At 46.6% G+C, this 133143-nt stretch overlaps 1 protein-coding gene and 1 long non-coding RNA gene across 3 annotated transcripts; one reads left to right on the forward strand and one right to left on the reverse strand.

The window, feature by feature from the left end:
* Positions 1 to 16501: 16501 nt before the first annotated feature.
* Spsb4 (splA/ryanodine receptor domain and SOCS box containing 4) lies at positions 16502 to 90716 on the reverse strand. Of its 2 annotated transcripts, XM_027410902.2 has the most exons (4): positions 90073 to 90716; positions 87037 to 87136; positions 71087 to 71933; positions 16502 to 17735 (listed from the first exon to the last, which is right to left on the reverse strand). In XM_027410902.2, the coding sequence occupies exons 3-4, from the start codon at positions 71778 to 71780 to the stop codon at positions 17608 to 17610; spliced, it is 822 nt and encodes a 273-aa protein (XP_027266703.1). In that variant the 5' UTR covers positions 71781 to 71933; positions 87037 to 87136; positions 90073 to 90716; the 3' UTR covers positions 16502 to 17607. The 2 variants fall into 2 exon arrangements, with proteins under 2 accessions (XP_027266703.1, XP_027266702.1); XM_027410901.2 differs by lacking the exon at positions 87037 to 87136.
* On the forward strand, positions 87790 to 93754 carry LOC113835178. Its single transcript, XR_003484476.2, has 3 exons — positions 87790 to 87881; positions 88775 to 88932; positions 91900 to 93754. It is a non-coding gene; the product is annotated as an uncharacterized LOC113835178 (long non-coding RNA).
* The last annotated feature ends 39389 nt before the right edge of the window (positions 93755 to 133143 follow it).

Below are 133143 nucleotides of genomic sequence, written 5' to 3' on the forward strand. Positions count from 1 at the left end.
ATTTCAAATGGGCAGTGAAAGTCTCAGTGATGAATTGACGACCAGCAATGCTCCTCCAAATTCTCAGGACTGCAGGTCGTACTGGATGCCGGGAATATTCTGGGAAAACAAGCATATCTTTAACCATGAGTTAAACTGAGCATTGCCTTGGTATATCAGATAGAACTTGACTCAGTGGGGGTGGGGGGTGGGGGGGCAATGAAAGCTTCTTGTGCTTCAGTGTTGTGGAGCAAATGCTAACCCATTTCTATAGGTGGCGGTAACAGGACAGTTTTTAGCCATACCCAAGGGGAGTCTGAAGTGTGGGTATAACCCTGGAAGTGAGCTGCCCTCTGGAAGTCCTGAGGAGATAGTCCAGGCATTGAAAAAACAAGGATCATCTCTGCAGCAAGGGGAGAGGGTGAGGGTATGGGTGCATCAGAGGGCGTTTGTTGCTGTTGTTGAGACAGGGTTTCTCTCTGTAGCCCTGGCTGTCCTAGAACTCACTCTATAGACCAGGCTGGCCTTGAACTCAGAGATCCACCTGCCTCTGCTAGGATTAAAGGTGTCATCCACCTAGCCAGAAGGGAGTTTTTAAAGTCACCTTAACAGAAAGAAAACAAAATATATCTCTCTCTTCCACCCTCAAAGACAGGGAGTGTGTGACATCATGGGGAAGACGGCAAGTCAGACTGTGATCTTGTGACAGGGTTGAGACACATACAGCAACTTTCACACACAGAGCCAGAAATCCTGGTCCCTCCAGGGCACTTGTCACTTAGAGTCCAAGGCTGGGGATGGAGATGTGTGCAAGACAGTCTAGGCCTCAGGGTTAGCAAGGGCAGCCTGTTGATTCAGGAGGCACAGGTTTGAGGAGTCCATCTTTGTTTGAGGAAACTCCTTACAGTCAGTGGGGCCCTATGAAAGAGAGACCACTGTGTCCTGGGTGTCCAGAGCTAAAAGTAGGAGATATGGGAAACACATTGATAGTTAACTCAGATGTGTGTACTTTGCCTTGCACACGTGGCATGCCTGAAGCCCTTTTTCTGGTCAGCTACACTGTCCAGTGGAATACATGAAGGTATTCCTGGAGGATGTCCTCCTGGTACGTAAGAACAAATTTGTCAGTCTGTCAGGGACTCCGACTTATTATATTGTCAGACACAAGTCCACGTCTCAGCTAGCCCTGAGCTAACACGTTAACTCTTGTGGGGCGGAGGTAGTCTGTTGCATCTTCTCAGATGCAGAATCGTGGTGAGAATAGAGAGAAGAGGGTGCAGAATCCTCCTTCAGAGACAGAGGCTGATACACTTCCCAGGGCACATTGCCTTGCTGTGTGGTAGAGGGTTCTCTTTATCCTGCCTATCCATCTCAGGTGGCAAGTGTGCATGTTACAGTTTGAATGTGAAATGTCCTTCACAAGCTACTGTACTTGAACACCTGGTCCCCAGCTGGTGGTTGTGGAACTTTGAGGATGCAGGGCCTAACTAGAGGAAGTGGGTCACTAGAGGAGGACCTTGCGGGTCACACTTGTCTTTGGTCGGTGCTCCATCCTGGTCAGCCATAATGTAAGAATAGAAGCCTCCTGCTCCCTAATTAGCATAGGTGGTGTCTCTCCACTTTGCTTTCCCTGCCCTCGTGGACTGTGATCCTCTGAACCATGAGCCAAAAATAAACCTTTCCTCTCTTAAGTGGCTTCTGCCAGGTCTGTTGTCACAGTGTGAGGACAGTAACCAAGACTGGGTAGTTCATTTCTTCCAGAAGAAACAATAAAGGCCAAGCGCTCAGCACAGTCTTAGCCCTGGGTGCTCAGCTCCATTTCTTGACGGCTCTGAGCCTTGCTGAGCTTCTAAGCCTCAGTTTCACTATGTGATAAGACGCAAGTCTGTAGAGATTGTGAAGAATAAATAAGATGACTGTGGATTTAGTGCCTGGCTCCTGATGGACACCCAGCACACAGAAGCAGCTCTCACTGGAACAGTGGGAGAATACTAGGTTTGCAGGGTGGTGGGAAATACTGGGTGGGGGGCTATAGGCCTGAACCCTCCTTCCTGAGGCTCTCCCTTGGTGTCAATGGAGCACACCATTCTGGACATAGAGGTTCTCTCCTGCCCATTTCTTCTTGGTTTCCACAGCTAAGGAGGGTGTATGGACACCTTGATCCAGGTGCCTACAGCGGTGAGGTTATTTCAGAAGCTCAGGTTGCAGTGGGTTTCTTGGTTCATTATTAAATCATGAAGTGCTGGCTGGTTCCTAGCATTTCCTCAAAGACTGCAACAATCCACAGGGCTCTAAACGAGCAGGAATTATTAAAAATGAACCTGATCGCTAAGTTTTAAAGAGAGCTGCTATCATTTTGCTTCCATCTGTTCACCTGAATTCAAAGAAACAGGCTTCTAACCTAGGATAAAAGGAGAAGAAGCCCGAGACCACAGGATCAAGAAAAGCTGAGGCAGCTGTCTACACAAACGCTGAGAATTCTCTTCCTTCCGTGATGAGGAGGGTGGGCCTAATTTTGACAGAGCAGAGGCTCCCTAAAATGCAAACTTGAGAAACACTTGGATATCCGACAGAACCTTGGCTGTGGCCCAGGACCTGTGTGCTCCATCCCTTGTAGCTTCTCTCAAACCTGCTGGAATCGGATACCCATGTCTGTCCCCAGCATTCTGGGGCAAGAACCCTGAACGATGCTCAGTTCCTTGGATAATCCTACAAAGAATTTTGAGTCTTCAGGAAATAAGGACAAGCTACAGGGATGAGTCAGGCATCCAGGAGCTGGTGGCATGGATGTTAGTATTGACCGTGTTTAAAGTTAGCTGAGCTCAGCCTCAATATTGGTCTTCCCTGTAGCAACTGGGGAGTAAGTAGGGGATGGAGCTGTTAGTCCTAAGGAAAGAGCTGGGCAGGCAGGGTGTGTTGAGTGTTGACAGAGCTTTGCAAATGATGCCAGGGAAGTCCATAGGGTGGAGGGCAGAGAAGTGCTCCAGGACATGCAGGAAATATGGGCATAAGCACTTCTGGGCACCTGGAGGCCTCCGCCCAAGATTCAGGCGGTGGCATTAGCACACAGACAAGGTCAAGTCACAGTGGGCTTTATAAGCAGGCTGACTCATAATTTATCACTGTCATGTTTTCAATTAAACTGTTAATTCTGAGATAACTGCAGACTCTTGTGCAGTTCTAAGAAATAATAGAGAGAGCCTGTGCTTCCTGGAAATCACTTGCGAAGCTGTGGTCTTCCGTCATCCTCAACCTGACACGATACATTCCATCACACAGGCTCCTGGATGGCCACCCTCTGCAGCCACATCCCTCACACACCATCCCCACATGACTTACCTCTCTCCTCTGTTTCTTTTATTTCTTACTTGCAGTGCTGGAGACGGACCCGGGGCCTCCAAACACCCTAAGAAGGTGCCGAGATACCTTCGTGCTGTTGCTCTTTTGAGACCAGGTTTTGCCAGGTCTGGAATTTGCTTCTGCCTCCTTCCTGCTGGGGTCACAGATGTGTGCCACCATGTCAAGCCATTCTCTATCTGTAAGAGTTTGTCATCTAACAATGTTTTGTAAGTGGAACTATGTGTTACAGGGCATTTAGGACTGCCGTTCCCACAGAGCGAATTCTCTGGAGAGTCATTCAGGTTGCTACATGTGGCTGTGATGTTCATTCCTGTTTTTATTGCTAGGTAGTATTCTAGGGATGTGCCACAGTGTGTTAAACCATTCACCACCACAGGACCCTGGCTTACTTTCCCAACTAAAGCTAGTCTAAGTGTTTGTATACAGGGTGGGTTTTTGTTTGTTTGTTTTTGTTTTTGTCAGTGTTCATCTTCATTTCTCTGGTGTTAATGCTCAGGAGTGCAATTGCAGTGCATTATGGGAACTTTAGACAGAGTTTTTGAGAGACTGCCAAATTGCAAAGAGCTTTCACTTTATATTCAAGTTCCTCTGCATTCTTTTTTGTTTTTAAGATTTCTTTCTTTTCGTTTTATGTGTATGAGTTCTTGCCTGCACACGTGTGTGCTTGGTGCCACGGAGGCCAAGGAGTTATGGATGGTTGTGAGCCACCATGTGGGTGTGGAGAGCTGGCACTGGATCCCCTGCCAGAACAGCTCTTGCTGAGCCTCGGTTCCTCTCCACTCTTACCGGCATCTGACACTGTTCCCATTTTTAGCGTTTTAGCCATGTTGATGGCTGTGTGGGGACATCTCCCTGTGACTTTTTACATGGACATTTGACATGTCCCTCCTGGCTGGTGGTGTGAACATCTATCCACATCAGTAAAATTCTCATGCTGTGTGTTCATTTCTTGATTGATTTTTGTTACTGTTGAATCTTTAAGGCTTTATATATTTTCCAAACCTGAGTCCTCTGTGTAATCTTTGACTATCCGCACTCCGCAGCTTGTCCTTTGATCCTTGAAACAGGGTCTGCAATGGAGCAAAAGTTTTAAATTCTGCTGAAATGCACGTTGTCCGTCTACAGACCCCACTTCAGCATTAAGCCCATTTTGCTTTCCGCTGGAACTAAACAAGACACCCTGAGAACAAATGGGAACAATGGGAACAAATCACCCTGTGAGGACAGTGACTTCTCCTGGGGTGTGAGGTAGTGGGAAGTCACAGAGGGTGATTTCTGTAGAAACAAAACTGGAGGACGGAGCCTGTCGGGGGGTGGGGGGTGGGGGGGTGGGGGGTGGGGGGGTGGGAGGGGGGGGGGGGGTGGGGGGTGGGGGGTGGGGGTGGGGGGGAAAGGGAGTGACAGAACATCGGTGTTGAAGGAGGCCTAAGAGATGGCCTATTTCACCCACTCCCCAGTTTGCTCATAAGATACTGAGATCTTAGCCATTTCTGGCTCAGCATGCAGTCAACTCTCATATTTTTTGTTCACTTGAAGCAGATGGGAAGTTGGTATTCAGTCTCAGCTCCCATGTATGTGCATGCGTGTGCAGATGCCAGCAGGGACCAGAAGAGGGTGTCAGATCTCCTGGAGCTGGAGTTACAGGCAGTTGTGAGTGGTCCACTGTGAATGCTGGGAACTTGGAGCCCCTGCAAGTGTAGCAATGGCTCTTAACTGCTGGGCTTTCTCTCCAACCCCCAATCCTTGCAAGTAGAGTAGGAAAAAAAAAAAAAAAACGGAAACAGAACAAAATATAAACCTCCAAAAATGCCACTGAGCTCATTTTGTGTTGGCCATGGGGCCTGCTCTTAAGAGTGGTTGGTACCTGGTTACACTCCACTGGAGACAATGAATTTGTCATCTGTGAACAATTGTCAATTGAAGATAGTTTCAGGGTTAGGGGTGTAGACTTCTGTCCACTTCCACTGTCAGCACCGGGACCACAGCAGGCCCAGGCTGTAAGGGTACTGTGCATGCTGCCGGTCTCTGAGAGTTCATGTGCATTGGTCCTGCAGTCTTTAAAAGGCCTTGTTTTCATCGTGTTCTCCATCCCTCCGGCTTTTTATTCTCTTTCAGCCCCCTCTTCTGCAGGATTCCCTGAAACACGCCTAAATAATAAAAGAACTGCTGGAGGTATTACCAACCTCAAATTATACTACAGAACTATAGAGATAAAAAGCATGGTATGTGCATAAAGAAAGACATCTGGTTTGTCTTCCTGTAACTCAGAGGAGGTGGTTGACATCTCTCAGAGTGACCATGGATTTGCCTGCTCCTCTTCCAGATCACTAGAGTGCCCTCCTGTATTTCAAAGGCCTGTCATTAGGTATATCCGCATTTAGAGAATACTAGGTGTAAATGGAGTTTTCTTTGGTCTGCCGGCTCACAAATAATAACATGGAGACTTATTATTAATTATGAAAGCTTGGCCTATGGCGTAGGCTTGTCCCACTAGCACTTACAGCTTACATTAACGCATTCCCATTCATCTTCATGTTGCCACATGACTCACGACTTTTACCTCTCCTCTTGCGTGTCTTGCTCTCTCTGCATGGGGCTGGTGACTCTACCTTTCTTCCTCTCCAGAAGTCCCACCTGACCGCTTCCTGTCTAGCTATTGGCCGTTAAGCTCTTTACTAAACCAATGGCAGTGACACATCTTCACACAGTGTAAACAATATTCCACAACATTCATGTCTTTCTAATAAATTGCTTATTTTCCTCTATGAAATATTCGTATTTATCACACACTTTGGTCAGAGATTGATTGTGAATGATATTAATGTACTTATTTCTCTTTGTTTTAAAATTTTGTATTTGTTAATTATTTTAAGGAGTGTGCATACACAACACACGTGTGTGGGTCAAAAGACAACTTGGGGCTGGAGAGATGGCTCAGAAGTTAAGAGCACTGACTACTCTTCCAGAGGACCCAAGTTCAATTCCCAGCAACCACATGGTGGCTCACAACCATCTGTAATGAGATCTGGCACTCTCTTCTGGTGTGCAAGCATGCATGCAGATAACTGTATACATAATAAATAAATAAAATCTTTTTTTAAAAAAAAAAGACAACTTGCAAGAGTCAGTTCTCTTCTTCCACCCTGTGAGTTCCAGGGATCAAATTCAGGTTATTAGGCTTGATGGCTCAACACTCTCAAATCTTATGGTTACTGGGTATGTGGTATGTGTTCTATTTTTAGTTTCAATCTGTTTCTTTAAAGTGTTGATTTGGTTCTAGAAAATAATTAAATCGCTATAAAGTCCTTTTCTATTTCTTTTTACTTTGAAAGTCCATTTGCATTACTTTATACTCGTTCCCTTTGTTCCCGTATACTCCTTCTGGCAGACCCTTTTAATCTTGGCTAGATTTTATCATTTATATATAAAGTTTTATATACTGTTTTAGTTCCATTCTTTATCTGATTTGTTCTGGAGAGTGTGTTTTAGGTTTTCTCAGAGTCCTAGACCTTACTTTTTAATTAGAAGATTTGAGTCTTGTACTTTTCTATATTACAGAAGAAAATGAAGATCCCAGGAAGATTAGAATTTTTATTAATTGGCTCTATTTTAGTCTAGTTTATACACAATCAGGTAGATCCATTTGAAGCACACACAGATTAAGCCAGCATGTTGATCAAGACCCAGAGCATGTACACCCCCACCCCCACAACCCCATGCTTCCTGGCAACGTGCCCACCAGGCCCAGGCAATGGCCACAACTGCTTTTGTCATTGTGGGTTACTTTATATTTTCTATTAATCTCATGTTGCTGGAACAGTACAGAGTGACTTTCCTTTATGTGTGTTTATGTGCATGATTCATATATGTATTGTGTATTTTTATGACGTGTGTATGCATGCACTCATGTGTGTGAGTGTGGTTATGCATGTGTGGAGTTCAGAGGACATTGGGCATTAGCCCTTAGCTTTTGCCTTGAGACAGGCTCTCTTTATTACTCATAGCTGTGCATGTTAGGCTAACTGGCTTAAAAAGCTTCCAGACATGATCCTGTCTTCACATTCTCTCTCAAACACGGTGTTGGGATCATACACATACTCATGCTCACACCCAGCTTTTTGAGGGCTCTGGGGATTCAAACCCAGATCCTCACACTTGGGCAGCAATGTGTTACTCACTGAGCCATCTCCCTGTCTCCAGAATGACTTTCTGAAGTATAATTTTCTTCACTGGACATTTTCCTGCATCAACATTATTTTTTCACCTTTGTAGCTGAATAACAATTTTGAGGTCCATCAATATTGCCATATGTTATGAACAGTTCATTCATTTTTATTGCTGAGTAAAAATCCATTCTATGGAAATATTTTATAAATTCATTAATTGATTAGCCTTTGGGTTGTTTCCATTTGGGACACATTTTAATTAAAGCTTATATTTGTAACATCTTTCATTTTTCATTTCTCTTGGGAAAATATCTGGAAATTTGTATTAGTCAGTATTCTCTAGGAACAGAATTGACCAAGTGAATATGTAAAAGAGGATTTATTAGACTGGCTCACACAATCGGGGCCGAGGAGTCCAACAATGGCTCTCTGCATACTGGAGAGGCAGAGAATCACTCGAGGTTAGCAGTGGTGGCCTGGGGTGCTTCAGTGGTCTTCAGTTCGTATTGTAAGCTGAAGATGATGGGCCCTGACATCAGTGAAGGATGGCTGAGGTATGCAGTGAAGGAAGCAGCAGCAAGAGGACAGATGCACTTGCCAGTAGGAGTGAAGGCTGGCGGGAGAAGGCAATGCTGTTTCCTCCTGGGCTCTCTTTGTAGCTCCTCCACAGCTGGACAGTGGCGTCCATTCTTGGGGAGGGCCTTCTCTCTCAACTGATCCTTCCTGGAAACACCCCTGCAGATCTGCTCAGAGACGGCCTCTTCCTCCCAACTCCATGTTTAATCACGTTGACGTTTAAGAGTAATAATCACAGTGTAGGATAACTGGATTGTGTATTTCTACATCTCACCAGCGGAGCTTGGGAATTTCAAATGATCCACATCCCCCCAGTGCTGACTGGCTCTTGTAAGCATTTCAAATTTTAGCTTTCCACACTGTGGTTGTAATGGACATTCCCCAGGACTAAAAAATAAAGTCCCTGTTGATGGGGGGAAATGTCCTTTTGTGTATGTTTAATCTTATTGGTTGTTGAATAAAGCACTGTTGGCCAATAGGAAAGCAAGATAGGCGGGACTAGGAGAGAAGGAGGATTCTGGGAAATGTAGTCAAGTTATAGTCGCCATGTGATCGCCAGAAAGACAAGACACATTCCGCCATTGTCCTCAATAAGATAAGTTTATAAAATATATAGATTAATAGTTATGAGTGATACTTAAGAGAGAGCTAGCAAATAAGAAATCTTAGTTATTGGCCAGCTGCACTGTACCTAATATGTCTCTCTGGTTATTTGAGACCTTAACGTGGCGGCTGGCGGAAAGATTTATCGTCACACCCTGTCACTGTGTTGATCAGGGTTTCCCTACTGATGTAAAGGCAGAGGAGAACTGACTGCACAAAATTGCCCTTTGACTTCCACATATACATCACGGCATGCGTGTGTACCCCCATGTCACACACACAATAATTAACAGTGAAGAGCTTGAGCATTATAAAGGGTTTATTTTGGCTCATGATTTCAGAGGTTTCAATCTATCCCAAGAAAGCAGAGAGGGTCTCATGATTGCAGAGGAAAAGTGGGGGTGGGGGTGAGGGATGGTAAGGCAAAGGAAAGGAAGGGAGGGGTATGAGGGGGAGGCTAGGAACCCTGAGAGAGGATTACCACACTTCACTATGTTTAAGAGTCTTGTTCAGCTGGGTGTGTTGGCACATACCTTTTTGTGTTTGACCTCTGTTCTAGTCTATGGACTGTTAATTTTTGCTTAAGCCAATACTGAACTATCTCAACTGTCATGTCTTTTTTAGCTTTTAGTGTCTGGTAATGTGGGCCTTTATTTTGTTCTTATTTTCTAAGATGGCCAGAGCTATTTTAGTTCTTTTGCATTTCCAAATGAATTGACTATTTCCACAGCAAAACATTTTTCCTACATCATTTATTATTTTTCCATCTTTATGGCTGAATAAAATTCATCTTCATACACACACAGGTGCGAACTTGAAGGTATACACACACAAATGAACACGCATGGTCATGCACACACAGGAACACTCACCCACCCACGGATGAATACATAGGCTGATTTCTTTAGACGACCGGTGTGAACGGTGCTGCCATAAACAAGGATGTGGCTGATGACATCCCATTTGCCACTTCTTGCTATTGTTCCGTGAGCTGTCGGCCTTGTATTCAGGAAGTCATTGCTTCTGCCCATGTCCTGAAACATTTCCTTTATGCTTTCCTGTCTGTTCAGTTTTATGCCTTTCATTGAGGACTTTGATCCTCTGGGAGTTGATTGTTTTTATTTTCCGGGTTAGAAGAGTCTAGCATCAATCTTTGTAACCTTTTCATTCATCTCTCTTTCCTTACTGCTCTGATTCTAATGTCAAGGACTATGAATGATAATTTTGAGTATGGACATCTTTGTCCCATTTCTGAAGTTTGAAGAAATAGCTTCAGTTATTCCCCCAATTTAGTTTGATGTCAGTTATGTGTTTGTTGCATACAGCCTTTCCTGTGTTGAAGTCTGATCCTTCTATGCCTAGACAATCATGTGATCTTTGTCTATGATTCTATTTGAGTGCCACATTAGGCTTATACATTTGTGAGGATTGATCATCCTTGGATCTCTGGAATGAAATCAAGTGGACCACATGATGTAAATGAGCTGTTGGATTCAGTTTATATGCACTTTATTCAAAACCATAGTCTCTATGTTTATTAAGAAAATTGTTCTTTGTTTTTGCTTTGTTTTTATTTATTTTTTTCTTATAAAATAAAGCATTTAATTGGGGCTCACTTACAGGTTGAAGTTTAGTCCATTCTCAGCATGGCAGGAAGCATGGTGGCTTACTGGCTTTTATTTTTTTCTAGTGGCTCTTGTTATCTCTCTCTCTCTCTCTCTCTCTCTCTCTCTCTCTCTCTCTCTCTCTCTCTCTCTCACACACACACACACACACACACACACACACACAGCTCCTCCAGAGCTGGAGTCACAGGAGGTTGTAAGCCATCTGGTGTGGGTGCTGGGAACCAAACCCAGATCTTGTCCTGAGCTGCTAATTGCTGAGTCATCTCAGCATCATCATCTCAGCAGGGCAGTGATAGCTTCATGGAATGACCTCCTTTCTGCTCTATGGAATTGTTTGAGAAGCAATCTGGCAAAATTGTTTAGTCCTGTGTTTCTCTTTGCTGGAAGATGGTTTATTACCACATCGATCTTCATTTGTTATTGATCTCTTCAGGTTGTTCATACCCCCTTGCTTCAATTTTTTGCCAACGGTATGCTTTAGAGATTAACTGAATTATTTTGTAAGACTTTGAGATGCACTGTTACATTTATCTGAGGTCTCAGATGTTCGTAATGTTGGCTCTCAGAACTATTTGTGTTCCTCAGTTTTGCTTTGCTGGAGCTCATAGATTCTGAACACATTTTCATTGATCATGGCAATTAACAATACTCTGATCATTTGTGGTAAGTTCTCCACTCTCCACACACTTAGATCTGTTTCTCCCTGCTGTCAATTTCTCGTTCCATCTCATTATGGTCAGATAAGATGTAAGAAACTATCCCAGTTTTCTATATTTGCCAAGACTTGCTTCATGGCCGAAAGCATGATGTACTTTGAAGAGTGTCCCAAGAACTGCTGAAAAGAACATGTATTCTGGAGTTGTTGGATGGGAGAACCTGCAAGTTTGTTTAAGACTGTTTGGTAGATAATGCAGGACAACACTGTTTTGCTTTTTTTTTTTTTTAAGACATATTTTACTTATTTATGTGTGTGTGTGTGTGTGTGTGTGTGTGTGTGTGTGTATGTGTGTGTGTTATACATGCACACATATGGAGGCCTGAAGAGGTCATCAGGTCCTCCTCTATCATGCTCTACCTTGTTCCTTTGAGCCTGGGTCTCTCTGAACCTTGGGCTCATGTCTTCTTGGCAAGGCCCAACGATCTTCCTGTTTCTTCCTACCCCCCCACCCAGGGATAGTGTTAAAGGCATTTGTGATGAGACCAACTTACTATATAGGCACTAGGTTCTTAACTCCAGTTCTCATGATTTTGGAGCAAGTGCTCCTCACCATGGAGCCATAATCTCTCCAGTCCAACACTGATGTTTGTTTATTGCTATTTTGCTTGGATGGTGTTGGATATTGAAGAATGTCCTAGTTTGATTTCCAATACTATGATCGAAGGCAACTTGGGTTTATTTCATCTTACACTTCCAGGTAACAGTCCATGCCTGATGGAAGTCAGGGCAGGAATGCAAGGAAGATTGTGACCTAGATGTATAAGCCACATACAACCCTTTTTCTCCTAAATTGTTTTGGCCAGAGTGCTTCATCAGACCAACAGTGAAATAACTAGAACAGGGCATTCCCATGTGGTATGGGATGGTGATCTTCTTGCTGTTATTGGGGGAGTCACATCCCTGCAGTGGGTGATAAAGCATTCTACAAAGGCCAAGTCATCTGAGGGTGGAGTATTCTGGGGATAGGTTCTGGATTGGGCACCTTCCTGTCTGTAGAAGCATGCCTCACTGATCCATAAGGTCTGTCTCATGAATAAGGAGACACTCTCAAGAGTTGATGGTCTAGATAATATTTTGCAATCCCTAAAAAACCTACACATTGGGGCAGGTTCATAAGCAGACTCTGGCAACTGTTGGGTGGCTTTTGCTATGTGCAAAAAGAAATGCAACCGAGGCTTAGCTGTGTGCCCATAAAGAGCTTGACTATACCACAGGGAAAATGATGTGCAGATGCTGCCCTCTGCATTGGCCTCATGGGACCTGCAAGGATGAGATGGACTTTTCAGTTTGTCATTTTATACAGTTGTCAGGATGCAAAGGAAAGAGAGAACAAGTTAGATTGCGCTAAAGAGCTCTTCCTGGGATTTTGGAACCAGTGAGAGGATTCAGACAGTGTAGAGAGAGAGAACAAGGTAGAAGGTATAAAAAATACCCCTCAGGTCCAACCTTTAAAACAGAGGAAGTGAAAAACCTTGGCTTGGCACTCAGAGTGGGTCTTAATAATGGCCAAGCACTGGAAACTGTGACAATCAAGGAATGTTCCACATCTGAATTGCCTGAATGGGAAATGCTTTTATACAGGGAATAAAAGTACTTCTTGCAGCCTGGCTTGTGCAGCCGTGGGGTGGGAGGACCAATGATATCAATCTGAGTGCTGTAGAAGCAGAGAAACTATTAAAACCACCCCCAGGCATAATCTGCAGCAATACAAGAGAAACCAGTCCCTGATGTACCAGGTGTATAAACCATTAAGAACACTCAGTTATTGCCAGTTGCTGTGCATGTCATGGGCTGGAAGAGAATAAAGGAATGACAGGCATTTGTGAAGCGACCAAGCATGAAAGATGATATATTTGATGCCCAGTTTACTGGACCAGAGTGGTAGGTATGTGTTCACAAGAGAGTTAAGAGACAGGTTGATTTAGCAGGGGCCTCGGGACTAGTATGGGATTTGTCTTAGTTACTTTTCTATTGCCATGGCAAAACACCATGATGAAGACAACTTATAGAGGAGAGCATTTAATGGGGGCTTACAGTTTCAGAGGGTGAAGCCATTACCATCACGGTGGGGAGCATGGCAGCAGACAAACAGGCATGGTGCTGGAACACGAGTCGAGAGCTTATATCTGAGCCACAAGCAAAAGGCAGAGAGAACTAACGTGGAATGGCATGTGCTTTTGAAACCTCAAAGCCCACCTCCACTGACACACCTCCCCTAATAAGGCCACACCTCCTAATCCCTCTCAAATAGTTCCACCTATGGGGAACCAAGTTATAGTGGGAAATTACCAATACGGAGTCAGGTAGAAATATAAGGGTATTTAATAGGGAAAAGCCTTACTTACAGAGCGACCTAGCCAGCCGGCGTGGCAGCAGTCTGTACGCAAGCCCAAAAGAGAAACTGAAAGCGAAAACGCAGTCACCCTACGTCCCCTGACCATGCCCTCACAAGCTTTCGAGGGCGTGGTCAGGCACACCTGTAGCCAGCCCCTAAGTAGGCGTGGCTACAGCTTCCCCTACACCAAGTATTCAAATATATGAGCCTATGGGGGCCGTTCTCCTTCAACCACCAGTGTTTTAATGACTTTGCTGAGCTCTATGATAGGGCACAATCCTTTGTTTGTTTTTCCATGACAGCATTTCTCTGTGTATCCTTGGCTGTCCTAAAACTCTGTAGACCAGACCGTCCTTGAATTCAGAGATCTGACGGCCTCCACAGTGCTGGAATTAAAGGGGTGCGCCACCACCACCTGGCAATAGGGCATAATCTTTACAAGGTAGAAGAGGATATGACAGATCTGAGTATTTTAGACTGGCATATGGGTTGTGATTGTAAAATGCTCAAGAGAAAACTGGAAAAGAAAAAGCAAACTGGCAAAGGAGTTTGTCCAGGACCTGTCACTTGACGGCAAATGTAGTAGCAAGATTCACATGGAGCCAGAGTCCTTAGGGTAAAAGTTACCAGAAAGCCAAATGCTGTGCCAATGAAGCTGTAGACTCCCAGGCATGTCAGATCTTCAGACTGTAAGCTGCCTGAGGCCAAGGACAGCTGTGAATGTGACCCAACACAAAAATGTAAACTTCAACATTATATTTTTACAATTAAAAAAAAAACCAATTGTGTGATTCTGGAGCGTGAATTCCGTAGATGATTAGGCCCTTCCTTATAGATTGAGAGCCTGAGCAACAGTCTACAGGAGACAGGAAGGATAAACAGTGCATCTGAAAAAGAACATGGCTGCCTTGGGGTGGACAGTTATTCCCTCGCAGTATGTGGTGTCCCCTTCTTCCCCCCGAAAGAAAATGCACCGAGGGTTGAGATGGGACGAGATTGTTGATCTAGCCTGGGGTCTGTTTGCCAGACAAGATGGAAAGGCCAGGGCCACAGCGCTGGCCTGGAGGTTGTTAGAGCCGGGAAGCTGCCTCCAGTGGAAGCACAGCAGGCCTGAGTGTAGCCTTTGGGCATGAGGCATGGGTGGAGGGACACAAACCTTCCCCATTCAGTCCAGATGGGCAGGGAGACTTGCAGGAGCCCTGCCAGGCAGCAGAACCCCAGGATACAGAGGTGAGATAGCTCACAGACAATGATTGTGGGTTATGGAAAGATACCTGATCTGTGTCTCCACTGCTGCTGTATCCAGTTTAAAAGTTTTAAAAGTTTTAAAAAGGTTTCTTTTTGTTGTTGTTTTTAATGAATGTGTATGAATGTGCTGTCTCCTCTCATATCTGACTCCCGGTCAGACTCAATGTCTCCTCAGTGGCTTTCTGTGGCCTAACTTCCAGCCTCCACCTCACCTCATCTCCTCCTTCAAACACCCTCGTGCTTCTTTGCTTGGCAGTCATCTGGATCCCCTTAGACTGTGAGGTCTGGCAGGGCTGGGCCAGATCTCACTTCAGGATAGCTCTGTAGGCACGGGCATGAGAGGGTAAGGGGTCCAGGATACCATAGAGGTAGGTTTTCCCCTCAGGAGGACCTCTTTCCCCTTGCAGTTTGCTATGGGTGTCCCAGTTTACGGAGGGCATCTTGCCCACCCTGCCCTCTGCAGGCCTTTGCTCAGTTGTATCTGATCTACAATGATGTGGTAAGGATAGGCACAGGCCTGCCTTCCAGAGACCCACAGCCTATTAACAGAGATTCACCGATACGTAAGCAGATAGGGTTCGGGTATATTTATTAGGTAAATATGCCTTACAGTGCACCAAGCCAACCGGCAGGGAAGCAGAGCAAGTGGATGCAGCAGCGAGAAGAGAGAATTCCCACATGTGTCCCCAAGTCTTAAGCTACAACTCACCTCATCCTGTAGCCAGCCCCAGGAGGCATGGTCAGGGTGACCCCTACAACAGCCTGTTGGATACATGAGGCTACAGGACAGAGGGGACCCAATCCAGGTTCTCAGGATAGGGTCCTTGGTGCCAGGAGATACATGCTCAGGAAGTGATGTGAGGGACAAACGGGTCAGGGCAGGAGACACCAGCAGATGGTTATGGGGTGTCCAGAGAAAGGTTGGTCTTATTAGATCATGATTGGGTAAGGTAAGGATTGGAAGCTGAAACAAGATAGCTGTATCCAAACTGGAAAATGGTACAGTAACTCCCGAGGGGCTGGGAGATGGAGGTTCTTAGGCAGTCACTGGCTACCTGGTCTAGCACCCAGTGTCCAGAGGAGGAAGTGACTTACCCAAGGTCACTGTGTGTAGAGGAGGAAGCCTGGGCTTCCTGACCCAATGCCTGAGGTTGTGCTTCTGCAGGAAGCTGCCTTTAGCAGCCACAACGACTGGAAGCTTTGGAGTTCGAGGCTGCCAGCAGTCAGGCAGGTGCCTAGGGCCTGCAGTCTGGGGATGCCTCTTTGTCCCCCATCTCCTGTCTTGGGGTGGGCAGACACTATGGGCCTCGCATCTGCTCTTCCAGTCACAAGAAACTGTTTTTTTCACTTCCCCTACTCCACTCCCCGCTGAGCTACTCAAGGCCTTACAATACTGCAAATGTCTCCACTCGGGACAGAGGCATCAGTCTGACACTGCCTTGGGGCCTGGTGTGGTGTGGCATATTGGTGGCTGATATGGTGAATCCTGTATGGGTCCTGACCCAGACCTCTCCCTGCCCCTAACTGCCAGCCAGCTCTGCCCCCTTCAATCTGTAGAAATTTGCACTGCTCCCTGGTGGCCACACGCATTTAGCCCAGGCTCCAGGTCTGCTTGCCCTGGCTAGCCTTGGTCATCTTAAAGAGCTAAGCTCCAGCATCAGGGGATATGGCAGTCTTTGCAGAACCTGGGGACAGAGATTCTTCTTTCAGATCGGGTCTCTGCAATATCTCTGGGGCTAGGGCTCTAATGGGGACTGTGACAGCAGAGGGAAACGTGTATGGAGAGGGGCTCCCAGGTTTGATGGCTGTGGATCTGAGGGCAGCCCGGCCAGGTTGATGGTGCTGTGTTTCCCCGCCCCCACCCCAGAAAGAGCACTTTACACACAGCTCAAGGACAGAATGACAAACTTTATTAGAAATGTTCCTTGCTCGTGGGTCACATTCACATTAGAGTGGAGGCTGTGCCTTCTGGCTCTGGTATCCCACACTGTGACGATTTCCAGTTACACATGAGTCTGAGTGGGGAGTATCTGGAACTCACCAAAGATGCTGAATGGTGGTGCTGGTGGCAGCAGCAACACTCTGTGAGAGGATGGGTCTCAGGCCCTGCAGAGACTGTGTGTCACACCCACCCCTTCCAGTCCCAAGGCCACGCCAGGGGCCCCAGCTGATAAATAAACAGCATGTCACACACATATTGGAAACGCGAAACAAACTGTGGAAGTCTCCTAAAGTGAAAAAATAATTTGCTCAAAGAAAGCTCTGTGACAACCAGGCTTCACCCTGAATGATGGCCACCAGAGTCCTGGACACTCAGGGTGTCACAGACTTGGTGTCCTGAGAACTCCTGCCTCCTTAGCACCTTTGGGAGAAAGCCATCTTCACCACACACCTCTTTCAAAATGCAGACGCTACCTAAAACGATCATACCCAAGAATAAACTCTGTCCCTGGGGCAAGTCATCACCAGACTAGTGTCCCTGAATAGAGGGGTGGGGACAGTCAAAGGACCCTATCCATGGTGGAAGAGGGAAGGAAGGGATGAGGAAGCCTGCTCAGAGAGGAAAGCCCAGGTTCTTCGCACTGCTGTGGTCCCTGGAGACTTGTCTCTCAAAGTGGTACTAAGTCTTAAAATGGAAGGACAATCTCCCTGCCCTGGCCAGTGGCAGGCAGGGAGGGGACCATCAAGGATTTGCTTCCATCATTCATTATTCAGAAGCTATTTTGTCTCCACTGGCCAGTTTTCCTGGGCGTGTCTGCAGTGGGGAACAGGATGCCGTCTCCTGCCAAGTGTTTTATTCATTCTCTTGAGGAAGAAGTGGTCTCTGCACTCTGGTTGACTGGGTGGCCTTCTGGTCCTGGTTGATGATGGCAGCAGTTTGGCCCTGGCAGTCACAGTGGCAACAGGCGTTCCTTTTCTAAGTCAGTGACACATCCTGATGCTCTGGAGCTAGGTGCTGTGTGACCACAGATGACAGGAGGCCTTCAGCACCGCTCACTGGTACTGCAGATAGTTTTTGAGAGACTGAGGCAGGGGCAGGGAGTCGATGTCCCGCAGGCGCTGTCTGCCCAGGGCTGAGCGGATGGATCTCCGGCACAGGTCCATCAGAGGCAGGGGCTCAGCTGCAAAGACAGCAAAGACAGAGAAGTGTGTCTGCTCACACCTCCTCGCTCCACCCAGGTTGCCCACTGTCTGCCCTTTGCCCCTGAACTAGCTCAGGGGCCCCTTTCCTAATGATCCATCCCTGCTTACAGTAAGAGGCCCTCTGCAATGTTTATGAAAGGTGGAACACAGTTGGTCAGACTAGAAGATTTGGAATAACCAGGGGTGAGTACTGGTGTTAAAAGATTAATAGTGAAGCTGGGTGGTGGTGGCACACGCCTTTAATCCCAGCACTTGGGAGTCAGAGGCAGGCAGATATTTGTGAATTCGAGGCAGCCTGGTCTACAAAACTACACAGAGAAACCTTGTCTTGAAAAATAAAATAAAATAAAATAAAGATTAATAGTGGTCTTAAACTTACCTACAGCAAGGTCTTAAACTTACCTATACCTTACCTAAATTCTGATGTAGAGTATGTAGTTCAAAAGTGTTTGAAAGGGGTATCTTTTTAAAAACAGTAATTTGTCCCAGCTACTCAGGAGGATGAGGCAGAAGGACCATTTGAGCCCAGAAGTGCAAGGCCAGCCTGGGCAGCACAGCCAGACCCTATCTCAAAGCAAACAAGCAAACAGAGTAGACTCCACCAGCTTTTGAAATTCTTTCAAACCCTTACCGTTTCCCTACAGTGTTTATGATGGGCAGTGTGGAAGGACACATTTTCTTACAGCATTCAAGTTCTAGAAAAATCCATACATTAAGATCTACCAGGGGCCTGGAAGGTGGCTCAGGGGGTAAAAGTGCTTGCCACACAAGCCTGGTGACATGATATTGATCCTCAGAAGTCACTTCCGGGCATTGGTGGCGCACATCTTTAATCCCAGCACTCAGGAGACAGAGGCAGGTGGATCTCTGTGAGTTCGAGGCCAGCCTGGTCTATAGAGTCAGTTCCAGGACAGGCTCCAAAGCTACACAGAGAAACATTGTCTTGAAGAAAAACAACAACAACAACAACAACAACAACAACAACAACAGCAACAACAAAACAAAGCCAGACATCTGTAAGTCCAGCGCTCCTTCATGGAGACAGAAAACAGATAAGAGATCCCAACCCAACTCGGTGGGAGGGGGGAACCTACTCTCCAAAAATGTCCTCTGACCTCCACATGTACACCACGGTGCAGTTACCCAATCCCCAAGAGTAAAAACCAAACCAAACCATAGCAATGGCACCTCTGGATACAGGACAGTTTACTGAATTACCTGGGCTCACTGAGGGTACACATACTAACACTTATCTCTTCCAGGTCCTGTGGTAACTCCGGGGGTACAGAGGCAACTAAGCCAGAACCAGAGCCAGGGTCAGCTTGTAGTCTGGGATTTTTCTCATGATCTTGGATTTTAAAGTAAATGAATGATTTTTTTTTTGTTTTTAATTTTGTATATGTGGCTGTTTTGCCTGCATGTATATCTGTTTACCATGTATATTCCCACAGAGGCTAGAAGAGGGTGTTGGATACCCTGAAATTGGAGTTACAGATGGTTATGAGCCACCATGTTTGGGGCTGAGAATTGAACCCTGGTCCTTTGTAAGAGCAGCCAGTGTTCTTAACCTCTGAGCTACGGATCCAGCCCCAAAATAACTTATGTGAGTTATTTTAAAATAACTTAGGTGAGCTATTTTAAAAGTGTTAATATATGAAAGAACTCATGAGTGCACAGGGACGGAAACTAGGCAGCTGCTGGATAGCTTCGAGGATAGAAATCTAAATAGGGTTTTGAAGGATGAGTAGGAGTGTTATAAACTCATGGGGTGGGCAGTATTGTAATCAGGGAGACTAGGCAAGGACCAGGAAGTCAGGGAAGCTGAGGAGGGGAACAGGGCTGACAGCGCAAACAGGCCAGTGGGAAATGAAGATGACAGTGGTCCATGTCACTCATGTGGCTGACATGGGGCCCAGATGCTTGCACTGCCGGTAAGTGTTCTTGGGGTAGTGGAATAGGTAGGATTTTTGAAAGCATTCAAAGGCACGGTCAAATCCTAAGTAATAAACACAAATGTGTCAGCTGTATGGGAATGGTATCAGGAGGGATGGGGACAATGGCAGCTGGGGTTCCAAGGGAACTTCTGCTAGAGACGCAGTTCCAATGGGACGCCATCAGAATCCAAGGGGGGCATAGCTTGCTCTCCCTCCATCCTGCACTAGTAGCTTTACTTCCTCCTTATCTTTTAATCCTCATACAAATGAGGCTAGCCAGGGGACTCCGGCCATGCATCCTGGTATGACCTGTCCCTCACTCTATTACAAGAGCAACTCCACCCCTCTCCCCCGCCCCTTGTCCTTCACAGAGCCAGTCCACACGTTGCCCTGCCCTGTCAATCAAGCCCCTACTCTAATCCCTCTGCCTTCAACACCTGGCTGGTCACTTAGCAGGGATTGTGAGGTATAAAATATGTTTGTAGCTGCTTTCTCCTGAAGGATTATTATGTGGCTGTTATAATTAAGAAAAGCAGTGCACAAGAGAAAGACGCCATGCCACAGGGTTCAAGCAGAGGGGATTTTTTATTAGGGAAAGGGATCATAAAAAAGGGGGACAGGGGGACAGGGGACAGGGGAGGGGGGACAGGGGAGGGGGGACCAGCCTCCAGGGACATGAGCATCAGGAGACAGGAAGGGGGAGAAAGAGGGAGAGAGGGAGCGAGGGAGAGAGAGAGAGGGACAGACAGAGAGAGGGAGGGGGTGATGGGAGGTGGGCAGGGCCCCTTTAAGAGGGAGCATAGTGAATATGCACAGGTGGTGCTCTTAACGGCTGCAGCTGAGGATGTATCCTGTCAGAACCTCAAGAGCAGGCCGTACAAATGCCTAAATACTAACAGTGACCATACACACACTAAGCTCTTTCGGGGTGCTCAATTCACCTGTACCCCTTGGGGCAATAGATATTATGATTATCATATATATTTTAAGGAGGCAGAAGCTGAAACAGAGTGCATTTACCTAAGGATGCACAGCTGGTAAGTGGCAAAATTAGAACTCAAACTCACGGAACCAGACTGGGAAACTCGCCTTCTCTCACACCCACATTCACTGAACATGGGCTTGCCCTACTGCTAGTCTGAGCCGATCTCACTGAGGTCTGAAGTCAATGTGGCTACTTACTCCTGGCTGAGAGAAAAGGAAACTGAGGCTTGGAGAGGAGACGCTTGTCTAGAGTTGCAAAGCTTGCATATGAGTGTCATATCTCCCCTCCCGCAGACAGTAATAAAAAGATGGACTCGAGGGGCAATGAAGGTGAAATCACTTGTCTTCCAGACTCCTGGAAGACTGTGCCACAGCCTCAGGCTCTTATTGTGTCCCCTGCGGTCACTTTCCAGGTCACTGCTGCCCACCTTTCCCACGTGACTGTAACACTGCCACTTGGAAGCAGCCATGTTGCTGCTCCCCACCAGTACGGTGCCAAAATCAACTGCACCTGTCCCCAGGATAGAAAACAAACCAGCTCTAGTCACGGAGGGGCCCCAAGAACAGGTGACTGCAGTGATGAGCCTCTTAGGCAGGATTTTAAGTGAAAGAAGAGTGTGCTGTGTGTGACTCCCACAAGCCCTGTAAGGTCAAAAGTAGCTGGTGATGATGTATGTTCAGGGTGTAGTGGCGGGGGTGGTGGTGATGGTGGAGGGTTACTTTTAGGCTTGTGTTTGGCTCTCCTTGCCAGCTTGCCTTGATGCCAGCAGGCAGCAGCTTGAGATCTGGACACTTTCTTCACCTATTACTCTTCAAAAAGATGTTAGATCTGAAATAAAGGTACTACTCACCGAGTCAGGCCTCAGTTCCCTCCCCCGGGGTTCCGGGACAGGGATGAATACACATGTCAAGCAAGAATAAGTGAAAAGGATACAAGGGGCTAGCTTGGAAACCCAGCTCCCACTCAGCCCTGCCAGCCAGAGGAGGCTGGCTCCTCTTCTCCCAGCCCCACATTTTCTCATCTGTAAAATGGGACAGGATGACAGCATCACATCGTGGACTATATGTGGACAACAGCATGGTGGGCGTAACCTGCCCTTTGCCGAAATACACTTTCAAGCCATCAGCTCAAGAGGTATCTTTGAAAACAGTTACACTATGGTTTACTGTGCTTCTAAAAATGTTTCAGTATCCTACCCTGCTACCCTTCTGACAGCCAACTTCTGCTCTTGATGAAGACTCACCCAGGCCAGCGAGGAATGCCTGGTTCTATGCTACAGACATCTCAGTCCTGTTGGAAGTCCTGGGCAAATTTCCCTCAGTTATCCATCACTAACTGCTGTACAACCTGAGATAAATCACAGGATCTCCAGGGACTCTGTTGTCATCTGTAAAAATGGTAACTCAGCTCTTGGGGTTGAAGGGACCAGCTCCCCATTTTGGCAGCCATGACAGTAACACGTGCTCACTATGACCTTGCCTTGGTCACTAAGAGGTCAGATGCCTGCCTCGTGGCAAGGAGCCAATCAGAAGTTAGCTGGTGGCGCTATGCTTTATGGCTCTGGGTGTACTTTACGGGACAAGCGCACAGCAATGACTCGCAGGGCATAGCAACCACCCTGGGAGGGCCTATGGGCCATAACAACCAGTTGGCCAATCAACACAGGGCAAGCCCTCCAAGCCTGGAGGCACACCAATCCTGAGCCTGTGCGTACCCCTAGACAACTCCCCTTAGGCTGCCCTACAAGATCTCTCGGCAGCCGGTTCGAGGTGTCTTTTGTAGCCATCCACCATGGTGGGTGGGTAAAAGACCCGAGCTAACATGGGTTAGCTCGTTAAAAACAAAAACAAAAACAAAAAACAATAAAGCCTCATGTAGTTTGCAACAAGCTCTCGAATCTGCCTGGTGATTAGGGTGACTGAGGTCGTGGGCTGAGACCCCGGAGGCCTGAGTTTTTCTGGGGGGTCTAACAGGGTTAGCTTCAAGTTTGTTGTCAGGGATGCCGACAGGTGGAGAGACTGGTAACAGAGACTGGTAGAGAGCCTGACACAGAGAATGGTGGCTTCAGCTGTCTTCCCAAGTCTCCCCACCTGCCATGGACATGTTAAGATGTGAGTCACCAGCTACCATCATGCCTGAATTTATAGTTTAGATCACGAGGTGATTGTCAAACAACGGAAGTCAGATGGAAAAGCACTGAGTGACATCCTTGAAACCTGAACTTAAGAAGACCTGCTTGTTTTTCATAAAGGAAATGAGGAGATACACAGGTGTCTTGCCTGCATATATGTTTGGTTACCACTTGTACTCCTGGTGCCGTGGAGGCCAGAAGCCACTGGGTCCCCTGGAAGTGGAGTTACAGTACACCACATGGGTGCTGGGATTCGAATCCCGCTTCTCTGGAAGAGCAGTCAGTGCTCTTTTAATTGCTGAGTCATCTCTCCAGCCCCATGCACTAAAATTCAAGTGCCAGGATGCTGGGAAGACAATAGTAAGCTCCAGGGGGCAGCCTGGGCTTGACGCTGGTGCCCTTTCCAGCTAAAATGACAGAAAAGATGTCTCCACATTCCCTGTGTGTGTATGAAGGACACCACATCAGAGATGGAAACTGAGAGAGGCAGTGGCAGACTAGACAGCTGGGCAGTCTCTGGGAAGACAAAAGGCAGGTGTGACAGGGTGCATGGGTGAAAACAGGGAACCTGACAGCACTGTCCACTAAGGGTGAAGGAAGGTTCAAAGAAGCCACCAGCTCCACAGACCACACATCTTGAGACTCTGTAAAAAGCTTTAGCCCTTTACGGCAATGCTTTCCCGACATCACTGCCCCAGCAGAAGCCGGAGCCTGCTGTCTGTCTCAAGGGAAGTAGCTTTTAGGGAAAGTCCTGCTCAGTGTGGAGGGTCAGCTGAATGGAGCGTGAGCAAACACTTCACACTGGATGGGGGAGGGGTGACTGGAATGGAAGGCCATTTCTATACAGGTAAGAACCCAAGGGCCTGGCCTCTGCCCCCTTGATTTTCTTCCCCAGCTCCTGTGTTAAAATCAGAACAGAAGGTGGCCTGGTGCGACAGCCCAGATGACTTTACATGACTGCAGTTTGGCAGGATGGAATTCACACTTGATTCCTGCCTGTGGGAAGCTTGACAGTACTACTATGTCAATTTAGGTTTCAGGGGAACAAATGCAGATATCCAGGGTAGGCCCCAGGGACAAGTTGGCTCCAGGTGGCACTCATCAAAGGTGAGGCTGCTCGGAGGACCCACTCAGCTTTCCACCCAAGGCCAATTTTAGTCACTAGTCTACAGGAAAATCCCCAGAGAAGCAGGGATCTATCTGCAGACCTGACCCTGTACCCCAGGCTGCCTATCTGTAGACCTGACAGTGTGCCCCATGCCTCTGTTCCCAGGCCTTCTTTGCCTCCTGGCCAGGTTCTTTGGTGTTTGTCTACTTCTGGCTTTGTTGCATACCCAGCCCTGTCAAAGTCAGATGCTGGGTAGCTATTGAGCCTCTGCCAGCTGCAAGGAAGAATGGACCTCTCTAGTGGACTCTGGGGACTATAGCCATATCCTCCAGGCTGTGGTCTCAGTTCTGATGGGCCTTTGCAATCTCTGAGCAGACCTGTGTGTTTGGATTGGGGTAGGGAAGAGATAGGGATGAATGCCTCATTACTTGTCTAGCCTCAGAGAGCTGGGCTTGGGTTTAGAGAGCTGTACTAGGCAAACCCCAGCTCAGCCAGACCTTGGTTCACAGCCAAACCTGAAATGTCACTAATAACAAAAGATGCCATATATAATCTCTGAAGAGAGAGAAAAATCATCCCTTGAAATGAAAAAAAAAATCTAGACACATATTTTTCCTTCTACTTTTCTACTTCTAAATTCTGATCATAATTATCAATGCTGGTATTTCTGGTGCTTGAGATGTTTCTGTCCTGGGAGGAATGATGTCACATGTCTGTGAAAGTTGTCAGAATCTAAGTGAAGTCACCTTTGCCAAGTCCTAACCAAAATAAATAAAGTGAGAGGTTGGGAAAGAAGGGAGCCTCAGTCATGTGTGGCTAGTAACAAGACTTGTGCACCAAAGTCCTTGCCAGAACTGTCACCTCACTCCCAACGGCCACCACAACCTTACCCAGCCCCAAATGCAATCCTCATATCACGCAAATTTCCTGCACCAACCTCCTAAACACAACCCTTCATGTGGCTCATCTTCCCACAGGATGCCCTACTATTCCTAACTCCCATGGAATACACTACTATTCCTCCTAACTCAACATTGTTATTCTTTGGTCAATCTCTCCAATTGCTATTTATGTTGAAATTCCTCAACTCCATATTAGCTTAGCTCCTACTCTGATAAAATTAGGGCTATTGTTACATGGGATCTCTACCCTGGCTCTAGTCTAGGACCCTCATTAACTTTGCCAAGTGATCTGTGGATCTGAAATGTGTATAAGCTTCACGTGGGGCCCTAAATGTAGGATTTGGGGTTTTGACCAGACACATTGCATCCAGACAACATTTAAATGGGATCTGTTATTCTAACACATTGGTCTGCAGGCCCAGGGCAGACCAATACTATACTATTTGAGGAAGTCAAGTTCCTGTTCCCTCCTTAGCACTGTGTGGATCCCTGTCCTTTGACTCCAAACACAGGATCCCTGTCCACACCTTCAGACATGTACTTGTCTTTGAATGGCGCCCACTCCTAAGCCCTTTCTCATACACTTTCTAAGCACCTGGGTTCTCTCTTAGCTTATTATGTATTCACTCTGAGCCCTTTGGCCTCTTCCTGACTCCATCACGATGTAGTCTCGGGTGTCCTTCTACTGTCTCAAACAGCTCCAACCCTCCTCCCTACCCGCCTTATGTCACTTCTCAGCAAGGCCAGCATCATTATGGTGACTGAACCCAAGAATTCTGAGACAAAACTCACTTGAAGTACTCTGCCCTACTCTCAGACCTTGTCCTAAGTAGGAGGTTGGGGGAAGGGGAACTGTGCTTTTTGTCCCAGGCTTCCAGCAAGCCCTGAGCTCTTGAGTCACTAATGAATCTCTTGCCCTGGGAACTGTGGCTCCCACAGGCTAGAGTGGGTGTGATTCCTGCTGCTTAATCCTTACTGGAATTGACAAGGTCAATGGGCTGGAGAAGCCCAGGTCTGGGAGACAGAGCAGCTGAATTGAGCCCTCATCTCTACAAAAGGCACTGAAACACTTCAAGGCAGGCAATGACAGGCACTCAGTGGTTAAAATGCTCCACACACAAGAGTTAGGACCTGGGTCCAGATGCACAGAACCTAATGAAAAGGTGGATGCAGTTGGTTACATCTACAATCCCAGCATTCCTACTGGGAATTGGAAACAGAAAGATGGCCAGAAGTTCACAGGCTAGTTAGAGACCGTGTCTCCAACAAGATGGAGGGTGAATATATGCACACACAGACACAGAAATGGGGAAGGGCAGGTGGTAAGGGAGAGAAAGAGAGATGGAAAGGGGGAGAGGGAGAGGGAGAGGGAGAGGGAGAGGGAGAGGGTGAGGGAGAGGGAGAAAGCACAAGGATAAGGACAGCCCCTTTCATCCAGCCCCAAGCTGGCTGAAGAACCTCTCCAGAGCCAGTCCCTCTGACAAGCAGAATTGTACTGTACTGTGTTGTGCCATTTCTACAAATTGGTCCAGGAATGATTCTGACTCAGATGAAACAGTTAAGCTTGGGTCCTGCCCCAGGGAGCTGCAGAATAGCTGGATGTTTTAGCCTTGGGCAAGGACCTCCCCAGCCACACAGGGAGTGGGGAAATTGCCCTCCTGGTTTCCTTTCTGCTACAGCTCTGGGGCTACCTGCTACTCAGCAGATGCTAAGAGAAACATGCTTATCATGGGGAGGGAGCCAAGGCTGTGCTTGCAAAGCCAGCTGGTGTTGGGGGGGGGACCTCAGGAATAGGGTTCCCATCCCCAGGATGCATCCAAAGATGAAGGTCGAGGCATGCGGGGCAGCCAGACTTGTGCACTAAATGGCAGGTCAGTCAATGCTACAGCAATGAATCCAGGGTGGTCCTGGTTCAGGAAGAGACTAATAGGCCAACCAAAGAAAGAATCTTGTAGGGTATATGTGAATGCTGAAAATCAGTAAGGAAAGGAGGGGCAGGACTTACTATAGAGGCACTTGGTTTCAATGTTCTGATCTTCTCGATGGATGGTGGATTCAGGCATGTGCATTAAATCTCAAACAAGTTAACAAGTGAATAAATAAATACAAGTCAGAACAAAAGAGAGCTGGGCAGGAGACCGGTGATGACCATGTGTTACCAGGAAGGTCACAGCAAAGTGACAGAAATGGCACTACTGCTGCTATCAGAAGTTCAGTTAAAAATAGAGATGAGGAGAGCAAAATCATACAGGAGAATTAGAGTCTCGGTTTAACTCAAACAAGAGCTTGGCCAGGAGATGAATTACGGCTAATTCTAGCTAATGAGTAATAATGAAGTCACTCTTGCCTGCACAGAACTCAGCGGTGCCTGGGAGAGGCATTACTACAAAGCAGAAACAGCCCTGACCCCGAGTTGAAGACCTAAGTTGAGTTCTGGCCTAAAAAAAAACTGGTTGCTCTTTTTTTGGGAAAGCTGGGACATTCCCTGCTTCATGAAGGATGAGGTAAGGGATGGAGTACTTAGTAAAGGTCCTGGCCTTTGTGGCACTCAATCAATGACAGCTACTATGAATATTTCAGAGCAACCAGTGTCCTTGGGAACAAAGCAGAAAACAAGGCAATTGGTGCAGAAGGTAGAGTATTCCTAGTGGGATATGCCTGTGCTGAGAACCACAGATGACTCTCAACACATCAGAGCAGCTAATATGCAGGAGACCCAGGACTCAGCAGCCCTGTGACTGGAGCCTCCAGCCCTATCCATCAGTCTGTTGTGGTTTTGGGAGTCACCTTCCAGTTTTTCCATTGATACAGAAGCATGGAGAAGCCCATGATCTTCAGGTCCATTTGCTGGCCTCTTGAACTCAACTTCTGGCTACTGTTACAGTAAGGAGAGTTGTACTAGGACTCACTCAGCACTTCCCATGTTATAGAATATTCTAGTGTTTTATATTCCTCACTGTTTTTCATTCTCACAACAACCCCATAAGGCAGTTGTTTATGGATGCCCACTTACAAATGTGAATAAACTGAGGCAGGACATGTAACTAGCTCAAGGCCACAGCTGAGTGATTGACAGTGGGACTGGAGCTCAGGGTCTGATTTGGGATATACTGAGTGCGTGCATGCGTGCATGCGTGTGTGTGTGTGTGTGTGTGTGTGTGTGTGTGTGTGTGTGTGTGTGTGTGTGTGTGTGAGTGAATACAATCTGCCTACCAGCCTTGAGGAGTCTGCTAACTGGTCTCAAGAGACCCCTTTGCCTTGCCTCTTCAACACTGCTTCGTGTAGTGATGTCATCTGGTGTGTTGTGCACGAGAGCCCCTTGAAAGGACGGAAGGTGGACCCTGATCAGGACAAGCCCAGCTTCAGGCTGGCAGGAGAGGCGGGAGTTTGGTTGGGCCCCTAGTGAAGGAGTTTGCCCAGTGTTAGGCAGCTAAATGGGTCCAATTTGCCTGGTTGCACATGGGATTTGAATGTGTGGCATTATTTTTCCCTGGAGACCCAGCGACCAGAAGCACCGCTTTTTGTCTTCCTTCTGGAAGTAGCCTGAGTGCTGCCGCTCACAGCCACTAGGCTAGCTGGCACTGCCACTTTCTGTTTTCAAATAGCCAAGGTCAGACAAACTTCCTTCCACTTGGGAAATGTCCCATGTTAGCTTCTTACTAATCAGCATAAACCCCAGGGGCTTAATATGAAGGCTTTCTAATGGATTTATTGTGTTTATTTGACTTTTCCAAGTGTGAACTCAGAAATGGGCCCAAAGGAGATGAAGGAGAAGTTTGTTTTTCTTAAGTTCTGCAAAAGTGATGAGTAAATTGAATTCTTGGATATGGTCTGCCTCATTCTCTCACTCCACCCCTCCACCTCTTCAGCTAAAGGTTCAATTAGGCTCCGGGAGGAACTGGTATTTATGGAATGGATAGTTCCAGAAGAGAAAGCAGTGTCTGCTCAGAAGTGGTGAGTGGTGAGGTATGTGCATCGTGCAAGCACCACGACGCAGAACGAGAATCGCCAAATTCAGCACCACTGACTGTTTCCCCTTCTGGCTTCAAGACAAGTGATGTCATGTGTTACCTACATTTAAAAAATGGTAATGTCCAATGTATGGATGAGAACAACCTCCAGTGGCACAATCACTGTAGACCAAAGGCTGGAAACTTCAACCCTATGGGGCCAGGGATCTCCTAAGGACACCCTGAAGAGCAGAGTGGAGAATGGCTGCAAGGCCCAGCAAACCAGGGAGCAGACATCAGGGGACCAGCACTTGGTTCCAAGCAAGACTGTGGACCCCATGTTACCAGGTTCCTCCCAAATGGAGGTGAGGACCTGCAAGCAGAGGGGTCATGTGATTTCCAGGCCCACCCAGTCTTAGAAAGGGCAGGCAGAGCTTTTGTGCTCTGGGATCTGAACTCTACAAGACACCACTCAATGCTTAGAAAAATGATATATTTGATATAAAATGCCTGCAACATCTGTTTTCCCACAGACCCAAACGTCTTATTTCTTACTGTACTACAGACAAGGTATGGCAGACATTAAGGGCTTATGAGCCAAAAATGTATTGGCAGGAAGAAAAATTGACAGAGAAAATGAACTCACCCCCCCTCTCTCTCTCTCTCTCTCTCTCTCTCTCTCTCTCTCTCTCTCTCTCTCTCTCATGTGCTAATTAAGGTAGTGGCAAAACCAGTTTCCCCAAAGTGACAGAGACTGGGACCCACAGCCATCCCAGCCTTGCTTGACCACTCAGAGGATTGAGGGGGACAGAATCTGGCACCCCTAAACTCATGCAGGGTCACTGATAGGATGGCTCAGGTGAGTGGACAGGGGACACATCTGTGAATTCAGTTGCACAGTTCGGTGGTGAGAGACAAGGCTACTGATTATACCACAAACTCACAGCAGGGGCCACTTTAACCTTCTAGAAACAAATTCTGCTCTTCACACATCTTAGCATTTGCCTCCACACCCGGGGAACCTCTGGGCTGGGGAGGAGTCCCTGGGGACGGCCATCCTGGTGGAAGTGTTAGCCCAGGTCCTGGTGGTGACACCCTGTGAATACTCTGGACTATGGTTCTCCACCAGTGGAAAGGATGGTGGGTCTCTTCTTCCAAGGGAGCAAAAGCCTTTTGACAATTTTAACTGAGCCCAGAGCGGTGTAGCATCTAAGGAGGAAATGGCTTTGGACAGTAGAGTCCTAGGTTCCCACCATAAGGAAAGACCGACCCCAAGGTCTTCCAAGGAACAAGACTTTGGCTCTGCCTTGCCAGTCCCATGATGGGCAAAGTGAATAGAGACAGAGCTGAAGAGTTGGCGATGGGAAGACCACACTCTTGGTTTGGATTGAATCAGGGTGAGAACACGGCAATACTTATACTTACAAAGCACTGTCTTTTCCAAGGACCTTTATAAACATCCCATTTACTGCAGGAGTGAATCATTCCAAAAACTCACTCAAGGAATAATGAGGCCCCAAAGAACTGCTCTACCACAGGATGGGACACTCAGGAAACTGGGAGAGCTGCTGACTTGTGTTTACACAGGCATTCGCATGCCTGTTTGCTTGGCTGCAGTTCCTACAGCAACCTCCTATAGTCCTGTGCCCTCTCCTGACTCAGCAGCCCAGCCTGGGAGACAAGGAGAACCATGTTGTGAGCATTCACCGTGAAATAGACACTGTCTTCAGAAACTTTGACACAGCATTTTCCTTTCTCTTTAAAGAGAAGCTGTGTAAACACTGAATTGAATAGCACCACCAAAATTCCAAAATAGTGCACTGCAATGGATGCCTGCTGACTTTCCTGATCCCGGCCTCAGTTTCCTCCAGTCATAGGAAATGATTTAACTTGCTTTGTTTTAATGAGTGGACTATGTTAACCCACCAAGCCCTAAAGGAAAGGGCTTTACATACTGAGGCTTCTTTAATATATTCAATCATATATGTCCCTCATTCCACTCAGGCTTTGATGGGGTAGCTGAGGAGAGGTGGTGGAGACTCGAAACAGAATTCTGGCCCTTAGATGCACAGCTTCCTGAGACTGATTCCTGATAGACCTGTGACAGAGCAGAACAAATATTCCCAAAGGCTGTACTTCAGAGGGCCAGTAAGGTTGGGTAGGTAACTGATGGCTGGGGAGCAAAAAAAGGAGGTGCTTTCCCTGGAGCAGGGAGATGAGGGAGAGAGGTAGGGGACACGGAGTCCCTGTGATGAAAATGTGTAATGCCATGGGAGCCTGCGTTAAGACCCCATTTAGCAACACCGATTAAGGAGCTATAAATAGCGCCCAGCTTGTCTCGAAGGCCATAAAACACACTTCCCTGCATTGCTCCCAGCCTTCAGCCTGCTCTGCTTAATTGAGGCTCAAAATAAAATACCTGGAAGGCCACTTTCTGACAGAGCGCTCTTGTTGTCATAGTGACCAGTCATCAAGACCAAGATGAGCTAAGGCTTGATGAAGGGCTGCTGGGGGTGGGGGGTGGGGTGGCAGAAGAGGAGGAGAAGGAGGAGGAGGAGGAGGAAGAGGAGGAGGAGGAGAAGGAGGAGGAAGAGGAGGAGGAGGAAAGGATTGTTAAAAAAAAAAATCACTAAGGAAGCCTGAAATAACAATTCTACACTGAAGACTGTTGAGACATGAGACTTGAAAGGTTCAGGCATTATGCTGGCCTGCCCCTGTTACATGGTGGAATCCACTCAGGCAATACCCTGGTCAGCCCAAGGTTCCATGGGAAAGAAGTCTGCACGCAGGTGCAGAGGACCCCTTTAAAAGATAGGCCCCTGCACCTTTACGCTCTCTCTCTGTCTGTCTCTCTCTCTCTCCCCCTGTTTCTCTGTTTCCCGCTCTCTCTCTCTATGGCGACCGGCCATGGCGGTCAGCCATTACCCTGTTCCTCTTCTTAGTCTCCCCACTCTGCCGCGCCTTATAATAAACTTATAGTCAATATGTCTGTCTCAATATTTCTCTTTTCTTCTTTTTAAACAAAAGAATAACAAGACTACTGTCTGTAATGCTTACAAAAAAAACGGCAGCCTTACTTACCTATCACCTTTTCCAACATGCTTTGACACACTGATCAAAGAGGCAGGAAATGGACCTGCCAGGCCTTTGAGGGGAGTGTGAGTTCTGGCTAAGTCCTTGACTTGCCAGGTGACATTGGGTCTGTGCCCCACCTTCTACTGTGTAAGAGTTGACCTTCCAGGCTGAGTGAGGTCTCTGAGTTCTTGAGGCTCTTAAACTGGACCACTGCTGGCGAAAGCAAGCAGAGATCCTCCATGTGCTGAGTCATCTCCAAGGCACACATCAGGGTGTGCCCTGCTGTCTGTGGCATTGGGAAATACCTGAGAAGAATATTCAAGAATCCAACTGCCTCAGTGGCCTGTATGGAGTGTGGCTGGACAAAGAAGTGGGCAGGCTTACCATTGTCATGTTTTAATAGGGAAAACTAAAAAACTGAAGAAGAAGAAGAAAACAAAACAAAAAAACAAAACAAAAAAAACAAAAAAAAAAACAACCCACCTACACCTGACTCAGAATTCCCAGGTTTTGATGAGTGGCGTCAACTACATTCGCAAGCTCAGCTTCTGTGAACTCTGGAGAGACCTTGCCTCCCACTATGAGTCGTTGTTCAGATCTCTCACACTCTGCAGTGTCTCTTTACAGCCTCCATGCCTTTGTAGGACTCTGTGCCTCTATACACGCGACCCCTCCTCTGCAATGCCTTTCATGGCTTTCTCCACCTAGCAGTCTCTTCAGTGCTCACTCCAATATCCCTGCTGTGTACCCCTCCACAAGTCCCTCTTCACGGCACTTCCTACACCTCGTTGATGTTCTCCTGACCAATCATAGTTTGGTGGCTGCCACGGTAAACTGGGGACACTTTGAGGCAGGTTGTTGCTTTGAGTATTAGTGGCCTCTGAACAGAAAGCTGCTCCCTGAAGTCCTCTGCACAGAGAGGCCATTGTTCAGTTGTTTTTCTTGTTGATTGTCCACCAAAACCCCGGGGTTCCTGCTCTCATCTGACCTCTGGCCTCACTGACATGCCAGGCTAGTTGATTATTAACATCTGGAGCAAAGCACAGGGAAGAAGGAATATCCCCTCAGCAGGAAATAAACCCAGTAGACGTATGCTGTGGGCTTCGCGCCGCTCTGCTCTACTACCAGGGGCTAGTTTACTCTGTCAAATGCCCATGGAAAGGTGGGGTGTGCATCTTCACCTCAGCTGCCTCTCTGCTTGCTGCCTCCAGTAACCAGACATCCATGCAGAGGAGCTGCCAAGCCTAGGATCCTGGTTTCTACAATTTAATCAGCTGTGCCACTTAACCAAGCCCAGAACCATTTGCAGTTCCCATCTTTAGTACAAGGCCCTCGGCCCAGAGTCTCCAAGAACCTAATCACCTGGACCCTGTGTCTAAACTCTTTTTTCCCCCAGTAGTGGGAATTGTACTCGGAGCCCCTCACATGCTAGGGAAGGACTCTATCACTGAGCTACACCCCAGAAGTCTTGTATTAGCTTTTAGTTTGAGGTAAGGTCTCACTAAGTTATGCAGGCTAGACTGGCACTCTCTCTGTAGCTCTGGCGGGCCTATCCGTGTGATCCTCTTGCCTCACCCTCCTGAGTAGCTAGGATTACAGGCTTGTACCACCAGACCCCATTCTATCTGGAATGCTCAACACCAGTCTTAGTGGAGTAGAACAGTGAGAGAAGCCACTATGAGCAAACTCAAATCTTCCCTTCACATCAAGAGACAAAAGGAGGGACTATAAGGATGTCCATAAGCTCCAGGATGGGGTTCAGATATTATGCACATCTGGGGGAAGCCCACAACACTGGGAGAATCCCTCCATCTCGGTCGCTACATGAAGATACCAGTGAGATGTCTTCAACCAGACTGTTTAAACTGACAGGAGAGCAGGAGGCAGATCACAGAGTACATCCAACCTCCTCTGTACCACTGAAGACACCTTCTTGATGCATGAAATGGCTCTGCAGGCCAGCCTAGATCTTCACTTTGGTTTACATGAAAGAGAAATCATTTATAAACTTCTATCCGGCTAACTCTAATGGGTTTCGGTGAGTTTTGCCTGCAGCTTCCTTACATTCTCTTCGGTAAAAAGCCTACAGCTTTGGAGCTGAGCAAACCACAGCACATTTTGCAGCAGCCATGGTGATTGGTTCACTGTGGACATGTGGCTGAAGGGACCCAGTCAAAGTGTACTATAGACTTAGAATTGGGCAATGCTGGTGCAAACTTCTGGTTCCTTAGGGCTCAAAGTTGTTTTGGGATTTGATCCCTACCATGCAGAACAGGTTCAAGGTGGTATACAACCCTGTGGCAGGAGGTCTAAGGCAAGATGGAAACACGGTATTTACTTGGGGAGCAATATTTCCTGTAAGTTGGGAGCATGGCAGTTTAAAACTCAGTAAGACACTTCAGTGAACCAGGAGGGAGGGGAGATCAGAGCTGTTCAGAGATAGTCAGAAAAACAGACCCCGGCAGAGGCACTGTAGTCAGATGCAGCAGCCAGAGCAAGGTTTCTCCTAAGACTAGTCAGCAAGAAAAACACATCCATTCCCTTTCCTAATGGTGGCACTTTGGGTCAGGTGTTCTATTCCTTACACGAGAACAAAGCAGCCCTCTGTGCCAGGCTGCTCTAGACCCTGACCGTGGACTATAGTCACAGGTAGAAGTCTGCAGAGTCTGATGAGGTATGGTAGAGGCTCTCTGCTTGGCTCTCTGAAGGTGGACGCTCTCTGCTTGGCTCTCTCTCTGAAGGTGGGTATACTCATTGCTTTTGGGTCACTGGAGCCAGTCAGTATTGAAACACTAGAAGCTTTCAGGGGCAACAGACACAATGGTTCAGGCAGGGTGGGGCTGTCATCTGAGGTCTGGCTTTCGCTTCCACTTTTATTCCATCCCAGCCACCAGCCTATCAAAAGCTGATACTGACACTCAGGACCGGCCTTCCCCTCTCACTTGCTCTGCCAAATGTCAATCCTCTTTGGAAATGCCCTCCCAGAGGTTTGCTTGGTGAATTCTAGGCATCTCTCCATCTAGTCAGGTTGACCATCTAGTTCAGCCATCACAATGGGCAAGGGACGTGAGGTGACCTAAGGGGTCCCAGGTCAGAGGATAGCAGAGGGTCAGCCCAAGTGCACTGTTAGAGAGGAAGTGTGACTTTTAGGAAGGGCTTAGGGACTCACAAAAACTTCCCTTGCCTTCATCACCCATGCCTCAAAACCCATCTAAGCATTTTTCTTCGTGTTCACTGCAACACTGTAAGGAAACAATATGTTTGAAGGATGATTCCAGAAAGATCAGTCTACAAAGAGCTGCAGAACTAAGGATCTGTCACCCAGGAAGCTGAAGCGGTAGCCCCTCTCTGCTACTGTGGCTGGGGAACAACATTGACTGGAACTCTGGGCTCCCACTTTCAAAGTGGAGTCTCTCCCACTGATCCAAGACTAATGTCTAGCTAGCTTTGCTCTTATTTACAGTCCCTGTTAAGCAAAAAGCAATGCCCACCAGGTGGCAATGAGGAGTTACTTCGTGTGGTGTGGAATTCTAAGTGGATATTATGGATTTGCTTTCATGAAAATGTATTTTGACTTTAGCTCAAAAGGTAAACAGAATATGTAACTATGATCAATTTGGTCATCACTTCTGTAGCAAACCACTGAATTATAATTGGTACATGGTCTCATCACTAACCCTCCTTTCCTGCTTCAGTGCCAGGGATTGAACCCAGGGTAGTATGCATTCTAGGTAAATGCTTTACCACCAAGCTGCACCCCTAGTCTCTGCCCTATGTACCTCTTTCTAACCCTGCCAGTGAGTGACCAGACTCTGCCAGATACAAGCTGTGTGTCTTTGGCAAGTCAGTTTTTTTTCTGAGCTCAGAGTATATATCTGTCATGGCGGGCTCCATGCAGGCCTACAGGAGGTGTCCAATAAACCTCAGACGAATTATTGCAATGAGGCATAGTATCGGAAGTAACCAATGAATGAAGACAAAAAGGGAACAGATAAAAAAAAAAAAAAAAAAAAAAAAAAAAAAAAGACAGGCCACAAGCAGTAAGAAAGGGGACTTTGCAGGAGATGGTGGGACTCCCTGGGAGGCCAGAAATCACAGTGCATGGGTGGCTGGCCACAGACTCACTGCAGGAGGCTAATCCTTTTCAATTTCAGGTTAAAACATGCCCTCTCTGCCAGGTATTTTTGTGCCAAAGCCCTTCTAGAATTCTCTCTACCTTGTGGCTAACTTTGCAGGAGCATTCCCACTCAGCCCTCTGTGGGCCTCGTTAACAGACCTCATCCATGGGAAAGCTGGCCTTAACAGCATGATGCTAAAGTCTGCGGTTCCGAATTTGATGTTGCCTCCAGCCTCGGCCTCATTCTCTGTTCTCCATCAGCTGGCTTGGACAGTAGTGTCCCTCCACCGGGGGGGTGGAATCCTGAGTCTGCCCTTCCCCCTAGAGCCACGAGGCCTTGTCAGGGGCACAGAATTCTCTGCAAGGGAGCCTTGGTTCACTTCAGACCTCCTCAACTGTAGCAGTACAAATTATGTGATGCTTTATTTTCCCCAGCTTGCAGAGGTAGAGCTAGCACCTCATAAAGTGACGGGGAAATATGTGGCTGGTTTCGTAAACCAGGCCTACAAAGGCTCACTTGTGCTGGGCCAGCCACGCAGCCTGTGCAGGCTCCAAAGATGCCTCACAGACCTGCCCAGGTCTGGGCAGTGAGGTCCACAGACAGCATGGTCCGCCTGACTCCGGCCACCTGTGTGCAGGCCACGGGACCTGGCAGCCCCTCTACCCTGCCACGCTGTCTGCTCTAAGGGGCCTGCAGAACCTCAGCTGCCAAAAGCAATAGCCACCAGGGCCATGCAGAGGGATCCTTGGGCTGTGCTCGGGAGGCTTCAAAGAAGCTTCTGTGGCTGGTCAGAGGGAGCCACCCAGGAGCTGCCCACAGAGTGGCAGTGTCCGGGTCACCACCGGCCGCCTTGAGCAGGCTCCCCTCACAGAATCCACCCATGACTTTGCTCCTGCCAGACCCCTGCATTCTTTCCCTTCCCCCAAGAAGTGAAAGCTGTCTGGCTTCACAGCCACTGCTCCTGCCTGGCATGCCTGGAACATCTTCACTCTGGACCATTCTTGCCTCTATCAGCTCTGCACAAGGGCTGCAACTCTGAAGCCACAGGGACTGATCTTATCCACACGCTGACAGCCCTCACTGCCTGGACCCCTCATTCAGCAGCTAATCAGACCCTTCAGGGTGAGGCTGATTAATTAATGCCAGGATTATTTATTTCATTGACACCTCACTTACTTAAGACTGCTGGAGAAAGAGCCCTTTCAACATCGGTGAATTTTCCTCATCAGCTCTCAACTTAAGAGAACAGTGTGTTTTTAGTTTGATCTCTCTGGGTGGGAGTTCTCTAAAATGTCTGTGCCCTCGTCTTAAACCGATCACTCTAAATAACCGACTCTGTTTTGGACAGCTCGGAATTAGAAAAGAAAAAGGTCACTTTTGGTACCATGCCTTGCTCTGTGTGGCTTCTGAGGTTGGGGCAGCATGCAGCCTCTCCAGAAGGGCCTTCCATGGCGATTCTCAGAGGTCTTTGCTGTCTATCACTGCCCTGCCTGGAAGCAGGCAGTCAGACTGTGTGGGGGCAGTGGCCCAGCCCACCTCTGGCTCCCCTCTCATTCTTACTTACGGCTTCTACTCTGAGTACAGGAGGGAGGCAGGTGGCCATAGGTGGCCATTTGAGCAGCTTGTCTGTGAACTTCAGAGTGCCTCTGGGAAGACCTGAAACAGACTGCTGAGTAGAAGAAGCATGCTCCTCCCAAGGCCCCAAGGAACTCTCTCAGCCATTCTAGTTCCTGTGTCCACACTACCTTAGTCAGGGCCCTGCTGTGACCACGATGTCTTTCCTGGATAGCTCAGGAGTGACTTGCTTCAGGGGTGTGGCTTCCCCAAGCCCTCCACCATGGCATCCTGCTTAGGGTTAATTGCATTTTGGAAGGGTACACTGGACTAAGACTGGGTGGGATCAAAGCATGCATGCCCCAGCTCCATCTGCCAGCTGCTATCTTCAGAGGATGCCCTTTGGCACCTGTGGGAACTCCAAAGCTTGCAGCAAAGAGTGCCGTTATCTCTCATCGTGGGGAGACAGAGATGCCAAAGAGAGTTAAGTACGGCCACTGAGGGCCATTTCTGGTTGTGGCCTGCAAGTGACCATCTGATACAGACCTAGATGGAGTCCTCCGTCCATGTTCCATTGAGGGCTAGGCCAAGAGTGGTGCCAGAGCAGTGAGCACACGGGCAGACAGGATGCAGGGGCTTTGGACAGGAGGACCTGGGAAACCCTGCAGTCCAGGCGGAGAGACGGATGAGTTATACTAATTGGAGGGCTCCTGGTGATGCTCTCCTTGGGCCTCCACTCTGGCAACAAGGCATTCAGAGGCACCACGCCTGGTCCTAAGCAGCAATAATGAGTGCAACTCCACTCCTCCCCCAAAGTATTCTCACCGGAAATTCTTCCAAACTGAAGGTTTTACTTCTTTCATGCTTGCTTTGGCATTGGGAGGCAATGCCCGTCTCCTCAGCCTTGCTTCAGCTCTTTTACTGTACTTCAGCCCTTCTTACCTCAGGGCCTTTGTCCAAGCTCACCTTTCTACTGTGAGCACCTGTCTTTTCCCCTCCCCCTCTCCAGACTCTTCCAAGTTAAATCCCCCTCTGTGTCTCACAGGGTCCCTCTGCTAACCTTCTATGACCCTCGGGTAGACCAGGCTCCTGCCACACTCCCCTCCTAGGCCTCTATTTCTCCCACATGCTGCCCACCATAGACGTAACTACATGGCAATTTCTGCAGTTAGTTAAGGGATATCTGTCCTCTGATGAGTTTTCTCCTTGGACTGGCATCCCTCTCTTTGTTCCCTGCATTGTCATTGATGACAGCAGGATCCGGCACTGAGCACACACTCAGTGACATGCACTATACCAGCCAGTGACTATACTTTTCACGTCTCTGGGCCACTTCAAACTGTTACCTGCCCTAACTCTGATCCCTTGGCCTTTCTACCCAGACATGCCTTTTGTATTAGTTACTTTCCTATTACCATGGTAAATCACCATGACCAGGGCAACTTAAAGAAAGGGGGCAGGATGTTTGGGGTTTCCAGTTCCAGAGGGATAAGAAGCAGGGTGGGGAAGCAAGGCAGCAAGCAGGCTTGGCAACTGAAACAGCAAGCTGAGAGCTCACATCTTGAACTGCAAGCAGGAAGCAGAGACCTGAACAAAGTTGGCCTCCAATTACATAATTCCTCCAACAGGGCCACATTTCCTGAGCCTCTCCAAACACAGCCACTAACTGGAGATCGTGACTATGGGGGCCAGCTAGTTCATTCAAACCACAACACATTCCCTGCCCAACTCTTGCCCTTTGATGAAGAAAGGGATGACTCAAATGAAAGCATAGAAGACTTAGAATACCAGGTAATCCTTGTGAGAGCCACAGGCGCCCTACTGCCCAGCTGGCAAGATCCCAAGAGGAGTATCCATGGATCCCAAGGCTCAGGGATAGGCTGGTTGCCCGACACAGTACAGTGAGCTAACAAGCATCTTTCTAAGCACTGGGGGAGATCCTGAAGTGTCTCCAGTGAGCCCTGGCCAATGAGTGAAATGAAGTCTGACACACTGACACACACAATGTACAATTGACACGTTTCATGTTTAGTAAGTAGCTATAAATGTTTATCTTCTTTAGAAAGGTAAAAAAAAAATACTCATAGAGTGGGAAGAACCTAGGTGTCCATTATTTGGGCAAACGGCAAGTCAGTTACAACAAGGCAAGTCAGTTACAACAAAGGCCCTTAGCAGAGATCACCTCCATGTGTTTGTTGGCCCTGTGCTCACACTTTACACCTGCTACATTTTTGTACCGCAGGAGGACTTGGGCAGGTGTGAGTTGTTATTTCCACTTTAGATCAGGGGCCTGGAATGGCTGAGAATTTGTCTAGGGTTCTAGAACTAGCATGGCTTGCTGGGAGGTGGTGGGACACGCCTTTAATTCCAGCACACAGGAGGCAGAGGCAGGCAGATCTTCGTGAGTTTGAGGCTAGCCTGGTTTACAAAGTGAGTTCCAGGACAGCCAGAGAAACCCTGTCTTGAAAAACAAAAACAAACAAACAAAAAAAACAAGACAAACAACAACAACAAACAACAACAACAACAAAACTAGCATGGCTCAACTAGGGAGTTGGACTCTCAAGCCTCTGTCACAGCTGTGGAATGAGATGTCAGGCAGCTATCCTCAAGTCTGAAGGTGCACATGTTGCCACAGAAACTGGAAGGCCAGCCTCTGGTCCTGCTGAGCATGTTCCTCAGAGTCTTTGGTCAAATTGTCCCCAATATTCCAGACTAAGGGTCAAGAGTGCTGGAGGAAGACAAGGAAAGGTGGTTCCTTGGGTTACTTGGTGGGGGGGGGGGTGTTACAAAACATCAAGGTCACCCAGGAAGGAATGTGGCCATCTACAAGGGACAAGGACTGGGCTATCAGGTTCATATTCCCTTATACAAAATGGCTCTTCTGGTAGTATTCCTCTGAGTCAGTTGCCTTAACCTATGGCAAGCCATTATAGTCACAGGCTTTGGAGGAAGACACTCTTCACCTCCTGCTTGGCTGTGTAGCATCTCCTCACAGAGGAGTATCTCCTGTGTGGGCCCTGGAAAGAGGGCCCAGACCACTTCACAGTGGGTTGGGAATGCTACACCATAATTTTCAGGGCCAGGCTACTATGCAGTTGCTCTCCAAGTACATGAGTACCCAGGGCCCTTATCTCATAGGCCATTGGTCACACCCAAGTCTATAAGGTCCCAGAACTTGACGTACCCAGTCCACAGACTCTCCTCCCTCTCTCCACACATACCAGACCCTGGGTCTCACCTATTCTAGCCATCTTGTCCACTCATTTAACCCCTTTGCTCATAAGGTTGAATGCCTCACATGCTGGTTTCCTGACGATGTCAAAACAGTGTCTCAGGCTGGTGCACATGAACACTAAACAACAGAAGTTTATTCTTTAAAGCTCTGGAGGCCCAAAGCCTAAGGTGAAGGCACCGCCAGGGGAAGCATCTTTTGAGGGCTGTGAGGGAGACTCTACTGTGCCTGGACCCTAGCTTCTATACCAACCATGTTTCGTATATCTTGGCTTGTGCATGCAACCTGCTGGTCTCTGACATCTGCCATCAAGTTCACATGCATTACCCATGTGTGTCAAGTTTCCCTGTCTCCTAAGGATACTAGTCACAGAGATTAAAGCCCTCCCAAGTAATCTCATCTTAATTCACCACAACTACAATGACTTCATTTCTAAGTAAGGCCATTTTCTGAGATACTGGATGTTATAGGTCTTCAACATGTGACGTCAAGGAAGGACTTCAGTTAAACTCACAGAGCCTCTGTCTAGGTGAAGCAAGAGCAGATTCGGTCACCAGGGGAAGTCACCCTGGAAGCACGTGGCACATTGATGAGATACCTTTGGTGAATCATGAAGGAAAGAGGGAGGACATGTGGATAGCTCAGAGGCAGCTGCAGGGGCCACCCACTGAATGTGGTCAGTGCAGCCGCTGCCACAGATGGTGGTTTCTTGAGCCTGAACTGTTGAACACATTGCTGGGCACGGTCTGGCTGCTGTGTAGTTCATACCTGTCCCTGCCAGAACGGGACTCTTGGAAGGAAGTTGACCAAGGCTGTGCATTTTAGAACTCAGCTCAAGCAAAACCAGGGAGTCAGGCTTGACCCCAGCATCAGCCAATGCTGATACCATGTCTGGTTCTTAACTGAATCTAAATTCATAATAAAACCCTGCTCCAACAATACTAGCAAGTAAACCTCATGAGGTATAAATTCTCCTGGAAGGAAATGTTCCCCAGTCCCGAGATTCTGTAGGAGACTAACTCCCATCCGAGGCTCTAAAGTGTACACTTGAAGTTAGATTACAGAGAAATCCTTTCTTGAGAATTAGGTGGCATTCAGCATCAGCAATCTTAAAACAGCCCACGGGTTTGGCTCATTATTTTTACTTCTAACAACTTACCACGTTGATACAGATTCAATAGGATGAATGGGAGCAAGAAAAGCATTCTGTGAAATGTTATTTATAAAAAGGAAAGTTAGGAACAACCTCAATGTACAAATTATAGGACAGTTAAGTTATAGTACAACCAAACAGTGACCTATTATTTAATCATCAAAAAGCAGTATGATTCCACAAACACTATTGCTTATCTCATTGTTCTAGATGATCCAAGCAATTAGGTAGGAAGAGGAGGACAAAACTGTCATTAGCTGTTGACAATGCAACAATATGCCTGGACCTCCCTAGAGATCCCTAAGAGCTTTACTAAGGAAGTAAGAATTCAGTGAGGCTGTTCATTACAGCCTGGTAAGATCTGCTTCTCTCTAAGATAAACAGCATGTTAGGAAATATAACAGAAGATAGGGTTCCTTTCCTAATAAAAACACAAAGATGAACTACCTAGGGGCAAACACGACAAGAATTGCCTAAGACTCATGAGAGTAAGAATGTACATACACTGAAGGCCATAACAGAAAGCTTGAAAGAGGATGGTATATTTTATATTCAGATTGGCATGGTGAATGACTGGCTACATCACCTTGCGCCCAGAATAACGTATAAACAGAGTATAATCTCAAAATACCAACAGGACTTTGGAGACCTTAATCATAACTGATTAAAGTTTATCTAGAAAAATAAATACAAAAGAAGAAACAGGAAAAATGCTCTGAGAGAGAAGGTAGGAGTGGTCCTACTGGCTATTGGAACATATAATCACGGCACTACAGCAATTAAAGCCACTTGCTACTGAGCACTGGACAGGACTGGACAGACTAACCAATGGAACCCAGCCTTCCTACAGGAACTGGTGAATACCTCTTAGCTGGTGTGATGGTTTGAATGAAAATAGCCCCCATAGGCTCCTATATTTGATTGTTTGGTTCCCAGTTGGTGGACTATTCAGGAAGGGTTAGGATGTTGGCTTTGATAGAGGAGGTGTGTCACTGGGGTGGTCTTTGAGGTTTCAAAAGCCCAGTCCAGACCCAACCTTTGGGTCCTTCTGCTCATGGATCAGACATAAGTATTCAGATGCTGCTCTGGTGCCATGTCTGCCTGCCCACTGTCATGCTTTCCATCATGATGGCCATGGACTCACACTCTGAAACTATAAGCAAGCCCCCAATTCAGTGCCTCTGTTTATAATTTGCCTTGGTCTTGGTGTCTCTTCACAATGATAGTAAGTAAGAAAATGGTCTAATAAGGAGGAAAAGGCATGGTGGATTTGAGAGCTGGCTCCCTGCTTCTCTCTGGGGCATCTCTGCTATCTGCCATAGGTCTGGTTTTGTCTTATGTGTTATGAAGACTACACAAGGGCCATAGGTGTGAGGTGCTCAGAGAAGGATCAGGAGTGAATATTCACTAACTGTCACTGTCCTCACCTGTGTGTGCATTAAGACCCAGGGGTGCCTGAAGCCACAAATAGAATGGAACCTATATTAGTTACTTTTCTTGTTGCTGTGACCCAAACCCTGGCAAATACAACTTGAGGAAGAAAGATTTGTTTCTGTCTTGCAGTCTGAGGGTACAGTCCCTCACAGTGGGAAGGCATGAGGGTGCTAACTGTGGTGGAAGGAATGGGAAGTAGTTGGTCACATTTTGTTTTCAGTTTCCTTTTCTTTTGGTACAAGATCCCAGCCCATGGGATGAGTCACCCACATCTCTTCCTCAGTTACACCTCTCTGGGAATATTCTCACTGACCAGACCAGAGTTTTGTTCTAAATCCTGTTGAGTTGGCAATTAAGATTAGCCATCGCAGAACCCAATGATTTAATACCTTTCTCATCTCAACTGTCCACTGCACTGTGGTTCCAACTTTTGTAGTTTGAGCAGAAGCAGTCAATCTAGCAGGGGCTGCTTCCTTCTCTTTCACAATCCTACAGATCCATTCATCCATCTTAGCAACCAGTACATTGTTTTGTGCTTCTTTCCTTATTAAGTTGGGTGCTCTCTCTCAAATGAAGAACTCAACACAATCTCTTCAGCAAATCTAAAGAGCTAGAATCACTCTTCTGACACTTCGGAGCCACTAGTCAGTGAGGTAAGCTTTCCTCAAACACAGGCAGCTACAGTACTGTAAAAGCTGATCCAATGTTCTGACAGCTTCGGAGAGACTGGTGTGTGTGTGTGTGTGTGTGTGTGTGTGTGTGTGTGTGTGTGTGTGTAGAGCATGGAGATACCAGACAAAGGGCTCACTCTGGTCCTGAGAGAGTGACAGATTGCATTACACTATTCAGAATGGTACGAAATTTAGAACTTATCATTCATTTCTTGAATTTTGCATTTGACACTTAGGGTACCATGGGTTGGTTATTTTTTTCTCAAAAAGTTATTTTAATTATCTAATATCATCATCATCATTTTGCCATTTGATTGGAGGCTTACTGACCTACACTGTGGTACTAGGCATGTGTCCCCTGCTTGTCTGGTCCTTCATCAAACGTGCAGACACCTGCAGATCCCAGAACCCACCATCCCTCATGTGATTGATGGGGGAGTCAATTTGTTTCCTACGGACAAGTAGCTCAAAATCAGAGGGGAGAAGGACAAAAAAGCCTGAGCCTGTGGTGAGAAACATGTCCCCTTCAGGAACATCATTCCTGTGGTTTGGGGGCTATCACCATGAGTCTAGGGTGGTACAGTACAACCCCTTCTTTCCCCAGGCTAGTTAAGAGTGAACAACAGTGAAAATGGAGACGCTTGCATGGTGGGTCTCAGAATCAACAGAGATCAAGGCTGACTTCACTGGTAGCCTATTTGAGGACAGGAAGACACTGACTCACACAGGAGCTGAGAGCTGGGATGGAAAGACCCCTCCCTGCAGGTAGCCTGGCTCCTGTCACCATCACAGACATCAAGGGAGGCTGGAACCATGAGAAATGGTATTTCAGGGTGATGTATTGGGAAGTCATTTACAGAAGCCAAAAAGCTAAGTAAGCATGGGAGAAGCCGACAGGAGTCAGGGGAAAGTGTTGCCCACCTTAACCACAAGCCACTCCGTGTACACACAAGCCCTGTGTGACACACTTTGACAGGACCTTGAAACACAGTGAGATCTAGAGAGAAGTGATGGGTTCAAAGCTACAGAAATTTGCAAAGTTAAAGTGAATATACATTTAATGTAATTATTTGCCCCCAAAGATCTTATGCCAGGCAGTTCAGCACACTCCACATGACCAGATCCACTGAGTTGACACCCACTGTGGTCAGTTTAACATATTCTAACACAGTTACTATGCTGTCACCAAATGTGTGAGGTGTTGACAAAGTGCTGGTCTCTGTCTGGCCTCTGCCTTCATGTTCACGTGTAGTCTACATGTTTGTCCAAGTTTCCCCATCTCCTAATGACATTAGTCACTGAGATTAAGGCCCACCCAAGTGACCTCATCTTAACTCACCATACAACTACAATGACTTCATTTTTAAATGAGGTCTTTTTTTGAGATTCTGGATATTAGGGCTTCAACATACAAATTCAGCACAAACTATAATAGACAGAGAACACAAGGGACATAGACTCAGGAACCCATTGGTCTCCAACCTCTAGGAAATTGACCCTGGGTTTAGATAAAATCCAGTAGGGATTTGTAGGCCTTGACTCCAGAGTAGACTAGTGGTCAGACAGGCTTACAGCAGTCCCCTGACTATCAACCAAGTGGCCCCAGATTTACACTAAGGTCACATGCACACCCTGGTCCCTCCCTCAGTGTAGAAGAGTGGCTCTCACCCTCAGGGCCAGCTCTACCTGATGTACTGCAGGCCCAGCCTTCCTGCTCCTTGCATTGCAGGTGCTAGCTGCTCTCAGCAAACTGGGAAGGCCCCAGCACTGTTCATCTGCCACCACACACAGAGACAAGCAGCCTACCCGCCCAGGGTCTGTTTCTCCTGGCAACAGAACCAGCAGACACAGGAGCAGCACAGGGTTTGACAGCCTGCAGTCTAGTAAAGCTGGGGGCAGGGAGCAGGTGGGCAGGCGGGCCCGGGTGAGTTCATTGGAGCCCCTGGCCAGCCTCATACATTATGCATTTGTATTCACTGTAGCCATGGCATTCCAGGCAGTGGCCCAAACAATACAGAGGACACAGCTGTTGAGGAGCTTATGGCCTCACATTTTCCCCTGCAGAGCAGCCCGGAAATCCCTTCCTGAACATGCCAGTGTGAAGACTCCCTCCCAGTGCGGTGCAGGTTTGGTGGCATCCTCGTGACTAACATTAGACATGTGCCCTATAGTGGCTCAGGGAGGGTCCCTGCTCTGTCCTTCATCAGGCCTTGTTTCTCATCCCATCCCTCTCAGACCTCGGCCCTGGCCCTAGCCCTGGCCCAATCTGCCTGTTCCTCTCCCTGTCCCCCGCTTGCCTTAGCTTCTTCCCCACCCTCAAAATCAAACAGGAGCCATTTAGTTCAGTCTCCCAGGGTAGTTCAGCCTCCCACGCTAGCTGGCCAGACCTCAGCTCCATACTACCCCTCCCCTGCAATTAAACACCTCCCTATCTTTCCAGGCCAGGGTGAAACCCTTCAAAGGCCTCAAGTTTTCTGAAGAACAATGGACCCTCATATGAGGGCAGAAAGACAGACAAGCACACTCAGGGGCATTAGGACAAACCACTCAGGATGATGCCCCGAGGGACAGGAGCTGGGATGTGGTCAACCTGACAGTGACCATGGGCTGCTCTCAGGGACAATCAGAGATAAAGAAAAACCCAAGGCTGAGAAGTATGTGCCGGAGCCTGGCCACTGGGCAAGGAGGGGACTATGAGTCAGCATTAGGGGCCCCAAGGATGAAAGAGCCTCAACCAGCCAGCATCCCAGCCTGCCAGGTAGCTAGTTTCCTCCTGGAGTACAATCAAAGGTTTTCTACCAGAAGTCTTTCCATACAAGAGTTTGAGGGTAATTAAAATCAAAAAGGCCTTGCAGCAAACACAAGCTAAAACCTGTCCTCATCAAGGCCCCTCTCAAGAACTGTCTTCCAGCAGCCTCTTGCTCACCAGCCATCCTCTGAACAGGGACAGCTCTCCCTGGGAGATCTCTGGAGCCAGCACAGAGCCGGATACAGCCAAGCTCACATTCAGCGATGCATTCATCCGCAGCTTCCCACATACTCACTCTGCTTACCCAGGGCTGGAGATCACAGGGGCAGTTCAACAAGGCTCACAGTCAAAGCAGGGAAGTAACAGAACAGGACAGCCCGTGGCAGTCACGGAGGAAGAGGATACAGGCGGTGCCAGCCTCTAAGGGTAATCGTGCTGACTGCTCCCAGGTGGGGAGGCTTTGGTAGATGCTGCTCTGGAAGAAGAGAACACACCCAGCTTCCAACCAAGAGCTGGGCAGGCCAGGGTGGCATGGGTCACTTGCCAACTGCCTGCTAAGTTCTGCCTATATCTTTTACAGACACGCCAAGTTAGTGGTCCTGTTCACCTCTACTGCCCAGAGAGGAAACTGAGGCACAGGTCAGAACTGTGACCAGAAGAGGAGCTGTCAGAGGAGATAATCATTTGGTCCAAGTTCAGCAAGGTCTGACTTGGGCTCTGGATGGCAGGGTAAGTGGGCAGAACTTTCTGTGTCAATTGACAAGGACATCCTGGCTTCTGGTTTGTGTCTCTGCTCATAAGGCTATGTTCAGACCTGAGATGTATGCATGGGGAGGGCAGCATGACCAGCCTGGCAGCTGGTACATGGCGTTGTCCAGCAAAAGAGGATGGTGACTAATCTACTACGGTTCTTGAACCCAGCCATTCCAAAGATGGAGTGTTCTGAAAAATCAAATTATCCCTTAGGTGAGCTGGATTTTAGAACATGGCCAGCCTAGATTTGGGTCCTGACTCTGCTACTTATTCACTGGGTAACTTTGGGCAAGTAAGGTGTCCTCCCCCAGTCAGGGTGACCTTATCTGCAAAGAGTAAAAGAAAGGAATACCTACCCTTACCTTGCAGCTTTGCTGGGAGATTGACAGAAAGCAAGTGCTCTCTAAAATCCCCCACGTCACTAGCGATCATCACTGTCACCCCACCTTAGCTGGGATTTCTGGGCTTGGTTCCGGAAAGTCTTGAACCCTACAGACTCCATGAAAGGGAGTTGCTTCATCTCCCTGACCTGTGTAAGTATTCTCATTTCACTGTGGCTACACCCTGCCTTCAGACTCTGTACCCCTCCTTGGGTGGGACTCTTGCTACCTTTTCATTTTAGGAAGTTTAAGCTTGGCTCTGCTGCCACCCCAAGCCCATTCCTGGGGTCTGTGCTGCAGGTGGTGAGCAGAGCCGAGTGGGGGTGGGAGGAGGGCTAGGGCGGAGCTGTAGCATCAGACTGGCTTGGATAGCATGACTTTGGATGTCTCATTTCACCTCTCTGAGCCTCATAAAATGGGGAGAATACCCCTCTGTGCTGTAATCAGGACAGGGGGGAGATTAAGATATACAGTGTGTGCTGTGCTGGCACTCCCGGGCTCCTGTCCCTCTTCTTACCTTGAGGCAGTGCCTAGGCCATTCATTCTGCCTCAGTTTCTCTCCCCACTCTTAGGTGCTGAGACACAGTTACCAATCCTAGGAGGCCACTGGAGATGCTGCACACTCCAGGGCAGGAGTCTGAGCTCTATACTGTGCTGGGCATTCCTCTGGAGGGTCAGATGATATAACAGAGCCAGTAGCTGCCTGGGTAGAGCCTGGAGAGGGGCCTGAGTGCTCAGAATCACCCTGTCCTATTTGGGTGATCCCAGCCAAGCTGAGGCTGGCGCACAGGCATGTGGACCAGTCCCATCACTAACGAAGGCTCCCATGTAGCAAGTTCTGATCAGTCCTCCTTTACTGGTTATCTGTTGCTGGCAGAGAATAATACACAGGGTGAGTGAGGGGAAAAGGCTACGGTGAGCTCAGACTGATTACCTCTTTCCCTTGCTAATAATGCTAATACTGAAGATATCCACTATTTATCAGGCCCTGTCACTCACTTTACATGTGTCACTTCCAGTTCTCAAGCAACACAAAAAACCCAGTGTTACCCTCGCACTTGAATAAGAGGATGCCGAAGAACATAGAGATGCAATAACTTGGACTGGGTCCCTGACCTGGAGAGAAGGGACACTGAGGTCTGAATACACTTCCATCTGTTTCCAAACTAATACCAAGCCTCCTTCAATCCCTGGCTTCACCTAACCCTACGCTGCTAACTCTGGTGCCCTCAACAGTTCCCAAGTTCATGGCCCTTAGTGCTTGATGCTCTGGGGACTGGACAGGGAAGGGCAGCAGTGCATGGTGAAGCAGTCTGCAGGTCTGCTTTGGAAGAGGAAAGTGATACCCCGTCACCTTCTCCATGACTGTGTCCGTTAGCCATGGAGAATGACCCTGGCTCCTGTGCCAACTATGAATGCTAGGTATTATCATTAGGCACAGTTGTAAGCAAAGCTCAATCCATCCCTTTGCTGGTACGTGGCACCTGTTATAGCCTTCAGTGAAGCCATAGGTCAGTGGACCAGCACCTCCCTCTGTCTCTCTGAACCAAAGCTTCTTACTGATTCGATGTGGGAGACTGTTACACATTCTTGCTCCAGCAGGTTTGAGGGTCAATAGTGTGGTAAGTGGGTTTCATGGCCAGAAAGCTAACGTGGGAGGCAGCATGCCTTTGAGGTGGTAATTCCTCACCTACCTACTTAGTAAACTTTGAGTACTTAGTACTCTGCTCTGAACACTTATTAAAATACTCATGTGTCCAGTTGCATAGAGTCACAGCAACACTGAGGAGGTGGTGGTGGGGTCTGTCTCTGTTTTGCAAGAGAAATTGAAGCTTGGGTTTTAAGCATAACCATGCCCAAGGGCTCAATCCTGTGGCCTCATTTCTTCTTCAGTTTCATTCCTACCTGGGAAAATTCAGTAGAGTTATGATGCACCTTACACCAACCCTGTACACACACAGCTCCCTTTGGGATGCCTGATTGCCTCTTGACCCTCATGTGCACATGCCCAGCTCCAACACCCACACCAGCTTGCAGTTCTCCAAGGCAACTGCATCCTGTGGGTTGCTTGGACCCCAAGTCTTGTGGTATTGATTCTTCTCTTACCACAGCCAATCCTGTGGCCATACTTTCACATCAAGTCCAGCACCCAGCCATTGCTCAGTGTCTTGACCAGTCACCATGAATCTTATTGTATGGGAGCAGCCTCTGAGCCGGCCTCCTTCCTTCTTCACTGATCCTGTGCCATATATTTATAACACAAAGTGACCCCCCCCAAAAAAAACCCAAAAACCCTTTATGTATATTGTCACTTCTCAGTCTCTGTGCCCATTCCTCTCTGGCCCCATCCCTCGTCTCGCCACCTAGTACAAGTGCCTCAGATCCTTTGCTCTTCTGGCTTCTTCTGCTGGGATAGCCTTTTCCGGAGACAACCATATGACTCATTTCCTCTCTTCTGTTTGGGTTCTTTACTCAAATGTTACTTTCTCAGTATAACCTTCCTTAACTACTTATTTAAAATTGCCAGTTCCAACAGCTCCCAGCTCTAGTCCTCTCCTTACCTTCCATCTATAATGTTCATCGTTGGCTAAAGTTTCCGTGTGTCTTTACACTGACTGCCTCTCTCTACAGTAACACGGGAGCTTCCTGAGGACAGTGTCCCTGCTGGTCTGTGTCCTCAGTGCCTGTCCTAGTGCTTGGCACACAGAAAGTGCTCACCTAATAGCTGCAGAACAACTGGTTCTGCAGAACAAGTTAGTTCTGCCCTAACTTATAGAATTAACGCAAAACCTGTCAAAATTGCAGTGTTGTGTTTTACTGATTTAGACAAAGCAAAGTAAGAATTCATACTGAGCCACAGAAGACCAGAAATAGCCAAAGCAATCCCAAGGAGTAAGAACACTGCTGGAGGTATTACAATGCCCAACATCAAATTATACTATAGAGCTACAGTGGTAAAAGACAGCCTGGTACTGGCACAAAGGCAGACCAATGGAATAGAATATAGGACCCAAAAATAAATTAGCAAGCAAAGCAATGCTCAGTTAACTTTTGACAAACGAGGCAGAACTAAGCATTGGAGAAAAGAGGGTATTCAACAATGGTGCTGGCAAAACTGCATTTCTACCTGCTGAAGAAAGAAATCAGATCTACATCTTCACCTTTTGAAAAATCAATTCAAAATGGAAAAGATCTTAATTTAAAACTGGAAACAATGAAACTTAGAAAACATAGGGGACACCCTCCAAGATACTGGGGTAGGCAAGAACTGTTCAAAGGAGCGCCAACAGCACAGGAACTAGCCGAGAGCAGTCAACAGATGGACTCCATGAAAATGAAGTTTCTGCACAGCAAAGGAAACAGCAGAGCTACAGACAGTCATAGGATTTGGGGAAAATCCCCAGCAGCTACACGTCACACAAGGGGTTAATATCCAGAATTTACAAAGAATTGCAGACTTTAAACATCAAGGAAATAAAACTGCCAATCAACAAATGGGCAAATGAACTGAGTAGACAGTTTTCAAAAACAAAGAAACACAAATGGCCAATAATTGTTTTTACAAGTGCTCAATATCCCTAGCCATTGGGGTCATGTAAATTAAAACTACTTTGAGATACCCCAATCAGATGGTTATCGTCAACAAATCTGACAACAAAAACTGGAGAGGATGTGGAGAGAAAGAAGCCCATTGTTAGTAGGGTGTGTGGAAAAAATTAATACACCATTGTGAAAATCAGTCTGGGGACTTTTAAAAGAATACAAAACAGAATTATCATACGTCCCAGTTATTTCACTCCTGGGCACATACCATGAGAACACTGAACCCTACCATAGAGGTATTTGCACTCACTCCCATGTTTACTGCTGCTTTATTCCCCAAAGCAAAGAATTGAGATCAACTTAGTTGTCTACCAATGGATGGATGGATAATGAAAAAAATATATATATACATACATACACAGGGGATACTAGTCAGTGCTAAAGAAAAAAATTACAAAATTTGCAAAAGATGGATGGATTTATAATGTGTAATAAATATTAAGAAGGGTTACACAATCTCAGAAAAAGCTCATGCTCTCCCTCCTATGTGGAATCTAGCCAATAGTGCGTGTATAGATGTAAATGGATGTACATGTGTGTACAGCATAGCATGTATAAAGGAGAGCAAGAAAGGCTAAAGAGAAAGGGATGAGATAAGACTGCGTGTAGACAATGGACATCAGTTTGGAAGCGGATATAAAATGAATTGTTTTTCTAGTTCTAATTCCATCACAGATTTTTGGTTTGGATGATTAATTAAGTTGTAAGAATATATTTGGTCATGAAGTTGTAAAACCCAGTGTAAAGCTTCAGAATGCATATTCTAACTGTATAGAAGTTCCCTGAGATGTAAAGACATTGGGGTGTGGTTAATTTTGGTATGTGGTATTTATTTTATCTGCAATTCTTTTTTTAATACACAGGGAAGTTCAGCAGGGGAATGGGCACCTTTAATTCCAGCACTTGAGAGGCAGAGGCAGGCAGATCTCTGTGGGTCCAAAGCCACAGGTTTACAAAGTGAGATCTAGGACAGCCAGGGCTACACAGAGAAATCCCACTTCCGAGAAAGAAAGAAAAAAAAGAGCAAATGGGTAAAACCCAACCACGGAATAGAGCTGGCTGGGAGTAGAGCTGGAGGTTTAATTCTAGGCAGACCCCCCCCTCCCCATGTGGGAGTCAGGGCAGAGTTAGGATGGGAATTCCTACTCAGCATCTTCAAGTAGAAGTATCAGTGGCCAGTACTGCTCACCTCTGCGAGGCGCATGCTCTGGCCAGTCTGTCACTTTGCAAGCAGCAAGAAGAGTGATCCCACAGCAGGGCCTAAAGGGACTCTCCCAAGGTCACAGTGCTGATTAACAGCCAAGCTGTCAACACCCACAGATTCTAGACTGATTCCTGTGAAATCCCTGAAAATTGGTTTTTCAAAGATAACAAGCTTTAGACAAATTCCTCAGAAAATAAGGTAAAGCTTGGTCCAAATACATCCATCCCTCATCTGCTTCCTGGCCCTGAGGATGCTGGCAGCCATGGGCCAGCAGCCAAGGTATTTGCTATAGGGAGTTCACTATAGGGCTGGGGTGTTGGGGAGGTGATGGCCTGGCTCAGTGGGAGGTCACCTGCCTAGCACGTGAATTCCATCTCTCCACCCTCAGCATTGAGAAGGGGAAGGCCATTTCACTGTGGTTCAGGGAAGGACTGGCAAAGGAGCCAGCAGACCTGCTCAGACTCACTCAGGCCCCACCCTAGACTGTGCTTTCTGCCAGCCCAGGCTCTTCCCAACACTGCCCCCACTTGGCAGGATGGACAGCGTCACCACCTCTGGCCACTCCTGGCCTTCTCTCCTTTGGGTGTCCCCTTTCTGAGGCCTGTGGCACCTGACATCCCCCTGGACCGTTCTGCTTGGGCAGTGGGTTGGACCAGGACTGTGGATCTGGGGACTCTACTCAGCCTTCATAAAAGTGGGGGAAACTTGATCAATGCTGGGCTGACCTCTCAGAAGGGACAAGGATTCCTCATAATGGCCCTTCCTTGACAGCCACCCTCTAGCGGGGCTGGTCTCAGTCATGGCATGTGAGACTAAGGCCGTCTATTGACCTGTGCACCAGCCTCCCAAGTTCCTACAGAGTCTCATTCAGCTACTTGCAGAAGCAGGCTGCTGAGGGGTGTGTCCGGCCCTATGTGTGCCCTGAATACCAAGCATGTGTACAAGGGGGGTGGGGGCTGCCTCTGTGAAGCTCTGCGGCAAACTGTTCTACGGGACCAATCTCAGCCTGGATGACCTCGACAAGGATCTGGGGAAAGGTAGTTTGGAGAGAGGACCTTAGGAAATAAAACTGAGTTGGGGAGTCCAGGAAGGGAGGCAGGCAAGCAAGGGGGAGTGAGCTCACCCACAGTGGGAAGCAGACCTTCCCTTACAGTCCCTCTGAGCCCTGAGGCAGAATGTCCCTCAGAGCTGCTGTTCAGGGGCCTCTGTGTCCCAGGTTGGCGAACATAGTGTTAACTTCTGTAAGTCCAGGCTTCACCTTGTTGGAGAGGCAATTTCTGCAGAAGATGAAGGTCACAGCAGGGCTGTAGCCACAGGGGTGAGGACTGTGGTGTGGCACACAGAGCACATTGAGGACATTAGACTTCTTGCCTTTATATTACTTGGTACACATGGATTTGGAAAACATTAAGAGCATTTAGAAGGCCTGGGAAAATGGCTCAGCTGTTATGCCCCACATACACGTAAATACACACACACACACACACACACACACACACACACACACACACACACACACGCTCGTACACTAATAGAAAGAGAAAAAGCATGAAAAAGTAGGAAAAGTCAGCTTTCATCTTGCTGCCGGAAACAACCTCAGCTAACCTGTTTGAAGTCAAGTAGACCCCCTTACTCAAGGTTCCATTTACTTCAGTGTTATGTCCTCTTTGTCTAAAAATATCCAATGGAAAAACTCTACAAATGAGCCAGACGATGGTGGCTCACGCCTTTAATTCCAGCACTCCAAAGGCAGAGGCAGGTATGTCTCTGTGAGTTGACAACCAGCCTGGTCTACAAGAGCTAGTTCCAGGACAGCCTCCAAAGCCACAGAGAAACCCTGCCTCGAAAAACAAAACAAAACAAAAAAACAAAAACAAAACAAAACAAAAACCCTCCAGAAATGAACCATTCATACATTTTCACTATAGTGTCTCTATATTGTCACTTATTTTATTTTGGTCTGCTTTTTGTTGTTGTCCACTTCATACTTCAACTGTAATCCAAGCTAGCCTGGAACTTGTGGTAATGTTCCTGTCTCAGTCTCCCGAGTGTTGAAATTGCAGGTGTATACCATCACACCTGGCTCAGTTGTGTTAATTCTCATGGTAACTACTGTTTAAATTAAATTCTGGCAGAAGCTTGTCTGCCTGGGAAAGAACGTGGGGCACACAGGGCCTGGTGTGGTCTGCAGATACCAGCATACTTCAGAGTCTTGGGATGCACCCCACAGATAAGGAAGTCCCTAGATGGCCCGGTAGCAGGATTTTCCATAATGTAGGCTTTTGTTGTACCTGTTACTCTATGCTCTTCTGTGTCCCCCAGTGGCCTGATGGCAACTTTCCTGAAAGCCAGTGCTAACAATGTAAACGTGAGGGCCTCCCCTCCCATTTCCAAGACAGGTCTTGTGGAGGGGGTTTGGACCCTGAGGGCCTGCCTACAAGCTGGGACACCAATGGGCCACTCCTGTCCCACAGCAGAAAGCAGATTCAGCTCTCAACTCTGCTGTGCCCTCCCACCCCCACCCCAGCTCCTCTGACTCTACAGTGGCCCTGGCTCCTCCCCCATGAACAGCTCAACTTTAAACCTCGGCTCCGGGGTCACTTCCATTTTCCTGCTCACTGAGCAGGACCAAACTTTTGCTTCTCAAGAAAAGCCTATCATTTAGGGTTGTAAGTACAAAAGTGTCCCGCCCCACCTCTGCCACAGACATGGCCAGAACCATCGCTCAGTTTGTCTAGGCAGGTGACTGGAGACTGCTTGCTTTCAGGCTTTTCTTACATGAAAGAAAAAACAAACATATAGTTTTGTTTAAAACTACATATTAGCGGTTTGGAACACAAGCAACCAGACTCAAGATCCACGGACACCCTTCAAAACTTGCAGCAACTTTCTGGCTAGGTGATCCTGAACTCTGCCAAGTTGCCTCCCCTGTGCCTGTGCCCTCCACATGTCGTGTCTGCTGTCTGAATAATCCATTTCCTCGGCAAACACCAACTTGTCCATCCAGATCAGCTCCTGCCTGATACAGTAGCCACCCATTATCCCTGCACTAGGGAGGATGAGACAGGAGAATTGCTATGAGTTCTAGGGTAGCCTAGACAGCCTGCGATGTAGGTTTAGAGCCTGTCTCAAACAAAACAACAATAACAATAAAAGGAGCCAGTCAACCTCAGGAAAGCTGCCCTGGATTCCAAGGCTGCAGCACATCTTCAGAGCTCCCATGTGCTTTGGGTCTCCAGGGAGCCCCCAGCCCCATCACTGTTCCTACAGTCATCCAAAGGGCAGCTTTCTGTGGGAGTCCTAGTAACAAGGATACTGCCCAGCCCTCTCCAGGGTCCTGGCGGAAAGTAGAAAGCAAATGTTTAGAGCAAGAATGAAGTATAGATGGAGACACACCCAAAGGGACCAGGGAGGATGTATGGCTAAGGAGGGCTTCCAGAAGAAGGAAGGCAGGCTGAACATGAGCCATGTCAGTTTAGGCAATGAGCCAGGCCGCTTGACTATGGCATAGAAAATACACATTGCAGACCCTCAGGAGATTTTTTTTTTCCATGACTTAATATCCACAATGCCCTGGGTAACCTAAGAGTGGTCACAGTCCCCAGCCACTGTTGGTGATTGACAGGGCAGCTGCCTACAGGAGCCCCAAGCCCAGGGCAAGGGATGGGGGTGGGGGTGGGGGTGGGGGTGGCGAGCACTGTGGGCTGCTGAACTCAGCTTAAAGGATTGCCATCTGGTTTGGGTCAAAGGTCTCCAGGGACCGTTTTGATTTATAGGCTGGGGCAGTCACCTAGGCGGCATGAGGGGCATGTGGAGAGAGCATGTGAAGGGGAGGGGGGAAGAGGAAGAAAGGACTGCGGGGGTGGGGTGGGGGGGCTGAGGAGTTGGGGGGAGACATAAGTTCTGAGCAACCACCTGCTTCTGAGTCCAGCTTGTAGCTGTTTTCAACACAGAACATGGCAAAAGAAAGCATGGGATTGAAAAGCTAAGAGGCACTTATTGTGTGTCTGCTGTCTACCTGGGCAGTACTGGTGTTGCCAATGGGGAGAGGAAGCAAGCCACACGAGTTCTAGGTGGTAACACTTGGTCTTTTCCTCGGAATGGCTCAGCCTTTCAACCACGAGGGCCATATTTGACAGATGATACCCAAGGGCCGAGCTCTACAGCTTGTACTGGCAGAGCTGTGTGTCTGGCCCAGGCTTCCTGCCCAGCTGCAGAACTTTCCTAGGCCCTGAAGGGCCTCGGGAGACCTGACACTCATCGGAGAAGTATATGAGTGATGGTCTAGTCCCACAAAGAGGGTGTCAGACCCCCTGTATCAACTGCAAACGTGTTCCGGCAGCCAGACAGTATGGAGTGGGTCACAAGAGAGAACTTTATAAACATTATGCTGTCATCCTCAGAGCCTCAAGGAAGAATGACTTTTGAACAGATGGAGGAATGGGGTGACATCCAGGCAGGGAGTGGAGAAACAGCAAGAGTGGAGGCCAGGTTGGAGGAGGAGGTCTGGGAGGCCAGGCTCTTGTTATGTTATAGGGCGTGGGCCCTGCTGAGGGAGCCACTCAGCATCCATCTCCCTGGGTCTTCTCAGAGGAAGAGGCAGAGCTTAGGCAATGACCTAACCCCCTAGCCACAGCCTTCTAGGGGCAGGAGGAGCTAAGAGCTATAGCCTCTAGTGTGTTCCCTGCTGGATGTGCCCAGGAACCATGTAGACTACCCCCCAGGGCCATCTGGAGACAACAGGGGTTCTCATGGACGTCTAAGCCAGCCTTGGGAGGCCATATACCTTTCAAACCCCCTGGATATGCAAAATAAGTTGGGCAAGCCATTGTCCAGAGAGGTTCATGGTGCCAGACCTAGCTCTGGCCACACAGGTCAGCTAAACCCAGCCTTAAAGTTAAATCCAGAGAAGTCCTGATTACCATTCTAGGGCTAAAGCAGGGGTGGATGCTGTGGAAGGAAGACACTGACTCACAGCCCAGAGCAGAAGATCAGACAGGCCAGAATCCAAGCATTGGTTCTGATGGGAGACAGACGAGCTAGCATCTCATGACCTATGTTCTTGTCCTTGAGATGGTATGTTAATATGCTGAACCCAGAGTTACAAGGACACTGGTGGTTCCTGACTGGTGTCACTGACTTTACCTACACCACTGGTTTCCCAGACAAGAATTAAATTCCCTCTGTTTTACCTGTCTGTGGTAGCAACTTCAGGAAAACCAGCTCTAGACCTGAGCAAAAAACTCAGTTGGGGATTGTAGTGTGGCCAGCACTTCAACAAATCAGGAAGAAATGCTACAACTACAGATGCAAGGCTATCTCAGCTTGGGGAGGGCAACAATGAAACCTGATTCCAGGCTGCTTCCCACCAAGACATCCCATGGGAAACACTGGCAAGGCCCAGCTCTGGCCTCTGACCTCTGCCCTGGATTTGTTTATACAAGTCAGGGTTAGAGATCAGAGCTGAGATGAGCCATGGCTTTAGAAAATGACAACCAGACCCAGCCAGATGCTCAAATGTGTCGCAGACAAGGAAAGTGTTCAGCAGCTCTCAAGCTGGAAGGCCACAGGGTCAAAGGTGAAGAAGAAAGGCAATAGGCCTCCCTGCGCAGCGGCCGGCAGTGCCGTCTCTTATAGTAGTTCGACAGCATAGGCTGTGGGAGGCTGCTGGGTGTTCAGGGTTGTGGGGACAAACGAATGCACTTGTCCCCTTCTCTAAATAGTCTTTAGCCCTACTGAGAAGTCAAAGCGGACACCACAGAACCCTAAAACAGGAGTGTGTGTGACCATAGAATGAAGTATGGTGTTTGTGGTGGCCTAACAATGCACACAGGACTCTTGGGTCTCATTTTACTTTCACCCCAGAACCCATTCTACTTACTCTTCTCCTCCTGCCTACAAGGACAAGAAGCTCACTGAGCTTACAGATTTGAGAAAATTAGAAAGCTAGGTGGGCTAGCATCAAATTCAACCTTGGTTCTGGTAAGTTGCAGCTATATTGGCAGCTGGGGCCTCACTGCCCCAGGCTGCCTTGGAATTCCTCACATTCCTCCTGACAGCCTCCTCCCCACCTAGCATATTCTCTAAGGTTTCCTGTCCCGACTGAACAACCTTCTAACTCTGACCCTCCTTGACTGGCTAGTGAGCCCTGAGAGAACTCACGTAAGTGTGATGTGCCTAAAGTCCACACTTGCCTAGTGGTCTCTAGGGAAACTGTACCCTTTGCTCTGTCCATGAGCCTTCAGTCCTCCCCAGAGTCTTGAAAGCCTCAACTCCTGGGTGATGGGAATGGCCCGCATCTCCACTGTCTAATATGAATTTATCAAACAAGTCAGGTAGTTCAGACAACCAATATCAAAGATGACAGAATGGCAGAGACCCGTGAGGTCATCTTGTCCAAAATTCTTTTCTGTGATGGGGAAACCAAGGCACAAACAGAGATCATTTCCCCAAGTTGGAACCAGCAGACCAGTTTCCTGGCTCCCAATCCAGTATGCTTTCTAGGACCTAGCCCACTTCTCCTTCTTCCATGTCCAGCACAGACCCTGGGGATATCAAGTTGGTTCAACTCAAGAGCACATTTTAATTTTCACGTATCTGTACAATCCATGTATCTTTAGCAGTCAAGGACTGTTGCCTGTATCAGCCAAAAAGGAAGTAGAAACCTTCACCCCACTAATTCTAGCCTGGGTAGTTTGAGGTGAAAGACACCCAGGCTGTCCTTGAAGTTCTCTCATCTTGAGAGACAAAAAGTATAGGAAGAGCGTACCTCAGCAGTACCTTCCATTGGCACCGCCTTCCCGGGGTCTCTCCAGGAATGTAAAGGACTAGAAGCACAGTAGGCAGAGTTGGCTTCTGCCTAGGCACCATGCCCTGCATCACCTTCCCATGGTTCCAGATGAGAGAAACAGAAATGCAGACACCTGGCCAGACAGCAGTGCTGGCTGAGGCTCACACTTGGGGGTCCTTACTCTACAGAGGCTTCTGTGAGCTGGACTCCCAGATGGTCCTGAGCAAACCGAATGAACTCTGTTAACAAAACAAAACAAAGCCCTGCATTTGGCAGGAGCAGTAGCGAAGTGAGAGAGCAATGAGCGGGTTTCAGATCTGCTCTGTGGCTCATGATGACCCTGGTGTCTCTCAACCATTGACTCCTCCACCAGTTTGTGGGTAAACACAGAAAATCATATGTACTTCTTGACCAAGGCGCCTCTTCAACAGCCTTACCACAGGCTATTCTGTAGAACCAGGAGCTAAGTGCAGGTGAAGGGAGAGGGGAGGGAGTACTGCTCTCAGATGAGATAATAAAGTCCCTTTCAATCAAATAGTGGACTAGAAGGAGCCTGAAAGGCAGTGTTGACCCCCGAGCCTCATGGTGCTCACTTCCCAGTGTGTCCAGTGCTGTTGGTAACAGGCTCATCCCCACCGAGCTCCTCCACCTACAACCTTCACTGGCCACCCCTACCTCATCGTCTGGGTTCATCTCAGTTCTTCTTCCCAAGGAGCTCCCAGGCAACAGTTGTCAGTTGCCCCCTCTCACTCTGTTCTCATAATCGCATTTCTCAATACCCAGATTGATCATAAGCATGCATTTATTTAGTTAGGTGATGTTCAGTCAGTTTCTTGTTTAAACTGTCATCACATTGCTCCCAATGCTGGACACATATCAGACAATGGAGAAAAGGGTCATGGAGTGGCCCACTGAAGAAAACAGGCCTACACAGCTCACTGCAGCCACCTGGATCTGGCTGGTGTCAGTATAAACACAAGCACAGACAGATGATGAGGTGCCAAGTCACTGGGCAGCAATGACTGCCCAGATCATGTCTTTGCACCCATATGAAGTTAGCAGCCATGTGTGAGTCACAACTGATGTAAACTTAGAACTCTTAAGCACTAACTAGAAAGTTCTGGAGCTTCCTTCCCAGAAGCACCAGTGAGGAGTGTGTGCACACTCCTGCTTCCTGCAAGTGCTGTGGAAAGGGAGCATTTTTCCATGACTTGGTCATGGGTGCTTTTCATAACACAGTCCTGGTTCTCAACTAGGTATCCATTCATACAACCAGCACTTACTGAGAACCTATCAGAAGCTGGGACACGGGGCAACAGGAGAGCAAAGAGATACCTGACAGCCTGAGAATGTACCCAAATGACCTTGAGGGTTCAGAAGGGCACACATGAGAATGGGATTGTTTCTGGGGATGTGACTTTGGGCAGTGCTTCTACACATTGGCCATCAACTTAGAGGCCTTATGGAAGTCCTGAAGAGACATGGGTGGAGTATCTTTCCAAAACAGTGGTACCCTACACTTCACTTAGGCACATACCTTCTCCCATTGGAAAGACAAGCACCTCAACTCTGCTGTGGTTTGAAAGCAAGTGGCCCCCAAAGGGAATGGCAATATTAGGAGGTGTGGCTTTGTTGGAGTAGGTATGGCTTCCTTGGAGGGAGTGTATCACTGTGGAGGTGGGCTTGAGGTCCCATATATGCTCAAGCCATTCCCAGTGTCTCAGTTCCCTTCCTGTTGCCTTTGGATCAAGATGTAGAATTCTCCAGCACACCATGTCTGCCTGCACATTGTCCATCCGTCATGTTCCCCGCCATGATGATAATGGACCAAACCTCTGAAACTGTAAGCTACCACCCCAATTAAATGTTTTCCTTTATAAGAATTGTCATGGTGTCTCTTCATAGCAATAGAAACCCTAGCTAGGACATATGCTAAGCATGTCTTTAGTCTCAGAGCCAATGAGAGAGCTTCCACCTTGGACAGCATTCTCCGACTTGTTTCTAGAAACTCATGATACCACTCCTCACTTTGCTCTGCCCATACTCTCCTCACCTGTCCCTTATTCTAGCCAGTTCTGGGCTTTTGGTACAAACAGAGGAAGCCAATCAGAGGGCTGCAGACCCAGGACCAAGAACTTTAGATCAAGACCTGAGAAACATTGAGTCACCTAGCATATACTAAAAGCTCTCAATATACAAAGGAAGGGTCAGGATGATGAACAGCCAAGTGACACCCCAAGTTATGAGGAAACAGATAAAAGACACTGGCTAGTTTGGCAGTGAGTATGGGGGATAGTCTAGGCCAATGTGTAGTTGAGGCACTAATTGGATGGCAGAGCCCCTTCCAATCCTGTGCCCAGCACCATCACCTCCATACTCTTATGCTCTTATACTCATGTCCCTCCAAAGGCGACTAGGCTCTTACGGGTTCTAGATTTCCAAAGAAGCCTTTACATAAACATCCCATTTGACTCTTAGCACATGGCCTAAGTTCATGACAGTAGGCCTTCACTGAGGGGCAGCCACCTACATAGCCCTGCTACCAAGGCCCAAGCCTCAGGCAGAGAATGGTCACCTTACCTCACTAAACCAGAAGCAAATCTGCATCTGCCCTGGGCAAGTTCTGGAACTCAGTCTGGGGAAGGCACGCATTGGGTCCCGGAGAGAGAGTTCAGAGGTTAGCAGCATTTGTGGCTTTCGCAGAGGACCTAGGTTCCCAGCACCCACATGGCAGTTCACGACTATCTATAACTCCAGTTCCAAGGGACACATTACCCCTTCTGAACTCTGCAGACACTAGACATGAAGGTGGTGCATATGCATACATGCAGGCAACACACACATACATAAACACCAAATAATCTTTAAAAAAAAAAAAAAAAAAAAAAGCATGTCCTGAAAGGACTCTGAAGCTGGGACAAGGTTAAGTCTTAGTATATCTATCCTTCACTGTACCACAGTGGGGTTCCAAGCTGGTGAGCAGGAGACCACGTGCTGGCCAGGTGCAGTCTCAAGGGTCTGTGGTGGGGCAGCCCTTGCCTGTCAGGGCTCCCAGCAGGCAGGTCACGAAGCAGGGTTCTCACAGCTCTATTTATAGAAGGTGGCCTCTGAACAGGATGAACTGGGAAAGCCAGCGAGGCAGTATTTTCCAAGCTCACACTGTCTTGGCTTAATTTCATCCTAGGCAAATAAATCATTAAGGAGGCCCTAAGCCCTGGAAGATCTGACGAAGAAGGCCATTACACAGCACAGCCTTCCCTTGAATTATGGAAGGCCTCCGACAGCAGCCTTATTAGTGTCTGGGCCAGACTGTAACTCACGCTAACCACCCCCTTGCTGTAACCAAAGGACGAGACAGGCGAATCAGCTGGCTCCCTGATGGAATGGCAAAAAAAAAAAAAAAAAAAAAAAAGAAAGAAAGAAAGAAAAATTGCTGCAGCTCTTCCCACTTATTGAAAATTGAAACATCCCCTGCAAATATGCTTCTCATTCATTGCTTTCCCAGCATCCCAGAATGGTCACCGGTGCCATGGGACGAGCTGAGAATTAGTGCAGTGGACTGGACAGGGTTTAAAAGTGCACAGGAGCTGTGGCAGTGCAGGTGACTAATGCAGACTTCATCCTCATGACCCACATCACAGCCAAAACCTAGCTGTCGCCACAAAACACTGGACATGGCCCTCAGTGTTCTTGTTTGTGGGTTGCAGGTAAGTGCTAGACAGCTCCATGAGCTAGCTTCTCATCGTCATGAGTTTCCAACATCCCATGTGCAAAGTGGGCTTGTGCATGGGAGTGGGGTATTCAAGGAGATTCCAGGAGCCACCTGAGCAGCCCAGGATATGCACTTTGTAACCCTTTTCTAGTTATCACACAGCACAATTCTGAAAACCATGTGGATTTTCCATGTGATAGCTGGGGAAGGGAACACAGGATGGAAGGGCTGGATCAGGAGAGAAGATGCCAAGACCATATAGGGATGAGGTGCAAGGCCCGGGACCTGCCCTGGCGTCAGCTGGAAGGACAGACAATGGGTTCAGGTATTGCTTTCATGGGCAAGCATGCCATTTTCCACAGACCTGTGGAGGAATTGTAGACTAGCCTGGCTGCAGGGTCACCTGGCAAGGAAGAGACAGATGGGAGGTGGGGGTTTCTGGGGACAATGTGGTGGTAAGGACTCCTGCTCTAGTCCATATCTTCATCCAACATGTAGTATCATTGGCATCAGCCCAGAGTTTGTTAGAAATGCAGAATCTCAGGCCTCCACAGACCTAGAGGGTCAGACATAATTGGCACTGTCAAAAGATCCCAGGGACAAATGTCATCACTACAGTCCCTCCCCAGATGAGGGTTCTGAGAAACACAGAAAGCTGTATCCATGCTGCCCAAATAGTAAACAGTAGTGTTCTTGTCCCAACTATCTGGTTCCAGTGTCTGCAGAGGCTCTGGGCAGGGTCTCTGACGTGGAGGAATCCCCAGGAAGCCAGCAAGGATCTGTGTGTGTGTGTGTGTGTGTGTGTGTGTGTGTGTGTGTGTGTGTGTGTGTGTGTGTGTGTGTGTGTAGAGCAGGAAGGGAGTGATGCAGGTCTAATCCCTCCCTCTATGCCAAAGGTCTCTCCACAAAAGCCTTCCCGGTCCTTCTGGTCCTCACCAACCTCAGCATCCCCACTTCCCCTACCCTGCATCATATACCAGCTTTCCAGACCAGAGCCATGAACCACACTGGTGATTCACTCTCTCATTTCTTGCCAGGAACATCTTCAAAAGCTTTAGAACCTGGGTTTTGACTCTCTGGTTCTGCTGCTAATTGGTAGGTGACCTTGGCAAGTCTTCCCAATTCTCTGGACCATTCCACAACTGCCTATACAATGTGGCTACCAATTGGCACATCGCCCCATGTTTTCTCACCCTAATGCTGGGAGCCACTCTGCTTCCTCCCCTTTTCCCCACTAACGTCCAACAGTGGCCAGGCCCTCCACCTAGCATCTCCTCCTGACTGGTATGCCCATGGCCACAGCGGGAGTGGTGTCACTTGTTCTCATGTCCTCGCCGAGTACATGTTCACCAGGCAAGTCACCACCAGGAGATATAGCCTGTCAGAGAAAGACTTGAACAAGACACTCAGAGGGAAAGCTTTGAAATGGCTCAACCACTATTGTCCAATTAGTAGAACAAAATTAGCACTTTTGTATCTACTATTTTGTGAGTCCCTACTGTGTGCCAGGAACTACATGGGTCACTTTTGATGCATCGTCCATGATTCTGACGCTTCATAGCAAAATAAATTTCTCTTTCTCATATGAACAAACTGAGCTCAGAGTTAAAATGACTCACTCAGGTGACATCTAGATAGAACAACTCAGACCCCAGGGTGCCAGGAGATCCTGAGACCAGATCTCCCTCTAGACCATACTGGCCCAGAGTGACACTTCGAGTGACACCAACCCCGCCCACACCGATTCCAGATACTGGCATCTACATGTCAAAGCCCTTGGTGAAGACAGGGCTGTGTGGGACTGTTCATGACTATTAAATGTGGAAATTCCCTCAAAGCAGGCCTAGGGCAGCTGAGTAAGGCTCTTTCTCAGCTGAAAATCCCTTCCTTTTGTGGAGAATAAAAGGTAGGAGGCCAGTTTCTGAATGCCAAGGTCCTGAATGGAACTGACTGGCCTATCACACAAGCTCCAGCTGGTCTGTATGTGAAGACAGACGTGCTGTGCAAAGCACACAATGGGAAGTGGGGATGGGTCATGCATGGGTCAGATTGCAAGAGGGCGGGCAGTGATCACAGGCAGCTCCTTCTGCCCTGGCCAATTGTGACTCAGTCCCTGCCATGACAGAGAAGAGAAAAGCTATTCAGGTAGTGAGAGGCCAATACATTCATGTGCATATACAACGCACCTACTATGCAGTCTGTGTAGGGTTGCTACAAGAGAGGTAGCTATGGAGACTGAGATGTAGTTCCCACTGTGCAGTACCTATGGTGTACTTTTCCATGGGGGGCTCTGAGGAGGGATAGACAAAGGCTAAAATAGATGCGGTCTCTATTTCAGAGTCATCTCCCTTCAACATTAGCACCACCACAAAACATACATATCCTGGTCTATTCTGTGCCCCCAAGGATACCAGGTTCTTATGCCGCTGATGTACATCTTACATTTGGGTTGGCTGGATTGGACAGCTGAAATAACCTCATGCAATAAGGTGTCTACATAGCCTTCTTGGCATCAGAGCCATGTAATTCTACTGTACTGTCAACTGGAAACCAAATCATCCACAGTGCTCACTGGGTACCTGAGATGAGCTCAGTGGGATGATGGGAAATTCAAAAGTGTGGTGATAGTTGCCATGAGCATACCTGCAGTGGGCCACCTATGTGCTTGGCCACACTTTACCTTTACTTCACTCCTACAGCATTTGGCACAGTCCTCTAAGTATCCCACTGTACAGATGGAAACATGGAGGCTTGAGAACGTTAAGTAGCGGGAAGGGGGATAAATGGAATTCAAATTAAGATTAAAAGTTTGTTTTTACAGGAAATTGCCTGGCTGTGCAAAAATAGATATCTGAATAATTAAATCAGGGGACAGCCATACTATGAAAATACATGCAACTGTTAATAAGAAATGAGGCCATTCTACCATAACTGATACTTAAACAATTGCCAAGATCCATTGGGCAGGGGGAGGAAACTGTGATGTGGAGCTCTGCTTACAGTGTGATCTAAAAATTCCCTATCATAAATATTTCTGGAAGGATACACAAGAAACTGCTGATGGTGGCTGGCGGCAAGGATGACAGGGAACTGGGGACTGGAGAATGCGGTGGGGATGTTCAGTGCACAACTATGTGTACTGTTGACAGCTGTTCTCCAACCCACATCTTTACCTTCTAATAGGAAACGTAAATGAATTAAGTCCCGACTCTTTTCACCTGCCTGAGCACTTCTCCATTACTTGAACAAAGTGGGCAAACCCACTGAGAAGGGTCTGGGGATACTCACTAATGGTGCAGACACAGAGTCTCTCTGCTTGGCAGTGAGCTGGGATGACAAACCGAGAGAGGACAGGGAGGTCAGACATGGACCTTGGTGGAGGAGCTACATCCCGTCATCAGGGAAGTTGGGAGGACCTCACTGCCCACACAAGACTCCTGAGTGTTGAACAGGAAGGCGGTGGGCTCAGCACAGAGCAGGCACACACTCTGACAAGGGGAGGTTGTCCTTGCAGTCATCCTGTGGAAAACCTCTCTGATCCCCATCAATACCAGAAGCTTTGGCTGGCTGCCAGCCTCCTCGGCTGCACTGTTGCGCCAATAAATACTTGTTGGCAGATCGATTAAACCATCTAGGAAGGACGTCTGGAAATACAGCTTTTTCTGCTTGGTGCAAGTGGACCGGCCTTCGAGGCCAGCTAGCCCCAGGATACCATCCCTATGCTTCCGCTCTTCATCCAAAAGTCAGTGATGAGCACCTGTGGGCCCTCTGTACAGAACATCCCCAAAACAGCACCAGAGTGAAACCTTCAGCCTCGGGCACAGCTCATGGGTTCCCCCTGACAAACAGAGCCATAAGTCTCCCTGTATCAAAGCTATTGAGGCCCCGAGACTGTTGGCCTCCATGGGGGGGGAGGGGCTCCTTTCCTCCACCTTTGTCACTCACACCCCATTCACCATACAGGAACTCCAAGATGAAGGCCTTCTGTTAGCACTCAGCCACCAGCCAGCATGTGGAAAGAAGAGCCTTCAGGCTAGAGAGCAATTCCAGACAAAGCCAGGCCACCCTGAAGGTGCGTGTCCCAGTAGATGGGGCATCTTCCAGACACTGCTCAGTGATGAAGACGCCTGATTCCAAACAGAATCAGAGCCATCCTCTGCATCCAGCCTAGCTTTCAGTGCACTCGGCAGAGTTCTTTGAGGTCGGGGAAGGAAGCAATGGAAGGAGAAAAAGCAAGAGACAGTATGGCAGGATCTCGGCTAAATTCACCACAAAGGGCCACAAAGTCAGGTGGAGCCGACTCTTCCGTGTTGCCTCCGTGTCTGCTGGGTTCTACACAAGAGTTTCACACCATATTTGCCTCAGCCTAAATCCAGGCTCCTGAGCTATATGAGCTGTGTGCTTTTGAACAACTCGCTCAAGCTCACTGCACATCAGTTCCTTCAGGGTGAATGAAAGATGATCATCCATATATTAGCTTAAGGGGTATTTCGATGACTAATTTTATAAAGGGCTTAGAAAAGAGACCAGCAGGATGAGGTACTTCTAGCTAGTGTTATTATTGCTATTACTAGGTTGGCTCTAGACAACTAAGACAGCCTAATCACGTACCTGGCTTGGTCTGCATACATCTCAGCTACACACTTCTCATCTGTCTGAGTTGCAGACCTTTGTGCATCCTTCAGGTCTTTGCAGTAAACTCCCAAATGCTAAACCATATCATTCCATGGTGTAGCAAAAAGAACAATTCTATCCATGAGAGTTTCCGGGGCATCGTACATTTGCAAGAGGAGATTGCATTGCTAGGAGCGCTTCAGAGTTCCGTGTGGTAAGACCTTTTAAGGCTTGCTTTTACAGTCATAAAAAATCATAAATTGCAAAGGAGTTATCCATTAACAACTTCCATTGCATTAGAGGAAAACGCTTTACAAAGGCCACTCTTTGTATTCCATTCATGACCCCCAGCGCCTCTTTCAGCTCAGCTGGTTAATTGCAGCAATGGGCTCCAGCTACCAGGTGTCTGCTCAGTGCTGGTATGCCTGATCACCCAAGCTGAAGAGGGGCACTGAGGCTTTGAGGAAGGAGTAACCCCAAGGGACAGCCCTTTTATTCTTTCCCTCCAATCCCCCAACCCCAATCAGGTTACCAAGTCCACAATCAACAAAGGCTCAGAATTCTTTCAACCCACAGATCTTCACACTGGGCCACCTCCCCAACCCAGCAACTCTGAGGCCAAACTATTTCCCTCCCTGGGAATTTGTGGTGGAATTTGGCCCAGGTCACCCTCTACATATACAACATAGCTCTTTCTCAATCACCCCCAGCCCTGGGACTCCATTGTAGCCCAGGCTACCACATAGTAAGGATTTATCCCAAGCTGAGCTTCCCTCTCTGCCCTCATACCTCTACCCACGGTAGAGGGTGCCAGTCTTGTCTGGAGAACAGGCTAGCACGATGCCAGACTAACCTACCTGATCGTCAAGTAGGAGATGCTACAGGATGCATCATGATATCCTATTTCATTATCACAGCCTTTACCCCATACTCTCCTATACCTCCTGAATCCTGTTCCAGATTCTGACAAGCTTGAAAACCCCCAGCCACTGGAGAGGAAGATGAAAACATCCGAAAGATCCATGAGGTCAAAATGCATAAAACACAACTGTCTCTCCCACCCAGTCTTGTTCAGCAATTCAGGAGATCCCTGACTCTAACAGCTACAGGGCAGCCACAGGGACATGTTAGTGCCTTAGTTTTGTTGTTGAAGACCAAGGAATAGACTGGAGTGCTCAATAACCAAAAGAAATATTCTTTTTTAAGGCTTTCATAGCTCCCCCTGCTGTCAATTTCAGACATTTGATCCTGGCTACCACACTGATGCCAACACCCAAACTAAGAAAGGGATCTCATGCCCCATTTTACAGAGGAGTAAAGTGGAGCCTAGGAAATTAGAGTGACTCACTGGAGACAGAACCACTGTGCTGGGTATGTTCAGAGGTACAGGACACACCCTCCAGAGCAAGCCCAAATTAACTCCAGCGGTAAACTTCCCAGTTGGGCCAGAGTACTCACTGATGCCACGGTTTCCTCATCCTTGGGATTTGCCTCACCATATTCATCTAAGGATTCCAGACACTTCCTACAAGATGCCATGATGATCACCCTGCTCAGAGAAGACTCATCTGCTCCAGGGTTTTACAATTCAACAGAAAATGGAGCATCATTCCACCATTAATCTTAGTCCAACAACCACAGAAACCAATGCCAGTAAAAATGCTGCCAATTATACCAGAGTTGGGGGCTCCGGCCACTTTTGTGTTAGCCTGCCACCTGTGAACTGTCAGTCCACTTTTTGCTTAAGCAAACACACAAGTCAAACCTTGTCGGTGGTTCCTTTGCTGAAGTGATACTCTTGGGCTCTCAACTAAAGAGGGGATCATGGGAAAATGGTTGGTCTCAGAAGACAATAGATCTGGCGGCGGAGGGGGTTGGGGGGGAGTGGCTTCTGCTTATGGTTCTAGAGCTCTGTCCTTTAGGTTTTTGTTTGCTTGTTTGTTTTTGTTTTCTCTGTCTTTCAAAAAAAGTAAAAGGGGTCTGGAATCAGCCTCACTGGTTGGCAACTATACCTCTCATTTAAAATGAACCCTAGAATTGGGGCTGCAAGTGCTCACTTCTGTAGGTTTTGGTAGGAGTATGGGAAGAAGTCTATAGGTGGGTGCTGGTGGTCTGGCACATTGTCACTTTTTCCACTGCTGTGACCTAACCCCTCCTGGCTTAGGCTTAAGAAGGTATATGGTCCCCATGACAAGAAAAGTCTAACAGCAGAAGGAGGAGGCAGCTGGTCACATGACATTTATAGTCAAGCAGCAGAGCACTGACATAAAGTGAAGCCAGGCTATAGAAACTCAAGATCCACCCCCTCCATGATTAGCTTCCTCCCATAAGGTTCCATTTCCTGAGGGGGAACAGTGTTCAAATATATGAGCCTATGAGGGACATTTCATGTTTAAACCACAATAGCTGGTATGAGTGAGCAAGCCCAATAAAGTGCTGGGATTGAGTTGGGTCATGTAGCTATGTGTGCCTTTCCTGGAAGCTACACTTCCTGTCCCTGCCTCTGCCTCCCGAGTGCTGGGAATAAAAGCTGCACCGCCGCCACTACCTGACATTACTGTGACCTTTAAACCACCTCATAGGTTATGCATTTTAAATAAAGGAAGACCTCATGTTGCTAGGGTGAAACCCAGCAACGGAGGATTTTCACTCCAACCACACAGTCTTTAGCAGCTGCTGGGACACTTCCCAGTATCTAGATTTCTGGTTGTCTGGAAAAATGGCAGAATTCCATAGTACAGGGCTTCTTTCCACAGGCTACAGTCAGCTGGAGGTGAGAGTAGTTTACCTCCTTTGACAGCTGCCAGGAGGAGCTGGGATTTGGGTGTTTGGACCTGCATACAGTAGGTGGCAACAAATGACAGTTGCTAACACTACTTCTTGTTTAATAGCTAGACTTCCACCCAGGGACTGGGCATGAGTGATGCTCTCCAGCTTGGGTCATTTCATAAGTCTCTTTAGCATCCACAGCCCTTATCAAGTGCATTTACTGTTCTAAGTACACATATGATCCTAGATGACCCTCCTGAGTGCCCTGAGTTGGAGTATGCCATGTGACCCTCCTGAGTGCCCCGGGTTAGATTATGACCACCGTGCCACTTGCACAGCCTCCAAACTGCCTAGCCGTCAACGAGGTCAGAGTTCAAGGGCCCTGACCACTGCTGAAAACGGCGGGATTCCCCAACTGCTGCTCTACCTGCTCTGCTTCCCCCCTCCCTAGCCTCCTGGGGCAGGGAGCCTCAGCACCCCTTGCCATCTAGGTCAGCAAACTTACGGTCAAGGCCATTGATGTAGCGCATGGTGACTTCACAGTGGCCCCACACAGCACTCACGACCGGGTACAGTTTCTTGCCCTTGAGGCCACGGAAGGCCACGCCCAGGTACTGGCCATCCACGATGAAGCTGAGCGTGCCCTCGTCCATGTCCAGCACGACCAATAAGGAATCTGGCAGAGCAAAGGCCTCATCTGGCCCCAGGAAAGCAGGGTATGCTACCCCAGGACGGTTCTTGCCATCGTGGTAGAGGCGGCTGCGGCCCAAGTCCCAGCCCCATGACTCGGAGTCGCTGCCCACCAGTGCGGTGTAACCCACTGAGTGCAAAGGGGCACGGGCCGTGGCCACGCCCACCACAGCATGGGTGCCCCGCTGCCTAGCTGGCCAGTGGATCTGCCATGCGTGCAGGCCCCGGGCATGGCCCACTTTGCCGCGGATGCCATCCGTGCTCTGGGCCACCGGGTGGCGGTGGAAGGTGAGGCGGTCGTCATCCTTGACGAAGACATTGAGCGAGCGGTCCTCGGGGTTCCACGCGTGTCTCAGCTGCACAGCCAGCCCTGCCGCAGGCATGTCCAGCAGCTGGTCTAGCCGTGCTGGCCGCCCGGGCTCTGAGCCTCGAAGCTCCCGCTTGGCTGGCCGTAGTGATGGCTCTCGTACCTCCACGGACTTGAGGCTCCCAGAGAGCTTCTGACCCATGGCTCACTATGGGGAGGGGACCGCTGCGGGCCACTGCTACCTCGCAGGAGCCTCCACTCCCCGCAGCCAGGGATGGACCCCGGGGCTGGGAACCAGGCTTCCTGATGGTTGATCTACACAGCCTCTGCTGGGCTGTGGCAGGGGCCCAAGCTCCTGGAAGGAAGCAAAGGGCACAGGTTATGATAGAAGCATGGACAGCCAGCTACTCATCCCTTCACTTATGCCCTGGCCCTACTACATAACTAATGTGCATAATAATTAATGATACTTCATATCTAGTACTTTCTAAGTATATGAGATATGGCAGACACTGTCCTCAATGATTAAGGTTTCCCCATTCATCTAAATCTTACAGAGGTCAGTGACTAGCCAGTCTCACAGGTAATAAGTGACTGAGCCACCAGTCAAACCAAGGTCCTTTGCTCTCAGGTTCTGTTCTCTGGCACCAGAACAACCACCACTGGAAATCACTGTCTCAAGAAGAACTGAACCCCCAGAAAATGGAGTGCTGAGACACAGGGTTATACACATTTAGCATGTGACTCATGAGTTTAGGCTCCAGTTGTCTGGAGCTTAAAAAAATATCTTAAAACCTCCCCAAACCAGGTTTGTAAGACACAGAGCAAGTATCCAGCAGGGTCACCCAGGGACAAGGATTCCAGAAACTATTTGAGGATGGTGTGTTGTCGCCACGGGAAAATAAATGGCAACGAAAGAGGAAAAGAGCTGGTAAATCCAAACTGTGCGGCCAAAGAGCACTGGTACAAATCCTTCTCTATTTAAAGCTTCTCCTTGACTTTACTTTCCTCCTCTGTAAGATGGGATAAAACACCTCCCTTCATGTGGTCTGAAACTTGAAAGATAATATGATAAAAGCTCAGATCTGGAATCCTGGAAGCAGGTGTCCTTTTGGCTTTGTTCTTCAGAGATCCCACAGGGAATTATTTCTCTTGGATACACCAGTGTTTTCCCTGGGTATAGAAATATCATTGATAACATTTATCCTAGTTAACATTCCTTAATACATTTTTCCAGGAGAAGTGACCACAGAAAGGTCATTGAGGCTCCAGGAATCTTGGGGTGCCTGGATGGCCCTAATTATGGGAAGAGGAAGGTAGAGCTTTGCCCTACCTGACTCCCATGGCAGGCAGAGGACCGGTATGTGCCTTCTTCTTCCCTAGCTTGGGAGCAGCGTGGCTCAAGACAACTTTCCCAAGACAAATGAGAAGATAGGATGCTGCCATGCTTTGTCTTGCCTACCCATGATTTCCTATTGGTGATGGTTCATCTTCACTGTCAATTTAAGAAGCACCTATGAGATTAGTAAAGCTCACCTCTAGGTGTATCTATCAGGACATTTCCAGAAAGAGTTAAACAAGAGTGGAATGCCCACCCTTAGGCTGTCGATTCAGATAGAATAAAAGGGGGAGAAGAGAAAGCTCCCTACTGTAGGCATTTTCTCTCCCCTACCTTCCTGACTACCATCGCCATGATGTAGGTTGCTGTGCTGGGCCATGCCCTCTTTGCTATGATAATCAGAAACCTCTGCAATTTCAAGGAAAGGAAATCCTTTCTTCTCTAGGGCATTCTGTCAGGCATTTTGTCATAGCACAAAAGGCTGCCAGACACAGAAAGCTGACACTGAGATACACAGCTGGTGTGGTGACTATACCTGACCACGAGGTATAGAAGCTCCTGGAAGTAATTTGTTAGAAGAATTCAGAAAGTTTGGAGAAGGCAGCCGTAGAAATCCTACAACGCTGTTAGCACAGCTTCCCTGGTGATTCTGAGACCTAAGGAGACCAGGATGCCGAAGGGAATGCCAAAAGCAGTAAGACATCTTATCCAGTTCCAGCAGAAACAATGTCTCATGGGAACTGAACCCCGGGCCACTTGAGTTACTCTCTGGCAAAGAAGCTATGCATATTTTGTCTGTGTCCTGAGACTTCACAGAGGCCGAATTTAAAGGTGAAGAATGAATTAATTTGGGGGAGGGAGTCTGAGGGCAGCCTAGTGTTCAGGCTATGGCTAAGTTTGGCTCTTTGGCCAGATTCACAGTGAGGTCTGGGAGCAAAATACACAGTGGGAAGATTCAGACACTTAAAAATGGACTGGGGCCGTTACTACTGACTGTGAACTTGGCAAGACCCAGGATCGCCTAGGAGACCAACCTCTGGTTGTGCTGTGGGGGAGTTTCTGGGCTGGCTCTGTGAGGGTAGGAAGACTCACACTAAAATGTGGGCAGCACCGTTCCATGAGCTGGGGCCCTGGCCTGAATAAAACAGAGAAGGTGAGCTGAGCCAGCATTCATCTCTCAGTCATGGGTGCAAATCTGTCCCTCAGTCCAGCTTTCTCCACCACCACCACCACCACCACCACCACCACCACCACCACCACCACCTATAACAAGCTGCAACTAACCCTTTCCTTAAGTTGCTTTTGTCAGGATTGCCACAGCAATGAGAAAAGTAACAAATACAGAAGCCACAACAGTGTGGCCTCTAAAGAAAGAAGAGCAGTGATTCTCAACCTTCCTAATGCTGCGACCCTCTAAAACAGCTCAACATGTTATGGTGATCCCCGCAACCATAAAATTATTTTCATTGCTACTTCATAACTCTTAATTTTGCTACTGTTATGAATGGTAAAAATAAATATCTGATACGTGGTCCCTGTGAAAAGGCCATTCATCCCCCAAGGGGTCTTAACCCACAAGTTGGGAAACACTGGATTAGAGCCGTTTTAGAAGGACATCAGGACAACTAGAAAGATACCTTGAGAGCATCTGGGGAATTGGCTCAAGAGTGTGAAGACTTTCACTTGCTTCAAAGACTCTGCCCCAGGAAGAGAACTCAGGATACCTGCCTGCACCAGGTTTCTAGGAAATATTCCCTGCTTTCAATCATCAAAACATTCAGAGGCCACTCAGCCATCATCAAGATGCTCTGGATATTGCTTGAGGAGGTGGCAAATCTAGCATTATCCGCCATGCTGGTTTTGTAGGCACTCAGAATGCAAGAACTATTGGATCATGGAGGTTTAAACCTAAATTACAAAGGAAGACCTAGGTAGCTAGAAAACCTGTGACAGATGTAGAATTTCTTTCTTTCTTTTTTTTTTTTTTTTTGATTTTTCAAGACAGGGTTTCTCTGTGGCTTTGGCGGCTGTCCTGGACTAGCTCTTGTAGACCAGGCTGGTCTCAAACTCACAGAGATCCGCCTGCCTCTGCCTCCCGAGTGCTGGGATTAAAGGCGTGCCCCACCAACGCCTGGCTCAGATGTAGAATTTCTGCAGGCAAGGGATTCCCAGGAAAAGCCAAGTGATTCCCCCAAGAGGGTGATGCATGAAACTTTGAAGGTGAAGCCAAAGATGGCTGGAAGATGGGATGTCTGCTGAAGAAGGCAGCAGGCAGAGACAGCCCACAGAGAAGCCAGATGAGCTGCAAATGATAAGGTCAGAGGACCAAGGGTGCTGGGACCTCCCAGAGCTGACATCGTGATGCCTCGTGCCCCAGGTTTTCCCTAAGAGGTTTCAGTCTTGTTTTGTTTCCATCCTTTCCATTCCCGGAAACTGTCTATTGAAATGGGGATGTTTGGTCACCATATCTTGGAAGCATGTGACTTGTTTTTTATTTTGCAGAGGCCCACAGCTGAATGTGTGCAAGGAGATTCAGAGGATAATTTGGATTTGAATAATGTTGCAATTGTTGAGATTTTGGGGACACACGAGAGTGACTAAATGCATTTTGAAAATATTATGAGATAGAATTGAGCCTTTTGGGAGCCAGTGGTGAAATGTTGTAGCTTGCATATTAATTGATAAGAGACGAACTTGTGATAGTTAATTCTTTTTCTTGGGTGTATGTGTGCATACCTGCGTGTGTGTGTGTGTGTGTGTGTGTGTGTGTGTGTGTGTGTGTATGAAGGTGTATACATGTATACAGGTGCATATGCACATAAGTGTGTAAGTAACCTAGAGATCAACTGGGAATGTATTCTTCATGTGCCATCTGCCTTATTTTTTAAATACGGGTCTTTTGTTTGCCTGGAATTCACTGAATAGACCAAGCTGGTTGACCAGCAAATCCCAGCTATCCATTACTCTTTCCACTTCCCCAGGGCTGGAATTACAAGTACAAACCACCTTGCCTGGCTGTCTTACATAGTTTCTGGGGATGAGCTCAGGTCCTTGTGTTTGTATAATAAACACTTTACCACCCGGGCCATCTCCCTGGCCCCATGATAGTCTTGTGGACTTCTCTGGCTTGACAACTGCCTGGGAGGATAGCCAGGTGCATCTCCGGTACTACTGCAGGCATCCCTGCATGCTTCTGGCCTCCGCCATCGGATCCACCCTCCTCCCGCACATCCCCTCTGCCACAGTGAACCGAAACTCTGAGACTGTGAGCCAAAACAAATCCTTCTCTCCTTAGGCTGTTTTCTCAGGTGTTCTGACACTGACAGGAAAGTCTAATACCCCACCCTGACAGAAGCACACCCCAACCAAAAAGTGAAGAAGGGAAGGAAGGACCCCTGCTGTCACTCAGCATGGACACACATGTTTTGAATTTCTTTTTTAACCCTCCAGTTTTCGCCTCAACTCCCCTGTTCTTCCCTTTCGTTATCAGGTCTCCGCTTTAGCTGGTATCAGCTGGTAACTCTCTTTGGAAAAGTTCTGATCTGAGAGAATACTCGATCGCAAAAGATCCCCAACACTCGATAGCTTAAAGGTAGCAGAATAAAACTACTCGTGTTCTTATCTGAAATCAACCAAAATCAAGGAGAAAGAGAAACAGAAATGCAAAGGCACTCACTCTTCAGCAGAACCAGACACATTTGTAACCCAAACCACAGCTTAGGAGGGAAGGCTGCCAAACACAGTCAGAGGCCCCTAGAGCAGGCAAGATCAAAGCCAGTCCAAAACACCTCGAGAAGGCACCTTGCAGGTCAGGGCTGTGGGAAAGCCTGCAGAGCTGGGATTCCTGAAGGAAGAATCCAACAGTCTAATCAGAGCATTGGGCACAGGATGTGCAGTCTGGTGTCAAGAGGCTGCCCTTGGCCTCAGGGAATGGGAAGACAGGGTAACAGAGGAAACCACAACCTGCCTTCTTCACAGGCAGCAGAGGGCAGGAGGAGAGAAGCCCACAGCTACAGCTCTGCAGCCTGAAAAGAATCAACTACCCAAAGAAACCACCACCCCAGTCGCAGAGCAATCCTGCACTCTGTAATTTCCAAAACTTCTTCTGCAAATATGTCTGCAAAATCCTTATCCAAGACAGCCTGCCTAGATCAGTAAGAACTATACCTGGATGTAGTGAAGGAGTTATTAGAGGGTGGCTCGGTCCAGAGGGTGCTTGTCGCCAAGTCTGAAGACCTGACTTTGATCCCAAGACCCACGTGGTAGATGGAGAGAACCAGTTCCCAAGTTGTTCTCTGACCTCTCACACTCTTCCCCCGCCCCACGCTCACCCTTCCCCCGCCCCACAAACACAAAAAAGTAAATGCCATTTTAAAATTTTAAGATACTATCAGAGAAACAAAGGAGAAAAAGGCAAGTCAAGAATAGCTGTCATTTAAAACAGCTGCTGTAAAGCGGCTAGAAACTGTGATCCAATCGGTAAACAATCATTGCAGTTACTCATTTTAGAAGGCAGACAGTCTAAACAAAAGATTAAATTCACTCTACATAGTTATTCTAAAGATAACTTCCCCGACTAACAATAAAGCACAAACCTTCTAAACTGTCAGGAGGAGGCGGCATAAAGTAAAACAGACAGTACCCCGGAGGGCTTTGTTTTAAGAAGCTATTGAAGCAAGACAACATAAAGACATGAGATGTGATAGTAAAACCAAGCCTGAAGTAGCAGCCATGTCAATGAACAGCCATAACAATCTACTCGAAGGCAAAGACTGAAACTAGGAACAAGACAGAATCCTCCCCCCCCCCCCAGACAACACATGAGAGCCATCCCAAAGAAAAGTGAGTCCAGGCCAAACACAATGTAAGGACACACACAGCCAGCTGTGTGTAAGGTCATACCGAGAACAACCTTAACACGAGGCAAGTAAAGTGATTTTCAAAGCTGAAGTTTTAAATGAAGCAAAGGAGAATATTTTGGAATAATAAAGGAATATGATCCACAGCTGAAGATCAAACACAAAAAAATGGTGTCCATAATTTAGAGCAAAAGCTAGAGGGACTGCAGGGCAGGTGATTTTAACGCCCATTGTCCAGCTCACGAGTGATCAGCTGACCAAATGAAATATAGACAGTGAAAAGGAGAAGCCTACATAATTAATCTGCCAGATCTAATTGGTGTGTGGGTTGTGTTCTGTGTCTCAAAAGCAAAGAATGCTTGTTGTTTTATGTGTTCATGGAACTACTAAAACTTTTTCTGTTTGGCAGCTCATAACTGCCTATAGCTCCAGTTTCAGGGATCTGACACCTACACGAAGACGTTCAATCAGGCGTAACATGAATGCACATGAAACAAATAAATTATTAAAAAACTTTTCCTGCATATTAAGCCACAAATAAAGCCTCAGAAAGCGAATATAAGACAGTATCTGATAGTGGTGGGTAGGCGTGGGGGGGTGGAGGAGACAATCCATCAAAGTAGATCTCACAAAAAAAATCACTGAACATTTTCTAGATTTTCTTTAAACAATGCAGATTCTAAGTTTTCATATACAAGTGTATGGTATCTAGAAAGGAACAAAAATCCATCTATTAATCTGCAGAATGTGTCTGACACAAGAAAGAGGAAGCCATAGATAATGGTTTATGCTAACAGTTTTTTTTTACATTTGTCCATTTATTTTGGGGCGAGGGGCATGCACTCCAAGGTGAGAATGGGGAGATCAGAGGACAACATCTGGGAATCAGCTCTCCTTCCTCCACATGGGTCCTGGCATTGAGCTCAGGCCATCAGGCTCGTTGGCATACACATCTTACCTTCTGGGTGAGTCATCTCACTGGACCCCATACTGATAGACTTCTTAAAATGAAAATATATAAACTAAGAATAATTAGGTAGAAAAGTAACAAAATAAAATAAAAAATTAAAAAATTAAAAAAAAAAAAAAAAAAAAAAGAGAAAACTAACAAAATGAAGAGAAAAAATCCAAGAACTGGTTCTTTTATGTGGAGAGAGGGGCTGGATATCACAAAACTAAAAGCAAGCCAATAACTCATCCAATTTAGTCAATCAGACTGTGTTTTCTGGTAGCTACTACTACCTACTACACAAGCCCTCGATGTGTATAATGAGGCACTTTCTCTGTGTTTCCTTCTTTCCCAAGCACAGAAGCACATTCTAGTCATTAAGATGGCAGAACAAATTCCAGTTGGCGGTACGGGGGACCCAAGATACCCAACCTGCACTCCTCCAAACTGTCAAGGTCATTAAACACAAGAAAAGGTCAAGAGACTGTGACAGCAAAAAGGAGCCCAAGGAGAATAAGGACCAAACATAAGATGGGTTCCCTGCTTGGATACTGGACCCCTCCCCCACCCCCCAAAAAGGAATGTAGGCAAAAAATCATTGGGAGAATGAATAATACTGTACCAATATTGGTTCGTTAGTTGGGACAAATATGTAATACCAGTGTAAGAGTTCAGTGTAGGGGAAGGAGTATGTGTGTGGGGTCAGTAAAGGAAACCTCTCTGTATGTTGGTTTAGTCCTCCCCTCTCCCAACCCCGCTTTCTTTCTCCTTTCCTCCCACACTGGAGATTAAACCAGGGCTTCATGCAGCTAGTTAAGTGTTGGGTTAGTTTTTCTATAAGTCTAAAATTATTCAAAAAGTAAAACTTATAATTAAATCTTAAATCAGTTTCTCAATTTGAGGACGGCCAAGCTTTACCACTTACTTTACGAACTCCTAATCTAATACATTTAGATGAAATTCATTGTCTTCTCTTTCTTTTGTTTTTGTTTGTTTGTTTTGTTTTGTTTTGTCTTGTCTTGTTTTTTCGAGGCAGGGATTTCTCTGTGTAGCCCTGGCTGTCCTGGAGCTTGATTGATAGACCAGCCTGGCCTTGAACTCAAGAATTCACCTGCCTCAGCCTCCCAAGTGCTTGGATTAAAGCATGAGCCACCACCTCCCAGCAAGAAACAACTCTGAACTGCAGCGAAAGTCATTCTTTTGTCTATCAGATTAGTGAAGATCCAGAAGATGAATGGCTCCTTGCAGGAGGAATGGAAAAGCTGACAGCCTTGTACATCATGGAACTGAATGTATTCTGGTCAACTCAATGGATGTAAATTAACTCCATCTTTCAAAATGGTAAATGTACCTAATCTAGCAATTCCACTTTACCCCATTTATTTAGCTATATTCTCAATTGTGCACAGCAACATTTTACATATTGTGCACACTCAACACTGTTTCAATAGTGAAATATTGAGGAAAAGCAAAAGAAGACAGATTAAGATACTGTTGAGCCTACCTACCTTGGTTTGAAAGTGAAACTGACCCCTCCCTCCATAGTTTCCTGGGTGTAAACATTGTATCCCTATGTGGTACATAGCACTGTTTAGGAATCTGTGGAATCTGAAGGAGACAGAACTTTTGGAGAAAATGAGTCCCAGAAGGTGGTGGGTCTTGAGGTTTTACAGGCCAGTTCTACTTCCTATCCACTCTTGCTTCCTGACTACAAATGCAATGTGACCTGTTGGCTTCCTGTTCCTGCAACCATTCCTTCCCCAGTGTGACAGACTGTATCCTCTTGAACTGTGAGCCACGTTGACTTTTTCCTTAAGTCGCTTCTTGTTAAGTGTTCACCACAGCAACAACAAAGAATAACTAATACAGAACATTGGTAATGAGATAAATCTGGCCATGTGGTCCTCGGTCTTTGGGATTTGTCTGAAGAAGAATTTCAGAAGAGTTTAGAACACTGTGCTACAAGAAAACTTTAGAACGCTGTATGCAGAACTTAACAAGGTATTCTGGTGGGAGTTTGAAAAGCCAGAATCCTTAAAGAAATGTGACAGTGGAGGCCCAGCTCAGGAAGTTTCAGGGCAGAACAAGGACCCTATTGAGATCTGGGTTAGAGGCCATATGTGTGCTATTCTAGCAAAGAATATAGCTTCACCTTGCCCCTGTCCTGAGAACTTGAGTGAAGCAGAATTTAAAAGTAACACACTAATGTATTTGGCAGAGGAAATTTTTAGGAGAGGTTCAGGCTGTGAAAGTATCACTAATGCAGGTCTGCAGTGAAAGTTAGCAACAATGGGGCAGAAAAATATTTTTTAAATGTGCCATTTGGCTAGAAAGTGAATGAATATGGCAGTTTGAAAGATAACGAACAGTTCTCATAGGCCCGAATATTGGAATGCTTTGCCTCCTCCCTCATTGTTGGAACTGTTTGGGAAGGATTAGAGGTGGGGCCTTGTTGGAGGAGGTATGTCACTGGGGGCTGGCTTTGAGGTTTCAAAAGCCCACACCATTCTCCCCCCCCCTCTCTCTGCCTGCTGTTTAGAGGTAAACTCTCATCTACTGCTCCACTGCCTGCCTGCCTGCCTGCCTGCCTGCCTGTTTCCATGACCCCTGCCATACGGATCATGGATTCTAACCTTCTGGACCCGTGAGTGCCGAATTAAACGCTTTCTTTTTATAAGTGGCTTTAGTCATGGTGTGTGGTCACTGCAATAGAAAAGGAACTAAGACAATGAGGAAATTTAAAGTGGCTTACCAGGCAGATGCAAAAGGAGAGGCTATAATTGTTAATGAGGTTAACCCCATTAAAGAGAAATCTCCTTCTCTATACTAGGACAATAGGAAAGTCTATGCAGACAAAACACTATTCATCAAACATACCAACTCCCCAACTTTAATTGAAAAGCGAAAACCTGAACCAAGAAAGCATCTAAACGGATTCCCTGATTCAAACAACATCCTAGGATAGCAGTTCCAGATCTAACGAGGCATTACAAGGGCCACTACAGCTGTGACCAAGGTGACCAGGCTATATCTCAAGTTGAAAATATTAATTTATTCACAATGTTCTTGTTTTGAAGGCATTAAAGATCACAGAGGCTTGCTCTATGGGTCCAGAGAGCCACTGAGACCAGGCAATGTATGGGAGGGTCAGGGTTCCCACAACGAGGAGCCGAGAAGCCACTGCCATGAAGTTCTGAAGGCAAAAATTTATGATGCACTGGAGAACCCAGGATGTTAGAGATGTCTGAACTATGGGACATCTACTGGGGAAAGCTATAGGTATAGACTAGATCTGGCCTAAGACAGAGGCTGTATGTGTTGAAGGTGGAAGATCTGAAGGACTGGGCTACCTATGCTCTTTGGAGCCCAGATGATATCATCTTAGCCCCAAGAACACACCTGTGTGCCTATGCGGGCTGCCTAAGAGTGTAAGCTGGAAGGCAAGAGAACTGCAATCTGGCACTTTTACAGTTCATTAGAAGACACCTTATGCTCCTATAACAACAGTCTAGGAAACTGAAGTGGTGAGGGATGCTGCCCAGTCAAAAAGACATAGTTAAAAGATGGCACAGCTGGTCTCACCATGAACTCAAAGCCTCATCTGCTTCTGATCTCTCTTGCTTCTCCACCACTACCCTCAAATATCAGCACTTGGAAAGTGATTCTAGATCCAGCCACCATGGCATACAGCTGTGGCCAAGACGACCAGGCTATAGCTCAAGCTGTCAGCATCGCCCATGAGCTACTAGATTTGCAAGCATGAAAAGATACAAGATTAAGTGGGTCATAGAGGTTTGTTCCATGGCTCCAGAGAGCCACTGAAACCAGGCACTGTGTAGCAGGAGCAGGGTTCCCACAGAGTCCCCGAGAGGCTACTGAATGAAGCTATGAAGATAAAGCCTATGGATGCAGTGGAAAACCTGGGATGTTGCACATGCCAGTCAGCCTGCCAGCTTTCCCACAGGCACTTTTTGACAGACAGCATGCTCCTTCATTCAGAGGCAAACACACCCTCAGAGTTATGGCATGACATAATGTGAACCGAGGTCACATAACTAGTTGAACAGCAGGCCTAGGGTGGCTGAATGGGCAAGCCTGGGCTATCACATCTTCCTCCATACTGTTTAGAACAGTTCCCTCCAGGGCATTGTCACCACTCTGCATGACTGAGCCCCCCGCCCCCCCCCCACACACCTTTTTAAAAATCTACTTTCATAGCACAACAACTTTGCTATTTTGTAGTTCCTTACCAGCTCTTGACCGTCCCATGCTGGGTGATTCTGGTCGAGTGTTCCTCTAAGTTTTTATACCTATTAGTGGCAGACAGGGCTCCTGCTGTTTGGGGTATAATAAAGTGAGCATCTAAATAGACTGTCCCTTAGCTGCTCCCCAATGCAGGGTCTTCATGTGTATTCATGTCGAGGCACTACAGAACCCCTGGCCCTGGGTTGGTTGGATTCTGCCTGTTTGCTGGGTCCTGGGCAAGGTCTTAACTTCTGAGACATCACTAAACCACTGTTGACTCTTTGCTTGCCTGGTTACCAGCAGCATCCTCATCAGGAATCCTGGGAAGGAGAAGGGCCCCTTTAAGTTGTGTGTGTCCCCTGCCGTTGCTGTAGCATTCTGTTATGACATGAGAGTCTGTACTGAATACCCAGAATTTGCAGTGTGGAGGCATTCGGAGGCAGGGTCCCTCACTTCTCCCATCTCTTTCAGGAAACCTGCCCTGGTCCCCCAAGTCTCTAGAGGCCTACTCCAACTTACGAGAACCACAGACTAGTGAGGAGGGTCACCTTTCTGGATCTGCTGAGGTCACCTATCCAGAAACAAAAGCTGCCCCTACACTTCCGTGTCCCCCAAGAAGCAACTTACGTCTTGAGAAATGCCCTCCAGGGTCTGCACACAAGGCAAGCACATGGGTAGGCTGTTGCAAGGAGGCACCCAGCCCAGAGAGGCTCTGGGTGGGCTCTTTCAGAGAATGGGTAGGGAAAGAGCCTGGGCATCACTGAGGACTCAGAGCACTATAGATGCCGGCCTCTCTAGGCAGCTGGTTCTTGACTGTAACCATGCTTAGCCCTTACTTCCTCCCTCTAGCCAACCACTTTTCTTCTCTCATTTCTATTGCAACAGGTAGCCCATGGCCAGGCACACAGAACATACCATAGAATCTAACTTCCTGATAGATATAAACCCAATAAGCAGCAGACACACTTAAGCGTACCAAGAGTAAGGAATTGACTTCCCAACCCTCCATGCTTCAATGGTGACGTTTAAACATGCCATCAGAAGCATCGGCTTCATTCAGAGGCTTCAATCATGACCGAGCAGGAACACAAAAACTCAGATTATTGATGGTCCTTCCTGGGACCCTAGTGGGTGTTGCTATTCAGCAGGGCAATGAGGCAGCATGAAGCAGCCTTACCACACTGTTCCCAAACCCTCAGTGCTTTGTATATTATATCACATTTCCTACAGTCAAGTAAGTCTCAAGAGGTCTGGATGGCTGGGCTCAAGACGGGAGGGATCTGTCTACAAGGACCCTGATGACTGTAGGCATTGAGTGATGGCTGAGTGACATGCCCTCCCTTCAGTGTGGCCTTGGGGTTTAGCCTTGCTGGGGTCAGGGACCAGGGCAAGTTTCATACCTTCCTTTAACTACAGGTAATGATATCCCCCTAGGGATCCACAGCTATAGGAAAGTATGAAATTACTTTCCTCTAGGGAAATGCACCCCAGAGGGGTGAGAATTGGGGACAGCTATGGATAATGATTAGGACTGTAAAAGCAAGGCAGTTTGACACCACTGAACTTCCTTAGTAGATGGAAAGATACTTTCGTCAAACCACAAACCAGTCTAGAACACACTTTCTGCTTATACCCTCCTAAGATGTTAAGAGAGGGTTCAAACTCTAACTGTCCCAGGACGTTCAACAGTGCTTCTCCAGCCCACAACCCTCAGTGAAACCCTTTCTCCGGCTCTCTGACTGGCTGCCACTGTCCCTTCCTGTCTCCACACGCCCCCCACCCCGCCCCCATGTGCTATCTGAGTAATTGCCCTCACTTGGCTATCAACAACTCTTGAACAAACCCCTTCCTCACCCCCAATCCCCCCCCCACTACCCCCCCCCCCGGCTCCAGGCTTTCAGAGGCCCTGTGCTTGTCTCCACTACAGCACATAACATGAGGAGCCCGACTGGAACACCTCTGGACAACAGGGGCTGAGTTTCCCAAATTGAGTTCCCGGGACTTCATCCACAAGGGTCTGGTATAGAGAAAAGGTTGAGTGAATGACTTGGGAGCTGCAGTGGGAATACATGCTGCCTCAGACTCTTCCAAACAGCTACTCAGGGCTAATGAGTCCTGCCTGGTCCGAGAGCCTATGGGCTGTTTGTAAGCTTTACTTGCTACAAACACTAAATTGGATGGGTATTTTATTGAAAGATGATCACTCAGAATGAACCTACCAACAGTGAATAAACTAAGGAACCCCTAGGGCTTTAATCACAGATGTCCATTAGATTTTCCCATAATACACACAGGGAGCTCACTCCACACTGGCCAGGCCAGCCTTTCTCTCCCAGCACTCACAAAAGCGGCCATCTGTCCAGTCCAGGTGGGGCTGACTCCTGACTCCTGCCGGTCCCATCTTCCTAGAGCTCAATCAATGAGGCTTCCCCAGCCTCCCTCCTCCTGGGGTTTCCATGGGAATCCTCCTCCTACACAGAGTCAGAGGCTCCTGGGATAAAAGCTCAGCTGTCAGCCAGCAGGAAGAGCAGAAGCTGGGAGGCAGGAGGCTTGCTGGGTGGTGGCGACCAGGCCAGCAAGCTCTACAAGGTCATTTGAAAGAGATATAGGTCAGATCCAGTGGGACCATGTGCCCCGTACCTGTGGTTTGTTTTGTAGAACAGCTGTCCTTCATGAGGCCCAGCATTGGCTGGTTCAAGCTGGGGCAAAGCATGGCAAACAAGGCTGAGGCGGGGCTGCCAGGGAGACCCTCTAGGAAAATGTTATTAAAAGAACCCAGTCATGTGTATGTCCAACCTCTCATATAACTCCCAAGATGAGTGTAAACTCACTGGACATGAGTGCTTGTCTGAAAACAGGCTTCCTAAATCAAAGCAGGGCCATTTAAGCACCAGGGTTAATCCAGGGGACTTGTGGATTCCTCTGATAAGCCGGGGACATCTTTTTTGCATATGCTGCATACACCAGGCTTGGGAGGAAAAGGGCAATGCAGGTAGACAGGAGGGGCCTGCCTATGAGAAGCGCCCTATCCCTGGGACTCTTACCACACCCTCAGTTATCGCACAGAATGTGGCTAACAGGTGGGGATGTCTTTAAGGGCCAGCTAACCCGACCAAGCTCACTCATTTCTGGAAAGGCAGAGTTGCAGACCACAATGAACACAGTTCACAGGACCACAACCATAACCCACAGAGGTGATACTGGCACTGCTCTGCACTCTTCCTACATGTAATGTATGGCACTCAGAAAAGTGGAATGTCCACGCCATCTTTCCTGCCTGCTCTATACATGCAACACCTCAAGGCAACATCTTAGACTCTGTCCCCTCCTCTCTGTGTATCCTTTCTTAAAGTTTGCCCTTCTATCCCTCTGTTGCCATCCACAGCCCTCTTTGCCCTCCCTCACCTAGCCTCTGGCCATTATAGATGCTCTGTTGGGCGACTCTGTAGTGCATCTTTCCATTCTAAGCTTTCCACTGGGCACATGGCCACCTTCCCAACACAGTGGCACATCTGAGAATCACATGTCCTGGGCTGAGCTCAACCTCTTCCATCTCCATAACCCAGGTTCCTGTCTGTCTATTGCTCCACTCAATACCTTCTACTTCCTCTTGGTTTCCATCTTAGTGGAATTACTGGAGCAGTCTCCTAGGGAGGACCTATGATTTTTGCTTTGGAACTCTAACCCAACCCCGCCCCCTTGCTGCCAAGAGGCTAAATCCAAGCAGGCTGTCTATCACTTGCTCATTCAAACACACCCCCCCCCCTTTGAGCTGACACCCAAGGGCTTCACTGTCACCGTCTCCTTATAGCCTTTCTCTGACCAGTGATGCCAGACTCTGAGTCGGCTTACCCCTTTAACCCCAAGCTTCTGGGACTTGCTCACCTTTACTGCCCACTGGCATTTTCTCACTCCTCTGTGCCCCATTGATGCCATCCTAACAATCTAGTCCCACTGATGCCTCCTGCATTACACGTTACTTCTAGAAGGCTAACCATGCCCAGCTAACTGCCACCTGTCTTCTAGACCAGTCCTGTGCACACCGCCAGTCTGCATTAAAGAGTACCTGTCAGAGTCAGGTGTGATGGCCCACACCCGGAGGGGTCCAGAAGATTGAGAGTTGGGAGTCAACCTGGGCTACACTGTGAGTTCTAGTCCAGCATGGGCTGTAAGGTGAGAGAAAAAAACTTGAAGAAGAAATGCTTGTTGGACTCAGCGATTTGTGTTTTTACCAACAAGATTTTTTCCCCACAACTGAAGTGTACATTTGGAATGTGAATTAAGTTCCGTGTTCAACCTGTGAAGTAAGAATCCCATGCAATCAACACTCCACAAAGTTTATGACAGCTCATTTGGGGTCTTTCCCAAAGGATGGGCCAGACAGCTGCTTCCTGCAGCCTCAGAACAGACGCCTGTAACTGAGCCGCAGCAGGAAAGTCAGTCAGCTCATGTAGGGACCATGTTTTATTTAAATGTGCTGCTAGATTTTTTAATTTTTTATTATTGATCTTTTTGCCAAGTATGAACGATCATGCTCACACAAGTTAAGTGCATACATTAAGTGCCTTTTTTTTTTTTTTTTTTAATGATTACCGAGAAAGACTTCTGATGACTTGGAGCAAGGTCCTTCTACCCTCCTGATTTTTCCACATCCAGTTTCTTGTTCTATCTAGGGAGCTCCTGGAGATCTTTTGTTATCGTGCCAACAGAGGAGGGCCCTTTCAGGAGCACCGATGTGTGGCAATGAGCCAGACAGCTTAGAAAAAAAATTAACAAACTGGAGCATGTTGAGTTTCACTGGGCCTGTTCCTCCAGAGGCAAAGACCTTGCCTCGGGCCTAAGCCTTAGTCATAGCCACATCCTGGCACATGAATGAAGTCTCCAGGACAGGCTTCCATGAAGGATGACAAGGTTCTGGTCCTGTGACCAACTGGGGTAGGGTGGGGTGGGAGTGGGAGTCAGGAGAGGAATAAGCCCTGGGAGTGTTGGAGCAAACCCAAGATCTTATGTCAGGGTCTCAGGGGTGGGGGAGACAAACGATGAAAAAGAAGGTAGTGCCAGTGGCAGCCAGGCCTAGAGGGCAAACTCAGCCTTTACTCCTGGCAGCGTTGAGGAAGTTCTAACTAGGGAGGAATTTGGTCTGTTTATATTTTTAAGGATAAAGGTTTCCTACTGGTGAATGGTTATAACTATTTGCTGTTCTGATGTCTGAACAATTGAATCTTAGGGCTTTCGTACACATTTTTCTTATTGAGTGAGGCAAGGCATATAGGTTTTCGTGTTATTTCTGTTTCACTCTGTGTGCGTGAGTTGCCTGTAGTCTTTGTCCTTTGGGGTGCTTGCTTGTCTTGAAGATTCCTTACACACTTTCTGCTGAGGCTACAGCTCAGGGGTGGAACACTAGTCTAGCACACACAAAGCCTCCAGCACACACACCCCAAATCTGTTACAAATTGGAAGATATGAAGCCTTTGCAGTAAGTAGCAATTCGTTTCCCAGTCGGTCATGTCTTTTGACTGCTTCTGGCAAGTACTACTCGCCCCTCCCCCACAGGCAGATTTTATGTCTATGTCACTGAATGTATCAGTCTTTAAAATCAAAGAGAAATGCAAACTGAAGAGATATTTGGGTGGTATGACTGGTGAATCTAATTTTGTTTACAGCTTGCAAAGGCTTAAATTCTTTTTACCGTCCCTGCTATGGAAGTTTAAACATGGGGGGGGGGGCGCGGTCTCAAGAACTGCGGCCTCCTGTAAAGAAAGTTTATTTATATCACACTTTTGACATTTGGGTTTTCTATAAAGTGGGTTCATCTGCAGCCCTAAATCAATACTGAATGGTTTGGGAAAGGGACTGGTGAGAAGAGGCTGAAGGATTCTCCCATCAGCCTGAGTAACAGAAACTGCAAGCTTCAGTTGAAAGACAGAGTTGAAAGTGAGGAAACAGACCGGAAGACTCAGAGGTGAGTGAGTGCACGGATCACTTCCCACAGGGCAGGGTGGGAAGAATGAACTTCATCTCTTCCAGATCTAGATAGGCTCAACAACTGTTTGGGGCAGACGAGAGGGAAGATAAGAGGACGAATTCACACCCAAACCCTGGAGTGCTGGGGACCTTAGAGAACCGGCTCAAGGTCACACCCACGGGCTGGTGCTGGAAGCACAATTCGAATCCAAGCCCAGGATTGCAGCGCCGAGAGTTCTAGAGACAGTCACACAAATACGCCCTCTTCTCTATTCTTGGCTCAGCAGCCGGCGCTTGGCCACCGGGCGGTGGGAACCACACTTCCTGGACCTCACCAGCCAGAGGTCTGGGGTCCCTTGTTTTTCCTGACTCAAACAGAGTGGACATATTTACCACACTCGGGGCATTGGCTTCCTCCCTGCTTCCCGTAGCCCCTCGCCCAGGGCTCCCTGAGCTCCCTATTCTCTCCAAGTTTATCTCCCAGCCAGGCTGGGGACCAACCGCGAGGCGCTCTGTTAGAGCGGAGCAGTCAGTCAGTCAGTCATCGCTGCCCCAGCATCGGAGATAAACCCCAAGAATCACCACCAGAGCCTAGTGAGTGAGAGGCGCTTTACTTCCGCAGCGAGGAGCAGACCCCGAGAAATTACTGTCCTCGTCACACAGATGAGGCAGCTGCTGCAGCTCCGGGAAGTTGGATGATGTACTGGAGCTCACAAGGCTAATATTAACGCTAGCTAATGCTTTCTGAGTGCCAGGCGCAAGTCTCCGCACCACCCTGCAGTTCCTTCCAACACACTAGTAAAAGGGGCACAGTTATCACCCCCATCTTCCGGATGAGGAGACCGAGGTTGTGGTACTTGGCCCAAGGTCACCCCAGAGAGTGACGGATATAGGAACGAACATAGCCAGGTGACTCCGGGAGCAATTTTTTGTGTTGTCTCCACTACACAGAGAAGCAGCGGGTTTCAAACCCTCAGTACCAGAGGTTGGCCTCAACGCTCGTCCCAAACCAAGCAGCTTGAACTGCCCAATTCGCAGAGACATTCCCGCGGACCGCGACCAGAGGGACCCCAAGAGCACCGGGTGTGACCGGTGCCGGCCGGCAATCACCCTTTAGCGGGAGCTGGAGAACACTTACCATAAAAGAGAGGGCGAGCGCCTGCCCGGGAGGAATCCCCAGCGCTGGCAGGTCCGGAACTCCCGGGAGAGAGGTCTGCTGCCGCTGCTGCCCACTCAGGGGCGCCCGAGCGACCCCGCGGATGCTGGCTTCTCCGCCAGCGGCGCGTCCTCTCGGCTTGTGCCCCGCAGCAGCGCCCTCTCTCCCCGCAGGGTGCCCTGGAGTTAGGGACGTTCCTGGCGAAGTTGGCGCTCAGGCTCGGCAAGAAGGCTCCGAGGTCCGGTCCCGGGTGGGGAAGCGCCCGACTGCGCGGATCTCAGGGGGGCGCGGAAGCCGGAGCCCTGGCCGCCCCGAAGCTTGGCGCCTGACCTGGAGGGCGGCGAGTCCCCGCGCTTAGGGCGCACGGGCCGCACCTCGGCCGCCTGTCCCTGGAGTGCCGGGTTTCTTCCCCAGCGCCCCGGGCGCACGCCGCGATGGCTGCTGCGGTGGCCGGGGCCCGGGCTGCCGTGCGCTCATCGCCTTCCCCAGGGGCTGGGCGCCTTTGTGCACGGGGCGCGCCGACTGCCAGGGCCAGCTCTGGATGCTGCAGCCGCCGCCTCCCCCTCCTCCTCCACGGCCGCCCGCTCCCCGCCTTCCCGGCCGGCCCGGAGGCTGCAGCTGAAAGCCGATCCGGCTGAGCTCATCCCTGAAGGCCACTAATCCAATAGCCGCGGAAGGCGCGGCCGCCGGGAACGCCCCTTCCCCCACCATCCCGCGCCCGGGCCGTCCCAGCTCGGGCGGCTGCCGGCTCTGCCACCTTCTGGAGGCCACCAGCTGGCGGGAGTGGGAAGTGGAACCCGCGCCCGCGCCCGCGCCCTTGGGCCGAAGTGGCGCGGACGCCATTCACTCATCTGCCGGCTGGCTGGCCTGGACACTCGCTCACACACGCGCTCATTCATGCGCACGGGTCCTCCCCCATTCATTCAAGCGTGCCTGGAGAGCCGGGGTGGGTGCCCCTGGGGGCGGGAGATGAAGAGAGGAGACACCACTGTCACCAGATAGCTTTAGTGTCTGTACTCAAGGCGTGTGGGAAACAGCGACGGGGAAAGAGAATGCTTTAATATAAAACCCCTTGCCTTAGGCACACATGCCCACACTTTATTTCTGAAGCCAGACTCCAACTCATCTTTCAAAGCCAATTTCATGCCGCACCTGCTCCACGGTGCCTTTCCCCGCTCTGAGAGAAGGATCGTTGCTTAGAGGGCTACAGGCGCTGATGGTGGGCTGCTCTCTAACTATACTAGCTGGGTGAGCTCAGAAATAAGGAAGAGGGCGTGACCAAAGCGAGGGACCCTCTGTACTTCTCGCATGTGTTTCCTTGAGGAAAGCCAAGATTCCTGGCCAGGGCAACCTGCTTGCGATCCCAGAGTTGACATTGGGTCCGTTCCACAGCCCTAACTGACCTCACTCCTCCCTGATGGGCTTTGAGCAAAGATTTCTAAATCAGATAGTGTCCGTTTTTTCATGGACACAGAAGACAAGCACCTGTGATCCAATCCTGTGAGCCAAAACAGGAGGTAAGATGAAACAGGCAGGGTACTTAGGGTCTTGAAGACCATCCAAAGGGCTTGGCTTTCCGCCAAGATCAGTTAGGCAGGCCTTTCGACCTTGACAGATTCGCTGTCCAGAAAGATAGTCCAGTGGCAGAGTGAATAAATGGATAGATAGCGCAAGCCAGTTTGGAAGCTGTTACAGAAGTCTGAGCAATGAAAGATGCTTTGCCAATTAGGACAGCTCAGTGGTGAAACAAGGGGGTAGACTGAGCAAGTGTTTATGATTTTGCTTATACTGCTTCATCTATGTTCACAGGTCTGTACCCATGTGTCTCTGAATGCCCTTGTGACTGCACAGAAGGGCTGCTGAAGGAATGTGACCTGTGCATACACTGGCTTGTTGTCCCCTGCCTCGGGATGTTTCTGGAGCATCTGCTCTGTCAGCTGCTGTGGTACTAGCAGAACTGGACAGCATGAGATGAGAACTGAGGAAAACTCAGAAGAAAAGGGATTCCAAGTCATTGGCAAGTCATTCCAAGGACTGGAGAGATGACTCAGATGGTTAAGAGTACTGTTGCTCTTGAAGTGGACCAGGGTTGGGTTCCCAGCACCCACGTGGTGGTTCACAGCCATTCAGAACTTCAGTTCCAGGGGTTCTGATGACTTCTTCTGACTTCCATGGGCTCCAGGCACGTACATGGTACACATATGTTCATGCAGGAAAAACACTCATGCACTTAAACTTGAAAACAATAATAAAATAACCAAGACTTTCCAGCTGATGGTTCCTCTACCTAGAAACGGCCAACCTTCATTTCTTTCTCCAGCAAGGAGGACTTCACAACAGCTTAAGAACAAGGTGGGGAGGGATCAGTAGCCATAGTTTGAAAAACTACCCCCTCAAACACACACCTTTGTGCCAGATAGATTCACTACACAAGCATTTACAAATGTGACTCTGCCTTGGGCATCAAGAAATGGGCACAACAGCATCCCCAGGTGTCACTGAAGTTCTCCCAAATCCTGCACCCCCTGAGTAGCATGGGTGTGGTTTGTCCCCAGCTTTGAAATGTGAATGAAAGTCTATTCATTCCAGATAGGGTATCCATGACAGACCAGAGAAATAATTCTATCCAAGTCTAGTTTGGAAAACCAGTGTATTTATTGGGGCTACTAATAGGAGCATGGAAGCACAGCACTATCACTAGAAAGCCCACTCACAAATGGATAACAACTCAGGAAAATGGTATCACTGGGGCTCCCCTGCACAGCTTGCTGTCAGAAGAATTCCTGAGCCCCAGCTTTTACAAGCTTGAGAAGGGGCCTTGTGAATCTTGTAACTTTCATGAGCTTTCTGAGCCTTCTAAGTTTTATGAGCTTCTGGAGTCTTATTGAACGTCTCTCTTCCCTCCTGGAGAGAATGTTTCTATTCAGAGGAAACAGCCACACAAGAAGAGGAAACAATTCACCATTTTGGGAAATAGCCTGGATAACCTGATCAAACGCTCTTTAAACTGAAGTCTGCAGCCTATAGACTGCCCTCTTGTAATCCCTGGCCCTGGATAGCCATATCCTCCCCACCCCTCCCTTTCCTCTGAAGTGTAGGCTGGATTTGCCATCTTGCTTTTTACAAATAGAACACAGTAGGACAGACAGGATATCCCTCCCAGGACTGAGTAATGAAAAAACCAGCTGTGCTGGGCACTCATTGTCTCTCTTGCTCTTTTGGCATTGCTCCCTGAAGGAAGCTAGGTGTTGTGCTGTGAGGAAACCTGGTGATGGACTGAGCTCAGCCTGCCACCATGGAAGCCTTGCCATCAGGCTGCAGTCCTTTCAATGTCTTGACTACAACCTCAAAGATAACCCAAGTCAGAGGCACAAACTAAGCTACACTGATTTTTTTGTTTTGTTTTGTTTTTCGAGACAGGGTTTCTCTGTGGCTTTGGAGGCTGTCCTGGAACTAGCTCTTGTAGACCAGGCTGGTCTCGAACTCACCAAGATCATCTGCCTCTGCCTCCCGAGTGCTGGGATTAAAGGTGTGCGCCACCACTGCCCGGCTTTTACACTGATTCTTGACTGGTGGAAATGTTAAGAAAATGCCTGGTTTTAAGCTTATGAATTTGGGGAATGTTTATTAATTGGCATCAGATAACTAATATAAGATATTTCTAATTGCCAGGAAGTCTATCTAAAATAAATCCTTGATGAACTTGGCATAGTCTTGTTCCAAAGAATATACAATACTTCATAGACCTATAGCCAAGCAGCCATGAGCTTAAGTCTCAGTTTAGAGATATTTGCTTTTAGCCTTCTCATTTGAAAAACAGGGACAGAATTTCTTCTGAGTGTGGTTTTATGTTGTAGCATATTACAAAGTAGGTGTTCAGCAAATCTTTTCCTTATGCTTCGTACCAGGAAACTAAAATCTGCAGCATTCTTAGAATTTTTGAATGTGAAGAGTCATGCGTGGGGCAGAAGGTCTATGAGATGGTGTCCAAAACATCCTTTTTATATTTTTCAGTCACACAGATTTATGTAGCACAATGTCGTAAGTGGATACGGGAAAACCATGAACTGGCCTTCTCTTGCCTCTGCTTCTCCAAGTCTTGGTTTGCTATCTACTTCCCAGTGTCAGCTGTCAAACCTGAGTCTCTTGGTCTTGCAGAAGCATTCACCATGGTTTTATGGCAGCTGAGAAAAAGTTATGAGTTCTGTGACATTTTGGAGTGCAGAGGCTTGCTGGAACGAGGTTTGTGGCAGGGCAGGAGAGAGGGATTATAGGTCTGCCTGTCTTCGACAGCTATAGGCTGCTCAACTTGATCTACAGTATGGTACAATTCTGAGGGAGTGGAGTTCAACACTTAGATCCTGTTGTCTTCAGCTCGGGTGCCATCATCTCTACTAGATGTCCGGGCAGTTTTCATAAAAAGAAATGTCCTGACACATCCTTCAAGGCCACACCTATGACCCACTGGGTGATCTTTATACTTCTTAGTGGGGTCTGGGTTTGCCCATTCATCTAATTTTACTTCTTTTCACCTGGTCCTGGGACAGGGCAGAATGAACCACAGAACTCCCGAAGCGTATCTCGCTCATTCTCCCCAACACCGGCCTTGGCACACGCTGACCGTTTCCCCTTATGCAGACTTACCCCAGGTAGCTCTCTAACTTACCTGAATGCGCTATATCTCCTTGAGGGAGTTTTCTGCACTCCAGGGAATGATGTCCTTCAGTGTGTGTCTTTTGTCTCTCCTACCCTCGATGCTGCTGTTGCCTCTTTTCTTTTCTTTTTTTTTTTTGAACTATTGTCTTTTTTATTAGATTTTTTTATTTTACATACCAATCCCAGTTCCCCCTCCCTCCCCTTCACACACCCACTCCTCAGAAGGGGTAAGGCCTTCCTTGTGGAGTCAACAAAGTCTGGCATACCAAGTTGAGTTGCATCTTTTCTTGTTCCCACTCTAAGATAAGAGCACTTCAAGGGCAAAGTTGTCTTTTTCATCTTTATACTTTTTGTTACAAGCCTACATTTTCTTCTTGTTAATTTCTCAAGGAACAGTACTCTATATTTTTCCTGAGCAGCCCTGGCTGGGTGAGGGGCCTCTTCTTTGAAAACTATACGGCACTTGGTTCTGACATCTTGAAAACCTTCTGGGATTTGTCAGATCACAGTCTTGCACCTGACAGTGACTCTTTTTTTAAAAACAAAACAAAACAAAACAAAACAATAACAGATTGGATGAAATGATATTTGTAAATATTTCTGGCCTACAGTGTGATCGTTCAATAAGGACAGTGAAGCTGTAGGTCTGATTCATCCCAGTGCTTCTGGCATTCTGCTTAAGGCCTGGTACAAAGTAGATAGCAAAGAAGGTTTTAAGGATGAGTGATTAAAGACAAAGCAAAGGGAAATAAAGACAGTGGATGGAAGAAGGAAGAGGAGATGCCTTGGTCATCTTCTCTCTTTCCTTGTTTCTTTCATGTTTAAGATAATGGATAACCAAAATTAGATTAGCCATAGTCCTCAGTTCCTGGCACACTGCCGTCATCAGCTTAACTATGCCCTTTGTGTTAGATACTTCTCCATTGCCATGACAAGACCCCATGTCTAAGGCAACTTATGGAAAAGTTTATGGGGTCTTGCTTACAGTTTCAGAGGAGGAGTCCACGACCATCATGGTGGGAAACCAGGCAGTCAGGCATGGCACTGGAGACTTTACATTTGATCCATAAGCATGAGAGAGAGAGAGAGAGAGAGAGAGAGAGAGAGAGAGAGAGAGAGAAGCTGGGAATAGTGTGGGCTTTTTTTTCTTTAATTTTTTGTTTTGTTTTGTTTTGTTTTGTTTTGTTTTTCAAGACAGGGTTTCTCTGTAGCTGGAACCTGTCCTGGAACTTGCTCTGTAAACCAGGCTGGCCTCAAACTCACAGAAATTCACCCACCTCTGCCTCCTAAATGCTGGGATTAAACTCATGCACCACCACTGGCTCAGCTAGTATAGGCTTTAAAACCACGCCCAGTGACACACATCTTCCAACAAGGTCACACCTCCTAATCCTTTCCAAACAGGTCTACCAACTAGGGACCAAGCATTCCAATATGTGAGCCTATGCGGGCTATTCTCATTCAGACCACCACAACCCTTACTTACTTATTAGTTATGACGTAATAAACATTCATGAAACCAACACCTAGCAGAAGACCTGGAGCATTTCCGTCACGATGTGTTCTTTTTTTCATCTGCATTTTTGTGATTTTGATGGTTACTACTGATTGTCAATTAAAGAGCCGTCAATTCACCTAGAAGGCAAATGTGTGGCTATGCCTGAGTTTCTAGATTGGATTGATTGAGGTGAACAGACCACTGTAAATATGGGAAGCACTGTTTCATATGCTGGGGCTAGCTCTCCTTTCTTGAGTCCATTTCTCTTTCAGGTGAAGAATTATAAAACAAGAAGCTTGCAGTCCACAGCACACAGCCAAAATACATTGCAAAGAAAACAACAAAAACCACATTCTAGAAGTCCAGAGTTAAAGCACCATTTGTTGTCCCCCCCCCCAAACATCTGGACTGTTACTTTTTTTTTTTTAATGGAGTGTAGATCTGAACTGGGTCCCTTTTCTCTTTGAATTGGTCAGCAGTGCATGATGCCTTTGTGGGTTGAGTCACTTTAAGTAATAGCAGAAACCAGACTGGATGGGACAAGAGAGGTGACCTTTGGAATTATCATGGAGAAGAGTCCACTGAGGGAGTTTGTCCTGGGGTAGGGGGAGATTGAGCCTTCCAAACGAGGTTTTGTTTTTGTTTTTTTGTAAAAGAACCTGAAAGTAAGTCACCTAGGATCAAAGTGAATTTAATTGGAGTTTAGCCTGATCCAATCAAGGACCTGTTTCCCTAGCTATCTACCTACCTAAGAATTAACTATCTTCCGCCAGGCAGTCTTGGGGCTCGCCTTTAATCCCAGCACTAGGGAGGCAGAGGCAGGCAGAGCTCTGTGAGATTGAGGCCAGTCTGGTCTACAAAGTGAGTTCCAGGACAGCCTCCAAAGACACAGAGAAACCCTGTCACTACACTACTCCCCCCAAAAGAATTAACTATCTTCCATCTTCTCTGACATTGACTGTGGTCTCGAACTGAGCTGATTACTGAATTCATTATGAATGCTGGTATTCATTTTCTCTACTTCCTGAATGCAGATGCCCTATGCTCCCACTGGCATGCCTTCCCATGGTGGTGGACTGTACCCTTCAACTGTAGGCCAAAACAAACCCTACCTTCCTCTAGTTGCTGTTGTCTAATATGTTACCACAAGTGAGAAGAGTAACTCGGGAAGAAAAGCTGGTGCTAAGAAGTAGGGTTGTGATAAAACTGATCGTGTTTCTTAGGCCTTGGGAAGTTGTTTTTAAAGGCATGTGAAAGAGTTTGGAATTTTGGGTTACAAAACCAAGAATGCTTATTGTAGCCAGGTGATGGTGGCACACACCTTTGATCCCAGCACTTGGGAGGCAGAAAGAGGCAGATCTCTGTGAGTTCAAGGCTTGCCTGGTCTACAGAGCGAGTTCTAGGACATCCAGGGTTACACAGAGAAACCTTGTCTTGAAAGAAAAACAAATACCCAAAGCCCAAACAACACCACCACCAACAAAGAAGGCTTCTTGCACATTTTTTCCCCTTGGGGTAGATTCAATCCACAGATCTACTCACCCCAGATAGGGATCCCACAACACACCAAAGTATAGATACCAGATATAGTACAGATACCACCGAAGTCCAACTTGTTGAACCAATGAGTTTTATTAGGGTTGCTTACAGGGATATAGGTGATAACCTATTTATAGAAGCATGAGTGACTGAGATACAGCTTCATCACCAAGGCCTACCCCAGCACAGGTGACAGTTAACAAAAGCTGAAAGCCTGGAGTACACTGCACAGCTTGTAGGCAGCTCAACAGGTTGGAGAGTGTCCTTTCCTAGTTACTCAGTCTAACCTTCCATCCATCTTGGCTGGTTTCTGCTGCTTCCAGGAAGCTGGTCTGGTCTCAGAGTCTCTGCTGCTTTTGCTCTTCTGGGATTCTTCTTTGCAACTTGGCTTCAGTCATCTGAGGGGACTCTCCGCTTTTATTGCTTACTCTGCCAGGGAGGGGCTTAGTGGATCTGTTCAGTTTCAGGGACTTCTTGAAGCTATTTGGAGTTGTTTACCTTCTTTTTTAAGGAGCTTCCTACAGGACGAAATGTTTCAAACACAGAGGAAACTGTTATATGATGCTGTAAACAAAGCTTATCGGTCATTCTGGTGGGAGTCTGAAAGACCAGAATGATGACAAAAATTTGAAGAGTGAAGGTCCAGCTCATGAGGTTTCATAGGGGAACCAAGTCTCCATCAGGAACTGGTCTAGAAGTCATTTAAGTTATATTCTGAAAAAAGTCTGGTTTCATGATTGCCAATGTCCTGAGATGTGACTGAGAGCCAATCTAAAAGTGAAGGACTGTTGTGTTTAGCAGAGGAAATTTCAAGGCACGATGTCAGACTTTCAGACTGGCAAGTGCTCACTGCTATTATGAGTTTGTAGTGAAAAAGAGCAGAAAGTTGAAAACTGTGAACTTCCTATTTTAGGGACAGCAGGACAGGTATTCACCAAAGGCTCAGACTTGTGAAAATGTAGTCATTTGAAAAGAGAAAGCAGTCCCCTGGGGAAGTGTCCATCCATCTGTGTTGCCCCCTCCCTTTTCACCCCACCCCCGGGTTCAGCACACAGGCTGCCACACCTGTGGTCTACAGTTCAAGCTAGATGGAGCAATTGGCAGTGTTGTTTGTGTGGTATTGGATTTACAGAAATGAAAGATGGTGAGAGTGAGTGGGTCATACTTGCAGCAAAGTCCTAGAAGCTGGTCAGGCCAGGAAACGTGTGGCAGGATTGGAGCCCTGTGATGAAGGCCCTGAGGGCCCATGTATAAACCTAGGAAGGTAATACCTAAATTACAGTAGACACCCTAAGATGTTGATGTCAAGACTATGAAATCATCCCCAAGGAACTCACTCAAGACAGAGGCTATGTGTACTGCAGGTAGCCAGGACTGGAAGGGTGGAGATAACCAAGCCTATTGGAGTCCCATATGGTTGCTTCAGGAGCCCCAGATACTGGACATAGAACTAAAAGAGTTGGCATTTTCCCTGTTTGGTTTCAGTCTTCTTGTTGGATCTTCTTTTGCTGTGGCCCTATTTCTCCATGCTGGAATGGGATCCTGCTCCGTCATATTATGAAATCTCACAGTTACGAGATTGCCTTGAGTCTCCATAGAGGTCTCAGCATCTAAGAAGGACTCTGAGAACACCTGAGCTGGTCTCTTGTGAGACAGGCGAGGTTCAGTGACAGAGGCACCCAAGTTCTTCAGTGAGCACTGAACTTTATGTGGGATGTTGATGCCCAAATCTCCATCTGCACTAGAGCACTCACATACGTACAGGCCTGGGGACGACACCGGGACGTGGCACGAGAGTGTGGGCTGACCAGAGAGGGTGGCACAGAAAAGTCAGCTTTGATTTTCTACCACTTTCGTTTTTCTCTTATGTAAAATGGAGGTGATGATACCCATTTCATGGGGTTGTGAGGATTAAAGGTGATGGATATAACGGCTTGCTTGGTGTTTCTTCTTCAAGCAATCATCTTGAATGCTATCAAATGTCCCAGGAAGCTCAAATTGCAGCCTATAAAACAGAACTCACAGATGTTCCTTCTCTGGGACATTTGTCACCTTTGCACATAGGGCAGCTGAACTAGCTTCCTAGACTTACAGGACCCCCTGCCACTACCACTGTTCAGCCTTCCTGGCAGCTTGGCCAGCCAGAACTTCCCTCTTGGGTCTTTGAGGCTGGAACCAGCTACTCTACAAACCTAAGGTATGAATGAATCCATTCTGATGGAGACATTAGCATCGTCATCTGTTACCAGTGACCAGAGTCAGCCTGGCAACGGCAGTGCTGCCCTCAACACTTAACAGGTTGTCTTGAGGTATGATGGTAGTTGTAGTCCTGTTCTCTGAATTGCTGTTCCTGTCTCCCCTTCCCCCATCTATTTCTCCAACCTTCTCAAATGGCCCATGATTTCCCCCAATTTCCTTTCTTTCTGAGTCTGTTCACTGAGTGAATCACACTGATTGAGTTTTGAATGTGGAAGTAGTTTTCAATTCCTGCTGTAAATCCCACTTAGTCATGATGCATTCATCCTTTTTTTTTTTTTTAAGCTAGAATTTTTTTGAGAATTTTCATGCAGGAATTCTATACTTGCATCGTTTCCATCCTTCCTTTTCACCCCACTTCAACATCTCCTTTGCCCCACCCCTCCCTCTCAAATTCATGACCTCTCCTGTATTATCACCATTACACATATATGTATATACACACAACTAATGAGATCCATTTGCTGCGTCGTTGGAGTCCAGTGGCATGTTTGAGGCCAGCCTGGTTTCTATATTTGGTTCTAGGCCATCATGGCTACGTAGCAAGACCTTGTCCAAATGTAGCAAGACCTTGTCCAAAAAGGAAGTTTCAAAGAATTTACTAGTGAAGTAATTTGACCTTAGGGCCTTCTTTATGGGTCTACTTCCTTTTAAAATAGAAGGTAATTATTTTTAAAAGATGTATTATAGCTATTCTGGTTATCCATTTGTTTGGGGGCAAACTGTGGTAATTTATATTTTTCAAGAAATTATTCCATTTCATTAAATTATGGGAAATATTAACATCAAGCCAGGCTTATTATTTTGGTAGCTTGGCCTCCTCCTCCCACCCCCCTGTCTTCCTTCTCCTCTCCAGTCTCATTAAAAACTCATCAGTTTTATTGACCTGTTTAAAGAATCAGTTTTTGCTATAATGTGTTTTCTGTTTTCCTGGTTTCTAATTCATTAACTTTGAAGCAGAGATCACTGATTTGAGACGACTCTTCTTGTCTAAAATAGGCACTTAGTTAAACAGATTGCCTTCTAAGTGTGATGTTAGCTGCATGCCACAAATTTTATGTTGTGTTTTCATTTTCTTTACGTTGAAAATATTACAATTTTTAAAAATGTGCTCTCTGGCTCCCAGTTGCACAGAGTTGTGTTGTTTTATTTCAAAACATTTGGAGATTTCCCCCATTAACAGCACAGCGTCTTTTCTAATTTAACTCTGTTGTCGTCAGAGAACATTCTTTATATGACCAGAGTTGTCCTGAATTTACTCTTTGGCGCTTATACTTTTGGCTTGTTTTGTGCTTTGCAATCTGACCCTTTTGTGTCAGATATTACACGTCGCTCTGAAATCTACCTGGTTTAATATTAATATATCTATTCTAGGTTATTTTTGAAATTAGATTAACATGGTATATCTTTTCCAGTATGTTGTCTGCGGGTTTAAATGAGTCCTTCTATTTAAAAATGATAATAGCTTATAGCTGTGGCTTGTTTTTACTGTTTGTGTAAGGTCTGTTTTGTCTAGGATAGTTAGAGGATTACATGTAATGAGATTATCAATTATTGGGATAAAATAATTGCTATTTGCTTAGTGCTTATGCATTAGTTCTTTGTCATTTTCCCTCTTGCCTGACTTTCTTTATTTTGGTAGTTTCATGTAGTCTACAATGGCCTTAAACTTGCAGGTCAGCCAAGGATGGCCTTCCTCTTCCGTCTCCTTCTAAGTGTTGAGAGCAGTGATTCTCAACGATGCTGCGACCCTTTAATACAGCTCCTCATGTTGTGGTGACCCCCAACCATAAAATTACATGCATTACTACTTCATAACTGCAATTTTGTTACTGCTATGAATCATAATGTAAATATCTGTGTTTTCTGGTGGTCATAGGCAACTCCTGAGAAAGGGTCTTTCAGCCTCCAAGGGGTCTCCACCCACAGGCATGTTATTTAATTTTTTAAAATATCCTATTTATCTTTATGAGTGTTTTTGCCTGAATGTGTGTCTGTGTGCCATATGGAGTTCAGAAGAGGGCATTGAGGCCCCTGGAACTAGATTTTACAGACAGTTGTGAGCTGCCTTGTGGGTGCTGGGAAATGAACCTAAGTCATCTTCTAGAACAACAAATGCTCTTAACTGCAGAACCATCTCATTTTTTTCACCATTAGTTTTACACAGTGGTTTTGGTGTGTCTCATGTTGTTGTATGTGTTTCTTATTTTGGTGTTTCATTGACCATTTTGGCTCTCTGAGAAAATAGTTTGCTTTTCAATTGGATTTTTTTTTTTTTTTTTTGGACAGGGTCCTACTATATCTCTGGCTGTCCTGGAACTCACTATGTAGACCAGGATGGCCTCAGACTCACAGAGATCTGCCTGCAACTGCCTCTGCTGAGATTAAAGGTGTGTGCCGCCATGCCCGGCTTCCTTGGGAATTTTTGTGGAGGACATTAATTTTTCTGCCTACTTTATTAACTTGAAAGAACTGTGGTTACCCTCATAGGCTGCCTATGAGGTATAATCTATACCTTTTCATCTTTTTCTGTGTGCTTCATTTTCAACTGTTTCTGTGTTTGTGTCTTCAAGTTCGCTTCTTACTTCTGCAAGCTCAATCTTTATTTTTTTAATTTAAATTAGAAACAAGCTTCTTTTACATGTCAATCTCAGTTCCCTCTCCCTCCCCTCCTCCCCTGCCTCCCACTGACACCCCTATCCCAACCCCTTTCTGCTCCCCAGGGAGGGTGAGGCTTTCTTTGAGGGATCTTCAAAGTCTGTCATATCATTTGGAGCAGAGCCTAGACCCTCCCCAGTGTATCCCTCTATGAGGAGAGGGCTCCCAAAGTCCATTTGTGTAGTAGGGGTAAATACTGATTTACTACCAGTGGCCCCATAGATTATCTAGACCTCCAAACTGACTTCCTCCTTCAGGGGAGCTGGAACAGTCCTATGCTGGTTTCCCAGCTATCAGTCTGGAGTCCATCAGCTCCCCCTTGTTCAGGTCAGCTGTTTCTGTGGGTTTCTCCAGGCTTGTCTTGACCCCTTTGCTCATCACTCCTTCCTCTCTACAACTGGATTCCAGAGTTCAAGCTCAATCTTCATTAATCCCATAAACTGTACTTTTTATCTCATGGCCTTGGTTCAATTCAACTTAGATCTTTATTATATCTATTATGTCCTTACTTAACACATATTCAGTTTTCCCTCTAGCTTCTGGAATGTCTGGTACATAGTCACAATGCTGTTGTTTTATTTCATCGTCTGCTAATTCTACTCTCCATGCCATTTGGGAATCAGTTCCGGAGGTTGGGTTTTCTCTTCATTTGGGGCTGTATATGCCTGCTTCTTTGCATGGCTAGTAATATTTTCCCACTGAGATTTCTTGATTATTCATTTCACCCAAGGTCCATTCTAGCAGGTGAGAACTTTTCTGTCTTTAGGTCTATTTGAGTTCCAGGTTGGCCCTCTGAGCTTCTTGGTCACTGCTCTCCAGGCCTTTGGTACTGCTGATCTATACTTATCAGCTGAATCTTCCTGGAGACCCTTTATAAATTGTCACAGCCCCAGAGGCTTTTTTATCCTGGTGTTCTCCATCGCAAATGCTTGCTCTGTGATCGTATTCTCAACTCAAGGATATAGCTGACTTTGCTCTGGCTTCCCCTACAACTTGCAGGTGCTCTTTGCACAGCAGGTTGTGTCCATGTAGAAGTCACTGTGGTCGCTTTGAATCTCAGAGATCTGTCTCACAGCCTGTTGTCTAACAGTTCAAGGACCATGGCTTCACATATTTTATTGGCTTTCCTTTTTTTTTTTCTCACATAGAGAGGCACCTTTAGATCCTGCTATTCTGTCTTGGTTGGAGGCCAGAAGCTCTCCTTTTGGACAGCCCAAGGGGCTTTCTGATGATTACCATGGAGAAGCCTGGCTACATGAAGAAGAAATGACAGAACACACACAGAGGGCGTGGAAGGGTCCCAAAACTGGGCAAATGTTTGATGGATGCTGATGATGTATTAGTCTGCTTGTGCTGTGGTAACAGACGACCTCTACATCTCGATGCTTACATTCCTAGTTGCTGCATCTGCCAGCCTGTTGGTCTGCTGAACTCTGTAAAGCTTTACATAGTTTGCCCTGAGCACCAGGATTTCTCATTCTGAGATTCAAGCTGTCAGCAGCAGCATCTAAGATGCACCGTTCCTGTCAATATGAGACAGGGCACAGAGCCAGAGAAGCCGTGAAAATTCACTTAATGATTTTGCCCTGATGTGGTATTTGTTGCATTGTTTTATATGTCACTGCCTAAAGTAGGTTACATGTAGTCATGAAAAATCTGTGGGAATCTGCTGTGCTCCACTCAGAGAGCTGGGAGTTAGAGTACCATCTACACAGCCAATGATCATGGTTATTAACACAAGTTTCTACAAGTAAACTACACATTCTTGCAAATGGCTGTTCTTCATTATGAGTACCAGAGCAAACACATCTTTGTCCACTGGGCTTTCCTTCATCCCACCCATATAGCAATCAGCCCTGTACCTGGTCTGTTATTGCCCAAGGGCCTCTGTGAACCTATGCCACAGTGGGGAGATTATTCACCTATAGGATGGGCTTGAAAGGCTACCCCAGAAGGTGGGTGGTGAGGATGCAGCTTAAAGAAGAAAGAATCTGTGGTCTGAGCATGGTGAGAATACACGGCAACATTATTTAGTTTTCACTGGGACACTTTAATCCTGCACGCTTTAACATGGGTGTAGAGAAAAGGCTTGGGGCCAAGGCTCCTGTATTGCACCTGAGAAAACCAGCCCATCCCAGGATAACACCAGACACTTCCTTTGTCATCCAGTAATCCCTCTACCTCCTCCAGTGCAAATGGCTCTGCCCTACACTCAATTCTTAGAACCTTGTTTTGGATGGCATTTCACTTGGCAGTGAATTATAGGCTGTCTTGAAACAGGTCTCCTGTTATATTATTTAACTGCCGTGTGGCTTGATGATGAAGGAACTCAGATTTTCCAAGTGCTCGCTCTGTGCCAGGTCTCTAACATGAGGAGCAATTTAAAGCTCATGATGGCAGGGGTACCAGTGCCACTATTTCTACATAGTCTTGGAGAGAGGGGCTAAGTGGTTGTTTAAGGCCGCAGGATAGTAAATGGCACAGACGGGATTTAACACAGTTCTGTTGGCTTGGCATTGTGATCCAGGGCATTTTTAGTTCTTGGAAAGCAGGAACCAAAGATTCTTATCCTTTTTTATTTTTTATATCACTAACAGAATCCAATAAGTAGACTTGGAACTGGGTGTGTACCTAAAAACTCTTGTTACTTTTTCTTTATGGAGAGAGAAGCAGGTGGCTCAATGTTCCCTGAGTTCTGAAAAATATGCTGAGCACAAGGCTGGGGAAAAGTATAGTTCTTCTTGGCTCTTGTTCTCTGCTGATCTAATTCTCAGCTGGCTGATGGGATTTTAGACTGAAGTCACCATGGGGTGAAGAAATACATGGGCAGACAGGGTTTGGTTGGGAAATCCATGAAGTCACAAGGGGAGAAGGGAGCTACACTATGATTCTTGTGAGCTTGACTTTCATCATCCTTTGTCCCCTGGAAGGCATGTCTTATCTTTGGGAATCAGAGTGTCTTATTCACATTTAACAGCATCACAAAGAATTAGGACCTGAGTTTGGATTTCAGTGTGTGTGTGTGTGTGTGTGTGTGTGTGTGTGTGTGTGTGTGTGTGTGTATCTGACTGTAAAGTCTTGAGGGCAGCTAATATATCCTGGATAGCACTGCCTTGATGAGAGGAAGTTAAGTCATGTCCTCAGTGAGAAAGGCTTGAGTTGAGAATATGAGCAATTAATAACAGAGAATGTATTCCACCCATATACCAAAAGTCATCCACACTACACTATCTGACTATTGCTGTCAGAAACCTCTTTTTGCCAGCTATTACCTGTGAGGCACTCAAACATTTTGTCTATTTCATTGAATTACCTTTTATGTCCTTGACATTATCATTCATTCTCTCTAGAAAAACCCCAAAGTGGTCTAAGGTGAAAACTGTATTTACAATGCCAAAAGATCTGTGAATGTGTAATTGTCAATTAAAGGGATACATGCTATATTGGGCAAAACCACTGATAGAGGTAAATTTGAAATAATCATTTGAGTTACAGCATAGACTGGTTCATATGCTTCCTCCAGGAGCCATAGTGACCCCTGTGAGGCTCAGAGAGGTGGACAGTCTGTCCAAGGCCACCCATCTGGTACTCCCCAACTATTGGAGGATGGATATTTGAAATGTGTTATCCATGGAGCTGGGATGGGTGAATTTGCAAGGGTCTGGAAGGATTTAGCTGGTTTCATGTCTCTAGTTAGCTCTCCTGGGCCAGACATTTCCCCTGCAGCTTGGAAGTCTCTTCTCCCCCTCTTCTCTGTCTTCTCACTCCTCCCTCCAGTGTTCCCCAAACAGTATCCAGTGTGACATGGCAAGCACTCCTGGCTAGCCACTGAAAAGCCTCCCCCAGCTCTTCTATTAATAGAACAATAGCTTTACATTTCCTCTGATAGCAAGGCACTGAACCTCAGGAGACAAACCCTGAGAGTTCTCAGCCATCCCTGCCTACATTTCCCTTCCCTGGTGATTGATCTAGGAGCAGACCAATGGCTAGTGAAATTGGTCAATGAAATTGAAGAGGAAGTCTCCTGGGGCCTCCTGAAGGAGATTTTTCTCTCATGATAGAAGGTAGAGGGGAAAACGCCACTTATTCATGCCCTTGCCTTCCAATGTGAGACTTTACTTTGAAACGATATGATGATTGAAGCCATAGACCTTTCTCAACTATGAAGACAAGGCTGGAAGACTTGGAGATGCCAGTCCAGTACCCTAATCACATTGAGCCAAAGTCAACCGTGGCTGTGCTGCCTCGACTCGTGCCCACCACCTCTCCTTGCACTCAGAATATGTCAAGGGACATCGGTGACTTTCAACTTTATAGAGTTTAGACACTGGGATGGTGAGTTAGGCAATCAGCATTACATAAACGGAAAACAAGAGAGGGTGACAAGCATTATAAGGTCAGAGAAGAGTGAGGGAGTTTGCAAGTACTGGGGCTTCTTAGAGAAGGTGACACTGAAGCAAAATCCTAAAGGAGGTCAGTAAGTGAGCGTCTGAGGAGCTGGGGCATGGGGTGGGGTTCCAAGGGACTAAGAGATGCCCTGCTTTGGGACTGTGCCAGTGTGTTTGACAATGAGGAGACCAGCGTGGCTGGCCCTTGAACTGAAACAATGAACTACACAGCACAGCAGAAACAAAGCCATGCTGTTACTACAGCCTGGATTCCTGTTGCTGTGAGCTCCTATAACACAAGAAGCAATTCCACAGCTTTTCTGCCTGGGCCATTCACAGGCCACTGGTCTGCTGCTTGAGATCAACAGATTCCCAATCATTGCCATGATCTTGCTGATGCACAATCCTGTCATCTAGCCGCCTTGCAGAAAATCAAAAACAAAAACAAAGAAATTCCTCGGCTGGCTTCCCACTGAATGAAATCCAAGCTTCCTGACATGAAGATCCTCCATGAATAAATGAATTCCCAGCCCCTGACTTAATGCCTTTTCTCAATTCTCTGGAATCCTAAGTAGAGAGAATGTCCTGCCCATATACTAACAGAATTTGGCTTTAAAGAAAGCTTGGCATGTTGATTTTTAAATAGGACTCTGAGGTCAAGGGTCATTGCCATCACACATCACATACATCACTGGCAGGAATACACAATGGAAGAGAAATGCAGAACATCTAACAAAACTTCATAAGCAGTCACCCCTCAAAATAAATCATTGTTTTTAAAAAATATTTACCCCAGAGATAATGCACCTCAAATGGCGTGAAGACACACTGCACACAGTCATGCTAGCACTTAGGTAGAATAAACAAACATATCCACACAATAAAGCATGATACAGCTGTAAAAGAAGAACTTGGAAGAGCTTTATAAATTCATAAAGGACAAGACATTATCAGGAGGAAAAGTGTGCCACTTTTAAGCAAGATGAAGGGGCAATAAGGGAATATCCGTGCTGGGCAGTGGTGGCACAGGCCTTTATTCCCAGCACTTGGGAGTTCAAGGCCAGCCTGGTCTACAGAGTGAGTTCCAGGGCAGCGGAGCTATTACACAGAGAAATCCTGTCTTGGAAAAAAAAAATGAGAGAGGGGGCGGGGAATACTCACTTTGCTGGCCTTGTATACCAGAAGAGGCTGCCCACATTGCTTTCTGCTTTTACACTGTCTGTCTAACTGAAAGTGTGATCATATTAGTAGTCCAGGGTCTTGTTAAGCATGTGGAATGGCTGCCTCACATACATGAACCATAGCTTATCATAAATAACAGTTTGCAACATAGAGACCTCTGCAGGAAACCTCTTACACAAAACTTCAACAGTGGCGGAAATCTTTCCACTACTGCTTCCTTGGTGTGTTGCTTTCATTGCATCCTTACCATGTCCTTACCAAGGCAGGGTGCTTCTAATAACACACACCAAAGCCCAACCTAATGATTCCATGTCAACTTAGCCACTCTGCTCAGTACCAGGCTGCACACTGATGCTAGCGTTCCAGCAGTGACCGTGAGGTATTTATCTTCTCCATACCATGCACCTTGTCTCATCCTGTTATCTATGTACTCTTTGGCTAAACCAAAGTCAATAAGGAATAATTTACTACAGAGATTTCCACTTCTATCAGGTTTGCTGTCTCTGGGCATCAAATTCTTTGTATCCATATATTCCCTTCTACTGATCATTTGGCCAGCTAAACTAATTCCAGTTTCCATTGTGAATCTTTCTGAATAAAAATTGAGTGTGGTTCTTGTAAGATCCATGACTAATTTATTACTATCTTTTAGCCGGGCAGTGGTGGTGCACACCCTTAATCCCAGCACTCAGGAGACCATGACAGGTAGATGTCTATGAGTTCAAGGCCAGCCCAGTCTACAGAAAGAATTCCAGGATAGCCAGGGCTGTTACACAGAGAAACCCTGTCTCGAAGGAAACAAACAAGCAAACAAACAAAAACAAATCTTTTTTTTTCCTATCCATTTCATGGTCCATCCATCTACCTTAGGAATCATGCATGAATGGTAAGCAGCTGTCATCGTGGATGAAAAGAAATGCAACTGTGAATGAACAAGGCAAGCAAACCTAACAGTGCAGCATGGAAGTATGGATTCTAGTGTTTCTGGTTTTGTCCCATGAAAGGCCCCCAAACAACTGATGCCCTAGTGTCAATGAGCACAGACTAGCACACAATCCTGGTTTCTAAAAACCGTTCTTCTCTGCTCTGAGGAACCAGGGATTCTGGAATAAACAGCTGATGCAAGGATGGGACATGGCAAATAAAAGGTAAGCACTGAACATCATGTTGTAACAAATATTAGCAGCATGCATGCCGTATACCAAAGGGGACCCCTGAAGGCACTGGGCATCCAAATACAAGAAATGATGGACCTAAGTCAACTGAGCTCATTAAGAATTCATATCTAGGCACTGGAGACATGGCTTAGTGTACTGCTATCACAGAGGAGCCAAGTTCAGTTCCCAGCACCCACGCCAGGTAGCTCACAACTGCCTGTAACTTCTGCTCCAGGTGATCCAACGTCTCTGGCCTCTGCAGGCACTGCACTCATGTGCACATACCCTCCTCCCCCATATGCATAATTTAAAAGTAATAAAAATAAATCTGCAAAAAGGATTTGTATCTACACAAATACATTGGAAGAGGCCAGCTCTTCCTTACTGTAGGACACCAGTTAATAAGTGCACTGTATTAATAAACCAACACTTTGTTATCATCCACTTGCAGATTCAGACAAGTACTGCCAAGGGAACCAGCTATGATGATGCTCTCCAGCAATCTAGTCTTGCCTCCTGAGATGCAGTTCCCATCAGACCATATCACCTCCATGCTGGACCATCCATAACTTCTGTTTTGCTCCTAGACTTCAGTTAGGATGCCATGAAGGAAGTTTTAAATTAAAGTTGGAAAAGGTGTAAAACTTCATAAGGCTGAAAACAAATAAATTAGAGGGGAATATTTATAACTCCATATGATTAAGGACTGTTCTCTTTATCACATAAAGAGAACTAATAAGTCAATAAGAAAACGAGCTGGGTGGTGGTGGTGCACGCCTTTAATCCCAGCACTTAGGAGGCAGAGGCAGGCAGGTCTCTGTGAGTTCAAGGCCAGCCTGGTCTACAGAGTGAGTTCCAGGGCAGCCAGGACTGTTACAAAGAAAACTCTATCTCAGAAAATTAAAAAGAAGGAGGAGGAGGAAGAGGAGGAGCAAGAGGAGGAGGAGGAAAAAGAAGGAGGAGGAGGAGGAGGACAATCTACATCCAGCAACAAATTCCAACATGATGGAGAAATGTGGCACATAAGTACCATAGAAGCACTCATAATTAAATATGAAACTAAAAAGCAAGCAAAACATTTGCCTGCTATATGGGTATAGATCGAAACTTTCGAGAATGTGCACCTTGATGAAGATCTAGAGAATCTAGAAATTGGTTCAATCCAGGCCATCCTAAGACCCTTGGGAGTCTTAGGCTTTCTTACTTTTGGCAATGAGTTCCTATATGATATAAAATATATATCCATTCACATTAAGTATAGCTTTCACTAATATTGAAATATTGAAAGAGTTTTTCCAATTTCATTTTTAGAAATGACTATCAGTAATCCTCATGATAGGCTATTTAATTTATTATAAGCTATGTAATTTATAGTAGACTACTTGATTTATGACGGGCTATTGCTGAGCAGTCATATATACTTGTGAATTCTTATAAAATGAACAAAATATAACCTACAAATTGTTTTCTAATGTAATAAATTTTCTATGAATAATAATGTTAGAAGTAATACATTGTAGAGACACTTAATTAAATATTTATTGATCTCAAATGCTCAGTTTCTATTTGAGTGGAAAGCTAAAACACACTGTTCAGTGACTGAGCATGTGCATGCCCTCCTGATGACAAACTGCCCCTGGGAGTGAAAAGGTCATGCATAAGCATATCTTGGAGGACAATTAGACGATGTCTATCGCAGCTGTAACTGCTCAAATTTTTTTACCAGGAAATTCTACTGAAGCAAATTTATCTTATGCACGCACTCACACATGTGTGCCAACATGTCTTTACACGAGAGTTCATCTTCACAGTGTGGTTTGTAACAACAAAAGAATAAAAGAAACTTTAATAACCCATCAATAGGAAATTGGGTAGGGTAATCACATCCCTGTATTCGAGTGCCAGATGTCATCTGGGAAACATGGTGCGTGTCTAACCATGGTAATGTAAAAGTCCATGCATATGATCAAGTGAAAGAAACAAGACACTGTTCGTGGAATCCCAAACCCCTTTCCCACACATGGCAGCTTTGTTCTGTTTTAAGAAGCAACAACATACTTTTTATATGTGCTTGTGTTTGTGAAATAATTCTACAGTTACACGCAAGAAACCTCAATGGCAGTTGCCTCTATGGCATGAAACAGGGATTAGGAAGGAGAAGTCAGGGAGTTCTCTTTGAAATAAATCTATGGGTTATTCCTCACAATAATTCAACCAAGAATCATAAGGAGAGGAGGAGGAAATATTAGAGGAGGCGGGAGGAGAGGGCTCGTGGTTAAGAGCACTTGCTGTTCTTACATAGGGCCCAAGTTTGGTTCCCAGCACCCATATCAGCTGTCTCATGGCTACCTGTGACTCCAGCTCCAGGGGATCTGACATCCTCTTCTGGCTTTCAAAGGCAAGTCCCCCACATATACATAAATTAAAGTGAAAGCAAGCCTTTAAAATATAGCAGGCAAATAACCACTATCATAAAACCAGTGTCCATATTGGTGACAGTAAAAAAAAAAATAGACTTCAAGATAGAAGTACTACTGAGATAAAAAGGGCCATTTAATAATTACAAAGGAGACATTAATAAAAAGTTAAGATACCAGGCAAATAATGAACTCAAGCCCAGCCAAAAGAAAAAAAAAGCAAGGTAGTAATATAGATTGGCCAACATGAAACCAAAAATAAATATTTAAATCAATGAAACATCATGGGTTTTTTTTTTAAAGAAATAAAATTGATAAAATTCTGGCCAAACTAATCAAGAAAAATTATCACTCTTGGGAATGAAAGAAGACATGCTGTGCTAATTAATAAGACCTGTAAGCATTATAAGGATAATAATGGAAAATCTTTTTACCACTATTACTTATGTTCTGAATATGAAATGTTCCCTTGTGTGATTTTTTTTCCTTCATGAACAGAGGGCTATCAACCCAATAAGGCATCAGCAACAGACACATGAAACAGCAGCAACATTGAACTTATTGGGAATTCTTACAGGGCCATAGTGAGGGGTTAGCTACAGGGACATGAGGTTAACAGTAGCTGGAAAGCCCACCCAGTATGGGTGATGAGTCACATCCCTAGAACTCCCTAAACAGCTGAACTCAGCTCCTCTCTGCAGAAACGTGTGTAACTTGTGGAGCTCGTAACGTCCTTTAGTTTCCTTATGCTTGAAAGTTTTGTTATCTCCCTGAACCTCCTGACATTCAGTCTGGGAGAGAATGTTTAATTTGGGGATTAAACCCTACAGACTTGTATATTGAAAGCATGGTCGCCACTTGTGGAACTAATAAGGAAGGTGCCAGAAATTTTGGGAGGTGGAGCCTGGCTAGAAGAAACAGCTTTGGAGGCACTTCTTGGGGGCCATATCTTGCACTGGGCTATGTCTGTCTGCCTGTCTGTCTGTGCTTGGCTGCCACGAGGCACTGCTTCACCATAGCCTTCCTCTATGATGGAAGGTCCCCCAAACTCCACAGGCCCAAACCAATGGAGACAGAAAGCTTTGAAACTGTGAACCAAAATAGGTTTTTCCTGCTTTAAAGCGTTCCTCTCAGGTAATCGTCCCCGTGGTGAAAGGCTAACACATGACCCTAAGAAAGGACTCAGCGTTGTGCATTTGATGACTCAAAAGAAATGGGAAAATGCCTTGAAAGACACCATCGGGCCCAACTCCATCAGTAGGAAGCATATATTTGAATTCTGAGTTAAAAATATTTTCAGAAAAAAAAAAACTTCCAGTTCCAGATGGTTACAGTTGTGTTTTCTACCAAACCTTCAAAGAAGAAATAATGCCAGCTCTACATAGACTCTTCCAGAAAACAGAAAAGAAAAGAAGACCTCCCAGTTCACTCTGAAAGCCGGAGACACAATAAGAAAAGAAAAACACAGACTGCTGTGAACACAGATGCAAATATCCTTTTAAAAATTAGCATATTAGGGGTCCAGCTGTGACTCACAACTGTCTATAACTCCAGTTCCGGGGGGGGGGGATCTAATGCCCTCTTCTGGTCTCTGTAGGCACCAGGCACTTGAATGGCATACAGACACACGTACAGGCAAAGAATTCAGTTATATAAAATGAAAATCATTTTTTAATTAGCAAATGTAACCCTACATGTATTTTAAAAGGTAGCAATACAATATGGCCAAGTAAGATTTATGCCAGAAATGCAAGATTGAATCAATATCAGAAATCAACCAATATAATTCAGAATAGCGACATAGGAGAAAAGAGCTCTGATTATCTCATAACTGCAAAGGAAACCATTTAAGAATATTCATTTCCCACTTACCTGGCCAGGCCTGAGTCAGCATCTGCCATCTACCGCCTGTGTGACTGTGGGCCATTCACTGGCCATCTCTGAGTTTCCATTCCCTGTTCTTAGCTGTGGAAGAAGCTGTTTGTCTCATAAGACTGTCAGTGACAATCAAATGTACCAAATCTGCAACAATCTTCTTCAAAGTACTCATTTGTTTTCTTTCTCAGTGAAGGCAAATTTGCTTAATGATTTTGTGTGTGTGTGTGTGTGTGTGTGTGTGTGTGTGTGTGTGTGTGTCTCGTTTGAACTTGAAACATTAATGCCTGAGTGCTCAAAGTCTTACATATGCATATGAGTCTGCATGGGAACCACCACTTGCAGTGTTTAAAACCATTCTTTCCCCTCATCTGTGTCTTCTTCCCTTCCTCCTCTCGTCTTCTTTGTCCCCTGAACACGTGCACCTCATCCCACAAGTTCTCCCTGTACGGAACCTAGCCCTAATCACAACGTATGGCTGATGCTTAGCAAGGATGTCACAAGCAAGACTGGCTGGAAGGAGACAGAATGAATTGTATGTAAGTGTGGATCCCAACACACATAGGACTATCTGGCAGTCCCCACATATGGTTAGAACCACCCTGTAAGCAAACATTGCCAAGACCTGAGGGCAACAGCAAGGATCAAGGGAGGGAGTCCAGGCCACCAGGGCAACCCCTGTCCTCTGTCTTCCACATCCCTTTCCATGCAGGTCCATCTGGACTTGGCTCTGAGGCAGAGAGAGAGGCCCACAGGCATATGCAAAGTCTATGATCCCGAACATCATTTTGAAGGAGGCCCTGCACAGCCCCCAGGCTGGCAGTGGTGGAGCAGGCTAAGCTCGAGTGGCAGCTGGGCTTGGCTCACTGGACAGATGGTGAACAAAAGGTACACACAAAGGAGGTAAGTCACATAGCTCAGTCCCCACAGGGAGTCCTGCCCTGCTGTCCTCAGAGGCACAGTATGCCCCAGAAACAATGGCACACAGAAGGGAGGGGAAATGGCCATTTGTGGGAAAATCCAATTTCTCCATTTAATTGCCACAGCCAAATTCTTACCCCCCCCCCCTTTTATAGATGTGGAAACTGGGTCTCAGAAATGCTCAGCACACTCAGGATTTAAAGCAGGAGGTCTGCTTCCCAAACCTACATGTTTGATCTACTTCACCAGATTATTTCTAGATGGCGAATGTTAGGCTCGTGGCTTCTTTTTACAATTTAGATCCAAAGAAAGGCCAAATGCTCAAAGTTCCTTACCCTGTGATATCCAAAGGGGGACGAATGAAGCTAACTGCTACACTACTTGACTATCCCTAGGAGCATCATAAGATGAATTTTGTTGTTGTGTTTGTTTTTTTTCGAGACAGGGTTTCTCTGTGTACCCTGGCTCTCCTGAAACTCACTCTGTAGACTAGGCTGGCCTTGAACTTACAGAGATCCACCTGCCTCTGCCTCCCAAACGCTGGGATTAAAGGCGTGCACCACCCCGCCTGACCTAGAAATATGTTAAAAATTTTAAAAAAGAATTTTGATCAAGCATGCTTGGATTGAAGTACAGTCAATTTGCCAGGTCCACTGGATGAATTCTTCACAGAGAGAGTGGAGGAGAATGGCCCTGTCACCACAGGCTTGACTGACAGGAGCTTGATAGATCCCCCTGAGACCTCTGGTTAGCAGCAGCATCTTCACTTACAGCTGAGGAAGTGGAGACAGGTGGTGAAGTGATCCAGGGATATCTTGTGTCTTCTTCAAGGATCAGGTCCCATCCCCCATTGCCCCGTTTGGTAGTGATAGCAGGCTATGTTACCTGCCCCACTCACAGCCTACTGTGGGTCAGGGGAAGCTGCCGAGCTCCTGGAATGGATGGCTGACCAAGCTACCCCCTCACAGGGTTCAATCCCCGAATCACAGGGATAGGCCCACAGACTCAGGCAAAAAGGAGGAGTTTCTGGGACAATTGCTGGTACATTGGGAAAGGAGGCCCATCGGAACGGAAAACGACAGAGGGTAGCGGACCTCCAGAGGTTCGGCTTCCTGATGAAAACCTTACAAAGCAGGGGTGAGAGATCCGTGAGCCCAGTTGGGGGGCTTTTTAGCAATCCAATTTTGGGTAAGCCCATCAGCTATCTTTTCCCACTGTTTTCCTTTTATTTCCCCAAGCCACCAGCTGTTCTTTGTAACCTCAAGTAAGGTGGAGGGCTTATCAGATTCCCCAGTCGTGTTGATCATCAGGACCAGGAAGGCCTTGGAGGGTCTGAGCACAGGTGTGCAGGCTGCTTCCCACTCCAGGGCAGGAGGCTGTGCCCCTGACTTCCGGGTGCTCTTTCATCTTTCCACTACTCTCTCCCTACTCACTCAGTGGTCAGTGCCTGCTGACAGGTGGAAGAGCAGTTTCCTCCAAGGGTAGTGCCCACAGAGGTGTTGTCTAGTCCCAAGTGATCAGTCCTGGGCACATGTGCACAGGAACAACACTAAATGGTCACAGTCGGCTGTCTACTCTTATAACAGTAATAAAGATGATAACGTGAATTTGGAATTTGAAGGGGGCACACAAAGGATTTTGAGGGTTCAGGGTGGTGTAGATGCATCACTTGTGTGAAGGTCTCAGTAAAATAATAGAACTTGGATAAATCTATATTTAAACATTAAGGAAAATATTGGAAAATATCATTATTGTACTCCAAATTATGGCGATCTATTAAGGTCATCTCCTGTCCATTCATGTCTCTCCCTTTGACTTAATGTCTTGACTGTCTTTCTGCTGTTGCTTTTCTTGAGTCAGAATCTAATTATTCTCCTCCTCTTGCATACGACTTAGATGTCTTGGGTGCTTCCCATAGTTATCTTGATCTGTTTCAACAGCCTCCTCTGCTTCTCACCCACCCCATCTGTAAACTGAAGGAATGGACACCCATTTCACCTGCATATGCTCCAGCCCCCAGGACCTGAAGGACTGTGTCCCCACACTGTTCTTTAGGGTGTTCTCTCACCCCTGTGGAGGGATGACTGGGGGCTTGATCTCCATCAGACTAAAATACTTTCTGGAGGACTGTTTCTCCCCACAGTGCTGCGTGTTTTCTATGGCCACTAGCCTAGAAGCATGAGACACCAGGGCAGTGTACTTTTGTCACTGTTCACACTGATCAAAGCTTTCAGCTTTGGATCTATCCATCACTGGGTGTCCTCACGTTTCACCCCATTGCTTCAGAACATGAATGGCTGGGCTTAGTGCCATGATGCCAACAGGGCTTGCAAAAAGTGGGAGCCAGAGAGTTTTGATTCAACCAATTATCAGCTATGATTATTCTATGAAGAAAAAACAAGCATCAATTATTTGATTACTTTGATGCATAGTCAGCCCAACAAAGACGGAATAAATATTTCTACCTGATTCTTTTGTTTTGTTTTTGTTTTTTTTTTTTGGTTTTTCGAGACAGGGTTTCTCTGTGTAGCTTTGGAGCCTATCCTGGCACTAGCTCTGGAGACCAGGCTGGCCTCGAACTCACAGAGATCCACCTGTCTCTGCCTCCCTAATGCTGGGATTAAAGGCATGTGCCACCAAAGCCTGGCTTTCTACCTGATTCTTTCATTTACCTTTTCTCAGGATGATGACCTTTCAACCTTAAACAAGAAAACTGCAGTGAGTGCCCACTGTCATCTAAAACATTAAAACTAGAGGCCTGAGGAGACAGCTCAGTCGTTAAAGTGCTTGCCGAGCAAGCATGAGGACTCAAGTTCGAATCTTCATGTAAAAAAATATTTGTCCAGGGACACCTGTAATGTCATTGTGGAGGAAGCAGATGGGGGATTCCTGGGCTCATGGCCAGCCAGCCAATCAGGCTGAATCAGAGAGCTCCGGGTTCACTGAAAGACCCCACCTCAAAAACTAAGGAGGAAAAAGCAATGAAGACGCCTGATGGTGAATTCTGACCTCTGTATTCATGCGTATGCATGCATGTACATATATGCATGCATATATATGACTCATACATACAAAGCAAGCTAAAAATAAAATGTATTAAAACTATGTTTCCATATATTTGATCATTATTGTTTTTGATGCACAAGTCATCTTATCTTCGGCCATCTGAAGTGTTGACCTTCCTGTAGGGCTTTATGTCCCTTCTACTACTGGTTTTCTGGTAGCTTCCGTGCCCTGTAGATGTGAGCTATCCCAAGCTTATCTTGTATAGATCCTGCCCTTGGCCCTGTTTCCTAGGAGCCCTGGTGACAAACGGTGCTTGAGGGAGAGAACTCCCTTCAAAAGCACGTGTCTGCAGGGGAAGGGGACCAGAAGCCCACACAATCGCCAGTCAGAGCCTTGCTTGTCTAGGGGAGGAGGATATGCTCAAGAGTTTGGCCTCTGGCTGGCCCTGCCGGAAAGGATCGTGGAGAAGAGCCCAGAAAAACCAAACCCAGCTGTCTCCGAATCCTTCCCGAGGAGTTGGAGGCCAAGAGCTGACAGGTGTGAGGCGGGTGTTTTCCTAGACACCGGCTTCCTCTGCTCACAGAGCTGGGTGTGGGACAGTGCACTGGGCTTCCTCCTTAGAGGGGCCAGCACTGCTATTGTTTAGTATGTAACTGGGCAGGAGGAGGTGAGTGCTGGGCTACTCGGGGCTTTGGCAGGGCCTTTGTGAACATTTTTTTCTTTAAAGTTCATGGTGTCTCTAGAAGGTAGGTTCTATTTCTGTCCTCTGTGTGCAGATAAGGAAAAGGTTGGATGCTGTCATTTGCCTCAAGTCATCACACAGTTCGGTAGAGAGGCCACAAATAGACATTATGTCTTTTGAACGGCACAGCTTTTGTTCTTTGGAAGGCCATCAGCTCTCCACATCTGGAGAGGGAGGTATTTCCACATTATCAACACTCTGAGCAAGTCACTGAGATCACTAAATGCCACACCAATGTCTTTTTTTTTTTTTTCCTTTCTCAATCACTCCTGATTTCATCCATAGAACAATGCATGTCAGCTGAAAGATGGCATTTCCCATCTTCCCAAACAGGAGATGGGGCAAAGGGATGACCAGCAGCTGTTGGATTGGGCTTCTGGGTAAGCTCCACAGAAGAGGACAGACAGCTGCAAGGTACGCCATTGCCCTTCTGCCATTCCTAGCTTCCTGCATAGCCTGTGATTGTGACAACCAGCGCTCCAGTGTCATCTTGGACCCAGCCTTGAAAATGAAAGCCTGACATTAAAGATAAGGGAACAGAGGCATAGGAGGAGGCTGGGTCCCTGGCGACTGCCGGAATTGCCATGCCAGCTGCAATCACTTTTCTTTGGATTTCATTTATGAGAAAGAGAAACAGACCTCTGTCTCATTCAAGCCATTTAGGGTACTTTGCTGCAGGGTTGGAGATAAGCATCAGAAGCAGAAGCAGGGCTATGGCTGATTCTCAGCAGACCCAGACCGGCAGATGAGGTGCTTGCCAGCCTGCACAAAGCTTCGGTTTGATCCCCAGCACAACAGCAAGCAGAGCTTTGGAGGCAGGGGGAGAAGTTCAGAAGTTCAAGGTCATCCTGCACTATTTAGAGAGTTTGAGGCCAGTCTGGGACATATGAAGTCTTGTCTGGGGCAAGGGGAGGAGAGAAGAAAAAAGCAGGGGCAGGAGAGAATCTAGACCCTCTGAGAGCCCTTAGCTTACAGGCTTTTAGCCTTGCTTCCTGATAAAACCCCTCTTCCATGCAAAATATTTTGTGGGGTCCTCTATCATCTTGAAATAAAATTACAGCACACCCAAATCCATATGCAGATGAGCAGCTTAAAATGGGGTTGTGTCTTGATAAATCCATCATACACACAGAATTCCAGAGGTGGGAAATGCATTTAACACACCCAGTGTAACGGACATCATGGTACCTAGCGCACTGCGGGACAGTTTACTCTTGGGATGGGTGGCAGCCTGTGGGCTTCAGCTCCCCAGGGCTGCTTCCAGAATAGTAGGAGACTATCACACCACTTAACTGCCTGGCCACAGAAAGAACTAAAATGCAAAATTTGCAGTGTTGTTTCTATTGAACGGGTGTTGCTTTCACATCGCTGCATCTTTTCAGGCCTGGCGGTGCCTGTCCTAGCACCCAGGAGACTGAGGCAAGAGGATCACAGTTTGAAGACATCATGGACTGCAGGGTGAATTTGAGGTCAGTCTGGGCTACAGAGTAAGTTTGAGGCCAACTTGAACTGCATACTAAGTTCCAGATCCAGTAGCCATTACTCAGTGAGATTTTGTCTCAAAACTAACAAAAACATAGGTCACGATACTGTTAAGCCTGGGTACATCTGTAATACCATGTGATACCTGCCATACAGGAGAAATAAAAACGAGCCATCTGTAGTAATGTGTATGGAAATGTTTAGGTGCAACTGGACTAGCTGCCCAACAGTGGCAGTCAGATGTTAACACCCACGGCAGGCTCACTCCGTGTAGGGCTCCTCCAAAGCAGGGGTCTGTTGTTGGTTGATTTTTGACTCTGACTCTTAGACTCTTTTGGGGGCCCACTCCCCCCCCCAGCTCCCAAATAAATCACTCAGTCTTATTCTTTCTTATGAATGCCTAGCCTTAGCTTGACTTGCTTCCTGTCAACTTTTCTTAAATTATCCCATCTACCTTTTGCCTCTGGGATTTTACCTTTCTCTCTTTCTGTGGCCATGTGGCTGGCCCCTTCTTTTCTTGCTCCTAGATCTTCTCTTCCCAGGTTTCTCTTCTTCTTTTTTTTCTCTCTGCCTACCAGCGCTACCTATCCTTTCTCCTGCCTTGCTACTGGCTGTTCAGCTCTTTATTAGACCAATCAGGTGTTTTAGACAGCTGAAGTAACACAACTTCACAGAGTTAAACAAATGCAAAGTAAAAGAATGTAATACATCTTTGCATCATTAAGCAAATGTTCCAAAGCATAAACAAATGTCACACATCTTAACATAATATTCCACATAGGGGTGAGATATTTTTCAATCTGATACAGAACTGGCATTGCCGTAGGTTTTGTGACTTTCTGAGATGGCAAAGGTCCCTCAGTAAACTTTCAATCCAATAAGGCAAAGTGCATTTCTAGAAAACTCACAGAAATATCTTGTGTTTATACAGAGAACAGAGAGTGGCAAGTCCTGGTGCTCCATCCAGGTGGATTTTTTGTGGGACACTGAGAACTCAAGCTAGGCACAAGGCAGGACAGCACTGCCATGTCCTTGATGAACGCCACCGATGGAAGGCAGCCCTCTGAAGTCACACATGTCTGTAGCCTGCAGAACAAGCTCACAAAAGGTGTGCCTTCCCCTTCTGGATGCCCAGCAGTGGCTCTATAGGATCTTCATCTCATCATCCCCATTTGTCAGATGAGAAAGAAGGCGACACTGGGAAATTGCTAGTGCTTAAACAGCTGCGTTCTGAGATGCTTAACAACTGGAATCCCAGATCTCTAAAAGATCTAGCACAGAGTAAGGCCACAGTCATTAACATGATGTCTGCTTTATCCTGAAACACATAGCCAATGCTAGCCGCTGCTAATCAATGCACATTTATCTCATAAGATTCATCAATTAGATAATGTCAAATCACGGTCAAATGAGGTTTTGCTGAGAGGAAATGATTGACTTTGAGACCTATGTACACCAGCAACTGCTCAGCCTGAGACATGGCATGGAGGGGCAGGCTCCTTGTGCAATCACACTGCCAGCTCTTATTTCACTAGCACAGGCTTGAGGGGAAGCAACAAGCATGACAACCATACTGTTTCTATTAAAGCTCTAACAGCCTGCCCTCATCTTTCTCCTTCCTTCCTTTCTTCCTTCCTTCCTTCCTTCCTTCCTTCCTTCCTTCCTTCCTTCCTTTCTTTTTTTTTTTAAATAGGGTTTCTCTGTGTAGCTCTGGCTGTCCTGGAACTTACTCTGTAGCACAGGCTGGCCTCAAAATCAGAGATCCGCCTGCCCCTGCCTTCTGAGTGCTGGGATTAAAGGCGTGCACCACCATGCACAGCTCATCCTCGTCTTTCAATGTGGCCTTGTCTGTGCAGAAGGTTTGGCAGGTGAACTTATCATACATCATGGTTTTGCTCCCCTTGTCCATAGATACCAAAATAAATAACTGTTTTAAAATGTTTTCATATATATTTTTATTAACCATTTAAAAAATGCTTTCCTTACCCAACTCATTGCTTTCCAAAGCCAGTTTTGTCTTTTTTTTCTCAAAACAACAAGGGCTGATGCTGGAAGTTTCTCTAAGCATGTGAAGATGGTTTGGGGTTTGGAGGAAGCTAAATCCAGCTCTTTTCCCTACCTGGGAACTTGAAGGATACAGCAGGAGTGGCCTTTGCTCTGTGCATGGGACCTTCATATAAATGCTTTTCAGGCTGTGTGCTTTGAACAGCCTGTGGTGTTCCATCATCTAGCTTTATAGTCGGGAAGACAGAAAATAACTTAAGTTTCCAGAGTAGGTGACAGACTCTGGTTTTGAAGACCTGTTGGAACTGGAAAATCATGTGATCCAAGATACTGGTGGGTCATTGGTTGTTTGAATGACTTTGTCCCCCCCTCCTCATTTCACACAGGGCAGAGTGTATTGCCTTATTGAGTATAGTAGTTCATGGTGCGCCATGGCTAGATTTCCTGTCCTTGGTATCTGTCTCATTTCCCAAATATGGAGTGACTCTTCCTCAAGGTCTTTCTAGACTAGTGCACTGGCCAGAGCCCACTCTTTACGGGGTATAATGCAAGCACAGTTTAGTGGTCTTTCACTGTATGCATGGCAGAGCTGTGGAAGGAAGTTCCAAATGCCAGCTAGCTCTTCCAGGCGGTGTCTAATTCAGCAGACACTTGCTAAGCATAAAGGAATAAACAAGAAGCCGATGACCGAATCCCACACTTTCACAGGCTGTGAATAGTCTCAATGAATGACAGATAAGGGAGGGGCTCAATGGCTACTGAGGGCTTGGGCTCTTCTCATTTGTCCCACCTGCTTTAAACTGAAACCCCCAGGGAACCAAGAGGAAATTGCACCAATAAACACAATATTACTTTAAATCCTTGGTTTCCTGAGTGACATGGCAAGGCATTGTGCCATGTCAGCTCAGGGTAAAATCCCATTCCAGGTTAGAGAAAGGGGTTTAGAGGGAGATGGAGAGGGTACTTATCTGAGTTGCAATTAGATAAGAATTAAATTGCTTTTATGGATACAGTGCCAATATTTTGTAGACCCTTTTCTCTGGGAGATGGGAAATCTGGGAATACTTGACTGCTATTTCCAACACTACAATCTCATTCTAGCTAAATTACAACATTCAATTACAAACTAATTAATATGTCACACAACTTTGGATATATTCAACAGTACTAATGGTGTGGAGTTTTGCTCACTGGTTTGCTTTATGACTCAGGGTCTCACACTGCAGCACAGGCCAACTTGACAATCACTATGTCCCCCAGGCTGCCCTCAGACTTCTGGCAATCCCTCACAAGTGCTGGGCTTACAGGCATGAGCCACCAGACCTAGCCTAAATAGAATGTTACTACAGCCTAATGGTAAATGCATTTATCCAAACTACATTTAATTGGCCTGTAGAACATAAGGCTATAACATAATTTCTTATTTCCTTCATGTTTCAATGAGTGCAACTTATCAGGCTCCTGGTATCTGGAGTGTTTTCTATGCTTCTAGGGACACTCCTCTGTGCCTGCCGCGGTCCCCAGCTTCTGCAGTCTCCTGGTGCCTGCCTGCTCCTCAGAGGGCAGGGAGAATCTACTAGAATAGATCGTGGCTCCATATCCGGTAGCAGGCGCTGGCACCCCCTAGAGACCAAAAGCAAGTGATGCCTACTCAGTTCTGCTCTGAAGGCCCTTTTGGCTAGGAACTGGCTGGCTGGCTTTCTCTAAATCATTCTTCACTCAATTCAGAAACTGAGACACACTGGTAATTATTTTCTAATTGCTTCAGGAATCACCAGCTCTTTAAATACCTTACAATAAGGCCATTGAGATGACTTAGAGGACAAAAGTCCTTGCCTTGCAAGCCTGACAACCTGAGTTTGATTCTTGGGACCCACAGTGGAAAGAGAACTCAAAGCTGTCATCCGACCTTCACATATGCATGCTGTGGAACACATGTTGTTGCACACATCGTATGCCTGCAGTTACACACAGTGATAATAAGTAAAATTTAAAATTAAAAATGCCCTGTGGTATCCCTTCCCTCCCTGTACGATGTCAATGTAAGCATAAGGGACAAATAAGACTATAAATCTGGGTCATCCTACACAAGAATTAGCCTGTGCTCTCAAAAATATCAGCATCTCAAAAAGATGTGGTAACTATGTGCGATTGTGAACTGGACAGGCAGAATTGAGTATGTGCTGAACATGGATAGCAGATGTAGTGCCTGATACCAGTTTTCCTGAGCTGGACCACTATATTGTGATTATATGGAAGAATGTGCTGATCCCTGTTAAATGATCAAAAGCGAAACAGCAAGAAACTTAGAAGGGGAAATCTGAGTAAGCATGCATACAGGACCTGAACACTGTGTAGTTACTTGGACAAATGCTGTAGTTTGGTCCAAGTTGGTTTTCTGTTGCTGTAATAAACCGCTCTGACCTAGGGCAACTTGGAGAGGAAAGGGCTTAGTTCACGGCGGCGGTGGCATAGTATAGTTCATCAAGGGAAGTCAGAGCAGGAACTGAAGGAGAGAGCATGAAGGAACACTATGAATGAAAGAAAGAAACCAAAGGAAAAGAAGAGACATGGCGGCTCCTAGGTTTGGTGGAGGAGTTTATTATAGATTTGTGGGAGAGCATAGCTAGAGGCAGGGACATCTGGGAGAGTCCGGAGTGGACATGTCCTGGCTGAGCTGTGTGCCATGTGAGGAGGGTAGGGGAAGGAAGAGGGGAGAGAGGGGAACCAGGTCCAGCAGCCAAGGGGCCCAAAGAGTAGATGAAAAGGCCAGGTAACCAAAATGGTTGAAATACATAGGGAAGAGAGGTGCGGGGAAGGGCAGCTCAGGCCCCAGACTGGAGAAGTTTAGGTAGGGAGTGGGCATGCCAGCCAGGAGAGCCTTGTAAGAGGTAGGGGTTGAGTGATGCTGGGAGAACCTGGTATAAATAGGCACTTTAGCCGTTAGTTCCAGGTTTGAAACCTAACACTGTTTTCTGGCTCACTTCCCTTGGCTTGCTCACTTAATTTGTTTACATGATTCAGGACTACCTGCTCAGGGCTGTGTTGTTGTTTTTACTCTTTTGCTCTTTTGACCCTTTGCTCTTTTGGGGGCCCACCACCCAGCTCCCAAATAAATCACAGAGGCTTATTGTTACTTACAAATGCCCTGCCTTAGCTTGGCTTGTTTCTAGCCAGATTTTCTTAAATTATCCTGTCTACTTTTTGCCTCTGGGCTTTTACTTTTCTCTGTTTCTGTGTATCTTTTCTTTCCTTCTTATTCTGTGTCTGGCTGTGCGGTAGGTGGCTGGCTCCTAGCGTCCTTGTTTCCTTTTCTCATTCCTTGATCTCCTTTCTCTCTTTTCCTCCTACTTATTCTCTCTGCCTGCCAGCCCCCGCCTGTCCTTTCTCCTGCCTTGCTATTGGCCATTCAGCTCTTTATTAGGTCAAGCAGGTGTTACAGACAGGCAAAGTAGCACAGCTTCACAGAATCAAACAAATGCAACATAAAAGAACTAAACACATCTTTGTATCATTAAAACAAATGTTCCACAGTATAAACAAATGTAACACATGTTAAAATTCTACAACAGGGGTGGGACTGCCCATGGTGAACTGAGTCCCCCTCCATCAATTAGCAATCAAGAAATGCCCCCACAGACATGCCTACAGGCCAATCTAATGGAGCTAATTCCTCAACAGAGGTTTCCTTTTCCCAGGTATATCAAGATGACAACCAAGATTAGCTACCACAGGCTATGTCCTTGAAGGGAATGCTGGGATCCTGGGCCCTCTTCTGATTCCAGTTGCCATGAATTGAGCAGCTTTCTTAGCCATGCACACGTGCCCAGATATTCTGTCTTGCCATTGGCACAAAAACCATAAAACCAACAGACCACTGACTGAAACCTCCAAAGCCATGAGCCAACATAAACCTTGCTCCATATAAAGTGATTTTCTCAGGTACTATGTCACTCACTGCAAAAGAAAGCCGACCAATACAACAACCTACAACCAAACTAGTGGCTTTAAGGAACCCAGACTTACTGTCTCTCAGTCATGAAAGCTAGAGGGCTGAGATGGGCCTCACTAGGCTGCATTCCTTTCTGAAAACTCCAGCAGAAAAATCTAGGGTTTTCTTTCCTTTTTCTTTCTTTCTTTCTTTCTTTCTTTCTTTCTTTCTTTCTTTCTTTCTTTCGTTCTTTCTCTTCTTCTTCTTCTTCTTCTTCTTCTTCTTCTTCTTCTTCTTCTTCTTCTTCTTTTTCTTCTTCTTCTTCTTCTCCTTCTTTTTTCCCCCTTTTTTCAGCTTCCAGAATTTGCCTGAATTCTTTGGCTTATGGCCCTCCTCATCTTAAAAACCAGTAAGAGCTGGCTGAATATTTCTCATCCTCTCTTTCCCTCGTTCCTCTCAATTACAAAGACACTTGTGATTGAACTGGACTCGCCTTAATAGCCCAGGACAGCCTCTCAGCTTAAGGTCTGCTGAATCCCTCCTTGCCATATACACAACATGTCTTGAGAGTAGGATGTGGGCAACTTCATAGACTCTATTGCCTGACACACAAGTGTGTGCTCACACACAGAGCAAATGTATCAAGATGTTAACAAATGAGCTAATAAATGGAGGACACATATTAAGCAACTTTTGTAGGTTTCAATTTTTCAAGATGAAAAGTCTCATTTGGAAAAAAGAATTGTCTCTCAATAATGATGGGTATTTTAAGCCACCACAAATATACAACCCATTATCTAAAATCCGAAAACTCTTAACGTGATTCCCGCCACTTCCCCTCCCTCTCCCCACCATTCTTTATAACCCCACTCCACTGGGAACTTTACAGCCTTTTACTCCTTTCCCATGGCAACCATGTTTCACCACAGAAACCTGGGCATCCTTTCACGTGGTCTACACGGCTTTACCTGCCCATGTGCTGGGTCCCGAGTCAGGTGCCTGGATGTAAACAGGGAGAAAACCTGTCTTCTAGGAGCTCGGTGAGCCAACTGTCCAGGAGATGGGAAGGGTGTCACCAGTGGTGGGAAAAGAGGCGCTGGAGAGAAGGCTCCAGCTCCGAGAAGGAGAAACACCAGTTGTTTCTCCTATGGGCACCACGGGAAAGTGTTTAGGGATTTAGAGTTTCCCTGAGCTCAGAAGTCAAGGACAAACTACTATGGATCCAGAACTTTCAGCCCAGCAATGGCGACACAAGGCCTGGCATTTCTTACAGGAGGGCGTGGAAGCAGATCCTTCCCCAAATGCCTCTAGCCCCAAGGGAGAGCTTAGGAGAACTCTTGAGATGGAGGACCCAGGCTCCTGGGTCCCTAGAAACTAAGTGATAATAAATAAGTGAATATCTTATTACCTAATATTTAAGTGAAGTCTGGGGTAGTTTGGTATGCGGTGACAGAAAAAAAAAAAAAGGTATTTTCTCCTACCCAAGATGACTATCATCAAGAATTTATTTATCATTCTCTTGGCTTTCTGTATAGTCCTGACAGGGACCTTGTTTGCCTAAATACATTGTTGCATTTTTCCAAGTTTGATCTTTCAGCTGTGGGTTACTTTTCTGTTTACCGTTATGATTTACTTTTCTTACTCACAATCAGGTCCCTGGACTGAGTCAGCCTGGTCTTGGAGTTCATTCATTTTCCCTCATGTGAATTTCTCCATTCTCCGATTCTTGGACGAGCAGAGTGTTTTCACTGTTTTTGCTACGGCAACCAGGCTGCTATGAACATTCTTGTGTGACTCCTGGAACATCTGAGCTATGTTTTCTCTGGGGTCTGTGTCTAGGAGCAGACTGGCCAGCTTATATGCTGTTAGCATCAACTGTACAACACATCTTTTTCCCAGTGTTGATACAGTCTTCCTTTAGGCAATTGCAGCACCCTAAGAGTTTCTTTGTCCCACATCCATTTGATGCTGATTTACTAATTTGTGCATTTCTGAAAGATTTAAAATCACATTTCATTGCAATTTAAGTTGCTGTTTTGTAATTGCCACTAAGATGAACTAGCCCCCTCCCCCCGCCACATTTATTATGGTTTTAGTCTCCTGTAAAATGCCTACTTAGGACTTTTGTCCAGATTTTTATTGGGTTGCCTTTAAATGACTGATTCATAGACGTTTTTATGTATTCTGATTCTATCCCCTTGACAGTAATATGTATTGCATATATTTCCAGGCTTTGGATTAGATTTTCCTTTTTGTGAAGTACTTTGAGGAAAAGAAGTTCTAAAGTTTAATGGAGACTAATTTACCAGTCATTTCCTGTCTGGGGTGCACTTAAATGTTGCGCTCAGACAAACCTTTTCTCCCACTAGTCTACAAAGACTTTTCTCCTGAGATTTCTTACAGTTGTAAAACATTAGTCTGCCACATGTAGGTCTAACCAACCTGGGAAGGAGTCTAGGACACGAGGTGTGTGCCAACTGGAGACAAATATCCAGTTTGCTATCTTTTCAATGGATAACCATTAAACCAATAGCATTTGGTTGGATGGTCTGTCCTGTTGTCATGCTATTTATAACCCAAATAAGTTTTCTTTTTCTTTTCTTCTCCTTTGAAGTGTTTTGTTATGTAGTCCCGCCTGCAGCTTTTCTTATCACTTTCATATCAAGATATACTAATCCAAAAGATGAGCATGCAGATGGCCTCCTTTCCTACCCTCTGGTAAAATGTATATATTTGGAATGATCTGGTCCTTGTTTAGCTGGTAAAACATGATTAAAACCTTCAAGGATGCTTGTATGTGCATTGAATGTTTTGGTGATCCTTATAATCTGCCATCTTATTAACATTTCCATGATCATACAATTAAGATGAACCACATTTGGGGCTGGAGAGATAGCTCAGAGGATAAGAGCACTGGCTACTCTTCCAGAGGTCCTGAGTTCAAGACCCAGCAACCACATGGTGGCTCACAACCATTCGTTATGAGATCTGGTGCTCTCTTCTAGCATGCAGGCAGAAGTCTGTATACATAATAAATAAAATCTTAAATAAAAAAGATGAGCTGCATTTTCCTCAATGTTTTTGTAAGAGAAGTGCAGAATCTAGTGACTTAATAGGTTTTATTTTCCTTGAAAATTAGAGATGGGTTGTCCAGAATGTTGCAGTAGCTCTGCTCAGTGCCATAGTGTATACTTATGACTGCCTTGCCACTGGCTGGTTGGCTTCAGGCATGATGGTCTCATTCCAGGCAAAATGAAATAAAGAAGGGAACAAGACATGGGCAGTGCTGAGATAGATACAATGGATTTAAATCCATTGTCAAAACTTGGAAACAAGCACACTAAGTGGTAGCTACACAGCATATATTCAAAACACACAAATAACATGGTCTTGGACCGTTGCTACTAAGCTCTCCCACTGCTCTGGTCAAGGCTGCAGTGATTAGCAGGCAGCTGGAAACCAAGAATGAAAACCAGAGAGGCGTAGCAACATGGAAAGAATTGGCTTCGAAGACTGAACGCCTAACCAAGGTAGATCTGGTATGTCCAGGCCGAGCTGATAGGGAAGGAACATGATCCTCCACTGGGTCATCTGGGAATGAGGCCTCTGAAAAACGTAAATTCCTACCCTAGTACTCAAAACAGGTGCAGCAGTAATCTCCCCCATTGAGATGGAAGGATCCCAGGGTTCGGCAGTAGCGCCTGTCAGGTCTGATGTAGCTATTGCTGCCACCTAGTGGCCATCATCCTTTAATGGTGGCTGAAGCTAAGGGCCAAGAACAGTACCACTTCCTGAGACCAGGAAACCATTGAGAAATTGACTATATATAGCGTCTTGCATTTGAAAAGGTTCAGGAACGTGTTCTAAAAGAATCAGACTTGGATTTCATTGGTTTCTCTGCTTGCCTCACCAGCACCACTATCTGAGAACTAAGACTGGTCTGCATGTCAAAACAGGGCGTGTGTGTGTGTGGGGGGGGCACACTGTACATGGAAGGAAGTGTGGGAATTGGGCCTGTGACCACAGAACTCCTTTATCATGCAGTGAAACACCTAAGCTGGCCTTACTGCTCATTATAATGGTCTAATGAAGGCAAACCTGAAGCTGTGGCCCACAAGTAACACTTAACTGCACGCACGTGCCAAAGATAAAGCTTATGTGGTTTGGCATGCCCTGTGATAACACATGGTCTATGGGGCTGAGTCTGTGAATCACTCTAAGGATTAGAAGGCCAGGTCTTCAAAACATACTTGAACTACAGGATGAATTTGCCACATTGGCTCATGTGTAGAGAGGCAAGAAGATGAGTCACTGATTTTGCCAATGGAGTTGACTGTCATTCACAGAAAGATGAGTTTCTGTTTCCTAAGGAGAACAGGTAGGGAGATGATGGTGTCTCAAAGATCCACTTGTGGTTCTCTTGGTCAATTGTGATTAACTGGACAGATACAAGAGACCCATGAGGAATAGTGAGTGACCAGATACCAAGTCCCTCGAAGATGAAAGTTTAGATTTCACTCTGTAAGTCACTGAGAGTGAGGGAAGTCTAGAATGTGCAGCAGGAGAGTGAAACAGATGCTGCAGCTCAGAGCATCCATAGTGCTGGGGCTGGGACTTATCCTAGTAGCTCTCCTCCCAATTTCTCTGCAGGAAGAGCCACACACTGGTGAAACTGCTTCTGATGTAAACACGGCCCCTGATGAGCAGGAAGTTGTACTGCACTGATCATTTCAAAGAACTTCCAGTTAAAGCTCCTGTTCACTGACCTTCGGGTATCTGTACTATTTATCTGATGCCTATCTCTGTTTCTAGCTACACCAATTTCTCCCAAGACAGGTTTTCTCTATGTGGCCCTGGCTGTCCTGGAATTCGCTCTGTAGACTAGACTGACCTCAATCTCACAGACATCCACTTGCCTCTGCCTCACCCCAGCTGGGGTCTCTTTATCAGTTTCACTGATACTTAAAAGTGCCTGTTGATGTTACAGATGTTTTCCACTTTCTGTTTAATTGACAGCTTTACCACCTTTATTCCCTTTCTTTCTTTTCTTTTACTTAGGAATTAATTTGACCTTTTTCTAGCTTAAGGTAGCAGCTTACATCAATGATTCTGTGTCTCTCCCTAAGCGTAACAGTTTTAAGTTATTCTCTACCCTTTGGGGCATATTCTTTTCTGAAAATTGAGGTTTTTACTATTGCTTACTTCAACATTGCTTTCCAAGAGAGCTCATGATTTCTTCTTTGATGTATGTGTTATAGTATGCTGTTTAATTTCAAGTATTGGCTGGTCTCCAACTCACAGAGACCTGCCTGCCTCTGCCTCCCTAGTGCTGGGATTAGAGGTGTGCCCCACCACCACCCGGCTTTATATCCCTTTCAAAAGTGATTATTTGATGGGGGAGGTCCATCTGTGTATGTTTGTCTTATTGGTTGATAAATGATAAAGTACTGTTGGCCAATAGGGAAGCAAGTTAGGCAGGACTAGGAGTCGAGGAGAATTCTGGGAAATGTAGTAAAGAAGTGATTCAGGCAGGAAGTGACATAGCAGGCAGGCTCAGAATATAAGCAGGGACAAGCAAGAAATTGCTCTCTCCCTTCTCTCTTCTCTGGGAGAGGCCATGTGAGACCGACAAGAGAGGACACGTGCTGCCAGCGTCCTCGATCAGACTAATATAGATTAATAGTTATGGTTGATACTTAAGACAGAGATAGCAGGTAAGAAATCCTAGTATTTGGCCAGCAGCATCTAATCTTAATCTTAATCTCTGTGTTTTATTTTGGGCAACCACATGGTGACGGGGCTCGGGCAGCTGGTGGATTTATTGTTACAATATTTACTGACTTTTTTGTTGTAGCAATTAAGATGGTGTTGATATATTCAACCTTTAAAATTTCTCCTTGTATGTTTTTATTCCTTTTGGGTGTTTTGTTGTATCTGTATGTTTGCTTGCATATGTGTCTGCTGTCTGTGCAGGCAAGAAGGTAGAGCAGAAACCTATAGAACTGGAGTCATAGACTGTTGTAAGACATCATGTAGGTGCTGGGAATTGAACCCAGGTCCTCTACACAAGGGTAGCCAGTGCTTTTAACTGCCAAGCTGTCTCTCCAGGCTGACATTTTTATTCTTAAGAGTATATGTACATCTTGACACGCACCAGATAAGGTCCTACCCTAATCCACACAACCTAGATTGACTTTTATGCCCCCACAGGACAACAAATACCTGGACACAAGGGGAGTTTGGATTCCAAGGGACAAAGTTCTACCTTGGCCTGCAAATCAGTATAAGTCACCTGAATTGCAGAAGTCTGCACAGGTGCCACTCTGCAAAATACCTACTAACTAGTGCAAAAGCAAACAAATGAGTAGAGACAGGAATGGGGACACGTTAATTTTTTAAAAAGAGAAACCACTGGGCACGTACAAACTTATGGCAACTAAATACTGAAACCAAAAAGGAAATTAAAAAAAAAAATCCTAGAAAAAATGATTCTGAAACCACAACATTCCCCAAACCCATTGTGGTTCTAAGAGGGCAGTTGATAGCCATTGGTTCCTACAGTAAGAAATTAGAGACATCTCAAATCACTTAATGATACAACTTACATAAGCCAAACCCCAAATGAAAAAAATAATGACATCAGGGAAGAAATTAATGAAATAGAAACAATAACAGAATGAAACAAAAAGTTGGTTATTTGAACAGCTAAATGGAGTTGTTAAACCCTTAGCCAGAACAAAAGAAACAGGAATTACAAAAGAGACGTGACAGGTGATGGTGGCCCACGCTTTTAATCCCAGCACTCGGGAGGCAGAGGCGGAGGATCTCTGCGTGAGACCAGCCTGGTCTACCAGAGCTAGTTCCAGGACAGCCTACAAAGCCACAGAGAAACCCTGTCTCAAAAACAAAAAACAAAACTAAACAAAGAGATGAAAAGGAAGCCATTACAACAGATACTGATAAAATTTATAACATCATTAGGTCTTAAAAACTTACATTCCATGGAATTGGAAATGCTGTTAGAAACGGATGAATATATAAATGCATATGACCTACAAAAACATGAAGATGAGCAATTATGTAGTAGTAATTTGAGGTCCAGGTGGTTTCACTGGTGAATTTATCAGACCTTCCAAGAACTAAAACCAGTGCTTCTTCAAATATTTCACAAGACAAAAAAGGAAGAAACATTAAACTCTTAAGATGCTACTATTAACTTGATACCAAAGGCAAAGATGTGACAACAACAACAAAAAATTTCAGATCAATTTCCCTAATGAATATAGATGCAAACATTCTCAGCCAACTATTTGAAAACAGAATTCAAGAATACATTTAAAA

This window comes from Cricetulus griseus, chromosome 4 (assembly GCF_003668045.3).
Source record: "Cricetulus griseus strain 17A/GY chromosome 4, alternate assembly CriGri-PICRH-1.0, whole genome shotgun sequence".
NCBI lineage: Eukaryota > Metazoa > Chordata > Mammalia > Rodentia > Cricetidae > Cricetulus > Cricetulus griseus.

Bases quoted from the DNA above. Each gene is read 5' to 3' on its own strand.
- Spsb4 (XM_027410901.2), bottom strand. From the start codon at position 71,780: ATGGGTCAGAAGCTCTCTGGGAGCCTCAAGTCCGTGGAGGTACGAGAG. The intron at 17,736-71,086 runs GTAAGTTTGCTG...CTGTCTTTGCAG, and splicing joins CTACATCAATGGCCTTGACC to CTGAGCCCCTGCCTCTGATG.